Here is a 144179-nt window from a genome sequence, read left to right as displayed (position 1 = left end):
ACAACTCTGTGGATAAAGAGAATTCCAGAACACATACTGATGTAGGGAGCAGTGAGACAAGCTTCTCCTGAAACACAACTCAGTTTAGGCAGGGCAGTCCGGGGACAGATTCACTAGTCAGGTTTCAGAGTAGCAGCCGTGTTAGTCTGTATTCGCAAAAAGAAAAGGTGTACTTGTGGCATCTTAGAGACTAACAAATTTATTTGAGCATAAGCTTTTGTGAGCTACAGCTCACTTCATCGGATGCATTTGATGCATTTTGATTTTTTTTTTTACTAGTGAGGTTGTGGGCTTTTTCTGGCACTTCGGTGATGCAAGAGGGCTGCAGTCGCGCCACAGATGCCCCTCAGAGAGTGCCAGAGCTTAGGCAAACTCTCCACTGGGATATCTGTTCAGAACTCAGATCTTGCAGCTCCCTGGTGCTTTGTCTCCACACAGGAGGCATATTAAGTGTGGCTCTGCTATATGGGCTTAGAGTTAATTGAATGCTGCTAAGCCTGTTATTTGTATTTTTATATAATTTTGATGGATAATATCAATGTTTTTTATCTATTTTGATCTATTTAAATGTTTACATCTTATGAAATTATTGTAAGCATTCTTCTATTTTTAACATTTGCATTTTCACAGAGGAAATTATGGGGTGGAGAGTCAGACAATTATTTAATGCTAGTCTGATAAGTTCTCAAGCAGCATTTTTCTTTTTCTCCGTTCAGCTTCCTTCAAGCCCTGTAGGCACCTAAATTAGCTCAGCACCATTAGGCACCTATGTTTCTGCTTGTGAGCATGTACCCCACAGCTCCATGCCAGATGTCAGGACCCCCAAGCACAGAGCAATGCACAAACTGAGAGAAAATAGGCTTTCTTCCACCCTAACTCACCTCAGGGCCTGATCTTGTAATCATGCTTAGACCTCCTTTCCTGGATCGGGCCCGACAGACAAGCTGACACAAAATGGCCAGAGCAGTGCGGGAGGAAGAGAGACTGAGGGAGCCCCACATCAGAATGTTGTAGAGCCCTAGTGATTAGAAAACTCACATGAGAGGTGGCACATCCCAGTTCAAATCCCTTCTCCCCCATAGGTGGAAGGGAGACTTGAACGAGGAGTCTCCCACATCTCAGGTAAGTACTCTAACCACTGGGCTAAAAGTTATGAGGGAGGGCCTCCTCCTTCACCCCCAGCCTCTTGCTAAAATGGTGAAGGTGCCTAATGCCAAGAGAGGGTTTGTAGCTAAGAATTCCAAACAGATTTTTGATAATATTTTTTATATTTTTTAAAAGTAGGATAAAAAATATAAAAAAGCAAAGAAATCAAATGAAAAATAAGTCTATTTTGAATGCTTTGAAATAAAAACAACCTGTCCTTTTGTGAAAATGGTACTCAGACTTCAACCAGCTTTATACATTACCTTTACATAGAAAGCCCTAAGGATCACACAGACTAGCTGTGCCCCTCTTCTAGTGGAAGGATTCTAGGCCAAAATTGCCTCTTTAATTGTGTTCAGAAGATATACAAGAACACTCATTTGTACACACAGGTAATTTTGCACAGTGCAAAACAGTGGACATAAGCATTCATTTACATTCTGGATAGCGGTTCAGTTTGGCAGGGTTTGTATACCTTATTAATCATGATTCACAATTACATGGTTATATTTGCACAAACGTTTGCGATGGATGTTCTTCATACAAATACTTGTGTTCACATAGAAACAAAGGCACATGCTCAGATGACCAGTCACAGACCACAAATAATAAATAGTGTGCAAAGACAAACATTCACATTGCACTCTCCATCAGTACCCAGCCTGGGCCGGGGAAGCTAATGATCCAATCAGAGGATCAAATTCAGTAATGAATCCTGGTCACGTGCCATCTGAGGCAAGTTGCACATACGCTAAGACGACAAACACCTGATCAACTTAAGTCAATTCATCCACAGATTTCTGTGGATTCTTATGAACAAATGTAATGACTGAAATCAAAATTGGGTTACAAACACTTAATGGATAACAGAAATCCTGACAACCACCCTGATCAGAGAGAAACATATGGCATTATTGTACCATAGCAGCAGATGTTTCCAATAGTACTTGTTCCACCACCCTCCTTAATGAGGAGGAATGGTCCCGAGGTAGAAGCAAAAAGCCATCTTATTTTAAGGATTGAAAAGTGTTTGTTTGAACAAATTAAGAGAAGATAGAGCAGACAGAGAGCTCTAAATAGGACAACCTGTAGGGAAAAATTAGTGTGACTATACCTTTCACTAAGCTTAAAAAAATAGAGCTGCTAAAACAACGTAATAATATAAATTAATGTATCTAGTGATGTTGTGGCATTTTCATCCTAAATCAATAGTAACTTAATATCAAGTCAACATAAATTTGGCTGTTTTACTTAAATGTGTTTCATATCCACCTTCCTGTAATGAAGGATGCTTCTATGTTATGCTTCACAGGGCACAAAGGGATGCATTTGCATTGCACTTTCCTCATTCCACCTCACCTCCCTACACTGTCATCTGATTGATTACTTCTACCAATTCCAGGCAATATCCAACTCAGGAACGTGCTTGAACACTGAGGGGAAAATCATACCTCAAGATAACAGTAACATTCTGTTACAGTTTTTCCACGAAGGAAAAGAATGAAAAAATAATAATAAAATCCAAAACTAAGAAAGCATCCTGCAAGCCACTAAATGAGCCCATTATCATATTTTCTAATGAGAAGTTACAGCAAGGTTGTTTGACCAAAGTGTTGCTGGCTGCATTATATACCACAATACCTGCTTGTAATATCTGTATGCTAGTTAGAACTATATCCTGGTGTAATTTAAACCAATGGTCTTGGTTTCGCATTTCTCTTGTTAGCAATATTCATACTAATACTCTCCATTCATTTATGAGGGCCGATTGGGAATCAGATTTATAATTGTATTTTGTGCTCCGCTTTGCTTTCTCATTATCCTGTAAAGTCTTTCAGTTATGTGGATGTTTTAAAAATGGATTTTAAAGAATATGTATCTTTCTTAATTTAAACTGTACAGTAGCAACAAAAGTACATAATAAAAGTATAACATTAAAAAAATAGACAATATAATTTTAAGAAACTCCAAAATCTATTTCCCCTTTCTAGACAATATTTGTTGGATGATGCCCCACAAACTCCATAAAAGATGAAGGCAGCCAGAATCAATCATAGAATCAATACTTTGAGCAGTCCAGTGTGGGACTTCCCCATTTTCTCCAAAGTCGAGGCATCTTATTGGAGCTGGTCATAATTTTTTTCAACAAGCCATTTTTTCACTGAAAATTGGCAATTTGTTCAAACTGAACATTTTTGGAGGAGTCAGGTTGATTAGTTTCTTGACTCAAAAAAACTTAAATAAATTTTTAATTTTTAATTTTTTCCCTGTTCAAAATGACTTTTCATTTTAAATTTTAGATAAATTATGTTACATTTAAAAAAAATGGTTGAACTCAAAATGAAATGTCTTAATTAACCTGACCCAAACTTTTGTATTTTGAATTTTTGATTTGAGAAAAGTATTGAGATTTCTACTTTCCTTCCCCTCCCCGATTTGAGTTGAGAAAAATTTCCAAAGTCTTGAAAATTTTCACAGAATTAGAAAACTTTCCCATGCACTTCTAATTCATAAACAAGCTTCTCCAAGAATAAAGATCCATCGAGGACACAAATTCATTCTTTTACTAGCAAAATAGGTTCTTTCCTCCACTAATGGAAAATACAATGCCTTGCTCTTGATAAAGCAATTCCAATATATTTGATTTTATATCTGTCCTCTCCAAGCTGGGAAATATCATTTATAATGCAAATACACAGATGAAAAAAGCTTTCTACATCCACAATGTCTTTACAGTGTTCAGGCCATGGCAATACAGAAAGTTTTGAATAACCCAGCATTTGCGCACAATGTGCATTAAGGTCCCAATCTGGCAAAGCACTTTAGCATGTATTTAATTTTGAGGATGTGAGCAGTCTATTTGAAGTCACATTCAGCAGGGCAGAACAGAGAAGAGAATTTTTCTTGAAGTCTGCACCACTGACTAGAACTGAAGAACTCAAGGCAAATATGATACACATCCCAACAACAATAAGCAGGTAGGCCCTACAGCTGCATGGAATACTTTAGCTATTGAGGGGTATTTTAACTTTCGTGCAGTTTAAGGGCAACAAATCACTCAAGTCCATATTCCAGTCAACTTGATCTAATCTCAGCACTTTAGACTCCTGGATGCTGATGTGTTAAAAAAAAAAAAGAAAAAAAATTTTTTGGCTCAAGGTGCTCATCAGCCATCTGGAACTGATTCCCCAGTCTCATCCATTATGTAAATGAGATGTAGTATTTGTTATGTTTCATCTATTGATACTAATACATTAATGTGGATGTTACAGCTTGAGCCCTTGAGAAGAAATTGGCTTCCCATCACTCAGTGGCTTGAGATCACACCCCATTACTTTTAAAGGCTCTGTAATAAGAAAAGGAGTACTTGTGGCACCTTAGAGACTAACAAATTTATTAGAGCATAAGCTTTCATGAGCTACAGTTCACTTCATCAGATGTCACTTGATCGTTAATAGAGCAGATTTTGGTGATGCAGTAAGATGGTGACTCCTCCCCACCCTCCAGACAAATTATGCTATTTCATGCAATTGCATATTATATTTGTTCTGTGCAACTAACTTTTTATTTTACCCTCATACCTTTTTGCAGTTTGGAGAGTAGAATAGCTGATTAGTTCTTTTTCTCAACTGAAATTCTAACCAGCAGAAAGCAATTGAAGATATGTATTTTAAAACTTTTTTTTTAAACTGCAAGGAAGAGATTTAGACTTGACTTGAAAAATATTTGTTCCATGTCTGATTATTATATTTTTTCCATGTTGCCTGTGAGAAAGTATATAGAGGGCTCCGTTCTGCTATCCCCCACTCATGCAAATAATCCTTTTACATGAGTGAATTCACTGAAGTCAATAGGAATACATGGGTGATATACAGGTGAATAAGGATTATGGGTTTGCTCCTGTAAAGTGATCCTTGAAAGTGTTAAGCAGCCAGCATTCCCACAAAGATCAGTCAGGAGCTGTAAGGTGCTGAGAACATTTCAGGACTGAGCCCTATTGTAATACGGACTTCAGGATCTAACTCTGAAGCAGTACATGCAATCCAAATCAGGTTCTATTTATGTTTTCTATTCAGGCTCACTATATCAAAGTATTGCATAATGACAAGTTTCAGATTAGCAGCTGTGCTTGTCTGTATCCATAAAAAGAAAAGGAGTACTTGTGGCACCTGAGATGCATCTGATGAAGTGAGCTGTAGCTCACGAAGGCTTATGCTCTAATAAATTTGTTAGTCTCTAAGGTGCCCCTAAGTACTCCTTTTCTTTTTATATCAAAGTATTTTAACATGCCCTTGTTGTATTCTTAAATATCTATAAAGCAAAACAATAAAGAGAAGAAAGAAGAAATAAAGCCTTGCATTTTGACAGAAAAGTTTAAATAAAATTTTTTCTACATTAATAAATAAAAAAATAAATAAATAAATAAAAATAACTGCTAGCCAATGTAGGGAATGTCAGTGAGCTTTAAGTGTTCACTTATGCAATGCAATAGGTTAAACTGAAAGTATAACCAAGCTGCTTTTTGTCACTTATATACATTGTTAAATATTGATCTCAGTATGTTATACACACACACCTATATATGCTGAGGTAGATAAAAATACTGTGCATAAGGCAAACATGGAACTTTACATCTTCAAATCACTGTACAGCTATCAGGAGTCTGGTCCTGCAAACCTTGACTCACTTATCCACAGGCAGGACAAAATTTGTTTTTGTTTTTATCATTTCAATAGATAATGATAATTTTTAAGTATTGTTTCAGATTTTTATCAATTTAAATTTTATTGTGCAAAATGATGGGTTTTAAGCTTTTTTGTATCTTTTTTTTTTTACAGTTGCAGGAAATCATGAGAAGTTCAGACAATAAGGCCAGCAGATGCTGTGATTCAAGAAATTAAAGCTTTACAGCTGTCAACACATAAATTGTCAACATCACATGTCAAAATATACAACGTATAAAATATATAAATATTCTTAAATCAAAGTCTAGTTCTCAAGCAGGATTTTTCTTTATTTTCCTATCTGTAAATTTCAACTATCATCAATGGAAATGTTGTTTCACCTGTTTGTGGGTTTATGATGAAATGGACTTTTACCGACATTTACCCGCAAAATATCTAATCCTTCTAAGCCTACTTATTCATGACATGAACAGGATTACTCATTTGATAAAAGATGGCAAAACTGGGATAGAGCAACCAGTTAGCTGAAAATGGGAGACAATGTAAAACAGATTATCTTGGTTAAGGTTTGTTAACATTAAATAAAGAATATAGGGCAGGACTCATTTAGTAACAGCACATGGAATGGTTTGGAATTGTGATTGGACAAACAGGGTCAGTGGGAACTTGACAGTGCCAATGATATTTTAAGAATAAGTAACTGATATATAATATGTGCACTTAGGTATTATGACATTTAAAAAAAAAGTCTCTGTCTTTCCTTCCATTCCTTCATTTTTTTCTGAACAATATATTTTCCATCTTGAAAAAAAATGAAAATGTCTTATTGTAAGGTGGAATGGACTTGTTTCCCCAAAAATATTATTTGCCATTGAGAACATATATTAATTTAAATAAATAGTAAAATACATCATTTGTAGCTGTCACTTTCATTGTTAAGACAGATACCTAGAAGTGGATTCTGAGATCAGTGGTCTCTTTTGACATCCTGTAGGAATAATTTATATCTTCCTTCATTGCCATCAGTAATTAAACCCTAAAATATGTACAAAGATACAGGAAAATTAGTGTATCTCAGGGTAATTGTTTTTAACATGGTCTGGTGTTGAGTTCATCTCTTTTCTCTTGATTGTGGGTCGTATTAGCTCTTCCTTGACCTATTATTCACATCTGTATTTTTTACATTAGTATTTGGTGTGGCAGCAAAGGTACCTTAATTGAGCAGCGTTAATTGCTTTCTGGCAAAAATGGCTTTTATATTGTCACAGCACTGGCTTTTTGTTCTGATGTTGCCAATGTGCTTTTTGGTTTATTGTTGCTCACTGTGTTAGTTTCATTCCTTCTGAGCTCAATTGCAAACTTGATATTCAGATCATGACCATCCTAAAAAAATCATTTATATTCTTTACCCAGCATTTGCTATTCAGAGTTTATCTAAATGTCCGTATATGATATCCACACTGGCTACCATCAGTATATCTAATTACAATCAAAAGAAATATAGAGTTTTTCTCCCACAATGGTTTCAAACATTTGGCCAAATTCCACTCTTCAGTGATTTTCAACAGGCTTTGCATCGATCCCTGAGTTACAACTGTGGAAGTCCATTGACTTCAAACAGACCTGTACATATGTGCTTAGAGCAGAACTGGGTTCAGAAGGTTGGAAAAAACACTATTGTACTTTATTTGTGCTGTTTCTTATGGTTTTTTTTATTTGTGCTAAATGTCAGGTATTAAAAGGCCCCAGCACATTAACAATTCAATTAGAATTGTAAAGAAATTGTGTAATTGTGCCTCTGACTTCAGTCGTCACAAAAGTTTACTACAGTATATTAAAGAATAATAAAAAGTGCAGACCAGTTTTAAATAGATACTTCATAGTTGCTGGATGAGGCTGTCTTACATACTTAGGTGTAAACAGAAAGAAAATAATAAAGTATCATGTCACAATGGGAAATAAACTAAATAATTCAGCAGCTTGGTTTCAAAATAGGCTAATCTGGTGAAAAATAAACCAGTCGCTTTGAATGCCAACAGTAAGTGGATCCTGCACACTAAGGTCAGGTGAATCTCAAAGAGTTCAAGGTTCAAATGTTTATTAAGGCAGGGTTAAGGCTATAAACTGGGGAAAAAATGGTCTTTATGTAACCTGAAGTTTTTAAGGGAAAGGACATAGTAAAGACTGTTTGTGCAATATGAATTTTGAATTACCAGATTATGAGGGAAATTTTTTTCAAGGAATGAGAAGGTGTGTATATAAAAATGCACACACATTTACCACAATTTAGCATGGAATTTTAGCAACAGGGGACAAATACTGACCTGCTACTTCAAGGCCAGGGAGGGGATATTGCACTGGAACAAGTGCTGTTCTACTGTAAAAGTATGGGGCAGATTTGGAGGAGCTGGCAGGGCGTATGCCTTGGATTGAAGAAACCTCTATAAAACTGAAGTGAATCCATTTTGGAGGAGTGGGGCAAGAAAGATGCAGCTGTTTTCACACCTGTCCAGCTACCTAGGCTATTCATATTGCCCTTAATGAGGTAATGTAGGGCATGCAAATGTGCACTTTTGGTGTATGCAAATAGGTCGATATCCATTAAAAGCTTGGCCTCACTATAGCTTTTTAATTAGGTTAATTTATAATTAATGCATTTTTAACTCTCTTCAGTTATTCCGTTGTCTGCGAAGAGCCACGCACAGACCTTTCTCAGAAATCAGCCTGAAGTCCTTGTTCTGTCTGATCTTCTTCCAGTAGACAACTTTAAAGAGTTAAATTTGAAAGAATTGTGGAGCTGAGCATCTGCATTGGGAAAATGGCTTTGATTCTGTCACCAGTGGCAAAGGACCTTTCAAAATCATTTGCCCCCAAATCACTTAGGAGCTGGAATTCTTCTCACTTACAACAAATGATTTTTTTTAAAAAAGGTCGCTAAGGCCAAGAATTAATACGATGGCTTCATTAGTACCACTTACAAATGAAATTGGAGTGGAATCCTAAATAAGGCTTCTTTGTGAATAGCAACTGTTTGTTTGCTCCTCCCCGCACTGGCAACCAGCTGAAAGTGAGAATAACACAGATGCAAAAGAAAGCATCATCCCCCTACCTCAATGGTTGTGAAATGTATCCATGTTCTTCTCTCACTGAGCAGAAAAGAGGGTAGAGTGCATGGCTCTGTGCAGAAATCTCTGGCTAACACACTGGGTGCCTCAATACTTGTTGCTACATTTTGTTAAACAAAGCCATACATATGGCACAAGGGTGATGACAAACATCTGTGTTCTATACCTCTAATCAACAGGAGCATGCATCCTAGCAATTTGGTTTTTTGGTGCCTGACTCATTGCTGCAGATGAACAACATGACAGCAAATACTTTCAGAACCACCATTAGAAAGAGGGCTGCGGACAACACCGCTGCGTAGAAAAACATTCTTTCTCCCTCTCCCTCTTTGCAAAACGCACTAAATTGAAGATTATTAGCAACATAAAAACCAGACAGGGAATTTCAAGCTGCTGACATTGTGGCATTGAATACACAGAGCTCAGCAGCAAGACGCCAGCAGCAATCTGAAACAACCTTCAGTAGACCCCCATCTAATAACTGCGGGTTTCAGAGCATCATTGGATGTGCAACCTCCCAAGGTTATTGAATAACAATCCTATTTCTGCTAATAGTAGATGCTCCTACTTGTCTTATAATTAGTCACTGTGGAGTTTTATAAAGGCCATTGGGATGAAATAGAATGCTGTGATTTGTTTTAAGAAAAAAGCAGAGGAAATTATCCTTCCACATTCATTAGCGCTAGTCACAGTAACCTCCAGCATTTTGTGTATACATTGCAGGTCTTTTATGTTCTGCATCCTATGAGTGATTGTTGTGCTGGGAGAAGCAGGGACCTGAACATCTGCAGCTCCCCTAAAGCCAGAGTACGCTGCTGCTTGAGTAACAAAGGCCACCTAACTTAAACAGGGTCTAGTTTTTCCCTCCAGTAAGAAACTCTCTTGCATTCCCTGCTGTGGGTCAGTGAGCCTCTATACTCTAAGTCTGTGAATTGCAAATGGTTGGAAAGAGCATAGGTCTTTTTAATCAACGGTGATCTTTCTTTCTTTAAAAGTGTTAAGACTATACACTGGCTGAATCATCAAAAGCATGTTCAATGCACTTCTGTGGTATAGCATTGATACCATCTGTTTTATATTTTCTTTCTCTGAACATGGGGAAAAACCCAGCTCCATTAACATAGACATTCTTTGATTTTTCAAGCTGATGAGCTGAGAGTCTGTCAGTACACTGTAGTGCGTGAATGTGTGCCTGTTTTAACGCCCACAAGTAAATCTGCATCAGTAGCACAGAAAGGCTCATTTTTGTTATTGATAGTCCAAGGACAAGTATAGAGATGATTAACCTGATTACTATGTGACACTGGTTGCATAACTAGCATTAAGAGCCTACCTCGATGCTGTTGTACCTGAAAAAGCATAGGCTGGGATTTGTTGCCTAACTGGATGGGAATTAAGAAATTTAGGTTTGAATGTTGGAATGCCACAGAATCCAGCATAAAAGGGTTTGCAGGCAGCAGAACTCTCCCATAATCCTAGAGGAGGCACATCTGCTTTTTGGTTTAGATCCATGTATACTCATTGGCCATGACTGCTGTTGTACCTGTCCCCAACCACTGAAACATCCTCTGCATTCCCATGGACAGTGCTCCTACAGAGCTTGGCTCAGTGGTGTCTAGGTACTATGGAGAGCCTGTCTGGTCCTTGAACCTGCTTCTTGCCCTTTCACTGCCACGTAGGGAGCCATTGGATTTGGCCTACAATGCCAGCGGAAGAAATGTTGCACCCATAAATTCCCACTCAAGGAGGCTTCTAAGACTGCCAGATTAGGCTCATGTTTGCAGTGAAAATGGCAACAGCTAACCCTGCATCAATTTGTGAATATCTGTTAAAGCATGGGATTTTATACACTCACAGAAGATGGTAGTTTAATTCACACAGCACAACAATGAATGAATTTTATTGAATATGGCTAACCAGAAAGGACAGCATGATTACATATTAGTGTAAACAAAATCCCTTGGTCTACACTCAAAGAAAATAAATTATTTGCATATACTAAAAAATCCCTTTCTTGGTTACATGTTTGCTTGGACAACTATTTCTAGTAAACAAATAGATTTTTCTTGAGTGAAAAGATTCTGAAGACCCCCGTTAACCTACATACTTTGACATTTCTGTCCTGATTTCCTCTTTTTCTCTCATTACTTTGACTAGATTTTCACTTCAAACATCACTACTTTGCATTCCTTTCCGTTTCAGCATGCTAAGCCATTATTCCTTGTATCGTGTTATCAGAAGTTCTGTTGACAGTTATTACTGTGTGCTGATGGAAGATGAAGTCAGAATAATTACATGTGGCTATTGCATGGCTAGTATGCATATCACCATCCTAATCATGGTATTGTGCACCGTTTTTTCCCAGGCTCACTTTCTTGTTTTTAGGAGTACTTGTGGCACCTTAGAAACTAACAAATTTATTTGAGCATAAGCTTTCGTGAGCTACAGCTCACTTCATCGGATTCTTTCAGTGGATACAGACTAACACGGCTGCTACTCTGAAACCTTTCTTGTTTTTGTAATCTGTCCTGAATCAGTGTGTGAGACATTCTAGTTTTTATCTTTTCCAGTTCAGAAATCATTTAAAAAAGTTACATATCACTAAGACTAGTTGTAACTCTTGAAACAAGTGTTCTTCTCCAGGCAAATGACCTTTGCCATGCGAATCTGAAAGGATGTGAAAAAAATATACAGAAGCTAGTCTTTTTGATTTATTTTTCATAAAGGGACACTGGGAAGATAAATCATATATAAACAGGAAAAAAAAGGCAATTACTAGTATATATCAGATTTTAAAAAATATATTTAAAGCACTAATTTCATGTTTACCCTTTCTAGTTTTTAATAGCTCTTCGTATCTCACTTATTTTGGAAAATATTAGATTTTCTAGCCGTTTCACTTTCTATTTAGGATTGTTTTCACCACGTTTCCCATGACCAGCATAACATTATTGGTTCCTAGTTTCTGATACTGCATGGCAGATTTAAATTTAAAAATGGGTACTGACAATGCCAAAAATTCAAAAAAATCAGGACACAGGTCCCCGCAAAAATCACAAGATTGGCTTAAAAATGAAGTTTTGAAAAAAAATACTAGTTAAAAAAAATGCCTCCTGATTTTGGAGCTTTTAGGATTCATATTTTCAAGCTATTTTCTGCAACCATGAGGGCTAGAAACTTACTTGTTTTGCAATACAAACAGAGATAGTAATAGCAACACGTGACTCCAGGAGCTTTATAAAAAAAAAGAAGATGAAGAAAAAAAAAAGACCTACACCCGATATTATGAGGCTTAGATAAAACTACAGGAGTTGGCAAGACTGAAAAATTAATGAAATTTCACTGAAAACTTAAATTCTATTTATTAGATTGAGGGGAAAAATAAATTGCAAAATCAACAAAGGATGTAGACTGTCTTCAATATTTGTGTAATCAAGTTCTGATCCAACTTCCATTTAAATCATAGAAAGGCTGCTGTTCACATCTGATGAAGTTGGATGGAACCCTAAATGTCTCCAGAAATTTAAATCTACAAAGATGAGCATGTCCAGATATTAGTATATCCCCAAATGCCTCCTAACCAAACACACATGGAGACTCACTAGACGTACCAGAACAACATAATGCCACCTTGTATTTTTTGTGATCATATCAGATATCAAATCTGATTAGCCTTGGGTTTAGACAGTAGTTGGATGGGAGCCTGCCATATAGTAAGTGATACAATTACTTCTCAGACATGACTAAACCAATACCGCAGTGCTGTGCTACAGATTGCTGTCATTAAAAATCCCATTCCACTTTATGCCAAGCCAACATTCTGGCCAAGTTCAGTTTGAGTAAATGCATTCTGCCTACCAAAATGCACCCTGCAATTTTCTATGCTAAACCGCCGATTAGTGTCATTATGCATTGGTAAGCAGAAGATGTGTTTTGACCTAGAGGTGACTGCATTTTAGTGATGAATGACATGATCCCTATGTACAGATTTATTTATTTATTTTACATATAAAGTGGTTTGGAATTAAAGGTGCTGAATGAATATACGATTATAATTAATGCATATCATCATTTAAATAATGTAACAGTGACACATATACAAAAGCAAGAAATGTAGACTGAAGGTTTGTCTAGTTACAAAACTCTTATATAAAATACATATGGTAAATGTCAAGACAAAATACACTAAGAAATACTTAGTAATCAGAAATCCTCAGTAACTGCAAAACAGGGCAAAGGAAAAACTTTGAATTTCTTCTGTGATTTTCTTTTGTGGTTATTTCAAAACAATTTTTACATAGAGACTGTCCAGTTGACCAATGTACATGGCAGAGTGGCATTGCTGGCACATGATGGCATATATCACAGTGGTAGATGTGCAGGTGAACGAGCCTCTGATAGTGTGGCTGATGTGATTAGGCCCTATGATGGTGTCCCCTGAATAGATATGTGGACAGAGATGGCAACGGGCTTTGTTGCAAGGATAGGTTTCCTGGGTTAGTGGTTCTGTTGTGTGGTGTGTGGTTGCTGGTGAGTATTTGCTTCAGGTTGGGGGGCTGTCTGTAAGCAAGGACTGGCCTGTCTCCCAAGATCTGTGACAGTGATGGTTCATCCTTCAGGATAGGTTGTAGATCCTTGATGATGCGTTGGAGAGGTTTTAGTTGGGGGAAGAAGGTGATGGCTAGTGGCGTTCGTTATTTTCTTTGTTGGGCCTGTCCTGTAGTAGGTGACTTCTGGGTACTCTTCTGGCTCTGCCAATCTGTTGCTTCACTTCAGCAGGTGGGTATTGTAATTGTAAGAATGCTTGATAGAGATCTTGTGGGTGTTGGTTTCTGTCTGAAGGGTTGGAGCAAATGAGGTTGTACCGTAGAGCTTGGCTGTAGACAATGGATCGTGCGTATGATCTGGATGAAAGCTAGAGGCATGTAGGCAGGAATAGTGGTCAGTAGGATTCCGATATAAGGTGGTGTTTATGTGACCATCGCTTATTAGCACCGTAGTGTCCAAGAAGTGGATCTCTTGTGTGGACTGGTCCAGGCTGAGGTTGATAGTGGGAATACAGACTAACAAAGGCTGCTACTCTGAAACCTAGATAACTAAGTGTCTCTTTGTTCTCCTCTTAGGAGTCACATTTTCAATATCTAGCTCTTCAAAGCATCACTTTCCCCATAACCTCAGCTGTGCAGAACACAATGCCATCCACAGGCTCAGAAACAACTCTGACATCATAATCAAAAAGGCTGACAAAGGAGGTGCTGTCGTCATCATGAATAGGTCAGAATATGAACCACCCTATACTGGAAACCTACTAACTGCTATTCCTACCTACACGCCTCCAGCTTTCACCCAGATCACACCACACGATCCATTGTCTACAGCCAAGCTCTACGGTACAACCTCATTTGCTCCAACTCCTCAGGCAGAGATCAAACACCCACAAGATCTCTATCAAGCATTCTTACAACTAAATACCCACCTGCTGAAGTGAAGAAACAGATTGACAGAGCCAGAAGAGTACCCAGAAGTCACCTACTACCTGACAGGCCCAACAAAGAAAATCAACAGAACGCCACTAGCCATCACCTTCAGCCCCCAACTAAAACCTCCAACGCATCATCAAGGATCTACAACCTATCATGAAGGATGACCATCACTCTCACAGATCTTGGGAGACAGGCCAGTCCTTGCTTACAGACAGCCCCCCAACCTGAAGCAAATACTCACCAGCAACCACACAACAGAACCACTAACCCAGGAACCTATCCGTGCAACAAAGCCCTTTGACAACTGTGCCCACATATCTATTCAGGGGACACCATCATAGGGCCTAATCACAACAGCCATACTATCAGAGGCTCATTCACCTGCGCATCTACCAATGTGATATATGCCATCATGTGCCAGCAATGCGCCTCTGCCATGTACATTGGTCAAACTGGACAGTCCTCTATGTAAAAGAATAAATGGACACAAATCAGATGTCAAGAATTATAACATTCAAAAACCAGTCGGAGAACACTTCAGTCCTCTCTGGTCACTCGATTACAGAACCAAGAGTGGCTATTCTTCAACAAAAAAACTTCAGAAACAGACTCCAACGAGAGACTGCTGAATTGGAATTAATTTGCAAACTGGATACAATTAATTAGGCTTGAATAGAGACTGGGAGTGGATGGGTCATTACACAAAGTAAAACTATTTCCTCATGTTATTCCCCCTCACCCCCACCGTTCCTCAGATGTTCTTGTCAACTGCTGGAAATGGCCCATCTTGATTATCACTAAAGGTTTTCTTCCTCCGCCTCTTCCCCCCCCCCCCGGTAATAGCTCATCTTAAGTGATCACTCTCCTTACAGTGTGTATGATAACACCCATTGTTTCATGTTCTCTGTGCATATAAATCTCCCCACTGTATTTTCCACTGAATGCATCCAATGAAGTGAGCTGTAGCTCACGAAAGCTTATGCTCAAATAAATTTGTTAGCCTCTAAGGTGCCACAAGTACTCCTTTTCTTTTTGCGAATACAGACTAACACGGCTACTACTCTGAAACCTAGATAACTAAGTGTCTGTTTGTTCTCCTCTTAGCTGTCACATTTTCAATATCTAGCTCTTCAAAGCAAGAATCAGCAAAGAAGAAACTTACATTTAGTTTTTATACAGTCAGCCTGTAGACCTGAATTTCAAGACCGATGCAGAGTGAGATTCTGCACCATTAGAGTCATCTTCTTTCTGCTGAGAAGTTCAACTAATTTTCTTCCTCATCTACCTAAGTAAAAACTGTATGTAATGAGTAGAGGTATAACAGGCAAATATGATTAGGCTCTGAATTTCTTATGTGCTCTTTTTCCTTTAGTTATTACCTCTTAAATGGGCAAGGAACACTCATTGCCTGAGTCATTTAAAACCATAGACTCAAAGCTTTGAAAAAAAGTCTATTGGTAGGAGCAATCTAGTATTGCCTGGAAGAGAGTCAAGATGAGCTAGTGTGTTTCTCCCTACTCCAAACTATAATTGCTATCTTTCGTTTGTTTGTTCAGTCAACTTTATCTTTTATAGAAACTCCCAGTGAAAACTTTTGTTTTGTCCACTGAGGCCATTTAACATTTATATTATGGTAGCACTTACAGGCCTCAGCCATTTTTCTAGGCACTGTGCAAACATTCAGTAAACAGCACTCTCTTCCCAAAGTTGTTTACATTATATATGGGGGGGTTGGGGGGGGGAGAATGTACTGAACATTAGAATAACTTTTTTTGTAGCCTTACCTTCATTAAATTGACTACAATACAGAAATCATTGTCTCCCATATGACACTTTAACACATGTCCTTTCATATTCGTTTGGAAACCTGACAACGGCCTGTACCTGCTCAAAGCTACATGATATTGAGCACTGTTGCTCTAAGTCAGTTAAGTACTTAAGCACATGCTTAACTCTAAGCATCTGAGCAGTTCCATGGATTCAGTGGCAGATTAATTCCATGGGACTATTCATGTGCTTAAAGTTAAGCATGTAGTTGAAGTGATTTGCTGAATGGAGACAAGAGTGCTCAGAAGCCTTCAAACTGAGCCCTAAGCTAGGGTCAGCGCGCTAGTTTAAAGACAAATGTTTTTTGCTATGTAAAATGCATTGTACACATACAGTTTTCCTAACTAAGTTTGGATTGGAAGTTTCACATGCTTCTATGTAAATCCGTCATGTAGCTGTAAAGTGCATGTGCCCGGTTTATTAAATACAGGAATCAGGAAGCACCACAGTTCTCTGTTTGCCATGGAATTTGTCAGTTAAGAAATGTATATTTTGACAGTCATTTGCTGAATATCTTGGGCCCGTTCCTCACTTGCTAATTGTGGGAAAGCATGAAAGGATAAAAGAATAAAGAACAACATTTCTCTCATTCCCCTGTCACTTTAATTATCATGCCTTCAAAGTTCTAACAATAGAGATAAAGTTATGCTGTAAATCAGCATCTTCTTTAAAACAGTTCAACAGCTACTGGAGTTTGCAGATTTTAGAGTTCTTGTGCAAAGTGAAGCATTGTAGGAGCTCCTCTATTAGACACTTAACTGCTTGTAACAAGTTTGCTAGGAACCATTTCAGTCCCTAATGACTGGAACATGGAAACAGCTTGTATTTGACAATGCAGTACTTAGGTGATGTGAAGACTGGAATGCACCTTACTGTAGCGACACTTTTACTAGAGTGATTCATTGAGCTTTAATTGTACATTGCTGGGAGTTTCCTCCCATTACAGGTGATGGTTGAGACAATCATAACCCTGCAGCAGTCCATGCATTTTGCTGCTCTTTGCCTGCTTCATTCTTAGCAGAGATTTGTCCACTTGCCCCTTAACCTTGAAGCTTGAGTGCTGTGTTCAGGAGGGTTGAAGATGTATTTGAAGAATTAGATTGCTTTAGATATGGAGGGACTCATCCCCATTTATGCCAAGGTCTTTTTGCACCACTCTAGCAGTGTAAAAGGGACAGTAAAGTGGGCATAAATTACAATTTTGCCCACTTTAAAAGGGGCTTTATATTTCTAGAACAGTGGCAGGGGGCCTTTGTAGAAATGAAGAATTAGACCATGAAGATTCTAAATTCCACGACCCTGAAAAATAACTTTGGAAGTCCAAATTCCATTTATAGTGTCTATTAAATGCGGGACTGGGACAAAGGCACTGACCCCAACTGCTGCATGCACACTCACACATGCATATACACTGCCTTTTAAGCAGCCAGTTCCCAGCAGAGAGATCTAAAATGGCCTGAAAGAAAGGATTGGAAGCGTCAGCTGCAGTAGTGTGGTTAAGACTTTGTTTGCACCAGGCCTCTCTTCACCATGCTGCCATTGAACAGAGTGTCCGCAACCAGTGAAGGGACTTATTGCATAGGAAGACTGGATTGAAGAAGAGAGAAAAAAAATAGGGCTTGAAGGAGAGGAAAAATACTGCAGTAACAACTTTACAGTGGTTCAGTTCGTATTTTATCCAAACAAATTCATCCACCCTAATACTTACTGCATCTCTCAATTATGCAATGCACCTGTCATGAGTCAGGTGATCCAAGGAGAACAAGCCTCTGAGTTTCAAATTAAAACTAAACTATCTTGTAGACTGTATTGTAAATTTCAGTAGCTTTTTGCCATCAAAGCACATTGTCCAATTTTCTCAAACTCTTTTGGACAAGGCTAATATAAGCCCAAAATATAAAAGGAGGGGATAGACACAACGTCTAACCATTATGAGTTTCATGAAACATGTGAGATGTTTGAATGCTTTTGAGCTTCATAAAATGTTTTGTGCATATCTGCATGGAGGTCATAGTCCCCTACTCCGGAACAATCTACCTAGGAGAGGTTGTAGCCCTAAAAGTATAGTTAAAATTATCCACTGTAAAAGACATAAGACAACAAGAACAAAATAGGGCTGATCAGAAAACAAGAATTCCATTTCACAAAAAGGTTCCAGTCCACATCAGGATGAAACCAAGACCTTTTGACTTTTTGCAAAAATAGCAAATAGCCTGACACAGACTAGGGACTTCAACCTTGGTTTCCCACATCCCAGATGAGTGCCAGCCTTAAATTTGGTCTCTTTCTTTATCCTAATGAATATTTAATTATGTATATATACGGGAACAGCTCCAACAGGAGAGCTTGAGAAACGCAGCCCAGCAAGTGCCCTAACCACCAGTTTATTAACTATTCTTGGGTCTTGCTCTAGTTCTGACCAGAAATTACATCCTGGATATTAGAAACCTTCCCAACAAGAGATTCATCAAGCATTTCAGTTTTGACAAACCAGCATTTTCTGACCAAAACTCCCCACTACGTTGAAAAATTCCCAACCAGCTCTACAACAAGCCTGGTGGAGTCCAAGACTACTGAATCATTCAGTAGCCAAGTTGCTTAACTGCAGTGGGAATTCAGCCTCTGTAACAAATTGGCCCTTCTGTACTTATTAGGAGCATTCCTCACAGGCAGAGGGAATTTACCACAAAGTCTTTAGAGTACACAGGAGAAAATCAGCCTTCCAACTATCATTCAGCTTCTAAACAGAGTGCGAAAAATGTTTTTTATTCAAGTTGTTTTCTGGGGTTTACAGTATGAGTCCCCCACCAGCAAATGCCTCTTTCTAGAATTCCATGCCAGGAATATGAGGTTTTCCAGTGTTTGCTGGAGCCAGGAGATGAAAGGTCTATTTTTCATATCAAATGACCCTTTTTAATTTTTTTTCAAACCATTTATATCATAGGATATAAAACGAAATGTAGCTTTGGGTTTTTTCCTCCCAAACCCTTTCCTTGCCTGTGCCCTCTTTCCATTCAGCGAGGTATGTAGTACTCTGAATGATACTGTAATCCCTCCTGGCAATAGAACAGAAACATGGTTTCCATTACGGATTTATTACTTTTTTCCTTTTCCTTTTTTTTTTAATCAAACCATGTGAAGCTCAAGAGAATCAGGCCTCTGTTAAAAAAAAAGAGTACTTGTGGCACATTAGAGACTAACAAATTTATTAGAGCATAAGCTTTCGTGAGCTACAGCTCACTTCATCGGATGCATTTGGTGGAAAATACAGAGGGGAGATTGATATACACACACAGAGAACATATAACAATTGGTTTTATCATACACACTGTAAGGAGAGTGATCACTTAAGATAAGCCATCACCAGCAGCGGGGGGGGGGGGGGGGAGAAGGAAAACCTTTCATGGTGACAAGCACGGTAGGCTATTTCCAGCAGTTAACAAGAATATCTGAGGAACAGTGGGGGGTGGGGTGGGGGGGGAGAAATAACATGGGGAAATAATTTTACTTTGTATAATGACGCATCCATTCCCAGTCTCTATTCAATCCTAAGTTAATTGTATCCAGTTTGCAAATTAATTCCAATTCAGCAGTCTCTCGTTGGAGTCTGTTTTTGAAGCTTTTTTGTTGAAGGATAGCCACTCTTAGGTCTGTAATCGAGTGACCAGAGAGATTGAAGTGTCTCCAACTGGTTTTTGGAAATTATAATTCTTGATGTCTGATTTGTGTCCATTCATTCTTTTACGTAGAGACTGTCCAGTTTGACCAATGTACATGGCAGAGGGGCATTGCTGGCACATGATGGCATATATCACAGTGGTAGATTTGCAGGTGAACGAGCCTCTGATAGTGTGGCTGATGTGACTAGGCCCTATGATGGTGTCCCCTGAATAGATATGTGGACAGAGTTGGCAACAGGCTTTGTTGCAAGGATAGGTTCCTGGGTTAGTGGTTCTGTTGTGTGGTGTGTTGTTGCTGGTGAGTATTTGCTTCAGGTTGGGGGGCTGTCTGTAAGCAAGGACTGGCCTGTCTCCCAAGATCTGTGAGAGTGATGGGTCATCCTTCATGATAGGTTGTAGATCCTTGATGATGCGTTGGAGAGGTTTTAGTTGGGGGCTGAAGGTGATGGCTAGTGGCGTTCTGTTATTTTCTTTGTTGGGCCTGTCAGGTAGTAGGTGACTTCTGGGTACTCTTCTGGCTCTGTCAATCTGTTGCTTCACTTCAACAGGTGGTATTGTAGTTGTAAGAATGCTTGATAGAGATCTTGTGGGTGTTTGTCTCTGCCTGAGGAGTTGGAGCAAATGAGGTTGTACCGTAGAGCTTGGCTGTAGACAATGGATCGTGTGATGTGATCTGGGTGAAAGCTGGAGGCATGTAGGTAGGAATAGCGGTGAGTAGGTTTCCGATATAGGGTGGTGTTTATGTGACCATCACTTATTAGCACCGTAGTGTCCAGGAAGTGGATCTCTTGTGTGGACTGGTCCAGGCTGAGGTTGATGGTGGGATGGAAGTTGTTGAAATCATGGTGGAATTGCTCAAGGGCTTCTTTTCCATGGGTCCAGATGATGAAGATGTCATCAATGTAGCGCAAGTAGAGTAGGAGCATTAGGAGACGAGAGCTGAGGAAGTGTTGTTCTAAGTCAGCCATAAAAATGTTGGCATACTGTGGGGCCATGCGGGTACCCATCGCAGTGCCGCTGATTTGAAGGTATACATTGTCCCCAGATGTGAAATAGTTATGGGTGTGGACAAAGTCACAAAACCTACTGACCGCTATTCCTACCTACATGCCTCTAGCTTTCATCCAGATCATACCACATGATCCATTGTCTACAATGGGTAGAGTCTCTTTGGCAGAGGTGAGAAGCTTTATAATTAAATTAACAATTATATTGCTCTACTTTTGCTGATTGTGAGATTGTTAAACATTAGAAATAATCTGGATTGTTTTATTGTTTTGTTTTAAGAGACATTTTTTATCATTTGCTTTTTGGATAATATCTTTGTTTTTCCCTACATTGTTTCTTTGTAATCTTCATATTCATAAGCAGTTAGTTATCACTTGTTGCCAGCATGCAGCAATTCACCAAATAGGATCACAACTCTGGCATCTCCATTCGGAAATGGTGAATATTAATAGCCTCTCCAACTCCCCTTATATGTTGTGTGTGCATTCAACTATATTTTTAGTTATAAGAATAATGTATGTACTTTTCCAAAGCATTGTTGTTCTAATAAATAAAAAAAACCATTGAGATCAATGCATCCGATGAAGTGTGCTGTAGCTCACGAAAGCTTATGCTCTAATAAATTTGTTAGTCTCTAAGGTGCCACAAGTACTGCTTTTCTTTTTGCGAATACAGACTAACACAGCTGCTACTCTGAAAATTGAGGTCAATGGGTACTTTGCCCAATTAAGGACCTTGTAAGGGACGTCATTAGGCCTACACTCTGTACAATATTAATTTAAATGAGAGTTGTGTGGAAAAATCTCCTTGTTGGCTTTGAAAATTTGCCTTTAAATTCTCAACCTTCTTGGGCTATTCTTCAATCTCTAATTAGCTTGAAAGGATCAACATCCCAGCATCGCCTTTAACGTTCTTCCTGTTAGAGAAGATGGGAAGAGTTTGACTGCAGCATTACACTAAGACCTACACATATATTACCAAAAAGTAGAAAAGGTCAGATAGTTCACTTATTTTTTTCAAGGTGCTATAACTGCTGCAATTGTGTGTTTGTGTATATCTATATGGAGGTGGGAGGGGGAAGAGGAGGTGTGGAGAAAAGTGTTCATATATGACCACTTCTGTGTTACATTTTGTAATACATATTTGAAATTTAAAATGGGGGGAGGAGACAGACATGCACATAAACTCTGAACTACAGTAGTGGGATAAAATATTTTATCCACGGGCGGACAGCAAAGGGGCAGAGAACAACTTATCTAAGTCAAATAAGTTATTATTCAATAAGAAATTATATCAATTGTGGAAAGGCATTTTTTTTAAAAATCTATAATTTACTGACTACCAGAAGCTTAGGAAAAAAACAAAACAAAACAAAGTAAATCTAAAAAAGGCTTTGTGTGGTCCCTGGCATGAAAAAAAAAATCTGGAGCAAATTACAGAGTTAATATAAACAGTAGGATCTGAGGTTTATCTGACATATATGGAATTCTAAATTAATATGGAGAATTGCTGAAGCTGTCAGACTACAAAAGCAGAAGTAGAAAATTAGGTGAGCAAAAATGTGTGCGTGTCTAATGTGAAACTCAAGTTGCATTAAACTATTTGGGACCACCACTTTGTTCACCGAATATTTAAAAAGTTAGAATATTAAGCTTTGTCTGTCTGTGCTGTAATGTTTTCTTCTCTCATTGACTATTTATTTAAACATCTCTGTGTTGATAAGGAAATTTAGGACTGAACTGTGAAGAGTCAGATTAGCTAGCCTTTGGAGGAGATAGATTTTTGCAGTTTGTTTCTGTTGTAAAATGATTGTGTTATTCCATTTGACTTTTTTTAAATGGACATTTTAAGATTATGAGCCTTTTCAATGTTTTGAATGGTCCAAGAGTGACTCGATGTTTGAATCACTGTGAGAAAATAAAGGGGGAAATAACTTAGAGCAGGGATCGGCAATCTTTGGCACGCGGCCCATCAGGGTAAGCCTCCTGGCAGGCTGGGACGGTTTGTTACCTGCCACATCCACAGGTTTGGCCAATAGCAGCTCCCACTGACCGCGGTTCACAGCTCTAGGCCAATGGGGGCTGCGGGAAGTGGTGTGGGCCGAGGGATGTGCTGGCTTCTGCTTCCCACAGCCTCCATTGCCCTGGAGCAGTGAACTGCAGCCAGTTGGAGCTGCGATGGGCCAAACCTGCAGACGTGGCAGGTAAACAAACCGGCCCAGCCCGCCAGGGGACTTCCCCTGGCGGGCTGTGGGCCACAGGTTGCCAATCCTGATTTAGAGGGACAGATTCTGCTCTCAGCTATACTAGTATAAATCCAGATTTGTACTAGCAAAACTAAGAATGGAATCTGAATCATCAGATTTTTTATCTGGTCTCATACGAATGTCTTCCATTTTACTCCTTTCTAAACTGCTTAACTAGGGCCAGCTCCACAGTTGATGTAAATTGGCATAGGGTATCTATATCTGTCTGTCTAGACAGCAGTTTATATGGCTCACTCTCTAGAATCTGAGCACCTCACAAAGTTTAATAGATTTTATTGTCACAGAAAATCTGTGTGGCAGGGAAGTATTACCTCCATTTTACAGATGGGGAAAATGAGTCACAGGGTAGATTAAGTGATTTGCCTGATTTCACACATGAAATCTGTCCCTGAGCCTAGAAGTGCAAGAACCCAGGTCTCCCTGAGCCTTTGTTGCAATGATTTATCCATCAGACAGACCATCCTTTCTACCCCAACTCCAAGCCAACCTTGCATCATCTGAAGGTCTGATCCCCATGGTACATCTGTATGAGAAATACAGGGCAAACAAGCAGGTTCAGTTCTAAAGCCAGAGGGACTTATGGCTAGAATGACTGCATGGCAATAGGCATGAGGAAGTGCAGCCAGCCTCAGCCTAGCTTGAGGACAAGGTATGAGTGCAGGAGCAGACAGTCACTTTGCAGTTCCTGGAACAGGAATGGTGACTAAAGGAGTTCAGCAGAAAGAACTGTTTGAGTGTCTGATATCACTAATCAAAGCAAGAGTACCAGCTTCTGCTGCATCACCCATATTAGGGTCTGTGTCTCCTTCACAGAACCCTATGATGCAGACCAGAAATAGTTTGGAAAACTACATGAACTACATGGGTGGGTGGCCCCTGCAACTGGGCTCCATGAGCAGCTGGGCAGGGCAACTTTGCCCTGTACAATCCTCCATATTTATTCTCTCCTCATGGATGCCTCCACCATCCTCCCCTGGTGCCAAGTGCATGGGAAACAGGGAAAGAAGGGAAAGGAGAACAGGGGCCCAGGGGATGTGCAATGGTAAATCATGTACAAGACAAACCCCCTAACTTGTTTGCATTTGTTACTTTGTTTGTTTTTTATAGACTCATAGGACTAGAAGAGACCTTGAGAGGTCATCTAGTCTAGTCCCCTGCACTCATGGCAGGACTAAAGTGATTTTAGTGTTTGTCTAACCTGCTGTTTAAAAATCTCCAATGATGGAGATTCCACAACCTTCCTAGGCAAGGGTGCTTATCCACTCTGACAGTTAGGAAGTTTTTCCCCACCCCCAACATCCAACTTAAACCTCTCTTGCTGCAATTTAAGTACATTGCTTCTTGCCCTATCCTCAGAGGTTAAGGAGAACAATTTTTCTCACTCTTCCTCCTTCTATGTACTTGAAAACTCTTATGATCCCCACCCCATATCTTCTCTTCTCCAGACTAAACAAACCCAATATTTTCAATCTTCCCTCACAGGTTATATTTTCTAGACCTTAAATCATTTTTGTTGTTCTTCTCTGGACTTTCTTCAGTTTGTCCACATCTTTCCTGAAACGTGACTCCAAGAACTGGATACAATACTCCAGTTGAGGCCTAATCAGCACAGAGTAGAGCAGAAGAATTATTTCGTGTCTTGCTAATAAATACTCCTGCTAATATATCCCAGAATGATGTTTTAGTTTTTGCAACAGTGTTACACTGTTCACTCATATTAGCTTATGATCCACTATGACATGCAGATCCCTTTCTACAGCCTTAGAATCATAGAATATCAGGGTTGGAAAGGACCTCAGGAAATCATCTAGTCCAACCCCCTGCTCAAAGCAGGGCCAATCCCCAAGTAAATTATCTCAGCCAGGACTTCTCAAACCTAACCTTAAAACCTCTAAGGAAGGAGAATCCACCACCTCCCTAGGTAACATATTCCAATGTTTCATCACCCTCCTAGTGAAAAAGATTTTCCTAATATCCAACCTAAACCTTCCCCACTGCAACTTGAGACCATTACTCCTTGTTCTGTCATATGCTACCACTGAGAACAATCTAGATCCATCCTCTTTGGAACCCCCTTTTAGGTAGTTGAAATCAGCTACCAAATTCTCCTTCATTCTTCTCTTCTGCAGACTAAATAATCCCAGTTCCCTCAACCTCTCCTCATAAGGCATGTGCTCCAGCCCCCTAATCATTTTTGTTGCCCTCTGCTGGACTCTCTCCAATTTTTCCACACCCTTCTTGTACTGTGGGCCCCAAAACTGGACACAGCACTCACAGATGAGGCCTCACCAATCCTGAATAGAGTGGATGATCACGTCCCTTGATCTGCTGGCAATGCTCCTACTTATACAGCCCAAAATGACATTAGCCTTCTTGGCAACAAGGGCACACTGTTGACTCATATCCAGCTTCTCATCCACTGTAACCCCTAGGTCCTTTTCTGCAGAACTGCTGCGGTCCCTAGTCTGTAGCAGTGAATGGGATTCTTCCTTCCTAAGTGCAGGACTCTGCACTTGTCCTTGCTGAACCTCATCAGATATCTTTTGGCCCAGTCCTCTAATTTGTCTAGGTTCCTCTGTATCCTATCCCTATCCTCCAATGTATCCATCTCTCCTCCCAGTTTGGTGTCATTGGCAAACTTGCTTAGGGTGCAATCCATGCCATCCTCTAGATCATTAATGAAGATCTTGAACAAAACCAGCCCCAGGACCAGCCCTTGGCACACTCCTCTTGATACTGGGTGCCAACTAGACAGGGAGCCATTGATCGCTACCCATTGAACCCAACGATCTAGCCAGCTTTCTATCCACCTTATAGTCCATTCATCTAGCCCATACTTCTTTAACTTCCTGGCAAAGAATACTGTGGAAGACCGTATCAAAAGCTTTGCTAAAGTCAAAGAACAACAGGTCTACTGCTTTTCCCTCATACACAAAGCCAGTTATCTCATCATAGAGGCAATTAGGTTAGTCAGGCATGACTTGCCCTTGGTGAATCCATCCTGATCACTTTCCTCTCCTCTAAGTGCTTCAGAATTGATTCCTTGAGGACCTGCTCCATGATTTTTCCAGGGACTGAGGTGAGGCTGACTGGCCTATAGTTCCCTGGATCCTCCTTCTTCTCTTTTTAAAAGATGGGCACTACATTAGCCTTTTTCCAGTCATCTGGGACCTACCCTGATTACCATGAGTTTTCAAAGATAATGGCCAATGGTTCTGCAATCACACCCGCCAACTCCTTTAGCACCCTTGGATACAATGAATCCGGCCCCATGGACTTGTGCTCATCCAACTTTTCTAAATAGCCCTGAACCACTTCTTTCTCCACAGAGGGTTGGCCACCTCCTCCCCATACTGTGTTGCCCAGTGGAGTAGTCTGGGAGCTGACCTTTTGTTCATGAGGACAGAGGCAACAAACAAACAAACAAACAAACAAACAAACAAACAAACAACAACAAACAAACAAACAAAAAAAACCCCAAACCACTGAGTACATTACCTTTTCCACATCCTCTGTCACTAGATTGCCTCCCCCATTCAATAAGGGGCCCACACTTTCCTTGACCCCCTTCTTGTCGCTAACATACCTGTAGAAACCCTTCTTGTTACTCTGAACATCCCTTGCTAGTTGCAACTCCAAATGTGATTTGGCTTCCCAATTTCAGTCCTGCATGCCTGAGCAACATCTTTATACTCCTCCCTGGTCATTTGTCCAATCTTCTACTTCTTCTAAGCTTCTTTTCTGTGTTTAAGATCAGCAAAGATTTTACTGTGAAGCCAAGCTGGTTGCCTGCCATATTTACTATTCTTTCTATACATTGGGATGGTTTGTTCCTGCAACCTCAGTAAGGATTCTTTAAAATACTGCCAGCTCTCCTGCACTCCTAGGCAATCATTTCCCATTTTGTATGTATGCAAATAACTGTCCCTTCCTAAGTAGGATACTTTGCATTTGTCCTTATTGAATTTCATCCTATTTCAGACCTTTTCTCCCAGTTTGCACAGATTATTTTGAATTTTAATCCTATCCTCCAAAGCATTTACAATCCCTTCCAGCTAGGTATCATCCACAAACTTTATAAGTATATTCTCTATGCCATTATCTAAATCATTGATGAAGATATTGAACAGAACTGGACCCAGAACTGATCTCTGCGGGACCCCACTCATTATGCCCTTCCAGCTTGAATGTGAACCACTGATAACTACTATCCGGGGACAGTTTTCCAGCCAGTTATGCACTCACTTTATAGAAGCTCAATCTAGGTTGTATTTCCCTAGTTTGTTTATGAGAAGCTCATGCAAGACAGTATTTAAAAAAACAAAACAAAAACAAAACAAACAAAAACTTACTAAAGTCAAGATATACCACATCTACCACTTCCTCTCTATCCACAAGGCTTATTACCCTGTCAAAGAATGCTATAGGTTGGTTTGATACAATTTGTTTTGACAAATCCATGCTGACTGTTACTTATCTTATTATCTTCTAGGTGTTCACAAATTGCTAAATTATTTGCTCCATTAATCTTTCCGGATATTGAAGTTAAGCTGACTGGTCTGTGATTCCCTGGGTTGTCCTGGTTTTCTTTTTTATAGATGGGCACTTTCTTTGCCCTTTTCCAGTCCTCTGGAATCACTCCTGTCTTCCATGACTTTTCAAAGATAAAAATCGCTAATGGCTCACATATCTGCCCAGTCAGCTCTTCAAGTAACCAGGGCCTAAATGAAAAACATCTAACTTGCTTAAGTATTTTTTAATTTGTTCTTTCTCTATTTTAGCCTCTGATCCTACCTTATTTTCACTGGCATTCGCTATGTTAGATGCCCAATTGCTACTAACCTTTTGGTGACAACTGAACCAAAAAGTCATTTAGCACTTCTGCCATTTCTCAATTTTCTGTTATTGTTTTTCCGCTGCTCATTGAATAACGGATCTACCCAGTCTTTCTCTTGCTTCTAATGTATTGTAGAATGTTTTCTTGCTACCTTTATGTCTCTAGGTAGTTTGATCTCATTTTGTGCCTTGGTCTTTTCTAATTTTCTCCCAGTCCTACTTGTGTTATTTGTTTATATTTGTCCTCTGTAATTTGACCTAGTTTCCACATTTTCTAGAACTCTTTTTTTGAGTTTCAGATCTCCTGGTTAAGCTTGAGTGGTCTTTGACATACTTCCTATCTTTCCTACACAGTGGGATAGTTTGCTTGTGTGTCCTTAATAATGACTCTTTGAAAAACTGCCAACTCTCTTGAACTATTGATCTTACCTACCATCTCCCTGAGTTTGCTAAAGTCTGCTAAACCTCTCTTAGGTTCTGTTACTAATGTTTAGTAATGGCAGTTGGCCTGCCTGGCAAGGGGTTAATATTGTACTTTTCTAATACATATTTATAAATAAAATTTTTTATTTGATTAAGCAAGTTATTTCTATCACTGCATCACATCAAACTATGCATATGTAAAATAATAAAGGTAAACATACGATAAGGGACAATTAGGAATTAGTATGAAAACAGTATTCCTCAATACAGTTAGCTACATCAATCCATACTTCAGTAACTGCCTTACATCAATCCATTAGAATCCATTAGCCTCCACTTCCATTAGATAAGTGGTCATGTCATTCATAAGTACATTTCATAGCAGTCAATGCCCTCAACACTCCCCAACACTGAATTCCCTCTCCCCCACCCCATCAACCAGCCCCATCCCAGCCAGCACATCATAAAAGGTACTATTCTCCCTCTTCCATTGGGCCATGCAGGTCCATAAAGCAGGAGCACAAAGCATTTCCCTGACTTCTGTTGCCCAGATGCATTCAGATCCAGCTATGGTAGGAGCACTTCTGGCTGAGGGTACCAATTCAGCAGCCCCTTCCCATCAAAGGACTATTTGGGGGAAATGGCTCACCTCTGGCTTCAAAGATTGTGAAAAGCACAACAAGCCACAGTAATGTGGACAGCATTGATGACACTAGAATTCAAATGGGTCTGTAAACATCACCAATGTGATTTCAATCCGCTAAAAGCACATTCAGTGACCAGTCTACACCTGCTGAGAGTGTAAACAAGTTGTTTTTTTTGCCAAGGCCTCTAAAATCAGGATATGATTTCATAGCCAAAGCAAAAGGTAATATGCGGGGTCCCACAAAATATCGGTGGGGACAGTAACTCCATTTATAACAATATTATTTGGTGGGAATAGTGTCCTAATCTGTCCATGAATTGTAGACTCCCAATCAGTGAAAAACCGAGGCCTCATTAACTTTTCTGGTGCAACTCACCATAGCATTTATAAATTGACCACAGCATATCAATGACTAGTACACTTTGGTTTATGTATCATGCTCCTTGAGGAGGGTAAACAAATCCTATTAAAGGTCCCAGCACAGCTTGGAACTCCATCCTCTCAAACCCAGCAAATACTTCAGGAATATCTTTTATGCCTGTTGCCTTGGGATAAACCATGAGCCCGATTACCCCCACTTACATTTCCAAACACCAAACTTGTTGGCAACGGACCTGAAGTAGTTTGGGTTAGCCATCTTCTAGATCAGGGATCGGCAACCTTTGGCATGCTGCCTGCCAGGTGGGCCGGGCTGGTTTGTTTACCTGCCGCCAGGGCCAGCTGTAGGATTTTTGCCACCCCAAGCAAAAAAAAAAAAAATTTGGCCACCCTTGTTTTTTTATGCTCCCTTGCCTCTGGCTCCGCCCCAACTCCACCCCTTCCCCAAATCCCTGACCTCACCTCCTCCCTCGGGCATGCTGCATTTCCCCCCTCTATTGCTTCCTGCAGCTCCCCCTACCCCTGCAACCCCCGACCTAGCTCACCTCTACTCTGTGTGCTCCCCTGAACATGCCGCCACTCCACTTCTCCCCCCTCCCTCTCAGGCGAGGGAGAGGCAGCATGTTCAGGGGAGCAGGAGGAGCGTAGGTGAGCGGGGGGGTGGGAGAGTGCAGAAAGTAATGGGGGGGGTAGAGGAACCGCTCCCCGCTCCAGATCACCTCCACTCCACCACTGCCACCTCCACGGAGTGCATTGCTGCTCGGCTTCTCTTACGTCCCTCCCTCCCAGGCTTGCCACACAAAATAGATGTTTCGTGGGTGGCGGCGCGTTCAGGGGAGCAGGCGGAGATGGAGCAGAGGCGAGCTGGGGCAGGAGGGGCACATTTCTAGGGGTGGCAGGGTCGGCGCTGGAATGCTGCCCCTAGAAATGTGCCACCGCAAGCACCTGTTTGTTTTGCTGGTGCCAAGAAACGGCCCTGCCTGCCGCGTCCCCAGGTTTGGCTGATCGCAGCTCCCAGTGGCAGCTCCCAGTGGCCACAGTTCACTGCTCTGGGCCAATGAGGGCTGAGGGAAGTGGCGCAGGCCGAGGGATGTGCTAGCCACTGCTTCCCACAGCCTCCATTGGCCTGGAGCAGTGAACTGCAGCCAGGGGGAGCTGCGATCAGCTGAACCTGCAGACATGGCAGGTAAACAACCGGCCTGGCCCACCAGGGGGGCTTACCCTGGTCGGATGCATGCCAAAGGCTGCCAATCCCTGTTCTAGATGGTTAGAACAACCTGCTTCTGGACCAGCATGGATTCCCTCATGCTTGTGTCTTTATGGTGGTGGTTGGGGCAAACTGCTCAGAAAACTTCAAAAACACAGCTTTCTTCATGAGAAAGTTCTAAACCCACTGCTGGTCATCCCAGGCCTGCATGATACTGTGGTCCCACCAGTCTGTGCTTGTGGCCCCTCTCAGAAGTGCTGGTCTGCATAAGGGGCAGCAGCAACAACATCTAGTGTCATGAGCAACAGTAGCCACTTTGAGTCTGGCACTGCATATGTTGTCTTCCTCTTTTTCTCCTTGCTCCATCAAAATGCCTCTGAAATGTTCATCAGTGTCTCGAGGAAGCTCTGCTCATTTCCTGACACAGCAGTGAAAGCGCAAGCAAAAGGACAGGTTTCAGAGTAGCAGCCGTGTTAGTCGGTATTCGCAAAAAGAAAAGGAGTACTTGTGGCACCTTAGAGACTAACAAATTTATTAGAGCATAAGCTTTCCTGAGCTACAGCTCACTTCATTGGATGCATTTGGTGGAAAAAAACAGAGGAGAGATTTATATACACACACACAGAGAACATGAAACAATGGGTTTATCATACACATTGTAAGGAGAGTGATCACTTAAGATAAGCCATCACCAGCGGGGGGGGGGGGGGGGGGGGGGGGGGGGGAGGAGGAAAACCTTTCATGGTGACAAGCAAGGTAGGCTAATTCCAGCAGTTAACAAGAATATCAGAGGAACAGTGGGGGGTGGGGTGGGAGGGAGAAATACCATGGGGAAAGTTTTACTTTGTGTAATGACTCATCCATTCCCAGTCTATTCAAGCCTAAGTTAATTGTATCCAGTTTGCAAATTAATTCCAATTCAGCAGTCTCTCCTTGGAGTCTGTTTTTGAAGCTTTTTTGTTGAAGTATAGCCACTCTTAGGTCTGTGATCGAGTGACCAGAGAGATTGAAGTGTTCTCCAACTGGTTTTTGAATGTTATAATTCTTGACGTCTGATTGTGTCCATTCATTCTTTTACATAGAGACTGTCCAGTTTGGCCAATGTACATGGCAGAGGGGCATTGCTGGCACATGATGGCATATATCACATTGGTAGATGCGCAGGTGAACGAGCCTCTGATAGTGTGGCTGATGTGATTAGGCCCTATGATGGTATCCCTGAACAGATATGTGGACAGAGTTGGCAACGGGCTTTGTTGCAAGGATAGGTTCCTGGGTTAGTGGTTCTGTTGTGTGGTGTGTGGTTGCTGGTGAGTATTTGCTTCAGATTGGGGGGCTGTCTGTAAACAAGGACTGGTCTCAGAGTAGCAGCCGTGTTAGTCTGTATTCGCAAAAGAAAAGGAGTACTGGTGGCACCTTAGAAACTAACAAATTTATTAGAGCATAAGCTTTCGTGAGTAGCTCACGAAAGCTTATGCTCTAATAAATTTGTTAGTCTCTAAGGTGCCACCAGTACTCCTTTCTTTTTGCGAAGGACTGGTCTGTCTCCCAAGATCTGTGAGAGTGATGGGTCGTCCTTCAGGATAGGTTGTAGATCCTTGATGATGCGTTGGAGAGGTTTTAGTTGGAGGCTGAAGGTGATGGCTAGTGGCGTTCTGTTGTTTTTTGTTGGGCCTGTCCTGTAGTAGGTGACTTCCAGGTACTCTTCTGGCTCTGTCAATCTGTTTCTTCACTTCAGCAGGTGGGTATTGTAGTTGTAGGAATGCATGATAGAGATCTTGTAGGTGTTTGTCTCTGTCTGAGGGGTTGGAGCAAATGCGGTTATATCGTAGCGCTTGGCTGTAGACAATGGATCGAGTGGTTGAAAAAGGCACCACCTCCATATTGCTGCCTTCACTAGCTGGGAGCATACAGATCAAAATGACTGCTCAGCAGGATGTGCTGGTGGGCTGTTCAAACTTGCTCTAACGTGCAGAGTGGACAGTCACATTTTCTCCAAAGTGCAAGAACAGCTATATTTTGAAGAGTATTAGGGAATCTGGGATATGGTTGGTCTGACTCATGTCTATGTGCTGTAGAATGGATGCTAGAGCCTCAGGTTCAAGCATGGGTTAGAAGATTCTTAGTTTGGGTTTAATTGGTGTAGATGCTCAAGCCCTGGGTTCTCTAATCAGAGAATTCACTAATCATGGGCTTACATGGCAGTGGAAATAAATTGCGTATGTCCTGTAGGGCAAACCCAGGCTAAGCAGCTGGGGAATCTCTTTTGTATGCCCGGAAACACTTTGCCCCTCAGAATCAATACAGAATAGAGATACCAAGTTCCTTTTTATCCCCCTCCTGCCATGTGCTCCAAGCTGTACATTGAGCTGATGGGAGAATTCCACTTGCATGGGTCATTGTCCTGGGGAGGAGAGCAGAACAGCAAGCTTTTTGACCTCCTGTTGCCAGTACATAGGGAAATTCGAGTCACAACATTCCACAATAGTCCATCTGGTATCAATAGACCTTACCTTTTGGGACGGGCATAACACCTTCTGTGGAAGCTCAGCCCTTCGTACTAATTAATGTCTCTGTCCTGTCTGGTGATTTACATAGCCACAGAGGCTCAAAATGCAACCGCTCAAATACTGCGGTAGAATATGGGATACAGGTGTTATAAGCAAGATACCATTCATGCAGCAATTTACAAGCATTCAATAAAGTCTAAAGACTGAACACATTCTAATAATTCTAAAATGTATTTTAGCAAATACTCACACACAGGTGAGCCGGACTGATTCCAGCTATGTGTTTGTCAGCGTTCAATGAAGACATGGGGATCTTGGCATGAGCTGACACCTGGTCTGCCAGCATCACAGTTAGTCTGACTAGGCGCCTGGCTGGTTGTGAAAAACTGAGGTTTTGTGTGTGTGTGTGTGTGTGTGTGTGTGTATGTGTATAGCTGCAGCATACTGCAAGGTTAGGAAAGTCTTAAACTCTGTACCTAAACCACAAGGGATTAAAGAGGGCAGGGAGGGATCAGATTACATGTTTAAGAAGAAAAATAAAGTCCTAAAGATCATAAACTAAACGTGTGTGGGAATTACAGACATGAAAGTCTTAAGGCAGAAACACAAAACCTACAATAAATTGATACAATCGGGAAAAATAAACTAAGTGCTCGAGTCAAATGAAAGTAAAGTGCTGAAATTGGAGCTGTGTGTGACAAAGGAAAGGATGAAGTAACTACATGTTACAGAGACATGGTTTATTATCAAAGATGGTGAATATAGGGCTAAATGGTGGTCCCACCATTGAGAGAACAAAAAACCAAACCAAACCAAACCAAAAAACAGAAAGTCTGATTCTAAAAGGGTGCATGTATAAGTCAGTGGGTAAAATGCTCCTTTTAGAAGGGCCTCAGCACTTTGCAGGACCAGGCTCTAAAGGAATAGCAAAGACCCACTTGCTACTGGATATAATGATTCAGTAAAGCAGAAATGGTGGATTGGATAATAAAAGGGCACCGCCCAAGATACCCTTGACAGGGAAACAGCAATGAACAAGAGAAGGATGAACAATAAAAGAGAAATTATGTGCCGTTTTAAAGTCTTTGATATAAATTGCAGCCATTGTGAGACATTGAATAGAGACAGGAATGTTGAATTGGGCCATTGACTGCTTCCTGAATTGAGGTGTCAGTTGGGCTATTCGCGAATAGCCCTTCTCTTCATTTGCTCTTACCCAATCACGACTAAAGCAAACTAGAAATACATAAGCTGCTGTGGCCTCAAGTGAAAGCTTAATGACCAAATGTGATGTATTCTGTAAATGGGAACCCAGTATGATCAAACAAATAGAAGAAGCCTCGAGGCCTGATCCTAATCTGTTAAGGCCAACAGAGTTTTGCCATATTCTTCAAAATGGGAGCAGCAGTGAGCCTGGAAAGGGGCTCTTTCCAAACCAGACAGGAGTTAAAGAATAGAACTAGACAGTAGAGCTACATAAAATCATAGAAAGTGCCTTGGAGGAACAAGAATGGGGTTTGTGCAAGTAAGCGTCCAGATCAAACACAGATAGAGCAATTCCAATGTAAACAAATAATAAAGCAGCTTCCAAGACATATTTTTAGGCCAAATCATTAAGTTAATTAGTTTAAAATAAAGAAAACAAGAAATGATGTAATGCACACAAGAATAATGGGAATGCACAATCCATCAGACAAAAGGTTATAAAGGAGATGCTTTAAAAAAAAAAAAGGATTGTAGGCACCTTTACTAGTGGGGTCTCTGAATTTAATTGGGAGGGTTCCAGTTGGGAAGATCCCATGTGCTTCAATCCAGCCTTAGAGCCTACAGCTCCCATGATGCCTTGGGGGAAAGAGCAAGATACTTCCTCTTCCAGGAGTGCCGGGGAGAGGAGCCAGATTGCTGCTGTGGAGCTCTGTCCATACCAGGAGCTGCTGCTGAGAGCCTGCTGGGGCTTTGATCAATCAGGGGCCTCAGAGGCTGTTGCTGGCTTCACTGGAGTAGAGACTGTAGCTACGCCTAGGGCTGACTGAGGTGGGCCTGCAGTGAAGGAACTGTGAGTGACCCCCACTCTGGTTTGGGAAAGGGCACAGCAGAGAGACTGAGTCGGAGGAGAGGCAGAGTGATCTTCCCATTGAACCAGGACCCAGAGCTGCTGATATTTGGTGCGGCTGACTCCAATCATCGGCGAGGTTGTGCAGCTTGTTGCCTTGGCTGGACTGATACACAGAACCAACGGAGTGCTGTCTCCAGCTGCAGATCTTCCAGCGCGCCCACATAAGCGTCCCGGACTCTGAAATACAGAGGAGTGTACACTCTGGGGTGGGATAAATGGTGGCAGTGTAAATGCCAGTTACATAAGTTTCATTTGATTTGATTTATTCAACTGCCCCCTGTGGATTTAAATTAGTAGTGACATTTAATCTTAGTCAGTATACCTTTTTCTTTAAGTTGTTAAGTAAAGGTATGTTAACTCTAATTTAAGTATATGGGATGTATAGTATTTACAATGATATTTTGAGTTACACCCTTGCCACATATATTAATTACTTATTATTATTACTATTTGAAGGGGTTTATTCCTGGAGTTCCCCAAGGCACAACATTGAGCATGTGCAGGGGCCAGCCTGGTGGAGGCACTGCCAATTTTAACTTCATTTAGGAGTAAAGGGACTGCAGAAAAGGGGTGCATAAAGGATTCCCACTTATCCAACATCACCACTGGGATACTCTGGATCTCCTTTAATGTCAACAATATCAGGTGCCCAGGCACACAGGTAAGTGTTCCCTGCTTCCGAGTAACCCAGGGAGTAAAGGGGAGATTACAGGAGGATAAGAGTTCAAAGACATTTTGAAATGAACCTTGCCAGAGATGAAAAATACATCAGATCTGGTTGGTTTTCCTTCTCCAGTGAAGGTAAAATGAAAGCCTTCCATGTTGAAGGAGGAGAAGATTCAGTCAATCAGGGAAATATTGTCCCTCTGAAACAATGGTTGTTCCCTTCTTTCTTATTTTAAAAGGATTCTCAGCTTCCACATTATAGGGAACTTGTCCTCTAATGAAAATTAATTGTTAAAAACCATGTACAGAGGACTGAATTGGGGGGCAGGAAACATTTGCATATACATCATTGATTTACATCTGCCTCACATGTTCACTGTTTGATGGCTGGTTTTGGTAGCATATGCAAAACGATTTGGAGTTTCATCTCAGCTTCATTAACTAGGAAAGATGTGGTAATATAGTCAGTAGACCATAGACACCAAACTATCTTTTCCACTAGCAGAGATGTGGACCCTTCTTACACAAGTTTATGAATGTATTGCTAGGGAAGTTTATAGTGCCACTGACTCTGCCATATTTGTTCTGAATATCAGTCTGTTCATCAGAGTAAAACTCAAAGAAAGATACTCAGACCATTACCAGAACCACTGTGCAAGCTTAGCCCTTAAGGCTACTCTAACTTATGGTGTGGAACTAGTCCAGCAGACCACCAGCCCAGGATCAGGGAAGTGTAAAGGCGAGTTTTACACTACCTTAACATCCCAACTCACCTCCAATTTCTGCTGTGTGCTCCAGGGACACAGCCAAGAATCAGCCATTATATATCCACTGTGATGGGGGAACCCCATTCGTAAGTAGCTTCAAATGACACTGACTTTGACCTATTAGAAAAGCATCCTAATTTCCTGGGGAAGCCCTTTCAATTAATAAAATACATAATCTAACCCATCTAGAAAGCATTTGTATAGAAACAGGTTTTCCTTTGCTTTTGTTTTTCTTTCTTAAGCAACAAAAACAAATTTGGGACTGTCTAAATTGTTTGGTCCTGTCTACACGAAAGGCTAAAGTCTTTCCAACATCCAGAGCATGCAATATAATCTCTGCATCATGAGTACACAATTTGGGAAAAAAGACTAGCAAAATTATAGACTGGTTTACATGAAAATATGAGATCATTTTGGCAAAAACTTAGGCAAAGTTTGGCAAACTTTGGCAAAGAACTACCTTGCCTTCATGAAAAACTGTGATTGATGGATCAGTCATTAATGCATGCAGTTCACTTAAATGTCTTGCAGATATAATGGTGATCACAAACACAGTCTTAATAGATAAATGAAATAAGTTACAGCTTCCCAAAGGCAGGTCTTATCAACTATGAGTACTATGTTTAAATCCCAAGATGGCATGGGGTGTCTTATTGGAGGTATAAATTATGAAGGCCTCAACTATATTATTAGTAAAATTGATTTTCCCTCCATAGGTACATGCTATGTAGATATGTCTGAGAAATGAACATTTACTGAAGATAGTGAGAGCACTGCTTTTTTAAAGTAAACAGATATTGTAAAATATAACTACATGGTACTGTATATGGATCTATATCTTACATAAAAATAAATGGAAATGATAACTGTAACATCACCTTATGGATTCATTCCTAGAATGCAATACATTCATAACTTCCAATGAGCAACTGTTTTTTAATAGTCCCAGAATCCTATTCCCCATGCTGTTAGATGGAGAGATTGAAGATCTGGGTGACAAATCATCCCGTGCTGCTGAGACAAGTCTGGCACCAGAGGTAGAGCTCCATTAGCCCTCTCGAAGGGGAGCTAAGTCAGGATATAATTATTGTATGCACCATGATGGTGCTATTAAAAGTAACTTGGCCTTGTTCTGTCTTATCTTGTTTATGATTTTTTGAAAAGGGAAATGCACGTTAAGCCCTGACCCCAGTGAATTAGAAAGGCATCTGATATTGATTCCCTGACTCTGCGTGCTCTTGAGCAAAAGTTCTGGCACTTTTTATTGTTGCTGTATTCAAAAAGGATCTATTACTGGAGTCCCCCATAAATTGAAAGGTGGATTACAGTTTTATCCTTCAGAGACCGCTTTTGCATTAGACATTTTGACCTTCACAAAGGGTCTGCATGGATGTTTTGCTCCCCTGATACATGATTGCTATTAGATGAACATTGTGGTCTATACACCACTTCCAAAGGCTCTTAACCTCCATGCATAACTATAGTTAATGAGCCCCCTTGTTTGTTCAGATAATATAAACAGTCATAATATCTGTTACTATCTGAACTACCTGATGTTGGACTTCAGTTAAAATGTAACAAAATAGGACGTACTTTTATCCGTGTGACTTAAATTACTTTTATACAAGCCCCTTCATAATCTCTGGACACATTAATTAATTTAAAAACAAACAATAACCCACTTCTAAAGAACACATCTACCCATAAAAACAGCTTACTCCAGTAGTTCTCAAAGCTGGTGTGCCGCTTGTTCAGGGAAACACTGGTGGGACCGGACCGGTTCATTTACCTGCCGCGTCCGCAGGTTCGGCTGATCGCAGCTCCCACTAGCCGCGGTTCACCGCTCCAGGCCAATGGGGGCTGCGGGAAGGGCGGCCAGCACATCCCTTGGCCCGCGCCAATTCCTGCAGTCCCCATTGGCCTAGAGCAGCAAACCATGGCCAGTGGAGCCGCGATCGGCCAACCTGCGGACGCAGCAGGTAAACAGACAGGTCCGGCCGCCAGGGGCTTTCCTGAGACAAGTGGCGGACTGGCTTTGAGAACCACTGGCTTACCTTACATGCTCCGTTTACCCAGGAAAGACCTAGATAAATGGCTGAGCCCTTGCAGAGCTATGAAAATAAACTAATCGTGTCAGACCAATTTGGGCTGTGGGCAGGAATAGCAGGCAATTCACAGATGAGAGGCTTCTACTCCATAGTTTGAATCAGGGTATTATTAGCAAGAACATCCCAGTGGATTCTCAAAATAAGATGTTGAATAGGAAGAGAAGAAGTCTCCTGAGTAGCCAGAGTGCAAACCTTTTAGGGCTTTACATAGTAAGACCAACAAATTGAATTGAATCCCTAAAATAAACTGGGAGCTAGTGTAGTTCCTGGGTCCCCTATGTTATATGTTCTCTGGGTGGAATAATAATAAATACTAATATTTGGTCATTAATACTACTAAGTAGGTTGATTTAAAGAAGTTGAAGTTCCTGAGTAGTCTTCAAGGGAAGACCTAAGCTGAAATTAGCAGTCCAAATATGAGGTTACAAAGTCTTGGATGTAATTATGACAAGGACTACATCTGAGAAGAATGGTCACAACTAGCTGCACACAGAAGGGGAAAAAAGCACCCCTTGTTATTAGTATAAAAAGGAACCCACAGATTGCCCATTTCAGTAGCAATAGCTACAATAAATATCATGCCCTTCCACTCACCTAGATGGTTCCTCCAACCTACCTTACCTAATCTCTTTTTCCTTTCCTGATAGAGCTCTAGCCTACTCAATTTTATTCATGCCTCTCTCTCGAGCAGTGCACTAGGAAGTAATGCATCTCAGTTTGATGAAACAAAATGCCGAACTGAGTGTCATCAATGATGTTTACTGCAGCCCAAGCTACATTAACTTGTAACTGCTTCAGATACATTTTAATTAATCAGCCCTTGGACTAATTTCATTGAGTGTTTTCCTTTTCTTGTAATGTGGGGATAGAAGGATAGAGATTAGTGGCGTCTCCTCTCCATAGTAGTGAGCTACTTCCATTAGCACCAATCTTAGTCCCATACACATATTAAGAAGGTGATTTAGAACTAGAGTTAGTTAAAAAAAAAACCCAAGTGTTATAATAAAAATAAACACTTGGGGGGGGGGGGAGGAATCTTAAGAGATTTCCCAGTTTTGTCCTGCTTCACATATAACCTATTGTGAAAACGTAACATGTGAACATTGGGTAGGATGCCAAAAGGTCTGTCTGATTCAGATTATTCCTTTTGTCCTATTCTTACCTTAGAAGGCTGTTATACTTGTTATTGCTGCTTTGGAGCAAAAGCTGGGTAATCTAATTCCAAGTTTGACTGTGTTTTCAGCTATATTGTGTGAAGCTGATGCTCCATGAAAAGAAATGTACTTAAATAAGGAAAGGCATACCTGACACAGCTGAAAGATGGCTGTGTGTAAATATAGTGTTTCTTCTGGTTTTATATCTAGGCTTTCTTCAGTTACTGAACATTATCAGGTGTTACCTTGGGGTAAGCAAACCAAAACTAACTACTCCATGAATGGTTATGATCTCTAAGTTTTGAAGTGGGGGCCACAATAGATGCTAAATCTATGTTAGCACTTAAAAAAGTTATGTTCAAACATCTTAAACAGATATTTGTACTCTTGCAATTCTTGGGATTTAAAAGGAGACTGACGTACAAAAAAAACAACATAAGCAAATCCATGAAAATAAGTGCTCAAGACCAACTGTTTCAAAGCTATGATGGCTAAACCTTAAGAAATTCAGCCATTTGATTTAGAAAAGCATACAACTCTTTGGCTGTTTAACTGAATTTCCTGTTTAAGTACTCATCTCTCTCTCCCCCATTATCAAGTATCTGAATGCCACACTATTTAATGTATTTATCTTCACTATACCCCGGCAAGTTAATAATATAATTCTTATTTTATCAGATGGGGAACTGAGGCACAGAATGACTAAGTGACTTTCCTATGGCATAAAAGACCTCCTGATCCCAAACTAGTGCCCCATCACTGGACCATCCCTCTCCTCCTATTGGGCTGTCTTTCCAGTTGAATTTTAGTTTTCAAATTATTGACTCTTTAAATTACTTGTCACTTGGAAATGAGTCATTTTCCAATTAGAGCATTTCCTTTCTGAGCACAAACTTGTGAAATGCGGCAAGATATTGACAAATCTAGCTGATTTCAACTTTCCACAAAATGAAATAGAAAACCTCAAATATGAGCAGAATCCCTCTCTATTGGCATCCTTTCCCCAGGAGAGATCATGTGCAAATATAAACCAGAAGTAAAAAGGCAAAAAGAAACAAGCTGTACTGAAAGTTTTGCTGATTTGAAGCAATGTTATTAGAGTTCAGAGGGGAAATGACCAAAACACTTGATTTTTTTTTTTAGCAACACAAAATTAATTCAGAGTCCAGCTGAAACTTCACATGCAAGATAAAGAGGAAGAATCCCAGTTTTCAAAGGAACAAAGTCAGCAGTCATGACTCTACCATTTAATAATTTGAATACCAATTCTAATGGATTGGTAGTGTTGCATAAGAAATCATGCTGATGTACAGGACAATGTAGGGTTATGGAGGGGGGAGGGAATTGGCCTATTTTCAAAAAATTGATCAGGTAGATTTTTGTTGGCTTTTCTAACACAGGAATATAGAAACAGAAAGAGTTAGGTTTCATCTCTCATCTCAATGATGATTAAGACAAAGGACTGGAAATAATCCAGCAAAAAGATAGCTGGTAGTACTTCCTGTGTTTCTGTTGGAGTCTATCTGACCCCAATGAGGGAAATAAATAGTTGTATTTTAAGAGAATTCCTCTAGAAGGTAGTATTCTCAGGAATATCATCACAGAATTGGTCAGTAAGCATTTACCACCATACCAATGGGATTCTAGAAAGGGCAAGTTTGAGAGAAGCTCTGAGCAGAGTGGGACAAAACCACATGACAGTGATATTTTGGATCCTCACATAGAACTTCACCTCAGGGACCACGCACACTAGTCTCCCTTTCAACAGGGCATCTAGCTTATCAGTGGTACACTCCAACACTCAATGGTACCTACAGTTCTTCAACTCAGACATTATCCCAAAGGCCTTCTGACCCTACAGGACCCCAAACTACTGCAACAGGCAGTATTATTATGGAGCACGGTGACACAGAAAGATATAGGGAACCACTGTGTAGAGAATAGCAGGTATTTTCCCATGCACCATCTGTTAGCTAAAATGCTGGCTCAGAAGTTATGGGTAATGTTCAGATAGGTTACTGCTAAGGAGCTGATTGCCAGGAGGGGCTTGGGCAACTTTTTGCAAAACTATCTCTAATTTCATTTAAGATAAAAGAGGAGCTTCAAAGTGCTTCAGAGCATTTAAGGGGGTTATATAAGAAATAACGTGGAGACGTCATTAATTCTGACACCTAATTGCATTTCAATTTATTTTGCACTTTCTAGTCTTGAATTTATTATTTCAGTTCCTGTCTAAAAGGAGACTACATAATTCTTTCCAAGAATCTGTTGTTTTCAATTAGCTCTCGGTAACAGTTTCAAATTTAAAAGGTGCTTGTTTAGTTTTCAGAAGATTCCGCTCCGGCTTCCTATAGAAAGATGGGCAAAAGCAGGATGAGATGGGGATTTTGCAGCTACCACATCTTCCTACTGATTTGATGTGGATGGGAAATATTCAGGTGCTCAGCTACTACCATGATGGGACCAATATAAGAACCTGGAAAAAACAGACTGCTGATGGAGACTTATCAGGTCCGATCCAAAAGCCATTGAAATAAGCAAAAAGACTTATTTGATGTCTATGGGCCTTGGATTGGGGCCATAGCCCTCCCCTTCCCATCCAACTATTGGGTCACCAATTTATTTTGTTTGCAGAAATAAAAATCTTTGTGCAGTTCTTACCTGTAAAGCTTATACTCTGACGTTCTATGTTGCACAGCTGAAGTGCAGTTTGTACTTCACTGACTGTAATATAAAGATGAAATCACTATGTACCACCATTCTCCTCTTTTATTGCTCCCAAGGAGAATCCTTTGAAGTAATGGGACCATTCCATTGAGAAAGCAGGTCAAAGGTTTTTAATATTAGTGAAGTTAATCATTATTAAAAACCCATGAGCATACAATAGTCAAGGCCTGCTGTGAGAAATTCTTGATAGGAGAGACAGTAGTATTAATAGCTGACTGTCATTTACAACGTAAGCATATAATAATTAAAGAATTCCTCATAGTTGGATGGTGGAAACAAGCTAAGCAGTCTAGCCAGCAGGGGCATTCCTTTAAATCCAGCCAAGGTTAGTCAGTGTTTGAAATGTTTACAGTCTAAATGACTGTTTGGTGAGCTGTGATGAGATCAGTGGGCAATCTTAGACCAGTTTCATAACAGGACAAATATATTCAATTCAAAAGCAATATTCCTAACCAGGATCCTGGTTGGCAATATCAGAAGTGCCGAGATTCAAGAGCTACCTGGTCCAACAGTGTGGCACGACAGGACAATTTTAGAGAAGCTTAAATTGTCAATGTCATTCCTTTTCTGTGCAGAGAAGACTTGGCCATCAGCATTATCAGCCTATTTATACTCTGATATTTTGGCCCAGTAGCTCTATGTGCAAATAATTACAAAATTTGTACTACACACACATGCTTGTGTATCTGCTGTTGTGTATCAGTTGTTTTGGAGGACAGTTTACAAGATATCCAAGATGTGTACTGTTCTTTTTCTATCTGATACCAAGTTGCATCAAATTCTGTTGTGCCAAAGTATATTAATGCATAGCAGATCAGATGCAGTGCAAAAAAAAAACAAAACAAAAACCACCCCCAAAAAACTCATGACACTGATAGATGGAGGAGGAAAAAGATAGAGACCCTGAACAAAGTGTGTGTAAGTAGAGTACCTGATCTGCATATTTATTTTGCATTTCTCTTCTCACAAGCTAGTGAGTCATGCCAAGGCTTTGATGACAATACAATGTTATGTTTCAGAGGAGCAGCCGTGGTAGTCTGTATTCGCAAAAAAGAAAAGGAGAACTTGTTGCACCTTAGAGACTAACAAATTTATTTGAGCATAAGCTTTGTGAGCTACAGCTCACTTCATCGGATGCATTACTATATGTTAGAGTTATTGCATTACTGCCTATTCCACACTACATGGTCTCAAAAACCTGCATCATATCCTTTTACCCTCTTGTTATATTCCTATGGGTGAAAACATATTTCATGTCAGCTCTTCTACAGAAAGAAGATCTTTAAAATTTGCATCAGCTCAATTTACCTTGAATGAATTTACTAGTGAAAACCGGAATTTCCATCAACAGCATCGAAAAAACTGCATCATAGGTCAATTCAGGTTGTATTTTAATATCTAGCTAGTGCATGAATTGAAGTGGTTTCCCTCCCTCCCTCTCTTTTTATTATATTTGGATTGGAATTCCTCTGAAATGGCATTATTGATTGTATTTCACATAATACCATCAGTAGCTTGATGAGAGATACAAGATCTTTTAAGTGCTCCTCAAAGTATATAATCCATCATGAACGTCCTTGGATTAGATTTCTTTATCATCTTTTTATATTATTTTCATTGATGTACAGTACAGTTAGGGCTATTAGTTTATGATTTACAGATTCTGGACACCACCGATTCTTTCCTAATTTGAAGTATGTTCCTGTTTGTATTGAGTTCTTATAGATAGAATATTGGGTGTTATATAGTAACTTTCAATAGAGATGGACAAATCAAATAAAAACAATATTTTCTACAGATTTAAAAAACAACTATTGTCTCTGTGGGCCAGAGATAAAGCTGAATTTTGGCTCACCGGTCAGATTTTCTCTCTCCCTCCTCCCCAACTAAACTGAGGATGCCTTCTCTAGTTTTGTTTTGAGAGATGTAAAATCTGGAGACATTAATCATGCTGTTTCTTTCATTTTAATTCCATTTTTTTTACTCTGTTTTTAATAAATCCTGGTTGTATTAAAATTACTGTTGTTCCTGGGGAATTTCACTTAGATATTACCATGGTGCAGAGAATCACTTATCTTCCAAGGAGAGGTACTAAAAGGCAGATGGTTTCTGGAATCCATATCACCTCTTAAGATCAGCCAAGAGGCCTAGACAAAAAAGTCTTTTCAAAATATCTTGTGTGTTGCCATCTGGCTGCAATGGGCAAATGCAAGGGGAAAAGCAAAGGACCAAAAAGCAATGAGAACTGGAGGAAATGTGGGTTACAGTTCTGCATATGAAGTTGCTCTTCTGCAGTATCACAGGTCAGTATGGTGGTTAACACTTCTGTCTCTGAGCTTTGCATATGCTTACAAGGCTTGATTAGGAATAAGGTTACCCATCACCTGTATGATTTCTAAACTTTCAGCATTTGCTGAATTCTGCTCCCATCAAAGTCAATGGGATTGACTCAGGGTTAGATGAGCCATGAGCATTTTTTTAAATTGCACCCTATATTTCTACCCAAAATAAAACCCAACATGTGCATAAAGAAAAGGAGTACTTGTGGTACCTTAGAGACTAACAAATTTATTAGAGCATAAGCTTTCTTGAGCTACAGCTCAGAGCTGTAGCTCACGAAAGCTTATGCTCTAATAATTTGTTAGTCTCTAAGGTGCCACAAGTACTCCTTTTCTTTTTGCGAATACAGACTAACACGGCTGCTACTCTGAAACATGTGCATACTTACTCTGCCCCATCCAAAAATAAGAACAGGTGGTTTGTAGTTTGGCAATGAATTTCCAGTGAGGGAAAGCATTGGTCTTTGTGTACCTGCCACAGCAAGGCAGAGCATAGGTGAAGATGGCATTAAAAAAAGCAAGCTCCCAATGAGAGACTGCTGAAATTGGAGTTAATTTGCAAATTGGATACAATTAATTTAGGCTTGAATAGAGACTGGGAGTGGATGGGTCATGACATAAAGTAAAACTATTCCCCATGTTTATCCCCCCCCACCGTTCCTCAGATGTTCTTGTCAACTGCTGGAAATGTCCCACCTTGATTATCACTACAAAAGGTTTCCCCCTCCCCCCGCTCTCTTGCTGGTAATAGCTCATCTTAAGTGATCACTCTCCTTACAGTGTGTATGGTAACACCCATTGTTTCATGTTCTCTTGTGTATGTAAATCTCCCCTGTATTTTCCACTGAATTGCATCCGATGAAGTGAGCTGTAGCTCATGAAAGCTTATGCTCAAATAAATTTGTTAATCTCTAAGTACTCCTTTTCTTTTTGCGAATACAGACTAACATGGCTGCTACTCTGAAACTCCCTGACTGACTAGGTACATAGACCAAATTCTCTCATTATCTGATCCAGCATTGTTAGGCTAGTCTGCTGGCACAGGATGTGAACAATAGCAGCACCAGGTGATTGCAATCCTAAAACAACCTGTTCAGTATTTTAATTGCACCATAATTTAGATGACATGGCAAAGATTTAATGAGATACTGCAGCCACATTTCAAGCCAGACCAACTGCCTTCTCCCTAATCTCAAAAGATGAAGACTTCGCTCGGTGAAGCTGTGAATACTATCCTTAGTACTCCCAGGAGATCCATGGGCACTGAACTGGTAATGCACAAAGGCAATGCTTTCTCTTGATTGGAGCAGGAGAGTTGAGACCTGCATTTTAATCCCAGTTTTTGGCATAGCACTCGGAGCATGGTGTTAGGCAAATCGGTTCTCTCTGCCTTGGTTTCCCCATTTGTAAAATGTGGATACTACTAGTTACCTGCCTTATAAGGGGGTTGGGAGGCTTCATTCATTCATGAATGTAGAATACTTGGAGATCTGTTGATAGATGACACTACACAAGTATTAGGAATGATCAGTTCAACATGAGGTCAAAACACCGTTCTTAAAAAGTAACACTTTTCCTGTTTATATTTAGCACTAAATTCTGATCTCAATGCCACGGGGTAAGTGCTCAGTAACTCCACTGACTGAGATCTAACTCTGTTATTCAGCATAATTTATACTAAAATCAATGTGTAATTGATGCCAACTGACATAGTGAAGAATCAGTCTCTGCTGAAATTTGACTCAAGGGCTCTCAGCCATCCAACCTGAGCTTTGGGGAAGTCACCATTCATAATCATACTCACTGTACAGCCTCTTGCCATTTTTAGAATTTGATAGGTCACAACAATTGGACAAGAAATTTACATTTTAAAATGCAATTAAAATGAAACTAGTAAAATAACATTATTATAAACCTAGTCATTAATCTTAATGAAATTTGCAGACAATACTAAATGGGGGAAGTATAGTAAACATAAGTGAGGACAGGAACATATACATAGGAACCTCGAGAGGACAGAAACATGGGCAGGAAATGAAATGAGATTGTTTCAGATCGAACTCACAGATATACAATGGGCAGGAGACACTGGGAAAACAGAGCTGAAGGAGACCTACCATAGAATTGACAGATGGCAGCAAATGAAAAGTTTGCAATGGGATAATGCAGCTAGACATGTTATTATGACTTAACTGTGTATGCAGAGACACCTCATCACAGAAGTCAGTCTCCCACCGCTTTATATACTTGGTTAAGGGGAGACCACACATGGAATATTAAGTTCTGGATTCTAGAGCTTGGTGAATATTTTTGGACAAATAATTTATTCACCAGAAAAAAATGCAGCTTGTGTCAATCTGAAAGCATTTGCAAGTTTGACACAAATTTGCCACATAGTTTCAGCCAGAAAAAAAGATTGGGGTAGGGAGCAATGACTGACACTCCCTGAACAGCTCAACTTAATGCAGCATTGGGCAACCTGTGGGCCGCGAGACATTTTGCTGACGTTGACCATCCGCAGGCACCGCCCCCCCACAGCTCCCAGTGGCCATGGTTCTCTGTTCCCAGCCAATGGGAGCTGTGGGGAGCGGCACCTGCAGGCTCTTTACTGACCTTCTTTACCATTCTTGCCCCCTCTTTGCTCCATCTCATTGGAGCTGGCAAAGTAGAAGTTACACACAAAGATTGTGCAACAGACTAAATATACACTGATGGAAACATTGAGCCTGAGGAGGCAAAAGTCAAGGTCTGAAACTTGGGGGAGGGAGGGCGAGGCAGGGTGTTTATCACACGTAACCCTGCACCGTGTGAATATAAACCTCAACAACACTTAAAAGTCATTTCTCATTCAAAATTCATTATATTGTTACTGCAAATTTAGTAACAAACTGGCAGTTTCTATTGATTTACTTGAGGATGTTGTGGAAACTTGAAACATACTGAAAATGCCTTTAAGAGCAGATAATGATTTTAGAATTGGAGAACAGTACATAATCCTGCTGAAAAGGGCTGAATGGTGTGTTTTCTTCATGAGTGGTAAAGAGTGCATAAGCCCTAACTAAGATATTTGTATAGCATCACAGTATTTCTGTACTTCTATGAAATAGATATTTTAGGTTTGAAGCCAAACATTTAACTCATTTGTACCCAATAAGAATACCCAAGAGTAAAATCCCTTGCATACACTAAAATAATAATCACAGCCAGAACTGTTATTCATCAAGCACCTAGGCCCTGGTACAAACTGGTACCAATAAATAGGTAACATTAACTATATTCCTCATCTGCCAGATTCACTCCCTCATGATCTCCCTCTCTTTTCTATTCTTCCACTATATTTGTCTGCTACCTCTTCAATAAGAAATTCAATGGTAAAAAACAATGGTAATGCAGCATGAAGTTAGCTTGGTGCTAGATCATCCCTTTGCAGTATGTTGAATTGAACAAAACCTAAACTTTTGAAAACTAGGAAATGCACAGTTAAGGTTGTATGGTCAACCATAACTCTGCCCTCTTCCAGCAGTGATCCAATACACCTTGTTAACACATATACCTTACCCTGCCGACTTCACTGTTGTTGAAATGTACAAGTTCTTCACCCCTTACACCCCATTCACTCTCACCCACAGGATTCTGTCTAACACTATTAAAGGACAAAAACAGGAGGGAGAAGAAAGTTGCTCACATCACCATCCCTCTGCATGGCAACCTTAACTGTGCCTTTCCTAGTTTTCAGAAGTTTGGGTTTTGCTCAACTCCTTTGCTCTGCAAAGGGATGACATACCATCAAGCAACCATAACTCTGCATTAAATGTAGCTCCCCTCTCAGTTTTTCTGAGCAGGAAAAGATGCGTTATTGGGTAAGAGCTAAGAGTCATTCAGGCAGTTGTTCTTCATTTTTTGTTATTTTCCTGTTCAAAAGTTCACCCACTCTATCAGGAAATAGCAGAACTATCACGTGAGCCAATCACAACACGAGCATTGAATAGCAGATAGTTGGCATAGACAGTTCATATTCATGAATATAGGAAAGGCCATGCTAGGTCAGACCAATAGTCCATCTAGTCTAATTACATTTCCCCAAAAAATAAAATTGCCACCCACAATTCAAATTGTAGCAGATTCCACTCACTCAGTCCAAAATGCCTGTTGTTTCAGGTGGGGGATAGTGATTACCTTACCTTTAGTTATGTCAATTGCAGAGCGAGTTCACAGCCATCCGATGAAGTGAGCTGTAGCTCACGAAAGCTTATGCTCAAATAAATTTGTTAGTCTCTAAGGTGCCACAAGTCGTCCTGTTCTTTTTATCAAGAGGTCTGTGATTCATCTAGTCATTAGTATCTCTCAGTTTAACAGTACAAAGCAGCAAAAACAAACCTTTTTTTGGGTGAGAGAGAGAGTACTGTACTGTAACTTGGCAACTTCTTGGTCACATGACCCCATATTTCAGTCACTAATACTCCCCCCACAGAGTACACCAAAATCCAAATCTATCTCTCTATCTATCTAAGTAACCATTTGGATTTTAGAGCACTTAGGTGAGCTTTAAAGCATATAAAATGTCAGGAATGGAAACCCTTAAGCCATTCTTCTGTATTGGCACATCACAGTGTAAAAGCACACACTTTCTTAAATACTGTGCTCAGTTTCGGTCCCTAAAGACTTAGTGGGTGCCATGAACAACCTTGGGTAAAACTTGACAGATTGAGACAATTTTTACCTGCAGCTCATCAGTACTTTGATTTTAAGCACTCATCAAACACACACAACCAAAACCTTTTTTTAAAGGTTATTTTCCCCCCACGGCTTATCCATCTAGAATCCCCTGGCTCAAGTGACTCCAAATTTAGGTCACTTACCCTTCTCTGCACCCTCCTGAGGCACACCAAGTTTCAAAGAAATCTGACTGTGTCAGTTTTAGAGGATTTAGAACAGTAAACATTAAGCAGATATTATGAAGCAACCTTAACTATAATGGTGTTCCCATACACTATAATAGCACAAACTCATGGTGGCTGATCCTAAAAATATTATTTGTTTCTAGGAGGACCTGTGATGTTTAAGTACAGTATAAATGTAGGAAGGCACAGTTTCTGTCCCAAAGCACTTAAAAGCTAAAAAAAGTTAAAGACAGAACAAAGCCTACGACATAGGGCATGTAACCACATTAGGTTTTTCTTCTGTAACAGAGACACGAGACACACTGGGAATAAAAGGGGAAAAGTCTTTTCTGAGATGCTTTGATTGATTCAGGTTTATGACAGAACAAAGCAGGGCAAACCAAAAAAACAAGACTTACTACAGACCTCCTCTACCTTGGTCAGACATTTTTATTCCCTCCCCCCATTCTTTTTGGTAACATTTTATATTAAGGTTACTGTGTCAGACTCACCATATCAGAGCATTTCTGCCTCATCTTATCCTCAGGAGTCCCATGATCTGTTGTTGTGACTTGCCTCTATGGCCAGGGCACATTATAGTCCACTCCTTCTGGGGCATGAATGCCCCGCACCAACAATGTTCTATGTGCCACTAGTCATCAATACAACATCTTTTACCCCTCCAGGGATATTCTTCAGCCCCACTCTTCTTTTAGGATAGAGGGTTTCTAGGGTCTAGCATCCTCCATCAGGACTTTAAAAAATCCCAAACAGACCCATAAGCCACTCTCTATTTTTTTCCCCAGCTCCTCTTCCAGAGCACCAACACCGAGGCTTCTTCCCTAGAGTCTTAGCATTTTGTCAAGGCCCATCACAGCAGCATGATTCACTCTAGTAGCCTACTCTATCCCCATAGGCCTATTTCCCCAGCTGGTCTACTAAAAAATTGTTCCTAATACCCAGGTGCCACCAAGTGGGCTAATGGATGCCTCAGGGTCCCATTAACACTTTTACTGCTAGTGGTATGTATACAGTCCTTCATAGTTACATTTATAAATAGTTTATGAAGGGCTAATCATGGTTAATAATCATGTTAATAAATGGTTACATCAACTGTTACAGAGTCAAAGAGATTGCTTGTATAATAACACCTTCCAATGATGTGCTTCATCTATTACCATCTTATTTACTGGGCTGCCACAGGAATACTTAAACTCATCAGACTCTTCAACATACATTGTCTTACATCACCCCTGGAAGATGAGGAAGTACTACAATTCCCATTTTAGAGGCAGAGGATTGAATCACAGCAAGATTCAGTGACTTGTCAAAGGTTACACAGAAATTCTATGGAGAAGAAGCGAATTGAACAGAGATCCTCAGAGTCAGAGGTTAATACTAGAATCGCAGCTTAATAACATAACTGGTAGCCTATATTCCTTTCCAACCAGCACTGCCACATACCACTCATGTAACATGCACATGACATCTATTAATCATTTATTTACAATTTATTTATAATGTACCCTTTATGTAAAATGACCTTTACTTCCTCTAGGCATAAGAAAACTGCCAAGATATATTACATTTGACACCCACAAGATTTCAATATTTTTGGCACTGCTTCTATTTGTTTTGAACAGCCCTTCATGGATACAAACTATAACCCTTTTATACTTGAAGATTAGAACTGGGCAAATAAGTATTTTTTTAAAATTCTATAAAAAAGGGGAAAAAAATTTCAGTAAATCAAAAAATCAAAAAACTTTTGAGCTGGGTTGAAACTCAACATTTTGTTTCAAATTGACCTGAAAAAATTTGGTTTGGTTTCAGGCATTTTTGACAGCAGGAAAGGAAAGAAGGACTATATTCATAAAATAGCCAGAGAAAGAAGTTATGGTAGCAGTGTTTTCTTTGTAAGCTTTAGTCTAATGGTTAGAGCAGTCACATGGGTGAAACATTAGGATTCAATTCCCCTCCCTGATGTAGGGAAATGAACTTATATTGCCCATGTTTTAGGTAAAGTGTCCTAACCATTGGGCTATAGCTTATAAGAGAGATGGTAGCAGCAGCTCCTCTTCTAGTATTTTTGGGAATCTAGACCTCCTTTCCTTTGCTTTTTGTGGAAAAATGACCCCCACCCATTTTTTTTAAGTCAGATCAAAACAAAATTATTAATAGTTTCAGTCAATTTGAAATTGCATTTTTCAGTGAATAAACTATTTGGTGGAGGAAAAAATTTGCCCAGCTCCTCTCAAGATCACTGTTTCTCTACTCCCCTCCTTGCTTTGTTCCCTCATCTAATACTTCTCCTCCTCTTTCTTCCTACCCCATTAGCTAGCTGGAGAAAATTTACAATATCTATGCACCACATGGACTCCCCATATCTTTCCAATTTATATCTGAAAACATCTTTTCACCTTCTCTGATTCCTTTTCAGGTCTTTATTTCTCTAAATTTTCTTTGACTTTAAGTTTTGTAATGGCATTTAACTTTGTGAAGCATTTGGGGATCTAAGTTGTTATCGGAGACATGCCATACAAAATAAGGCTTTGATACTACTAATGGTACCACACAGGTGGAGCCCTCAACAGCATGGAATTCCATTGACTTAGGGTTCCAGCTGTATGGTGCTTATTGCAGGATCAAAGTTTGGCTTTTTCTGTTGTGGTTGGGATTTTCAAAAGCTGCCAGGGTTGGCCTAAATTCTGCTGCAGTTGAAGCCAATGGGGTTTTACCATTGATTTCAGCGAACAAAGTGTTAGACCAATGCTATGTAAATGTGAAACACCCATGCTGTATTGCAATATTATTTGTGTCTTTGGTAAAATTGCTATGAATGTCAGAAATGAATATATAGCACTGTCTATTTTACTGAGCTTGGGGCTTGTAAATCAGCTAGTGTAGCGTTTAATAGGAAGCAAATATGAACCTGATCTAACAAAATCATTTCTTTCTGGAATAGGTGTAAACTATTTTTAAAGGTCTTTCTCTATCTCTTTTTCACAGCTACAACAGAAGGAAATAAAAAATTTTGACTCAAGGTCAGTCGTCATAGACAAATTAACTTGTAACACGAGAGAATTTGCAGTTATTTACAACATGAATTGACTGGTTTAAAGGGGGGAAAGGGATGCAAAAATAATGTTAGATAAACAAATCCTTGGTTATTTAAGATAAGAAGATGATTCAAAGTTGTGGTCTAGGCTGGCATTATTTAACTAGGCTTTTTTCTTCTTTAATGTGATTTGGTAATTCATGCCTCCAGAATATCAACAAGGGTAATAAAATAGCAATTTAAGGCTACATTAAAAACTGAACTAAATGGCACCATTCTTCTGAAGCTATTAAAACAAAAATTACAGCAACCCCTCCTATTGTTAGATATATGTCTGAAACTTTCAGGCTGAAAAACAATTGTTGTTTGTGGCATAGGGGATTCTGAGTGAGATAAAGGGACCTATTCAAATCTTGAGGACTGATGTGTGCACGTGGAGGATTACACAGTTTATCTTGTCTCATCCACTTCTAGTTACATTCTTTATCTTCTCTTCCTTCCCCTCCCTCACCCCCAATTTTTTATAGCACAGCTGTTGAAATATTTCATTATTAAAAGGTAACTGTTATATTAGAGAGGGGGAAAGCTCACACCATTCCGAGGTTCAGCATAAAGCCCAAAAGTGCAAATGCAAATTTGACTGTCTGCTCTTCCAAAGCAGTTTGGCAATTTTACAAGAAAAAAGTTTTCTTGGAAGACTGATTCCAATTTTTTATTTTTTGTTTGTTTTAGGAATACTTTATAAGTCCTAATACTGGGCTTGACCAGATGTGCATGAAAATGGGAAGAGAAAAATTAACTATACTTTCTGGAATTTCAGAAATGTTTGGGTCAGCTGGTATAGCAAGGACGTTACTGGCATAAAACTCAACTGCTTTTGCAAATGGAATAAATACATGTACAATGTCTGCAAATTGTCAGTGCAAGAACTACTTTTGTCACATGATTAAAGTAACTATTCAGTCTGAGCATGAGTTCAGCTCCAGTGAATCTCCTCTTACAAGGATGATGTCTACTGGGCAACTGTAAGTTCAATTAGAATTTTGACAACACATATGGAGAGGTGGAAAGGTTGAATAGAATACTTTGTATGTATGCCTGATAGAAAACAAATCTGACTGGTAAATTTCTCTGAGATCTTTAGCAAGATGTCCTTGGAAGAAATTGTTGTGAAAATGGTTTGCAGTGTTTCCCGTTCTGCATTTACATTTCTTCCAGTGTTTGTTGAGATTTTCAAATCCAAGACAGATACTGTGGTCCCTGACCTCTTTCAAAATACAAAGAATTTTTATTAAAATGCATGTAACCAAGAAATCCCGTTGATGGACTTTCTCTTTTGTTCTGATTTGCAAGAGATGAGGAACTACTTCCAAGATGTCTGTATTTTGGTGAGTTTTGCAGGCCTTTTCAGCAGACATATGTGTTTTCTGATTATTTTACCACTTTGCCCATCGGCTCACCAAAAAGCTTTCATCTTGAGTATTTTGATGTGACCAAGAAATGTTTGGCTTGGGAGTCCATTTTCCAAATACGTAAGAACAAATAATATCTTGTTACAATATTTGTAAACATTCATCTAGTAACAATTTTTAAGATGACCCTGGAGGATACCCATATGAAAGAGGTGCTTAAGGAAATGTTGGAGAGCACTATTTTTAGGGGTAAGAGTTTTTAAGAGACTAAGCCCACCTAAGGTTTGCAGTTCTGGGGAAGGAGGTTGTGGTTAAACCAGAGGACTAAAAGGGCAGGTGTGGATTCTGTTTCAAACATTTCTATGTGATCTTGAACAAATCACAGCTTTATGAGTCAACAGAGTGCCCTTGTTGCCAAGAAGGCTAACGACATTTTGGGCTGTATAAGTAGGGGCATTGCCAGCAGGTCGAGCGACGTGATCATTCCCCTCTATTAGACATTGGTGAGGCCTCATCTGGAGTACTGTGTCCAGTTTTGGGCCCCACACTAAAAGAAGGATGTGGAAAAATTGGAAAGAGTCTAGCAGAGGGCAACAAAAATGATTAGGGGGCTGGAGCACATGACTTATGAGGAGAGGCTGAGGGAACTGGGATTGTTTAGTCTGCAGAAGAGAAGAATTTTTTGGGGGGACAGATTTGATGGCTGCTTTCAACTACCTGAAAGGAGGTTCCAAAGAGGATGGATCTAGACTGTTCTCAGTGGTAGCAAATGACAGAAAAAGGAGTAATGGGGGAGGTTTAGGTTGCAGTGGAGGAGGTTTAGGTTGGATGTTAGGAAAAACTTTTTCACTAGAAGGGTGGTGAAACATTGGAATGTGTTACCTAGTGAGGTGGTAGAATCTCCTTCCTTAGAGGTTTTTAAGGTCAGGCTTGACAAAGCCCTGACTGGGATGATTTAGTTGGGGATTGGTCCTGCTTTGAGCAGGAGGTTGGACTAGATGACTTCCTGAGGTCCCTTCCAACCCTGATTTCTTTGATTCTATGTATGCCTCAATTTCCCCAATGGTAAAATGAGGTTTAACAATGCTTGACTGAAATGCCAGGAAGCTTAATTGGTTAATGTAGTGTAGAATGCTTTGAGGTCCTTTGAATGGAAATTGCTATATAAATGGAAAGTATTATTCTATCCACAAATTAGTTCAGTTGCTTCTTACTCTTGTTATTTTCCATAAAGAAGATGCACAGATTGCATTTTCCAAAAAAAGATGTTCTGAAAGGCTTTCAACCTATAGACTCTTCCAGTTCAACAAATATTGGAATTAAATATATCTAAGTCATGAACGTATTCATGGAGAAGACATTCAATTAGATCAGTGTTTTTCAATCTTTTTTCATTTGCAACCCCCTAAAAATTTTTGAATGCAGGTGCGAACCCCTTTGGAAATCTTAGACATAGTCAGCAGACCACCAGGGGTCTGCAGATCACAGATTAAAAACCATGAACTAGATTAATTGTTTTATTAATCATATATTTGATATGAATTAACAGAGAAGAATGGACATTTTGTTAAACAATCTCTAATAATTCAGACATTTAAAGTTCCAAGAAAATGATTTTGGACTGTTTTAATTATTAAAAATGTAAGGAGTTCAGAAGGAGAAAATCTATTCTCTGCCATGTAATTTTAGTGAAGCTGAGTATGAAAAAGAATTATACACAAAAAATCAATTTGTGATAACTATGAAAAGCAATAATCTTTTGAGATTATTTAAAAGAAAATAGATTTTTCACATAAATTTTATTAGAATATTTCTCACTACAGAACTCTGAGTTCAAACTACATTTATATTTCGGTTCCATTTCTGGCTCTTCTTGTCTCTAAATGGATTTTTACAAGAAGCTGGTAGTCTATGAGATACTCCCCGTTTGATTCTAGAAATCTGCATTAGCACAACACCTAAAAGGAATTGAATAGCTGGGATTGTGCATTTTTAATTGTAACTCTCATTAATGTATATGGATCCCAATTAAGTTGCATTAAATTTATAGTTTACATATATCTTGCAAACAATCCTTATTTCCTTGACCAGAGCACAATCAGAAATACAGAAAAGTAGTAGACTCTTTTCAGTAATCCTTAATCTGTAATCACAGATTTTCATGTCATTTCAATTAGAGAGATACTGGGTCAAATTCTCTCTTGTGTAAATCAGTGTGGATCTATTAACTTCAGTGGTGCTACCTCAGTTTATAGTAGCCGAGGACATGGTCAATTGGCCTTTTTAATGGTGATCACTGCATTCTCTTGATAAAAGAGTATCAATATTTTTTTGAAAAACATAGGCTTATTAATTAAATCTAACTCTGGGCAGTTTAAAAGGCCAATCCCATAGGTCTTTCTCAGGCAAAACTCCTCCTGAAGTCAAAGGGAGTTTTGGCTAATAAAGACTGTAGGATCAGCCCCCGTAAATGTGCACGATAATTCCAATTTTTACTCATTCTCTCCATCATACAAATATAACCTCATAAGAAAGACTTGTCAAAAAACATAATCACAGTAACTGCTACAGGTTCACATATGCTAATGCTTTCATTATTTAAAGCAAAAGTCCGTTGCTTATCCCTTTGTACTGTAAAATGATTACAAAGGTTGCATTCCTGAGATCCCATTAAAATGAGATAAGCATAATATGCAAAGGAAAGGTGATTCAAAAAGGTCCCTTTCAAGCATTCATTTGACAGCCCTTGGCTCTCTGACTCATTCTAATGTGGCTGCCATATGGCTCAGACTCAGTGTAAATGCTGCACTTGTCTAGTCCAGTTGTAAATGTTTCAAGGTATTGAGCTCTACCACTCCCTGAGGGAATTTTTAGGACATTTTCCTTGATATTCATTCCAAATTTCCTTCTTTTCACATTTTCTTCCCAGTACTACAAATTATTCTCCCTTGAAGCACGTTAACCAACTCCTCCTCATCATTGAGCTCTACAGCATTCAAATATTTGTACATGTTTCCCCATGAATTGTCATTTCCCCAAGATATGCACTTCTAGGACAGATCCTCAGCTAATACAGTTTGACTCCGTTGACTCCATTAGTGCTACATTGATTTATACCATTTGAGAATCTGGCCCTCAGTTCCCTTACATTTTCCCTGTAAGTCAATCCTTGTTGACTCCAACCCCTTACACTACTCTTGTTGCCCTTTTCTGAATTCTCTCCAGTTTGTCTACATATTTCTGGTAACGAGATGTCCAAAAAGTAGTATTCACTAGAGGTCTCACTACAATCACTTAAGGCTCAATCTTGCACCATTTAAGTCATTGAGAATTTTGCCATTATCTACAATAGGAACAGGATCAGAGCCTGAATAAGAAACTACCCCTGCTATGTCATCTGTATGTGACATGACACATTGTATATACAACCTGCTTCCCCCTCCCCAAAAAAACCACTTTTTTTCAGACATAACACATTTCATGCTCTTATAGCTGCCTTGCAAAATCATCCTGAAAATTCATAAACCCAGGATTAGAAATTACTTGCCCACCTATCCATGAAAACGTGAAAACGTGTGTAAAACACGATTTAGCATTAAGATTTGGATACTGAATGACACAATAAGTACTAAAACTCATCCCACCAAAGCTTTAGAGAATTCTGTAATAAAGTTGATTTAAAAAATAATACTTTAAACAATTCATGTGGTTGATCAACTAGTTTTAGTAGGGAAAGTTTAATATTAAATTAAAATAATGTTCTAGTCAAGAATATATTGCATGGATGAGCATTTCTTTGGAACATTTAATTCTTCCCCCCAGTTTAATATATAAGCATTATGTTTTTTCACTTTTAGGACTGGCAAAATCTACAGTGCAACAGAGCAGCAGAATGATTAAATCAAATAAAGCTAGGTAATTGTAGAATTTATAGCATTATATGGTCATACACAAAGCTGTGTATGTGTGGAGAGAGGTGGGGAAACTGTGCTGAACTGAATGTCTAGGAGAAGGGTGTATATAGCCACTCCTGCATTCATTGACAAAGTCCCTAATTCAGCAAGTTACTGAAGCACATGCTTAACTTGAAAGGTGAGTAGTCCCACTCATCTGCTTCAAGTTAAGCATGAGGTTAAGTATCTTCCCTAAACTGGGACCAATGCCAGGAAGTATGCATGTGTGCAGGGCAGCCAATTGCGAGAGATCAAATAGTGGCTCTTAACACTAATTCTAGTCACAGACATCATGGCGCTTGCCTCAGTGACTTATTCCTTCTATCGAACTGTAATGTTGAGTGTATAGAACATATTTTGGTCCATGATAATAGTGTGCATGCTTAATTTCACCAAGAGATGACCATTCTTTGTCCATGATCATGCCCACTTTCCCAAAGATGCATCCAGTAATAGCAACTTGGCTCATTGGGGTGCATCATATCTCATTTTTATTTCTTCCTTTGAGAAATTCATCTATATCTTCTTTGAGCTCACTGATCATTTGCTGGCAAGTCATTTCATAAAGTGGGTTCATCATCTGTAAGGCAAAACCCACCTAGTCTTTCTTGTTATTCCTAAAGTGAAGAAAATGGCCCCCTATTTTGCAAGGTTTCCTTCTCTATCTGAAGCATGTAGCTGCACACCTTTGATCACAACTGGGGGAAAAAACACTGCTCCAACATTAATTAGAGTCTCACAAGCCTCAGGTGCATGTGAAATCACAGCTTTCTAAAGAAGCCATCAACAAGCTAAAAACTATCAGCCCAACATTATTAGTCTTTGAAATCAGTTGTATTCCTGGTGATCTATGTTGCATCCAATCAGCAGTAGTTATATCCTATCTATTGTAAAGTCACCAGTTTTGTAATTTTATGTGTTCTAGTATAGGGGCTAATCCTCCCATGTGGTTCAATATCTCATCCTACCTCTGTATTGCTGTCTGTTACTCTATAAATGATTCCATTTCTCCTATTTACTTTCTTCAGCATACCTGCAATTTTGGCTGAAGGCTTTAGAGACATTTGGGGGGGCAATATTTCTCAAATCTATTTCCTGGTCATTATGCTTCAGCACTTTTCCATTTAGCAGCTACTCATTTTATTCCTTGCTTCCAGACTCATGATTCTACTTTTATCTTTGCTGAACTGCTTTTGGTATATATTAACCTAGGTATTTCAAGCCATGTATATAAACAATACAAAAGTTGTATCTATGTGACATTAGACCAGGCAATGCCCTAGCTGCTAATCTTTGAAGGCCCAAATACATCAGTGGAAGACGTTTGCTTTGAAATGATAGTCAAATTGGCAAGTCAATTCTTTACAGTCCTGTGATTAATCACATTACATGTTAATGCTTCAGCACTGAAAGGTGCTCATTCTTTTGTCTGAAAAACTCAGCATAGTGTTTGCACCTTCATCCTTAATGATTTCACCACATAAAAAATAGAATCAATGCTAGTTAGGCTGGCTTTTCCTCTCTCTGATTCCATGTTGTCTGTTCTTGAATTAAGCATCTCCACTGCCCCACATTTTTAAAGATCTTTCTACTGACAGCTTTAAGATTGGCTAGTCTCTTATTTCTTGGGTGTTGTTGGTTCATTTAACATTAGAATTAGGTCAGGATTTGAGTTGTCAAGGGTGAGTGTGGAAAAATGAGTTTTGATTTTTCTTGAGTGTGCATATTTCTTTTCTCATCTTTGGATTATTTTTAAGTCTTGGTAGTTTTCCACCTGCCAAGTAAGTTTTCTTTAGAGAATTTCTGCTTTGTACAAAGCGTGCAAATTTCATAACAAACCAGATACACAAAAACTGTTGAATAGCATTGAATTCACTTTAATTTGCACCTTGATAAATGCCATGTCTAGTCTGCTTTAATAAGCAACTGCCAAGGTACAGATTCAGGATTTGTTTCAGTTACTCTGATCAATGGATTAATGGCACACCTGACTTGATGCTGCTGTCTGCAAAACTACTCATAATAGTTAACAAGCGTGAGCTGTTTTTTGCTAGCATAAACACTCTACACTGAAGCCTTTGCTCACTTCCCAACTCTGTTCTTACTGCTATAGAAGTCAATTTGACAGAACCTTAACATTGTTCTTCAAATGTTTTGTTGTAATACTTTTATTCCCCAAAGCCCTTTGTGAAATAAAAGGGAATATCTAACAGAACAATGTGTTCCTAGGAGTCTTTGATAATTGGTACATTCCTACTTCCACTGGAATATGCCAGTTATGAAGATTCCATTATTTCTCTGCTACTTCCTTATCCCCAGTCTTACATCCTCTATAAGTCATTGTTAGGAGGTTTAGTGAGTCATTATATCACATTACAGAGTCTAATACATATTTAACCACATTCATGGTTTCTCTCATTTAATGTTCTTTGATTGTTTAGTTCCTTTACTTGTTCTTGCAATTTTAGCTCTTCTTTTAAGTTTAATTTATATCCATGACTATCCTTGGCCAGCTCCTTCTCTTTATCCTGAATTAATGCATCAACAATTTTTCCTGGGGGTCTTCCTTAGAATCTGTTTATGGTCCCATTTGGCAACATTAACTGTCTGCAAGAAGTAGTATGAAGTCCCCAAATAACATCACATTCCTGTTTCTCTTATCTGCTATTCCCACTCTCTCTCCCTGTTGATCTCTCTCCTCCAGCAATCAGAAACTACTATATTCCTCTAATATATTATATATAGTTTAATATTTAATATTTAGAAAATTTAGAGGAGCACAGATGTGCATGATGTTTTACAGAACAAATACTGATTACCTCCCAGAAAGAACTAACAGGTAAATTATACCTGGCAACAAACATAAAATAATTCTATTTATGCATAATTTCTTTAGCAACATTGAAAAGATATTGTAAAAATAAAAAATAAAATTCAAAAAATACAGTTACAAACAGCAGGAGAGATTATTAATACTAAGGGTTTTATTCTTTCACAACTTTCACACTGATTTTACTGACTTCAGCTGAATTATTTCTGATTTACTTTTGTGTAACTGTGACTAAAATCAGGTCATAAGAATTTTAACAATCCCTTTGTTTTGGTCATTAGAGAGCACAAGAGAAAGTCAAAGGTAGTATGTAAGATCATCAGGGCAGGGACTACATGTGGAGACAGCAACTAGTATATTGTGGGTGTTAACATAATACTATTTCCATGGTATCTGATGTATCATATTTAGAATAATGATGTATGTCTGTATAATTTGGACAATATAAATTATGGGGATACAAAAAAAATGATAACAATGGAGCACAATAATATAATATGGATAAAGATATTAAATGTAACCAAACTTTAAATTTTCTGTTTATTATTAGCATTGGTCTTAATCTTACTATAAAAAAAATATGGAGATGGCCTAATAGAAGTTTTCAAAATCATGAAAGGGACTGATACATTGAAAGAGAGACATTATTTACAGTGGAAATCAAACATTTTGGAAGAGGAAACGAGAAGTAGGGAACTCAAGCAGAACAAGTTCACACAGGGTGATCTTCACCCATGTGTAGAGGGTCAGCACAATTTCTACATTAAATCACACTTAAGCCCTATTTTGAGAGCTAATGTGATGCAAATGGCTTGTGCTGCTCCTCTTCTCTGGGGTAAAATTCATCTACGAAGAATAATAGACACATAGGCCTTGATCCTGAAAAATGCTGAACATCCCTGCAAGTTGCTCATTGCCCTCATCTCCCAATGAAGCCAGCAGGAATTGAGGGTGGTCCACACCTCACTGGAGGACTCAATACCTGTGCAGTTGACTCTGTGTAGAACAAACAATAATGTGCTGTGGGAAATGATGTTGATCACAGGCTAAGAGGCAGTAGGAGTCCCTCTGAAAAAGAGGCACCATATCCCTGCTGAGTTACCAGGGAAGGTGGGTCAGTGAAGGAAAAACTAACAAACAGTTCGGAAACAGGTTTCCTTTTAGTTAAATAAAGAACTCATGGAAGTGGTGACTAATCAGTAAGACATCATTACGAAAAAAGGACTCATAACATTTACTTCTGAGTTTCACATGAGAAAATTGAATCCAGAAATACCTCCACATCCTTGGTTGTTTGGGAAGAAATATCATGATCACCAAAATAATGAAAAGGTCAAATACAGATTGTAATGTATTAGGAAAGTCTCTGCCAAATTTTAACATCATTGTTACATCCATTTTAATTAGCATTCATTTTTTAAGAAATCCTGTGACATTCACAGTCTGACTAAGCATGAGGAAAGGGCCAAGCTAGCTTCAGCTAAATCAGCGGATGGAGCAAAATATAGCTGGGTACAGTTAGATGTAGAAAGTGACACTTTCACCTTAAAGTACCCAAAACAGGTTTCAAGGAAAGGAAACATGATAAAAACCCTGTTAGACTCCATTGGCACCTGACTTTGGCCAGACTATCATTTCTTCCAGAAAAAAAGAAAACAATAAATAAGATGAAGATCAAAGTCATGACTTTGGTACCCTATTTGCTCTGGCTGAGATAAAAACATTGTCCCATAACCCCATAATGCCATCTACGGGCAGGAAGCAAAAAAAATTGCCTCCAGCTCAGATTCTTAAGCTACCTAGAGTACCAGTGATAAATTTGGCAAACAGGTCAACTTTCACATACACTGAATCAAGACTGCTTTGGAGATAGTAAGCAAGTGATGAGTGGATATAAGGAAAGGCATGACTATGTCAAATCAGAATGAAAGTCATATGTCTCCCTTCTTTCAGATAATAGTTATTTACCCCTCACCGACTGGTGTTCTGGGGACTTTTTGCCATACTTTAATGTTTCAGTGGAATAAGACAACAGGTTTGAAGATGGATTCAAAGATTCCATGATATATGTATATGTGTCAAAACAGCAAAGGGCAAACTTCTGAAAAGTGTGTGAGAGATTTCATAGAGGCTAATAATCTCAGAGCTAGTATGGACTTATCTCACTTCTTAGGTCTGCAAAATTGGACTGAAGAGCTCAAAAGAACACACTTAGCACAATAGATTTCCAATTCTTTGTGCTTTTGATTGGGACAGAACAGTGTCTTATGAATTATCACCACTTCTACTTCAGGCCCCAGGTGGGACCTGGAAAGGCAAAGAATATAAAAATGAAAAATAATGGGGAAGAGAGTTAAATTAGCATCTTAAAAGGTTTAGTTCAAGTTCTGGGAAAAGGACTGGACCTACTTCTATATCCAAACTTGCTCATCCGTTCCTACTTAATCACAAGAGAAACAAGTTGAGAAACAACCTAAGACACCCACTGGTTCATATTCAAAAACAGAGCTGGTCAGAAAGCATAATTTCCATTCCACAAGAAATTCTGATATTTTGAAATCTATTTTCATTCCAAATCAGAATGAAAAGTTAAAAACTTGAAATTTCTCTCAGAAAAACAATTCTGAAAAGATCCTGTTCAGAAATATAGAACAGTTATCTTATAATGTTGAACCATTCATTTTGATAAGGAAAAATGTTTCATTTGATAATATCAAAACATAATATAATATTAAATATTAAATACTATACATAATATTAAACGCTATATAACATAATATTACAGTATAGTATAAAATTCAAAATGAAACAAAATGATGAAGTCCAACAAAACATTTTTACTGTATAGAATGAAATGTTTTGGCATTAACAAAATGAAGTGAGAAACTCAAAACAATTTGTTTCTGCACTTGCCCATTACAATTTTTGATGACATTGATATTTCTTTGAAACATGTTGATTCAATTGAACTGCATTTTTCAACAGAAAACTGTTCCATCTAACATTTATTGTATTAATAATGGATATTTCGGTTTGCTAGCAGTTACAAAACATAATAAACAAATACTTCTGGGTCAACCCAAAAATGAATATATTTAGAATTTTGAGGGAAACAAAAAGTTTTAAAAAAAATTGGTTGAACCAAAAGTTTTGTTTGACCCAAAACAAAATATTTTCTTTCAAGTTTAAGCTTTTTATTCCTTTTTTAAAAAAATAATATTAAAGGTAATCTCAAAATGAAAAGTAATTTTAAATTGAAATATTTCATTTAGAAAATATAAAACTAAACTTTTTTGGAAAACAAGTCACCAAAATCTATGTATTTCAGTTGACCTAATTTACATTTTTCACTGAAAAAAAATCAAAAATTTTCACACAGCTTTACCCATGAGCAAGCATAGAGCATTCCTAGCAAAACTTTTTATAAGAATAAGTCCTGAGAGCTGGGATTGCTTAGGCTCAGATATGTTCTTTGCAAAGATCTTAACCAAGAAGGTTAACATTGGAGAAAAAATTCTTCTACAAAAAGTGCTTTTGTGCTCTCTTAGGCCCTGTCTACACTGGCAAGTTTCTGCACAGTAAAGCATCTTTCTGCACTGTAACTCCCAAGGTGTACATACTGCCAAGCCACTTAGTGCGTAGAAACTGTGCAGGTGCAGTGCTTTTAAAAAACCCACCCCAACGTGAGGCATACAATTTCTGTGCTGGGGCTACAGCGCTGCGGTGCCAGTGTAGATACCGTGGTTGATTACAGAGCTGTGATTGGCCACCGGGAGGTGTCCCACAATGCCTTTTTTCACTTCTCTGGTCATCGGTTTGAACTCTACTGCCCTGCCCTCAGGTGACCAATCGTCATCCCCACCCCATAAATTCCTTTGAAAATTTGAAAGTCCCCTTCCTGTTTGCTCAGTGATGCATGCAGTGGTCTCAGCGCATCTTTCCAGGTGACCATGCCTGCTCCCTCACCAGGTGGTCCCCCACTTGGAGCAATGCCGAGCTGCTGGACCTCATCAGCATTTGGGGAGATGAGGCTGTCTAGTCCCAGCTGCGCTTCAGACATAGGAATTATGATACCTACAGTCAGATTTCACAGTACGTGACAGAAAGGGGCCATGACTGGGACACATTGCAATATATTGTCAAAGTGAAGGAGCTGTGGAACACCTACCACAAGGCACGGGAGGCAAACCGCTACTCTGGTGCTGCACCCATGAGCTGCCGGTTTTACAAAGAGCTGGACACGATACTTGGCAGCGACCCCACCTCCACTGCAAAGGCCCGTGTGGATACTTTGTTGGCTCGTGTGCCAGTCAACAGTGGACCAAGCCAGGAGGAAGAAATCTTGGATGAGGATGTGGAGAGGGAGAGGGACCCAGAGCCAGATGATGACTTGGAGGTCAGAGATACATGCAGCCAGGAGCTCTTCTCTACACTGGAGGAGGCTAGCCAGTCACAGCTGTCGGAGATTGGCAAAGTGCAAACAGGAGAGGAGGCAAGTGGATCTGATTCTGGGAATTGCTGAAGTGAGTTATTGGGGTCAAGAGGGCAGGAGGGTTGTAAAAAGCAGGCTTATCTCCTACCACATGCCTAGTCTGAGCAGAGGAAAAGGCTGTTGATTGACTCCCTCACTTCACAGGAATCTCCCTCAGAGATGTCCAGGAAACTCTTGTGGAGGTACTGGGCTAGGGTGACCAGATGTGCTGATTTTATAGGGCCAGTCCCGATTTTTGGGTCTTTTTCTTATATAGGCTCCTATTACCCTCCACCCCATCCCGATTTTTCACACTTGCTGCCTGGTCACTCTATAGTGGGCAATCCACTGCCGCAGGTTCTTCAGCAGAGCTGCTTTGTTTCTTGCCCCATTAACGATAACTTTTCCACGCCACTGTGCTGTCATGGGGGAGGGGATGGGGAGACACACCATTGCTGCACATAGGCGAGCCCACATAGGGGCCAAGGGGGAAGCCTCAGGCTTGATGAAGACCCTCCCTTGATTCCCTGTTCACTTTCAGCAGCAAGATATCTTCCATAATGAAACCAACCTGTGGAAAGTGTGGGGACAGGAATGATTAATCAGCCCCCCCATCACTACAGTGCTGGCTCTCCCCAAGAGCCACGTGCCCAGTTCACAGCAGGTTCCAGGAAGAGTGATTTATCCTGCCCCTGTGGATACTCACCATTTTGGGGGTCTTGTGGCTCACGTGTGTTTGCCTTGGGTCAGCCAGTTAGTGTCAGGTATGTGAGTACTGGCTGTGTTTTAAAGCTCTGAATCAGTGTTGTCTGTGTTGCAAACAATACTGCTTCTGTAAAATGTTGTGTTTAACTTCACAGAGATGACCTTGGGAGCCCAGCCTCCCTCTTTTTATTGGCAGCTAAATGGCTGCACAGAATTAGAAAGCGGCCAAGAAGAACTAAAGAGGACTTTCTGTGTGAGGTTATGATACACTCCGCAGCCAAGAAACAGGAATTCAAGGAGCGGTGGGACAGCGAGAAGAAGGACCAAAAGGAGAACACGGCTTACCAGAATGAAACCCCGGAGGGGCTCTTAAAAGTTATGGAGTGCCAAGCAGACACGCTCCAGGCGATACTAGTTCTTCAACTGAGTAGCTCCGCACCCACTCCCCTGCAGCTGCTGTTGCAAAACTCTTTCCAGTGGGCCCCCCAGACACCACCAACACAAACTCTTATCAACCTCCTGGTTCCAGTCTCTATCCACAGCATTCCACTCCTCCCTCTTCACAGTTTAGCACTGTGGAATCCCACTACTCACTGCACTCAACACCCATCACTCTGCAGTTTAGCCCTGCTGAAGTACAGTACCCACTGCATTGTACTCCAAAGGAGAAGGCTGGATATGATCCCTGGACATACACAAATCTTTAGCTGTCCCCTCCTTCTCCTGGGATCTTCCCTTCCGTCATCTCCCTCCCTGCTGATGTATTTTTTCATTTGACTCTCTCCTCCGGTTGTTGTCTTTTAATAAAAGAATTCTCTTGATTTGAAAGCAATATTTATTCATAGATTCATAGATACTAAGGTCAGAAGGGACCATTCTGATCATCTAGTCCGACCTCCTGCACAGCGCAGGCCACAGAATCTCACCCACCCACTCCTATGAAAAACCTCACCCATGTCTGAGCTATTGAAGTCCTTAAATCATGGTTTAAAGACATCAAGGAGCAGAGAAGCCTCCCTCAAGTTAACCATGCCCCATGCTACAGAGGAAGGCGAAAAACCTCCAGGGCCTCTCCAATCTGCCCTGGAGGAAAATTCCTTCCCGACCCCAAATATGGCAATCAGCTAAACCCTGAGCATATGGGCAAGATTCACCAGCCAGATACTACAGAAAATTCTTTCCTGGGTAACTCAGATCCCATCCATCTAATATCCCATCTCAGGGGATTTGGCCTATTTACCCTGAATATTTAAAGATCAATTACTTACCAAAATCCCATTATCCCATCATACCATCTCCTCCATAAACTTATCAAGTAGAATCTTAAAACCAGATAGATCTTTTGCCCCCACTGCTTCCCTTGGAAGGCTATTCCAAAACTTCACTCCTCTGATGGTTAAAAACCTTCGTCTGATTTCAAGTCTAAACTTCCTGGTGGCCAGTTTATACCCATTTGTTCTTGTGTCCACATTGATGCTGAGCTGAAATAATTTCTCTCCCTCTCCTGTATTTATCCCTCTGATATATTTATAGAGAGCAATCATATCTCCCCTCAACCTTCTTTTTGTTAAGCTAAACAAGCCAAGCTCCTTAAATCTCCTTTCATAAGACAAGTTTTCCATTCCTCGGATCATCCTAGTAGTCCTTCTCTGTACCTGCTCCAGTTTGAATTCACCCTTTTTAAACATGGGAGACCAGAACTGCACACAGTATTCTAGGTGAGGTCTCACCAGTGCCTTGTATAACGGTACTAAAACCTCCTTATCCCTACTGGAAATGCCTCTCCTGATGCATCCCAAAACCGCATTAGCTTTTTTCACAGCCATATCACATTGGCAGGTCATAGTCATCCTATGATCAACCAATACTCCAAGGTCCTTCTCCTCTTCCGTTACTTCTAATTGATGCGTCCCCAGCTTATAACTAAAATTCTTGTTATTAATCCCTAAATGCATAACCTTACACTTCTCACTATTAATTTCATCCTATTACTATTACTCCAGTTTACAAGGTCATTCAGATCCTCCTGTATAATATCCCGGTCCTTCTCCGAATTGGCAATACGTCCCAGCTTTGTATCATCTGCAAACTTTATTAGCACACTCCCACTTTTTGTGCCAAGGTCAGTAATAAAAAGATGAAATAAGATTGGTCCCAAAACCAATCCCTGAGGAACTCCACTGGTAACCTCCCTCCAACCTGACAGTTCTCCTTTCAGTAGGACCCGTTGCAGTCTCCCCTTTAACCAATTCCTTATCCACCTTTTGATGTTCATATTGATCCCCATCTTCTCCAATTTAACTAATAATTCCCCATGTGGCATGGTATCAAATGCCTTACTGAAATCTAGGTAAATTAGATCCACTGCATTTCCTTTATCTAAAAAATCTGTTACTTTTTCAAAAAAGGAGATTAGGTTGGTTGGCACGGTCTACCTTTTGTAAAACCATGTTGTATTTTGTCCCATTTATCATTGACTTCAATGTCCTTAACTAATTTCTCCTTCAAAATTTTTTCCAGGACCTTGCATACTACAGATGTCAAACTAACTGGCCTGTAGTTACCAGGATCACTTTTTTTTCCTTTCTTAAAAATAGGAACATATTAGCAATTCTCCAATCATTCAGTACTACTCCTGAGTTTACAGATTCATTAAAAATTCTTGCTAATGGCCTTGGAATTTCAGGTACCAATTCCTTTAATATTCTTGGATGAAGATTATCTGGGCCCCCTGATTTAGTCCCATTAAGCTGTTTCAGTTTCGCTTCTACCTCAGATATGGTAATATCTACCTCCATATCCTCATTCCCATTTGTCATGCTACCATTATCCCTATGATCCTCTTTAGCCTTATTAAAGACTGAGGCAAAGTATTTGTTTAGATATTGGGCCATGCCTAGATTATCTTTAACCTCCACTCCATCCTCAGTGTTTAGCGGCCCCACTTCTTCTTTCTTAGTTTTCTTCTTATTTATATGGCTATAGAACCTTTTACTATTGGTTTTAATTCCCTTTGCAAGGTCCAACTCTACTCGACTTTTAGCCTGTCTCACTTGATCCCTACATGTTCTGACCTCAATTAGGTAGCTTTCCTTGCTGATCCCTCCCATTTTCCACTCCCTGTATGCTTTCTGCTTCTTCTTAATCACCTCTCTAAGATACTTGCTCATCCAGCTTGGTCTATAACTCCTTCCTATGAATTTTTTCCCCTTTCTTGGGATACAGGCTTCTGATAGCTTCTACAGCTTTGATTTAAGGTAATCCCAGGCCTCCTCTACCTTTAGATCCATACGTTTTTCAGTCCAATCCACTTCCCTAACTAATTTCCTTAATTTTTGAAAGTCAGCCCTTTTGAAATCAAAAACCCTAGTTGCAGATTTATTTTTGTTAATCCTTCCATTTAGTTTGAACTGAATTAGCTCATGATCACTTGAGCCAAGATTGTCCCCTACAACCATTTCTTCTATGAGGTCTTCGCTATTCACCAAAATTAAATCTAAAATGGCATCCCCTCTAGTCGGTTCAGCAACTACTTGATGAAGGAATCCATCAGCTATCGCATCTAGGAAAATCTGAGCCCAATTATTATTACTAGCACTGGTTCTCCAGTCTATATCTGGGAAGTTAAAGTCTCCCATGATCACGCAGTTTCCATTAGTATTTACTTTATTAAAGACATTAAAAAGGGCTCTATCCATATCCAAATTAGATCCCGGCGGTCTATAGCACACCGCAAGCACTATCGTAGGAGAGGCTTTAATTGTTTTCTTCCCCAATGTAATTTTTGCCCAGACGGACTCTGTCTTATCCATTGCATCGCTTCTTATTTCTTTACATTCTACCTCATCATTGATATACAATGCTACTCCACCCCCTTTACCTTTGTTTCTGTCTTTCATAAACAGCACATACCCTTCAATACCTGTAGTCCAGTCATGACTACTATTCCACCATGTTTCTGTTATCCCTATAATATCTGGTTTCACTTCCTGCACCAGTAGCTCTAGTTCCTCCATTTTGTTACCTAGGCTCCTCGCATTGGTGTATAAACATCTTAATTTTTGCTGTTTGGCCTCGCTCACATTTTGTACCCTATTAGGCACAGTCATTCTACAGCCAGTATAACCTATTAGACTAGTATCCACACCGCCCACACTCCTTATATACATTCTCCTACCCATGGCTGTATCCTTTCTTACTTCGTCTTCTTCCCTCTCAATGCTAAAATCTGGCGTGGAGATTTCCTGGACATCTCCCATCCATCTCCCCCTAATTCCTAGATTAAAGCTCTCTTTATCAGTTGTGCCAGCCTCAATCCTAGAAGTCTATTTCCTTCCCTACTCAGATGAAGTCCATCCCGAGAGAACTGTCCTCTGTCCGAGAATGCCTCCCAGGGCTATACATCCCAAAGCCCTCCTTATAGCACCACTGCCTAAGCAATCTGTTGACAGTCATAATTTTGTCACGCCTTTGTTGCCCTTCTCTAGGAACAGGAAGGATCCCGCTAAAGATCACCTGAGCCTCAATTTCCTTAAGCGTCTTACCCAGCCTAGCATAGTCTCCCTTAATACTTTCCAGCGAGAATCTAGCCGTATCATTTGTTCCCACATGAAGGATAATTAGGGGATTCTTTCCCGCTCCCTTTAGGATCCTTTTCAACCTCAGGTCTACATCCTGTATCTTAGCACCTGGAAGACAGCACACCCTTCTATTCTCTGGATCAGCTCTAGTTACAGGCCTGTCTATTCTTCTCAATAAAGAGTCCCCGATCACATAGACCTGCCTTTTCCTGGTGACAGTGCTATTCTCCAGTCTCTCCCCTGTTCCCTCTGGCTGCAAGTTCTTTCCATTCCTATTTTCCCTTATAATCCTCTTCAACCCATCCTGTATCCTCCTGGGGCTCATATTTGGTGTAGTCCCCCTTGACTCTTCCACTTTTCCTATAGGACTAGCCTCTCTTCTCTTCTTCCCTACCCTTCCACCTTCAACAAGTACCTGCTGAGCCCCTTCTTCATTTTCCAACTCTGCAAACCTATTCCTAAGCTCTATTTCTCCTTCACTAGCCCGTCTTTTCCTCTGCCTGGTTCTTTTAGTCACATGCTTCCACTGACCACTTTCCTCATGCAGTCTCCCCTCAAAATTCCCTAGCCCTGCTTCCATCCGTGAGTCTGAGCTTTTCCCTTCAGATACCTCATATCTTTGCTCCATCATCTGTTCAAAACCCTTCCTAAACTCAACGAGACTTTCCACCTGCATCTCCAAACCTCGGATCTTTTCCTCCATCAGCTCTATCAGATGGCATTTCATGCAGAAAAAACTCTTTCCAGTTCCCCCCTCCAGGATCATGTACATACCACAGCTTCCACATCCAAAAAGAAAAGGAGTACTTGTGGCACCTTAGATACTAACAAATTTATTAGAGCATAAGCTTTCGTGAGCTACAGCTCACTTCATCGGATGCATTTGGTGGAAAAAACAGAGGAGAGATTTATATACACACACACAGAGAACATGAAACAATGGGTTTATCATACACACTGTAAGGATAGTGATCACTTAAGATAAGACATCACCAGCAGCACGGGGGGGGGGGGGGGAAGGAGGAAAACCTTTCATGGTGACAAGCAAGGTAGGCTAATTCCAGCAGTTAACAAGAATATCAGAGGAACAGTGGGGGGTGGGGTGGGAGGGAGAAATACCATGGGGAAATAGTTTTACTTTGTGTAATGACTCATCCATTCCCAGTCTCTATTGAAGCCTAAGTTAATTGTATCCAGTTTGCAAATTAATTCCAATTCAGCAGTCTCTCGTTGGAGTCTGCTTTTGAAGCTTTTTTGTTGAAGTATAGCCACTCTTAGGTCTGTGATCGAGTGACCAGAGAGATTGAAGTGTTCTCCAACTGGTTTTTGAATATTATAATTCTTGACGTCTGATTTGTGTCCATTCATTCTTTTACGTAGAGACTGTCCAGTTTGACCAATGTACATGGCAGAGGGGCATTGCTGGCACATGATGGCATATATCACATTGGTAGATGCACAGGTGAACGAGCCTCTGATAGTGTGGCTGATGTGATTAGGCCCTATGATGGTGTCCCCTGAATAGATATGTGGACAGAGTTGGCAACGGGCTTTGTTGCAAGGATAGGTTCCTGGGTTAGTGGTTCTGTTGTGTGGTTTGTGGTTGCTGGTGAGTATTTGCTTCAGATTGGGGGGCTGTCTGTAAGCAAGGACTGGTCTGTCTCCCAAGATCTGTGAGAGTGATGGGTCGTCCTTCAGGATAGGTTGTAGATCCTTGATGATGCGTTGGAGAGGTTTTAGTTGGGGGCTGAAGGTGATGGCTAGTGGCGTTCTGTTGTTTTCTTTGTTGGGCCTGTCCTGTAGTAGGTGACTTCTGGGTACTCTTCTGGCTCTGTCAATCTGAAACTCCCTGAAAAAGCACAAGAACAAATCCGCACAGACACACCCCTGGAGCCCCGACCTGGGGTATTCTATCTGCTACCCAAGATCCATAAACCTGGAAATCCTGGACGCCCCATCATCTCAGGCATTGGCACCCTGACAGCAGGATTGTCTGGCTATGTAGACTCCCTCCTCAGGCCCTTCGTTACCAGCACTCCCAGCTATCTTCGAGACACCACTGACTTCCTGAGGAAACTACAGTCCATTGGTGATCTTCCTAAAAACACCATCCTAGCCACTATGTATGTAGAAGCCCTCTACACCAACATTCCACACAAAGATGGACTACAAGCCGTCAGGAACAGTATCCCCGATACCGTCACGGCTAACCTGGTGGCTGAACTTTGTGACTTTGTCCTGACCCATAACTATTTCACATTTGGTGACAATGTATACCTTCAAATCAGCGGCACTGCGATGGGTACCCGCATGGCCCCACAGTATGCCAACATTTTTATGGCTGACTTAGAACAACGCTTCCTCAGCTCTCGTCCCCTAATGCCCCTACTCTACTTGCGCTACATTGATGACATCTTCATCATCTGGACCCATGGAAAAGAAGCTCTTGAGGAATTCCACCATGATTTCAACAATTTCCATCCCACCATCAACCTCAGCCTGGACCAGTCCACACAAGAGATCCACTTCCTGGACACTACGGTGCTAATAAGCGATGGTCACATAAACACCACCCTATATCGGAAACCTACTGACCGCTATTCCTACCTATATGCCTCTAGCTTTCATCCAGATCATACCACTCGATCCATTGTCTACAGCCAAGCGCTACGATATAACCGCATTTGCTCCAACCGCTCAGACAGAGACAAACACCTACAAGATCTCTATCATGCATTCCTACAACTACAATACCCACCTGCTGAAGTGAAGAAACAGATTGACAGATCCAGAAGAGTACCCAGAAGTCACCTACTACAGGAGAGGCCCAACAAAGAAAACAACAGAACGCCACTAGCCATCACCTTCAGCCCCCAACTAAAACCTCTCCAACGCATCATCAAGGATCTACAACCTATCCTGAAGGACGACCCATCACTCTCACAGATCTTGGGAGACAGACCAGTCCTTGCTTACAGACAGCCCCCCAATCTGAAGCAAATACTCACCAGCAACCACACACCACACAACAGAACCACTAACCCAGGAACCTATCCTTGCAACAAAGCCCGTTGCCAACTCTGTCCACATATCTATTCAGGGGATACCATCATAGGGCCTAATCACATCAGCCACACTATCAGAGGCTCGTTCACCTGCGCATCTACCAATGTGATATATGCCATCATGTGCCAGCAATGCCCCTCTGCTATGTACATTGGCCAAACTGGACAGTCTCTACGTAAAAGAATGAATGGACACAAATCAGACGTCAAGAATTATAACATTCAAAAACCAGTTGGAGAACACTTCAATCTCTCTGGTCACTCGATCACAGACCTAAGAGTGGCTATACTTCAACAAAAAAGCTTCAAAAACAGACTCCAAGGAGAGACTGCTGAATTGGAATTAATTTGCAAACTGGATACAATTAACTTAGGCTTGAATAGAGACTGGGAATGGATGAGTCATTACACAAAGTAAAACTATTTCCCCATGGTATTTCTCCCTCCCACCCCACCCCCCACTGTTCCTCTGATATTCTTGTTAACTGCTGGAATTAGCCTACCTTGCTTGTCACCATGAAAGGTTTTCCTCCTTCCCCCCCCCCCCGCTGCTGGTGATGTCTTATCTTAACTGATCACTCTCCTTACAGTGTGTATGATAAATCCATTGTTTCATGTTCTCTGTGTGTGTGTATATAAATCTCTCCTCTGTTTTTTCCACCAAATGCATCCGATGAAGTGAGCTGTAGCTCACGAAAGCTTATGCTCTAATAAATTTGTTAGTCTCTAAGGTGCCACAACTACTCCTTTTCTTTTTGCGAATACAGACTAACACGGCTGCTACTCTGAAACCTTCCACATCCAGTCATCCTCAATTGTCTTCCACTACAGGAGTCACTCCCACAGCTGCCTCTGTATCTGTCATCGCCTTCCCACCTAAATCCTGTTAATCTGGGAAACACAAGTCACACCAAAAAGACCACCCCCCCAGCAAAAGCAAACCCCAAACAAGCACCACAATACAAACTCCTCTTGCAAACTCCCACTCAAACTCCCCTGTTTAGAGCTCTGTTTGCTAGCTCCTGTGCCGCTGCAGCTGTCTGTGCCGCTGCCTGACTGGCTGGCTACCTTTATTCTATTAATTGAAAGCAAAAAGAGCATTGCAAAGCAAAATACAATTGTATTAATCCCCCTTATTGCATCATGTGCACCAGTCACCTCCTAGCATTACAAGCACTGCAATCAAAAGCATAGCAACAAATATTAGTGGCTTTCAGCTTAAGTTGCTGCCTCAAGGCCTCCCTGATCCTTATGACTCCGCGCTGTGCCTGTCTAATAGCCCTGGTCTCTGGCTGTTCAAACTCAGCCTCCAGGAGCTGAGTCTCTGTGGTCCAGCTCTGAGTGAAGCTTTCACTCTTCCCTTCACAAATATTATGGAGCGTACAGCATGCGGCTATAAGCATGGGAATACTGTCATCAGCCAGGTACAGGTTCCCATAGAGACAGCGCTAGCGGGCTTTTAAACAGCCAAGAGCACACTTAACAGTCATTCTGCACTTGCTCAGCCTGTTGTTGAACTGCACCTTGCTGCTGTCAAGTTGCCCCATGTATGGCTTCATAAGCCACAGCATTATGGGGTAGGCGGGGTCTCCCAGGATCACAATGGGCATTTTGACTTCCCCTACAGTGATCTTCTGGTCCATGAAGAAAGTCCCTGCTTGCAGCTTCTTGAACAGGCCAGTGTTCTGAAAGATGCATGTATCATGCATGCACCTTTCTGGACCAGCCTGTGTTAATATCTGTGAAACACCCACGGTGATCCACAAGCACCTGGAGAACCATTGAGAAATACCCCTTGCAATTAATGTTGCACAGAGTCACAGTCTTTCGGAGCAGGATGTGATTAATGGCCCTGCACACTTCCATCAACAGGAGTCTAACGGTTGACTTTCCCACTCCAAACTGGTTAGCAACCGACCGGTAGCAGTACGGAGTAGCCAGCTTCCACTGTGCAATTGCCATGTGCTTCTCCAGTGACAGGGCAGCTCTCATTCTCGTGTCCTTGCGCCGCAGAGTTGGGGCAAGCTCATCACACAGTCCCATGAATGTGGCTTTCCTTATCCAAAAGTTCTGCAGCCATGACTCATCATCCCAGACGTGCATGACAATGTGATCCCACCACTCAGTGCTTGTTTCCCAAGCCCAAAAGCAGCATTCCACTGTGGTCAGCACCTCCATGAAAGCCACAAGTAATCTTGTGTCATAGCTACTATGTGTGGTGAGATCAATGTCTCACTCCTCTTGCTTTTGTAATTTAAGGAATAACTCCATTGCACTCATGAAGTATTAGTGAGAGTGAGCAGTGTACTGGTCAACAGTGCGGGATCCATTCCTGCAGCCCAAAGAGGCAGGGTGTGCAGTACACAAACTGTTGAAAGATGGCGCCAAATGCAGACGGAAGCACAAGGACTTCTGAGATATGAAGCAATGCATCATGGGTCATTGGGATAGGACCCAGGATGCCCCACGAATCCCCTGCACCTTCCCACAAGTCTTAGCAGCAGAAGAGAAAGAGGTGCTCTGTGGGATAACTGCCCAGAGTGCACTGCTCCCAATACCGCTGCAAGTGCCGCAAGTGTGAACATGCTATTGTGCAGGCAGTTGACAGTGTGAACACACAACAGTGGTTTCCCATCGGCACTCTCTGAGTGGCACTGTAATTTTCAGTGTTGTAACTTTGCCTTTGTAGATGTGTCCTTAAAGGTGACAAGGCATTTTTTGCAGAAACTAAAAGTGCTTTTAGGATGGCTGTCATGCAATATTTAAATGGCTCTATGCTGTTCTGAAGAAAGTGCAAACAGGTCAAATTAGGCAAAGACAAACAATCCCTTGATGCTTTGATATAACAATTAATTGTAAGAAAATAGCAAGATGGATTTAATTAGATAGCGAGTAAGGCAGGTCAGTCACTGGTAGGTACTGTAAGGGAAGAATAGCCAAAGGAGGATTTGTTTAACAGAAAACATTTCCTGGATTAAAAAAGAAAAAGGTGTGTGTGGGTAGCGGGAATTACAAAGCATAACAGATTTTTCTCTTTAAGTGGGTTAAAAGAAGAATTTAAGATCTAAAAAAGAGTAGGTAGCTGTAATTTCAGACAATAGCTGTCAGAGCCTTGTGTATCTTTTACACAAGAGCAGGAAATATGGGACTTAGAATGTGGTGCACTTGGAAATGGATAATCTCCTATCTCCATCTCCAGCCCATGGCCATGGCAGGGCAAGCCTACTTAGACTCACAGACACTTCATTCTTTTGATTATCTCTGTTGCGGAACTTATTGAAAAGCCATTCACTCCCTTCCCTCCACTTCCATGACATTCATATAATGTCGCTACGGTGGTTCACAATTAGGGGAAAAATGCAAAGCAGACAGGGCTATCTGAAGGGGCTCCTGGGTGAGGTGACAGTAGAAAACTTCAGGTAATGAGGGTTCAAATACCCAGGGGGAGCTGTTAAATGTGTGGCCTGCTGCAAACTAGTTTCCCCAATGGTTGTCTGGAGGCAGGAACAGTTGCACTCCAGGAATTCAGTGCATAAAAATGTATGTACTGAAATCTTCATGTGTGAGGCCAAAAGACTGAAGTAAAACTCATGGGACAGCTCTGATATTTGGAGAAAACCAAGGATAGAGGTTATCTGAAACTTGGGAAACAGACTGTAATGACACACAGTAAAGACTCATTTCAGAGTAGCAGCCGTGTTAGTCTGATTTCGCAAAAAGAAAAGGAATACTTGTGGCACCTTAGAGACTAACAAATTTATTTGAGCATAACCTTCTTGAGCTACAGCTCACTTCATCAGATGCATTTACATGAATGCATCCGTTGAAGTGAGCTGTAGCTCATGAAAGCTTATGCTCAAATAAATTTGTTAGTCTCTAAGGTGCCACAAGTACTCCTTTTCTTTTTAGTAAAGACTCAATAATTAATCCAGGTTTGCAATGAACATGCTTATCTGGGAACAAATATGTTGCCTACCTTTATGTATAGCCTGCTTCTTTAACACATCTGAGCTTCCTGTTACAAAAGATCCTCTAAGTAATCAATCTCATGCAATATGAACTACCTTCTAGAGCTCTAATGTTTCATTAAAATTATTGGCAGCTGTAAAAAACATATCCAATTTTACAATTACATATTTTTCCATGTGTAGTGAAACTGCAATCATTGCCACACAATGGAATTGTTAACATGCAGTAAAGATGGGAAAAAAACAAAAAAAAAACATAAGATCAGAAGAAACAAATATATGCTCTGAAAAAGGCATAAGGTGAAAAAAAAATGCTAGTCAATGATAGATTTAAAGGAGAGCTCCAGATCAGGAGTGAACTGCCCAGCAGTGGTGATGTAGTAAAACAAGCCGTAGAGAATTTAATGAAGCACTCTAGCATACAGAGCTAATGACACATAGACATGAATGCTAAAAATCACAATCAATAGCTCAGAAAATGTAGCCCCCAGTGATTCTAAAGCATCAAAAATTCCCAAATGCACTCATATAATGCAACTTCCTTTATTTTATTGTCTCAAACAATTCTGTGGGGAGCAATTCTACCTTTGTTTCATGCACCAGGTATAAATTATAAACCAGGGAAAATCTAAATTACAGCATAAAGTAAAAATGCCCTTGGTTGGTGCCCTGTGCTGCAAGATCCAAGTTTAGTTCCTAGTTTACTCAGTCTCTCCGTGGTACAGGAGGTTTGGGAGTGGTGTGGAAGTTCCAGACCCAAACCTGGGAGGAAATATTGTTATATATTGCTCAGCAGAGATCCATCCTTCCTCAGCTGACTAAGAAAATTAGTGATAATCTCTCCTCTCCTCGAGCACAACTAGAAGTTGCCATAATAACATACGGATGGAAAGGAGCTCCCACCCAGAAAAATCCCCCTGTAATATAAGATTGTTATTTCTGTGCTAAAGAGATTGAAAATGCAAATAAAGAATGTAAACAGTTTTGTCCTGGTAGCACAGGAAGAAAAAATTCTCAATGATAAGAAACAAACAAAATTGGAGTCATCCGAATGTTCAAAGTTTCAGTGGATGCAAGGGGTAGCAGTACTTTTAATTGCCCCCAATTTAGGAGGTTTATAAACAAGTTTTTGATAATCTTAAATTCAATTAAAAAGTATGGCTGCAGGAGTACTTCCTCAATGGGCCTGATTCTGATCTTATCTACACTGGTGTAAAACCAGAATTACTCCAGAGAAGTAAACTGAGTATGTCCAAATGTACACTGTTGCATTTCAGGTCATAATCTGACCCACTGAGTTCAGTGTGTGTGTATGCACGTGCAAATCCAACAGGGATAAAAGGTTCCTCTCACTGGCAGTTACAATATTTGTTCAAAATACTTGCAGCTTCAGCTCTTACACAAACCTTTTTTCCCCTTTTTGGAATGCTTGGCACATTCATTTTAAGAACCATACACTGAGACAGCTGCTGTCGGCCGAGAAAATTTCCACCTATCCCTTTCATACTCAAGCTGGGATGTACAAAATGTTGCAAGATAATTTTCTCATCTCTAGTCTGTCTGGCAATGGTTTTCCTCTTACAAAAAGCCTTGGAAAGCTGGTCTCCAACCTGTGCAGTGGCTATAGCAATGGATAGGAGTTCCCTGTTCCATTTTGGGCTTATAATCAGCCAAATCTTCACAAAATGGAGGTCAGGTTTGAAAAGCAATTTTCTTAAAATTATTTGATTCATTTAGTGTAAATGAAAAAAAACAAAGACCTCCTCCCCCACATACACACATTTCTGTTAAATTAATTTACTTATTTTCACTAACCTATGGTGGAATTTTCAAAGGCAGCTAAGGGTCTGAGATGCCCTATTTCCACTGAAAGACCATTGGTATTGGGCCGCTACTTGCCTCAGGCACTTTTGAAAATTCCACTCGTAGTTTTCAGAAGCCTGTGTGGTGCTGGAGGCAAATACATTGAGACTCATCCTCGTGCCAAACACCATGCTAAACTCTTACTGTGCTCTGTTGTTTCTTGATGTTTCCTTGGAATTTGTAGCATTTGACCATCTCGGGAGGTCCTATTTACGCAGGATAAGCCATTAACATCTTACAGAGAGCAGTTCAGTATATTATTTATTTGCATAATACCTGTGGCAATACAGAGCTGTTAAAATGAACCAGGGGTATGTGTTATGCTAGCAATCACTGCAGGGGTGCAGTAGATGAGTTTTTAATGGCCACCACTGTAGACATAAATATAAAATCTATTTGTTATTTCAAACACAGATGGAATTAAGGAGTCAATGCTTACAACATGGGAAACCGAAGAAAGAAATCCCACAAATTGCTCGTTATTGTAATGCATTCTGCATTCAGCATTCAGCTAATACTGAAGAGCATTCCATCTCAGGGCCATAGATCCTACTTTCTATGAGTTAATTTTCAGACTACATTTCCCAGGAGGCACTGAATTTGAGCTTCATCTAACTGAATACAAATTGTCTACTTAAACCAAACCTCTCCAGGGTGTAATTCCCTTAAGAGCAAAGAGGCTTCTACTGAAGGAATCCTCCAAGGAGAGGAAACTTCTTGAAGGCGGGAAGTAAACTTAGAGATTCAAACAACACATACTATAAATGCTCATTCCAAAACTAAAACAAAACAAAAGATCTGTCTAAAAGAAAAGAGAAAGGAGACATTTTCACATAAGAAATTTTGTTCAAACAACTAAAGCTCCCTCAGTTCTACCCTAATGCTCAAGGAAGTGGTTCTCCACCATGGCCAGGGCTCTGTTTCACATTTATTCACATACTTTTTTAGTTGGGTACCTACTTCTTAAGAATGAATTTTATGACACCATCTTTGTTAGATAATTTCCACTGACACATGAACTACCATCAGATGAAATTTTACTTTTAAGCATGGGTTTTCCTCAGTGAAAGACCTACACTTTTGAAGAAAATTCTCACAGTAGGAGTAAAGGAGGAAAACAAAGAATTCATTACTTTATCAATACAGAATATGTGAGAGTTTGGTCGCATCATCCCTTTGCAGTCAAAGGCTATGTCTACACTAGCATACATGTGTCAATGCCTTAACCCCACTGTTATCCACTTCTAAACCCCAGAAGCTCATATAAAGGCAAAGTAAGTCAGCACATCTAAGGGATGTGGGTAAGTACCTGCCTCAGTCTGTGGCACAGTCCTGAAGCCATGCCAGTATGCAGCTTTGACAGGGATAGAGGGTGTGTATTATGTCTTAAATTTCAGTAGTAATCCACCCAAGTCCCACAATGCACTGAACCCTTTTCTTCCTGATCCTTATCCAGTCTGTACAGGTCCCTGTCCCCCCATTTTCACTGGTAGTAGTGAGCTGTGCTGACTGCATCAGAAAAGCTTTCCACTACATTCTTTTGATCAGTACAGGTGACTGTGAATCCTGGTCTGAAAAAAGTTGCCTGGCCTGCTGGCCATACCTGGGTGCTAATCATTATGTGGAGTGATCAGAGTACAGTGTCCTCCATGACTTCACCTGGAATGGCAAGAACATTTACCTCTACCAGGAAATTTTATCTAGGCTGGAGCAGGTGGGCATTACGTGGACTCGAGCCCAGTGCCTGGAATGCATCAAGGACTTGAGGCTTCTGTACAGGAGGGCAGAAGATTCCAACAGTGACTATGGGAGGGCTTGCCACCCATTCCCCTTCTACGATGAGCTGGACTAGATGCTGTCCAAGACTTCTGGTGCAGACACTAAAGTGGCTCATGACTTCCTCCTCGACCCTACCGGCCTCATTGTCCAATGGGATGCTGATGAGGGCCAGAGCATGGATGCAGGAGAAGCCAGGGCTGCAGTAGCGACAGTGGAGGATTCTCTGGAAGACCCAGAGGTTGAAAAGCATGTGATGCTGCACCTACACAGAGGTGCCAGTGGAGGAAGTCCCACCTGATGAACCAAGGAAGATCCTGAGCCAGAACCCAAGTAAGTTACAATGGACTCCCACATAACCCCTCCCCCCAGTATCCCCTCTTCCTCTGGTGTATATTCCTGACTTTAGGCTCAGCTCCTGCTTAAATGGTCCCCGAGCAAGACATGGCTATAAATAAACGATTTTATTGAGTTCTGATGAACCACTACTATACTGTTGGCAGAAGTTATAAAATAGATCATTTTTCTTTAACAATTGTGCCTTTGTTACCACACAGGCAGCTATGGTCCTGGGGCCATGAGGACTGGAGGAAGAAGGGGGTGGGTTTAGAAAGGGCCTGGGTGGAGATGGATCAATACTAGAAAACTTAGGCCAGGTCTATACTACAGACCTATATTGGTATAACTGCATTGCTCAAGGTGTGAAAAATCAAACTAGTCCTCTGTTTAGACAGTGCTATGTTGGCAGGAAAGCTTCTATCATCAACATAGCTACTACTTCTCAGGGAGGTGTATTAACTATGCTGATGGGAGAAGCTATCCCATTGGCATAACAGTGTCTTCACTTACATGCTATAGCAATGCAGCTACACCAATGCAGCGTTTTCAGTGTAGACCTGCCCTTATTGTTTTTGTCTAAAGCAATGGTTCTCAAACTTTAGTAACTTGAGGACCCTCATTTTGATTTAAACATTTTTCCATGGACCCCAAGCGCCCCGCTCAGCTCCAGGCCCTGCCCCCATTCCACCCATTCCCCCAGGGGTTTCAGCTACCAAAAGGGAAACCATTCCACTAGGATGGCAGGAGTAGCACCCCAGAGACAGCAGAAGCAAACAAAAAAGGATGCTGGACAGCAGAGGCAAACAGAAAAGGACCTACTCATTGATATGGACAGGATGAACCAGGATCAGGTTTAATTTCTCAAGGCATGGGAGGATCGGGCTATTGAACAGGAAGAGACACTGATGAACTGGTGTAGAAAGCATACACCCCCACCCCAAAGCAAATACTGAGTGCTCCCGATAAGAGAGGTTTATGAACAGTGAAAACAGAAGAACAAACCCAACCCTAAGGCGTTAACCAGTGGAGGTATCCTGGTATAATTGTGAATTGTCACAGGAACAAAAGGCTAATATCCTTCAGCTACAGGGGAACAAGACACTTACAAAGTTATGAAACACCACAAGTATGAGAGCGTGTCCCTCTGATAAAAGAAGGTGGTTCAATAAAAGATATTACATACCTTGTCACTCTAATATCCTGGGACCAACTGGGCTACAACACTGAATACAATGTTCCCTTATTTGCTTTTCCAGCAGCTGCTCAGGATGTGAAGGTGTCCCTTGGCATAGGCAAATGTCATGCTCTGCCTCCCTGCCATGCCAAGATGTGTGGGCAATGACATCCCTGATTTTCCTTACCTACTGGGAATCAGGACCGGTTTGCACCTGGGCTGGATCTGGCTGCCTATACAGAGTTTGCTCCCCTTTATGCTCATGAGCCCCACGTGCATTATGGCGTGTGCAGCACATGATGATTATACAAACAGTATTGGTTATACTTGCATCCAGATGGGTACACTGGCCATGCCAATGAGATTTCAATCTACCAAATGTGCATTCCATCACAACTCTGCAGCTACTGAGTTTGTAACTCTATTCCCTTTTTTCCAGGGCCACTGATGTTGGACTTTGGTTTCATGAGCCAAGTTAACAGGAGCAAGTATGTGAGCCTCTCCAAAACAACAATTGACACATATGTGCCACAGAGAATCGTATCATTTCTGGAGAATATAGTCCCTTATTCCCCTTTCAATAATTCCGATCTCCTGAGCACGCTGGAGTAATGAACCTTTACAGTTGTTCCCATGTTGGTGTTCATGAATCTGCCTCTATGGTCCACTAAACCCTGTAGAACAAGAGACAAGTAACCTTTTCAGTTCACATACTTTTTGTGGGCAAAGTATTTCCACGTGGGTGTCATTGATGGCCACCGCATAATTCGGAAACCCCATCCTCTGCAATTCAGCTATTACTTCTGGAACTTTTCTTACGTCAACCAGACCTGTGCAGATCACAGTATTAATTGCCTCACAGACCTGCACAACTGCAACCCTGACAGTGGACTTCCCAACTCCAAAATGGTTTGCCATGAGCTAGTAGTTGTCTTGTGTTGTCAGTTTCCACGGGACAATAGCTTTTATATACACCTTGTACATGGTAGGTTGCAGGGATGCTACTAGCAGACTTGGCTTCTGTATCAGATATGGACTGCCTACAGAGCTTCTCATAGCGATATACCAGAGATGTGTCTTCCATGAGACCCTTTAATGTTCTGCCAGGTCTGGCTGAGATTATTTTATATAAGGTATGTTGCACATAGTGCCACCCAGTGGCTAAAATGTATAACCCATTTTAGCATTCCAGGACAATAGCCACCAGCTTCTGCACTGGTATAGCTTACCTAAATTGATATTCTGGCACTAGAAGTTTGGTGCTAGTGCCTCACACAGCTCCATGAAGGTCAGTTTCCTCATTTGGAAGTTCTGAAGCCCCGATGGTCATCCCAAGTTTCCAAAAGGACGTAATACCACCACACTGTGCTGGTTCTGCTCCACCAGAAGAGATGGTCCACACATGGGCATACTGTGGCAATACCAACATTCACCATAGCTGTACCAAGGGAGCTGAATGAATTGCCATTCACCCTCAAGGGCAGCCATCTTTGACATGACATAAATTCTCTCCAAATTCCATTCAGCATTTCTCTGATTGCCTACTCCACCACATTTGTCTCGCAATAAGAAGCAAGAGCAGAACCCAATCATCATCCAGTTGTTCCATGTCTTCTATGCAGTTTGTCAGGAGGAAGATCTGAGCAGGAATTGCCATAAGAAAATGTGTGAAGATAGGGAGACAGTACCAAGAATACACAGCAAAGAGGTTCCTAGACTGTCCCCCTGTGATGCACAAAACCCTGAGGTCTTCCCTCTGAAATGATAGTGCAGCATAACAGTGTGGATGTGGGTATATGCATGTACAAAGCACTATTCTTCTGTTCAGAAGAGCATATGGGGACACTCAGCATGGATACAGAGAACATGCACAGGCAAGCAACCGAGTACGTGCACCAGTGTAGACAAGGTGAGTTTGGAAAGCCAAAGCTCTTCCATTCATGTCATAAGTGGCTGATATTTAACACCTTTGAAAGTTAGTAAAGTAGTAGATGGACAACTTCCTTAATTTTAAATAGAAGGGGCCATCATCTTACAGGAACCAAAATGCTCCTGGGGTAAGGAGAAGAACTGGATTCTTTCCTGTATGCCAAGAGCTCTTATAACTTCAACCACTGTGCAAAGTTATAGGTGTGCAGAGTGATTTCCCTTTGAGGCTGTATTAGTCTTAATCTTCTCTCCTAAGGAAGTTCCCCATACAAATTGTGTCCCATGATGCTAATCATTTTTGCCACCCTTCCCTAAACTGTTAAGTGTGTTCATTCATGGTCAGGTGGTCATATTTCTATTATGAGATGTATTCTGCAATTTGCAATATTAAACTGCCTTCTTTGCATCCACAAATAGATATAGGAGCTCATTAATCTTCTTTTGCTGTTATTTCCAATTCAAATTACACTATAAACATTGAAATATGGAGTTTATGGTAATTATTCAAATAGGGGTAGTTTTATTTTGTGTTGTAAGTAAGCAGTGGAAGACTAAAAGTTTTGAATACATAAAATATAAGTTTTTATAATCCTGAAGAGACACATCTCACAGTGATAACATAATATTTAATTCACTTGCTGGGATGTAAAACAGATAAAACTTTAAATATAGAGTTTTGTGTCAAAGGATTGTGGCTGGCTTTATACTCTCTATTTGGGTACAACATAGATTTAAAAATCATTTTATTAATTTCCTTTTTTGGTTAGTAACACAAACCATCTGCTGTATCCACCAGACAGACTTTTTGCATACAAAGGGAATAGTTATTAAGATACACAGTAAACAATAAGGCATACGATTGCATTTGCAAAAGTGCTTCCCTTATTGTGCCTGTATTGAGCATTCTAAAGAAGAACTGGTCAATTAAACAGCCCTCATTAGTTGACTTGGAACCACTCTAGATATAAATTCTAGGAAAAATGGGGTTCAGTCAAGGAATTCAGTATCTCTTATCTGTTTTCCAATTCATTCCATTCCCAGTATTGGTTTCTAATGACCTTATTCAAAGAAAAGAAAGTTACACTGTAAATAAAGTGCTTGGTGTGGAACCTGCCCCTGATCTTCATGAGAACTGTTCAGAGTGGTATCCAGGGTGAAGGAACTGTGCCCTGTGACAAGTGATGGATTGTCTGGGATTTCCTACTCCAATATAGGGAAAGACTAGAAAAGGGATCTGACGAGACGGTGTGGCATGGAGCAGTGGAAAAACAGGAGTTACAGAAAATTCTCCAAAAGTTTCAGCAGACCCAGCGACAAGAGATTTCAGAGTAGCAGCCGTGTTAGTCTGTATTCGCAAAAAGAAAAGGAGTACCGGTGGCACCTTAGAGACTAACAAATTTATTAGAGCATAAGCTTTCGTGAGCTACAGCTCACTTCATCGTATGCATTTGGGGGAAAAAACAGAGGAGAGATTTATATACACACACACAGAGAACATGAAACAATGGGTTTATCATACACACTTTAAGGAGAGTGATCACTTAAGATAAGCCATCACCAGCAGCAGGGGGGGGGGAAGGAGGAAAACCTTTCATGGTGACAAGCAAGGTAGGCTAATTCCAGCAGTTAACAAGAATATCAGAGGAACAGTGGGGGGTAGGGTGGGGGGGAGAAATACCGTGGGGAAATAGTTTTACTTTGTGTAATGACTCATCCATTCCCAGTCTCTATTCAAGCCTAAGTTAATTGTGTCCAGTTTGCAAATTAATTCCAATTCAGCAGTCTCTCGTTGGAGTCTGTTTTTGAAGCTTTTTTGTTGAAGTATAGCCACTCTTAGGTCTGTGATCGAGTGACCAGAGAGATTGAAGTGTTCTCCAACTGGTTTTTGAATGTTATAATTCTTGACGTCTGATTTGTGTCCATTCATTCTTTTACGTAGAGACTGTCCAGTTTGGCCAATGTACATGGCAGAGGGGCATTGCTGGCACATGATGGCATATATCACATTGGTAGATGCGCAGGTGAACGAGCCTCTGATAGTGTGGCTGATGTGGTTAGGCCCTATGATGGTATCCCCTGAATAGATATGTGGACAGAGTTGGCAACGGGCTTTGTTGCAAGGATAGGTTCCTGGGTTAGTGGTTCTGTTGTGTGGTGTGTGGTTGCTGGTGAGTATTTGCTTCAGGTTGGGGGGCTGTCTGTAAGCAACGACTGGCCTGTCTCCCAAGATCTGTGAGAGTGATGGCTCGTCCTTCAGGATAGGTTGTAGATCCTTGATGATGCGTTGGAGAGGTTTTAGTTGGGGGCTATTGTTAACTGCTGGAATTAGCCTACCTTGCTTGTCACCATGAAAGGTTTTCCTCCTTCCCCCCCCCCCCGCTGCTGGTGATGGCTTATCTTAAGTGATCACTCTCCTTACAGTGTGTATGATAAACCCATTGTTTCATGTTCTCTGTGTGTGTGTATATAAATCTCTCCTCTGTTTTTTCCACCAAATGCATCCGATGAAGTGAGCTGTAGCTCACGAAAGCTTATGCTCTAATAAATTTGTTAGTCTCTAAGGTGCCACCGGTACTCCTTTTCTTTTAGCGACAAGAGAGACAGTCATTGCTAACCTGGCTAGCAGAACAACAACTGAACCTACAGCAATTTATTACAGGCTAAGTGCAGGTACAGCAACAGCTCATGGAGAAGCTGGTGCGTGCCCTGATTAACATTTGAGAGAGCAGCATCAGGAGCAGGCTGGGAGAAGAGGGAATGGGCCCACTGTTTGGCTCCCTACCTCTTGGGAGATGCACAAGTGGCATATATGGTACTGAGTGATGCACAGTAGCTGACTGCTATATAGTAAAAGCAGTCATCCTAGACTGAATGGGGGCAATCTGCCAAATCATACAGCCAGAAGTTTCGGTTGGCAAGGTGATCAGAGGGGACACATCTTAGGACCTTTGCCCAAAAATTAACTGATTGAGCCACAAGGTGACTGAGGCCTGAGGAATGGGGGAGGTCATGGACTCCATTATTTTGAAGCAGCTATTAAAAAGTGTCCCTGAAGTCACTAGCTTTTGGTGCAGAAACACTTACCCGCCACTTTAGAAGCTGCCATAAAACTCACTGAGGAGTTTGTAAAGGCAGCCATCTCTGATAAACAAGTCCATCCATTCAGAGGACATGACCCGGGAAAGGAAAGTGGAGAATTACTGCCAATAAAGATACCAGAAAAGAAGAGAGGACAAGAAGACCCACACCATGAATTGTTGTCTTACTAGTGTCTGGATTCAGGACATTTGAAAAACTATTGCCTCTATATGGACTGTAATTTTGCTGAGTTCTTGGGGAGCAGTCAAAACAGACACACACCATTTCAGTGAAACTTGGGTACCAATGAGGGACAGACCTGATAAATTCTGTTGCAGAGTGCTCATTGATCAGAACAGACAGAGTGAAGCCCTATTACTGCAGTTCTCAAACTGTGGGTCGGGACCCCTAAGTGGGTTGGGACCCCATTTTAATGGGGTCACTAGGGCTGGCATTAGACTTGCTGGGGCCTCAGGCCAGAGCCTGAGCCTCACCATGCAGGGCCAAAGCCGAAGCCTGAGCACAGCCCTGGGCCACTGGGCTCAGGTTACAGCCCCCCCTGCATGGGGCTGAAGCCCTGGGGCTTCAGCTTTGGCCACCCCACCTTCCCTCCGCCCAGGGTGGTGGGGCTCGGGAGAGCTCAGGCTTCATTCTCTCCTCCTGGGGTTGTATAGTATTTTTTGTTGTCAGAAGGGGATCACAGTGCAATGAAGTTTGAGAACCCCTGCCCCATTAGATGGTGCCAGGAGACATAGTAAAACTGACATGTATTCACCGGGAGGAGAAAATCTGCCCAGTAACCAAAGTAACTCTAGATTTCAGGGAACATTTAGATAGAAGTAGGTTGGGGTGGTCAGGAACTTGCCCCAGTTGGTATTAATCAAAACAGATTGGAGCCTTTTTCTTTTAAGGGAGGTGGGGAGGAATATTCAGAGACCCAAATGGCCAGAAAGGGCAGGACCAGATGGGAGAGGTATCAAGGAATAGGCCTGGAAGCCATAGGGGGGCTAGAGTAAAAAGAAATGGGGCATTTTAGATGGGAGACAAACCAAGAATCCAATGGCCTAAGGAAGACCCCAAGACAGAGGAGAATACAAAGGAGGCAAAACTAGAACAAAGTGTTGCAAATGCAGAAGGCATAAGGAGAAGTAAAAATATTGAGAATCACAGGGACCTGGGACAAGAACGAACAGATGTGGATGTAGAAAGTAACCTGGATAAGACAGGAGTAAGGGAGACTTTACAAGCAGAGGAGTCCCATGGGGCAACGGGTTACTCTGGAGTGAGGACAGGTGGGCAGAAATGGAGATGTGGGGGTTACCCCCCTCCATTGTAGTGGACCTTTTGTGGGTGGAAGAGGGAGCGGGGAGAGCCAGGGGAAGGAAGGGAGAGGGCACAGTGGCCTCCAGAAGGAAGGTAGAACCTGAGGAGAGAAAATGTCCTGGTAAAGAAAGGAAAGGAAAGGAAAGGAAAGGAAAGGAAAGGAAAGGAAAGGAAAGGAAAGGAAAGGGAGAGACGTGTGTGACAAACTGTGAGTAGCCAAAGGCTGATTCACTCTATGCACTTTAGAACCATCCACATATGATGTAAATAGAGGTGGTAATAGTTTACGTACTAAGTGATTAACTAATTAGCTGGGTGATTCTATGGGAAGAGGCAGTAGAGAGGGGTAGACTAGAAGGAAGGGCCAAAGAAGCCCAGGATCTCAAGGAGGTATGATCTCTCCCACCTCTCACCATGTGTCTACGTAGAATGTAAGAACCTTGAGCTGTGGAGAACTTGTTCTGTTATATTCACAGTGTAAACAAAGAACTTAGTGTTGCACTTGCCATGGGTGTGCATGAGGAACACCAGGGTGAGGAAACACTGCCCTGTGACAGAGGATGACATAATTAATGCCAATCAACATGGGTTTATGGAAAATAGATCCTGTCAAACTTACTTTTTTTTTCATGAGCGTACAAGTTTGGTTGATAAAGGTAATAGTGTTGATGTAATGTGCTTAGAGTTCTGTAAGGCATTCAAATTGGTACTGCACAACATTGTGATTAAAAAACTGGAATGATATAAAATTAAATGGATTAAAAACTGACTATGTAATAGTAATGTAATTGAAAATGAGGAATTACCATCGATCAGGTGTTTCTAGTGGGGTCCCAGAGACTGGTTCGTGGCCCTACGCTATTTAAATTTTTTATCAATGACCTGGAAGAAAACATAAAGTCATCACTGATGAAGTTTGCAGGTGACACAAAAATGTGGGGAGTAGTAAATAATGAAGAGGACAGGTCACTGGTACAAAGCAATCTGGATTGTTTGGTAAGCTAAGTTCAAGGAAATAATGTGTTCCAATATGGCTAAATTTAGGAACAAAGAAAGTAGGCCATACTTACATGATGTGGGATTTTATCATGAGAAACAGTGACTGAAAAATATTTGGGAATTGTAGTAGATAGTCAGCTGAACATGATCTCCTAGTGCAACACTGTGGCCAAAAGAACTAATGCGATCCTTGCATACATAAACAGGGTAACGTTATTTTACCTCTCTATTTGGTACAGGTGCGATCACTGCTGGTCATGAGAGTTCTGATGTTCAAGAAGGATGTTGATAAATTGGATAAGGTTCAGAAAAAGGGCCACAAGAATGATTAAAGAATAGAAAACACACCTTATACTGATACACTTAAAGAGCTCAATCTATTTATCTTAACAAAGAGAAGATTAAGGTGTGACCTGATTATAGTCTGTGAGTACCTACATGGAGAACACATATTTAATAATGGGTTCATCAGTCCAGCAGAGAAAAGTATAACATGGTCCAATGGCTGAAAGTTGAAGCTAGACAAATTCAGACTGGAAATAAGGTGTAATATGTTTTTTAAAAAGTGAGAGTAATTAACCACTGGAACAATTTACTCAGGGATTCTCCATCTCTGATCATTTTTAAATCAAGATTGGATATTTTTATAAAAGATTTGGAATAGGAATTATTTTGAAGAAGTTCTATGGCCTGTGTTATACAGGAATGTCAGATTTGATGATGACAATGGTCCCTTTTGGCCTTGAAATCTGTGAATCTCACAGTAATACAGGACAACTTTGCCATTACTTTATGCAAGGAAGTGATAGATATTTAGAATTCTGTTGTAATTTCTTATAAAGGTCCTTGGAGACAGGCCTGACTGCAAGTGATTTAGAGACTTTTTTCCAGTTTTAGTAACTTTGTGTTGGAATTCTGTCAGTAAAATGTATCTTCAAAGCCATTTTATCAAGAGCATTTATTACTCAACCAGGTTCATGGAGTGAATAATATTTCCCTGTTGGAACACCATTTTTCTTCCATTGAACTTTTTCCATATCATTTGGAAAAGGGCTACTGAAACTTCCTGTTAGAAAAAGACCAGAAAATAAAGGTGAACTTTTGCATCCAACTCCTGACCTGAATAAAATGAGTCCTTTCACTAAAGGCAGTGACAGGATTCTCTCAGTTACACTGGTATAATACGTGCAGGGTGACTTCACTGACGATATTTGATTTACTCTGGATTTACATCAGTGTAACTGAGAACAGAATTTGGTCCGGTGACTTTTAAATGCCAGACATCAGGAATGATTTAAAATCTGCAACTGAGGCTTGATTATTAGAAAATATATATTGAATTTCTCTGTGACTGCTCCTGCTACTTAATCCTAGCAATAACCATGGTGACCGTTGTACAGAAATGCACACAGAGATCAAATTCAATAAAACCTGCTGTGTCACAGAGCATTGACTAATTTAACTTTTCCCAAGCTGGTTGTTGCCATTTCCCATGAATTAAACATACAATAGATGCAGGTATTTTTATACCTCCATTTACTATGTCTGCATAAAATACACAGATGAGTTTGAACTAGTCTGTGTAAACCAGAAATTGTTTTTATGATAGCATAGATCCTCATACCACTTATCCAGCCTGCAATATGCATGCTGTGTCACCATACAGCATACATTAACAGCTAAAGGACTTTGGTACTGTTTAATCCTCAATAAAATTATTTACCAATGTTTTCTGTCCTGTTAATCCAAACTTTGCATTCAACTCAGATTCCTCTGTACAAAGCAACAGCCTGACTGTCTAAAGGGTTTAAGTTTATATGCATTAAAATGATACTATGTTTCCTTCTCATTGGAAAGTTGTGCTGTCTAGGGGATTACAGTGGTATTGCACCAACCATCAGACAGACACTGGTGGAGGTGGGAGGGAGACACGGGATTTTGTCAGTTTAAAAATGACTTTTTGTATGAAATCAAAAGATACTACAAAACAAAAACCACCACGCCACCCCATCCTGTGCCCCAATTTTGTCTTTCACAAGCTCTAATCCTCTCGGGGGGGGGGGGTTCCAAGGGCTTCATGGACTACTGTATGAAACATGCTGTCATACTGCTCACATTGCAAGAGGACACTTAAAAAAACAGAGAGCATGATAACCTTCATTGTCAAATGGAAGGCAAAAAGGTGGAAATTGCACTCAAATGAGGTTTTTTTTTTTTTAAAGCTACGTAGGAAGGTAGAAAGACAGAAGATCTTGTCAACCTGGAATATGTTTACCTAGTGGTTGCCAAGAATAAAAGATTCACAGGATGGATGATAGTCTTCTCAACGTTTTTTTTTTTTCAGAATTTAAAATAAAGAGAATTGCAGATTAAGAGACTGTTGCCCTTACAGGAGATCTGTAGATTCTCTTATTTAGCAAAAAATAAATGCTTTGAGAATAAAGTAAATCAGATTAGACTATTACCCACCATCTCCACTTTAGAACAGCTTATTTTATGGCAGAAAATCTCAGGCTGTTATGGATCCTCTTTAATAAGAAATATAACACAACTATGTTTTAATATTATTGGATAAAAAAATGCATCGTATTCTCCTTTCTCATATATTGGTTTAAAGCAGAAGTTAAATGGTTGTAAAACAAAGGGAGAATGAGCCCTTATTGTACAAGCATCTAGCAACATTATATAGAATGCCAAAATTCCAAAAAATAATGAAAACTCTGTAGTCTTCTTGAAACTAATCAATTTGCTGAATTTTCACTAGGGCTTGTTTTGTTTCCCTTCTTCTCTTTTCTGGGTTAAACCCTGTAGACCCTATCCTATCTAATGGGATCTGTGCTAATGCTAATTCTTTTCAAAGACAATTGTGATCTTTAAACTGATTTGTTTTCTATTACTTATTTTATTGCTTTAATATCAGCTTAATTTTCCTTTTGGGGCTTTCCCTTACACTTTATAATCCTTAGCTGAATGAAATAATGTCTTTTGGAGTTGAAAATCTACCCACAAGGAAAACAGGAAACTAATTTTTAATCGTCAGCTTTGTAGGTGATTTTTGTCCCAGATCATTCACATTACGGTATTTGTTCTCAGTATGGTACCCCATGTTAAATTCCACTGCATGAAAATAATGTGATCAGCACAAAGGAAGTCTACCTAAACCTAACCTAAGAAAAGCCTCCAATAAATAGCTGCTTGTCTTAAGCAACCATTCTGAAATACCCCTATGTTGTTTACAGAACATTCTTATTCAGCTATTAAAAAGAGCTATGTTTCTACTAGGAGGCCATTTTTGATGGCCTTGCATGTGAATTCTTGAAAATGAGCATCACAGCATAAATTTTCCAACATATGTTGTGCCCATTAATCTGAAAGGGTAATTATCACTGACAAGAGCTAAGCACAGTATAGCATGATGACACACAAGCTACCTCCTACAAAACAGCTCTGCCATGCCAATGAACCTTTTGACTTCCTGCAGTATTGACTTCCTAGACAGACATCCGACCACTAATGGCTTTAAAAAAATGGCATTAAACTCTGGTTGTTTACCTGGGACCAAAATATATATTTGAACCCAATTATCAAAAGGTGAAATGTTGGGCTGTAGAGTAGACTGTATATATTTCTAAAGAAACTGCATGCTCCCGCTAGCATTTTTACCAGGGTTTCTTGGATTAACCAATATTACCTTAATATCATTGATTCATGCAGAATGCATGGTCTTTGTTCCATCTTTCTGTTGTTCTCTTCAAAAGTTTTAGGAGGGTATAAGGTATAAGGCTGAACAGTCATTTTTCTGGGAGATTTTTAAGGACACAAATGGGAGTTAGTTGCCCAATTCCCAAATCTCCTCCACTCCCCTTTATTTTGAAATGGTAAATTCTGAGGTAAGGCTGTAGTTGACCCACTGTTCTTAAAATCGTCCTGTTTTGCATTTTAGAATATGTTGGCTTTAACTAAGCCTGCAAGGATCAATCTCTTGATAATTTTCTTGCACACACTACCAATACAATTAATTATGTAGCACTTGTGATGACCACTTGAAATTAAGCCTTCAGACTCAGATTTCCAGTTTTCTTTACAAGACTGAAACAGAAACAACCAAGGAAATGATACATATAAATAATATGTAAAATGGCAGGGGTAAATAGCTCTTTTCTCTTTTACAGATTCAGTATCTTGTCTACAAATTACTGCCCCATAACCTAGTAATTCATCTTCACACAGTTCAGTTCTGCACTGCAGGATTATCAGACACCCCAGTGAAGTGAATCATGAAAGCACTTTTTCATGTCACAGCCAGTTCTCCAGAGAACCATAGCTCCGCAAATAAAACAAGTATGTATTAGATGCATTTTGTTTATTTGTTTTTAGATCTGTGTTATTTTCTCCTCCAAATCGAATGTAAATTAGGAAATGCACAGAGGTCACCAAAGGTTGCAAAATAGTTCCTCTCCTATGGTCTGAACCTTACCACTTAAGATAGGTTGAAGTCTTTGCAGAGCACTGTTCCTAATGCCAACCAACCAGGGCAGCAAGGACCGAAGGTTGGTTTTTAACTCTGAACTAAATAAGCAGTACAGTGTACCACTAGACTCAATAGGGTGTCCTTTTCCCTCTGTTTCCAGTAGAGAGATGTGCAACATCATAAAAACCATGATATCCCAATTACTACCCTTGTTGATAGGCTAAGGAAGAAATGACCATGGAGACTCATGTATTCTCTCACTATTCAGAAAATTCCTCCAAGCCATGTCTAAAGCACACTGGTCGGGTTGGGTGGGGAAACTACACATGGTTATTAGTTCTATACCAGATTTTTAGTCTGTGGAGATTTCACCAGCACTAACTTCCATAAATATATATTTTTAAAAACCTTGTGAGACATTTTCTTTATTCAGAACAATGTAAACAGATAAGCCATATAACTATATATCCATATAATCCCTCAGGTTTGAGAAGTCAGACCTGCTCTGCTTTGTCTCATTTCCTCTTTTCCTATGGTGAAGAACTGTTCTTAATATATTTTGATAGGAAAAGCTCCTTCTGATTCCAGGCTGTATGTAAAATAAATGAAGATGATGCATAAATGTGATCAATATGCTTTGCAATATACACTAGAGCAGCAATTGGAAAATATTAAAAATGGCTTTATTACATGACAGGAAAGTGATCTTGGATGTTCACTGATGGATAAGAATGTGTGCAGAGCAGGATGGTAGATGATGCCAGTGTTTTCAAACTTCCCAGCTGAACTTAAAACATAATGATCTGAGAACACAATGATCAAGAAATGTGTAGCAACGAACTTTTTACAGATTGAACATTAAACAGTTTAAGATGTACGAGGATTTAAGACACTACTAACTCCTATTGTTTCAAAAAGAGGCATTCAAACACCTAATTAATTTTTCATTTCTTTTATAGCTCTAGCAGATGTTGCATTTTCACACATTAGCTCATCGCTGAGATGCTTGCTTAAAAAAAAGGTCTTTGTTAAATTACAAAATAAAGAATTTTCCAAAACTCACACAGAATGAAACGTGGGTGTGTGAAACATTGACTGAATGATTACTGCATTGGAAATACCGTGGATTTCACTCTGGGGATGGTAAATCTTTAGCATATACTTTACTACTACAATATATTCATGATCTGGCCATTAAAAGAGCCAAGAATGTCCTGATGGCCATAGTAAAGGTAAAGGCACACACAAGAAACTCCCGTGGAAGAGGTTGGAACTGAAAGGCTGGAAACGTCTATGGATGCTCTGTTGTGGAAACCACCACAGTCTCAGACTTCCTTTGAGGCTATTACACGTAAATGGCAGAATATTGATTTGGCCAACTTGCAAAATCAAGACCTTACCATAGCTAAATTGAGCCTGACTGAGATTCAACTGAATATAAAGGAGTTCTCTTAAAGATATACAACCCCCTGATGGAGAATCAATCTGGGTAGCCAAACCTAGTGATCAATTGGTTTGGATTAGACAGCAATGTAAAACTAATTCTACTTACCTGGGTTATGATTTACCCACTGAAGGGCACCAAGGTGTTAAAATACACTGGCAAGAATACAGCAGATTTGTTGGTGGGCATGGATAAATAGGGATGTTAGGCAATATGTAGAAAGTTATCTAGTAGTGTGCACAAATAAATTTTGAATCTGACAAGAAAATAGCAAATAGAAGGTTCATGGATTTGACTCCAAATTTATTATATTGGGTCTCTGCAAAAAATGGTCAGAGAAAATATATATGCCTTTGTCATTGTGGATGCTTTCTCCAAATGGGTAAAACAATCTGGATAAGAAACAATAAGGCAGTTGCTACTGCTAAAGTTCTGCTTAAGGAGATCTTTACCAATAAGATAATACATTACATCAGAATAATGCTGGGAATATAGCAGAAATATCATATTGCTTATCATCCAGAGTCATCAGAACTGGTAGGAAGAAGTAATAGAACTTTAAAGTATGCTTACTACGTACCTTAAAAAAATTAAAAGACTAAAACATTAAATTAGCTTAATACTGATGGTGCTTCAAGGTACTCCAAACAGGATAGTTTCGTCTGAAATCAAGACAAGACATAAAATGGTGTTACCTGAACACTTGCTTTGTGCTGTGCCCGGCTTGGTACAACACACTGTAGTAGTTGATCAATGGTTGCTACTGCTAAAAGAGCATCTGAAGGAAGTTAATGTGTGAGCAGACAAAAACAGGGGTGTGAAACAAAGAGAGAATGCTCAATGCTTTGATGTCACAACAAAGATGCAAGAGTGGCAAATAGGAGATCAAATAATGATAAAAATCTACAATGAAAAAGTAAACCCAGGAAAGGGTTAATTAGTGAAAATAATGATGACGTTGAAAATCTCACTACAGCTATGAGCAATGTAAAATGCAATGGGTACACATATATATTTATAAACATAAAAACCCCTTAAACATATACCAGTAGGGAAAATGCCTAGCTTCATTACCAATACATATTTGCTGGATTGGAATAGGAATGAAACACAACTAAGACAGATATCCTGAAACCTAGCTGGGTGAAAATGTCACTTCTTGATTACAGTTACTGCTCAGAAGACTTGCAAGTTTATTTCTCACTATTCCTGCCAATAATTAAATAAAGAAAATCTTTATAAGACAATAGTACTGTACATAACTAGACAACCACAAAGGCTCTGTTTTCAAGAAACCTGCACAGGTACATAAGATACTGGTAAAACTGGATGATGACATGCACTTCTTATTGTCTGCTGCATAAAACTGCAAGCCCAGTGAATCTTCTGATGTGAAGCCCGAGGTGCTATGCCACCCATCTGTGGCATAAATCTTAGAAATGAGACGGAAACCCAAGAAAGAACTTATCTCAACTGTCTAGTATGGCTGAATATTTGGCATGGATATCAAACACGTGGCACGTAGGTGGGAAATGGAGAATACTATGTGGTTACGCAACAGTTAAAATACAGTTATGAAGGGAGAGTCTATCTAATCAATCAGTTCAATTGATGTTTTTATTCCTAAATTTGAAACTATCATTGGATCAATCAAAATTATTCCTATGCCCAAATTTGTTAAACCAGTAGTGATAAAAAAGTCAACCAAGCTTTGGTTTTAGGGCGATGCAATTATTCCCTAATTTTACAATACTTATTTCTAAATTGAATCTACATTTAAAGTCTTTGATTATTTACTATATTTAATATGCTTGCTTGTATTTCATTTTAACAAATAGAACAAATATTAAAACCAGTTAACTGGTGAAACAACATAAATATAACAGAGGAACATCCATCTGTGTCATTTAGTTTGAAAATATTGTTATAAATATAAGTGTTGATAACTGTATTCATGCTTTTAACGTATTATAAAATAAAGTGTATGTTAAAGAATTGGCTAAAGAAACCCAAAAGGAAACAAACATTGGAGTATACCATTTTACTCCATCATGTAAAATAAGTGGCACCCTTGAAAATATATTTCTAAGAGTGTAGATGGAGTACTGTTGGGGTTCTATTAAAAGGAAATAAATATCAAGGCTCTAAAATTGAGACACCCCTCAAAATACATTCACAGGAAAATTTCTAATTGGGTTTCTTTGTAATGACTCACAAATAAAACTGGACTTTAAAAGAAGAAAAAAACCTATGTTTAAAAAGGATAGGAAAAGTTGACATTAAAGAATCATCATGTTTTCCACAACTTGCTCTCCTCTTTCTAATAACTTAAGGCTAGCACAGAATAACATATACTGACTTGTAACTCTGAAATATAAAATAAAGACTTGTTAATGGTAAGATTAAACATTTTGATACCTCTATTTTTAATTATTCATAATTAGGTACAGTGAATGAGTACAGATGAAGCAACACTTAGGCCAAGTCCTTGCTGGCATAAGTGTGGTTTTCCAGTTCTTATTTTACATGGAATTGCTAATCTGCTTAAAATGTTATTTCTGATGGAACAAAGGGAATGTGTTGCATTGGAAGATGTAAATAAAAGATACACAAACAGGTGATGATAAATAACACCTCCCTCCCCCTTTTTTTCTGAAAAAACAAACAACCACCCAGAGCAGGGTGACACAAAAACAATATGACCCAGAAATTGCAAAACCAGCTTGCACATATGTAACATATGGGTTAGCTAAAATCTAAAGGGTTGATGTGCTAAAAGCCAATTGGATAAAAAGTGAGTAATGTAATGTAGAAATATATAAGAGACCTAAGTGAGCAAGGGCCCAAATTGGAGAAACACCAGACCAGAACTGACAAATGAGAGTGAAGGACTAAACCAAGGGATCAGAGAAGGTTTGGTTGACACAACAGATAGGTCGACAAAAGGCAGCTTATGTTGACCAAAGTATGTCAGTGTACACACTACCACCTTGTTCCAGCTGATAGAAGTGCTCTACTGCACCAACATAATAACTCCACCTTCATGAAAGGCGTAGGACTTATGTTGGTGACGTAGTTAGGGCACGGCAGTGTAGATACTGCATTACTTACATGGGCTGTTGGCTGCTATTATTGTCCATTTCATGGCTCTATGCTTGAGCCCTGAAATTGAGAAAAAAGACAGGCAGTCCGTGGGGCAGGTGGGGGTAGGGTGACCAGATAGCAAGTGTGAAAAATTGGGACAGGGTGTTGGGGGGTAATAGGTGCCTATATATGAAAAAGCCCTAAATATTGGGACTGTCCCTATGAAATCAGGACACCTGGTCACCCTAGGTGGGGAGCTCCAGCTAGAGCCTAGCTGCCCCTGAGCTCCCTGATCCCAGCTGGGCTGCACCCACCCCACTGCCCGCTTAGAGCCGCTGGCTCCCCAGTCCTAGCCCAGCTGCTGCCCAGGCTCCCTGCTTCCCACTCCACTGCCAGCCAGGCTGCTGCACAGAGGCTCCCTGCTCCCTGCCCCCAGGCTCTCAGCTCCCCACTGGGCTCCCAGCTGTGAGCTCCAGGCAGTACCCAGGCTCCCTGTCAGAAGCGAGAAGCCAGACAGGCTCAGCCTGGCTAGGAGCTGGAAGCCTGGCAGGCAGAATCTGGTGATTTCCCAGTGGCTCCCAGCTCCTTGAGGGAACCACCTGGACTACAGGTGCAGCACTTGAAGCTGGGAGCCTGGCTGCAGCAGGGAACCGAGAGCCCAAGTGGGCAGCTGGGCTCTGAGTTGTGCGAAGCAGGGAGACAAGAGCCTGCGGGGAAGCTGGGCTTCTGGCAGCAGGGAGGTGAAAGCCTGGGAGCAGCCAGGCTCCAGGTGGGGAGCTGTGTGTGGAGCTGAGAGCCCAGGCTCTTGGTGTCACATGTCCCTCCCTCCTCCCACCCCTCAGTGTTCCTTTTAAGTTGGTGGAAACGTTCCTGGTGAGGATACGCACCACCAATAGAAAGAGGGTAGTATAGACATGAACCACCGCAGTAATTACTAACACCTAAAATAGGTCAACTTACGTTTCTAGTGTGAACATGCCCTGACATCCAAATGCTTAATTTACATTAAAGAAAGGGATATTGGAGTTATTGTGGATGGTTATCTGAAAATATCCATTCAATGTACAGGGGCAGTCAAAAAAGCTAACCGAATTTTGGGAATCATTAGGAAAGGGATAGATAATAAGACAGAAAATATATTGTCTCTCTGTAAATCCATGGTACTGGTACAGATCTGGTCACTCCATCTCAAAAAGATATATTGGAATTGGAAAAGGTACAGAAAAGGGCAAGAAAAATGATTAGGGGCATGGACACCACTTCCATATGATGAGAGATTAATAAGACTGGGACTTTTTAGCTTGGAAAAGAGACGACTAAGAGAGGATATGATAGAAGTCACACAATCATGACTGGTGTGGAGAAAGTAAATAAGGAAGTGTTACACCTTCACATAACACAAGAACTAGTGGTCACCAAATGAAATTAACAGTCAGCAGATTTAAAACAAAGAAAAGGAATGGTTTCTTTACACAATGCAGTCAACCTGTGGAACTCTTTGCCAGAGGATGTTGTGAATGTCAAGACTATAACAGGGTTAAATAAAGAACTAGATAAGTTCATGGAGGATAGGTCCATTAGTGGGTATTAGCCAGGATGGGAAGGTATATAAAACCAAGCTCTGAAGTGTCTTTAGCTTTCTTTCCCAGAAGCTGGGAATGGGCAACACAGGATGGATCCCTTGATGTTCTCTTCATTCCCTCTGAAGTACCTGCCATTGGCCTCTGTCAGAAGACAGGATACTAGGTTAGATGGACCTTTGGTTAGAGACATAGGCAAACAAGCAGATCAACATTCCTTTGTCTAAGACAAACTTGTTTATCAACTGAAACCCCAAAACATATTTCCGGCATACATACATACATAATTCTTTACACACCATCCATTCATACATCACACAATGTTATTAATGGTCCATGCATTACCAGCTTTCATTTGATACTACACACAACATTCTTCTCAGATAAATACTCTGACAGTAGTGTGTCAGGCAGATAGGAGTTACAGAACAGTGGATCCTCTGCCAGATGGCACTGAGGAGCTCTTGGGGTCACACCTACTGTTCCACACCTACTCTTTTAACTTGTGATAGAATTCTCTTTTATAGCATTGAAGATCAAAGGTTCAAATCTTACTGATGTATGATGGACTATATGATTATATCATTAAAGACTGTTTGATAATAGAATCATAGAATAGAATCATAGGATATCAGGGTTGGAAGGGACCTCAGGAGGTCATCTAGTCCAACACCCTGCTCAAAGCAGGACCAATTCCCAGCTAAATAATCCCAGTTAGGGCTTTGTCAAGCCTAACCTTAAAAACTTCAAAGGAAGGAGATTCCACCACCTCCCTCGATAACCCATTCCAGTGCTTCACCATCCTCCTAATGAAAAAGTTTTTCCTAATATCCAACCTAAACGTCCCCCACTGCAACTTGAGATCATTACTCCTTGTTCTGCCATCTGGTACCACTGAGAATAGTCTAGATCCATCTTCTTTGGAACCCCTTTCAGGTAGTTGAAAGCAGCTATCAAATTCCCCCTCATTCTTCTCTTCTGCAGACTAAATAATCCCAGTTCCCTCAGCCTCTCCTCATAAATCATGTACTCCAGCCCCCTAATCATTTTTGTTGCCCTCTGCTGGACTCTTTCCAATCTTTTCACATCCTTCTTGTAGTGTGGGGCCCAAAACTGGACACAGTACTCCAGATGAGGCCTCACCAATGTCGAATAGAGGGGAAAGATCACGTCCCTCGATCTGCCGGCAATGCCCCTACTTATACATCCCAAAATGCCATTGGCCTTCTTGGCAACCAGGGCACACAGTTGACTCATATCCAGCTGCTCATCCACTGTAACCCGTAGCTCCTTTTCTGCAGAACTGCTGCCTAGCCACTCGGTCCCTAGTCTGTAGCAGTGCATGGGATTCTTCTGTCCTAAGTGCAGGACTCTGCACTTATCCAACCTCATCAGATTTCTTTTGGCCCAATCCTCTAATTTGTCTAGGTCCCTCTGTATCCTATCCCTACCCTCCAACGTATCTACCACTCCTCCCAGTTTACCATCATCTGCAAATTTGCTGAGGGTTCAATCCATGCCAGAAAACATTAATTCCAGCATTTCCTAACTTTATAGATTCATAGATTCATAGATACTAAGGTCAGAAGGGACCATTCTGATCATCTAGTCCGACCTCCTGCACAGCGCAGGCCACAGAATGTCACCCACCCACTCCTATGGAAAACCTCACCCATGTCTGAGCTATTGAAGTCCTTAAATCATGGTTCAAAACTTCAAGGAGCAGAGAAGCCTCCCTCCAGTCAACCATGCCCCATGCTACAGAGGAAGGCAAAAAAACCTCCAGGGCCTCTCCAATCTGCCCTGGAGGAAAATTCCTTCCCGACCCCAAATATGGCAATCAGCTAAACCCTGAGCACATGGGCAAGATTCACCAGCCAGATACCCAGGAAAGAATTTTCTATAGTAAATCAGATCCCATCCATCTAATATCCCATCTCAGGGGATTTGGCCTATTTACCTGAATATTTAAAGATCAATTACTTACCAAAATCCCATTATCCCATCATACCATCTCCTCCATAAACTTATCGAGTAGAATCTTAAAACCAGATAGATCTTTTGCCCCCACTGCTTCCCTTGGAAGGTTATTCCAAAACTTCACTCCTCTGATGGTTAAAAACCTTCGTCTGATTTCAAGTCTAAACTTCCTGGTGGCCAGTTTATACCCATTTGTTCTTGTGTCCACATTGGTGCTGAGCTGAAATAATTCCTCTCCCTCTCCTATATTTATCCCTCTGACATATTTATAGAGAGCAATCATATCGCCCCTCAACCTTCTTTTAGTTAGGCTAAACAAGCCAAGCTCCTTAAGTCTCCTTTCATAAGACAAGTTTTCCATTCCTCGGATCATCCTAGTAGCCCTTCTCTGTACCTGCTCCAGTTTGAATTCATCCTTTTTAAATATGGGAGACCAGAACTGCACACAGTATTCTAGGTGAGGTCTCACCAGTGCCTGGTATAACGGTACTAAAACCTCCTTATCCCTACTGGAAATGCCTCTCCTGATGCATCCCAAAACCGCATTAGCTTTTTTCACAGCCATATCACATTGGCAGCTCATAGTCATCCTATGATCAACCAATACTCCAAGGTCCTTCTCCTCTTCCGTTACTTCTAATTGATGCGTCCCCAACTTATAACTAAAATTCTTGTTATTAATCCCTAAATGCATAACCTTACACTTCTCACTATTAAATTTCATCTTATTACTATTACTCCAGTTTACAAGGTCATCCAGATCCTCCTGTATAATATCCCAATCCTTCTCTGAATTGGCAATACCTCCCAGCTTTGTATCATCTGCAAACTTTATTAGCACACTCCCACTTTTTGTGCCAAGGTCAGTAATAAAAAGATTAAATAAGATTGGTCCCAAAACCGATCCCTGAGGAACTCCACTGGTAACCTCCCTCCAACCTGACAGTTCGCCTTTCAGTAGGACCCATTGCAGTCTCCCCTTTAACCAATTCCTTATCCACCTTTTGAGGTTCATATTGATCCCCATCTTCTCCAATTTAACTAATAATTCCCCATGTGGCACGGTATCAAATGCCTTACTGAAATCTAGGTAAATTAGATCCACTGCATTTCCTTTATCTAAAAAATCTGTTACTTTTTCAAAAAAGGACATTAGGTTGGTTTGGCACGATCTACCTTTTGTAAAACCATGTTGTATTTTGTCCCATTTACCATTGACTTCAATGTCCTTAACTAATTTCGCCTTCAAAATTTTTTCCAGGACCTTGCATGCTACAGATGTCAAACTAACTGGCCTGTAGTTACCCGGATCACTTTTTTTTCCTTTCTTAAAAATAGGAACTAGATTAGCAATTCTCCAATCATTCGGTACTATTCCTGAGTTTACAGATTCATTAAAAATTCTTGCTAATGGGCTTGCAATTTCAGGTGCCAATTCCTTTAATATTCTTGGATGAAGATTATCTGGGCCCCCCGATTTAGTCCCATTAAGCTGTTTCAGTTTCGCTTCTACCTCTGATATGGTAATATCTACCTCTATATCCTTCTTTCCATTTGTCATGCTACGATTATCCCCAAGATCCTCTTTAGCCTTATTAGAGACTGAGGCAAAGTATTTGTTTAGATATTGGGCCATGCCTAGATTATCTTTAACCTCCGCTCCATCCTCAGTGTTAAGCGGCCCCACTTCTTCCTTCTTAGTTTTCTTCTTATTTATATGGCTATAGAACCTTTTACTATTGGTTTTAATTCCCTTTGCAAGGTCCAACTCTACTCGACTTTTAGCCTCTCTCACTTTATCCCTACATCTTCTGACCTCAATTAGGTATCTGATGCTGATCCCTCCCATCTTCTACTCCCTGTATGCTTTCTGCTTCTTCATAATCACCTCTCTAAGATGCTTGCTCACACTTTCTATGACTTTACTTTGCAATGTTGATAACAATCTGTTTATATATATATTTTGTATATATATATACACACATTTCAATTGCAAACACACATATACATACATACATGCTCACCATTCCTCCTGCCACTCTGCTGACCAGATCTATGACTTTTAATTGAAGTGAAGAGGAGTATTTAGGTCTTAATGTGGATGATGAGGAGAGCAAATTATTTCCCTTGTACATTAGATATTAGTAGATCTACTTCAATCTTCAGTGTCTAAAGACAGGCTTCCATGGGAATCCATTAAAATCCTTCGAGAGAGCTTCTGAAAGGAAAGTCACCACTAGAAACATCTTTTTAAGACATTTCTCAGTGAAGAAGGAAGTTTATTTGTACATTTTCAGAAGTTTAGTTTTTACAGCAGAAATGCCACTGAAATGCTCTAGATGACATACGGTGACAGAATTTATTGTAGACCTTACATATAGGACAGTCCATTTTTCAGCATTTTTAAACTCTCCTAGATTCGACTGTGAATCTAATCTGGTTGGGCAATCAGTTGTGAAAGAATTGACCCACCTGAACTTGAGAGGTCAGGAAGGGAAAGGAAGAAAGAACAATGACTGTATGAAGAGTAAGTTTCTCTTCAAAGCTGATTCCTCCCCCTTCCCCCCCTTTTTTTTTTTTACTGATGCTTTTGAACTCTTCAGAGAAGAAAGAATAGGAAAAGCAGACTTTAGGCCACTTTAGGTGATTGCTAGCAAACTGGAGGCAGGGATTAATAAAAAATGGCAGATTTACAACATTACTGTTTGGCTTCACAACCAAGGGAACAGGACTGCAGGAAGTGGCGAGGGCTGAGGTATGTGCTGGCTGCCACTTCCCACAGCCCCCATTGGTGAACCGTGGCCAGTGGGAGCTGTGATTGGCCAAACCTGCAGATGCTACAGGTAAACAAACAGTCCTGGCCTGCCAGCGGATTTCCCTGATGGGCTGCGTGCCAAAGGTTGCTGATCCCTGGTATACCCCATCACTCATAATTGACCTGTTCTGCTCATTCCCGCTGAAGCATCAGGCACTGGCCACTGTCAGAAGATAGGACACTGGGCTAAATGGACACTCTGACCCAGTATAGCTGTTCTTAAAGGCAGTGGCTAAAGTTGAAAAAATGATAGATGTTCACCCTCCTCATATGAGGATGGATTGATAGGGAAGGGATCATTTGCACCTTTATTCCGATCCAATGAAACAGCCCCGAGCAAGGCTCTGGAAACAGTCCTTCTCATCCAAAGCCCTTTGTGAAGCAGCAGCAGTTTCTATATGTCACACTGGTGGGCAGTTTTTCGACTTATGAGCCAGTTTTGTCAATTATCTTGACACCAAGGCCACTTTTCCCTCATTGATTCTACTGTATGCCTGAGCGATTACACTTTATTAAATAGCAAAATTACACTATGTAAAATTGCCACTTATGGGAACTATATTATTAGGTCGAATTTATAGAAATCGATTTTTTAGGAAGCGATTTTATACAATTGATTGTGTGTGTCCCCACTAAGCGCATTAAGTTGGTGGAGTGTGTCCACAGTACTGTGGCTAGTGTCAACTTTCGGAGTGTTGCACTGTGGATAGCTATCCCACAGTTCCCGCAGTCTCCCCTGCCCATTGGAATTCTGGGTTAAGCTCCCAATGCCTGATGGGGCAAAAGCATTGTCGAAGGTGGTTTTGGTACATGCCGTCAGTCACCCCTCCTACGTGAAAGCAACTGCAGACAATCGTTTCATGCCTTTTTTCAGTGCGGACGCCATACTGCTTTTAGCAGATGGTGCAGTAGGACTGCTAACCATCATCATCGAACCACCGCTTCCGCTGCCACTCTGCTCTCCTACTTTTGTCTCAATAGCGAATTTCTCTATGTTGGCTGTCGTGGGCTCCCACTTCCACTGCAGCTCTGCTCTCCTGATCTCATGAATCCACCTCACAGGTTCTCTCGTCATTCTCTATAAATATCTATTCTTGTGGCATCCGTCATCAGCCACCGCTTCCGCTGCAACTCTGCTCTCCCGCAATCGCCATACTAAGCCAAGCATGGAGCCTGCTCAGATCACCATGGCAGTTATGAGCATTGTAAACTCCTAGCGCATTATCACGTAGTATGTTCAGAACTAGAACCTGCAAAAGCAAGCAAGGAGGCGACAGCAGCGTGGTGATGAGAGTGATGAGGACATGGACAGAGACTTCTCTCAAAGTATGGGCCCCGGCAATTTGGACATCCTGGTGGCAATGGGGCAGATTCATGCCATGGAACACTGATTCTGGGCCTGGGAAACAAGCACAGACTGGTGGGACCGCATAGTGTTGCAGGTCTGGGACGATTCCCAGTGGCTGCGAAACTTTCGCATGCGTAAGGGCACTTTCATGGAACTTTGTGACTTGCTTTCCCCTGCCCTGAAGCGCAGGAATACCCAGATGAGAGCAGCCCTCACAGTTCACAAGTGAGTGGTGATAGCCCCCTGGAAGCTTGCAAAACCAGACAGCTACTGGTCAGTCGGGAATCAATTTGGAGTAGGCAAATCTACTGTGGGGGCTGCTGTGATCCAAGTAGCCAACACAGTCACTGAGCTGCTGCTATCAAGGGAAATGTGCAGGTGATAGTGAATGGCTTTGCTGCAATGGGATTCCCTAACTGTGGTGGGGCGATAGATGGAATGCATATCCCTATCTTGGGACCTAGCCACCAAGGCAGCCAGTACATAAACTGAAAGGGGTACTTTTCAACAGTGCTGCAAGCACTGGTGGATCACAAGGGACATTTCACCGACATCAATGTGGGATGGCTGGGAAAGGTACATGACGCTCGCATCTTCAGGAACTCTGGTCTGTTTGAACAGCTTCAGCAAGGGACTTACTTTCCAGACCAGAAAATAACCATTGAGGATGCTGAAATGCCTGTAGTTATCCTTGGGGACCCAGCCTACCCCTTAGTGCCATGGCTCATGAAGACATACACAGGCAGCCTGGACAGTAGTCAGGAGCTGTTCAATTATAGGCTGAGCAAGTGCGGAATGGTGGTAGAATGTGCTTTTGGATGTTTAAAAGTGAGCTGGCGCAGTTTACTGACTCGGTTAGATCTCAGAGAAACCAATATTCCCATTATTATTACTGCTTGCTGTGTGCTCCACAATATCTGTGAGAGTAAGGGGGAGACATTTATGGAGGGGTGGGAGTTTGAGGCAAATCGCCTGGCTGCTGATTATGCGCAGCCAGACACCAGTGTGGTTAGAAGAGCACAGCAGGGCGTGCTGCACATCAGAGAAGCTTTGAAAACCAGTTTCAGGACTGGTGAGGCTATGGTGTGACAGTTCTATTTGTTTCTCCTTGATGAAAACCTGCCCCCTTGGTTCACTCTACTTCCCTGTAAGCCAATTGACCTCCCCCCTTCAATCACCACTTGCAGAGGCAATAAAGTCATTATTGTTTCAAATTCATGCATTCTTTGTTAATTCGTCACACAAATAGGGGGATAATTGCCAAGGTAGCCTGGGTGGGGTGTGGGAGGAGGGAAGAACTGGGTGGAGTGGTGGAGGATGGGAGGATGGAAGGACAAGGCCACACTGCACTTCAAAACTTATTGAATACCAGCCTTCTGTTGCTTGGGCAGTCCTCTGGGGTGGAGTAGTTGGGTGCCCAGAGGCCCCCCACATTCTTGGGCATCTGGGTGAGGAGGCTATGGAACTTGGGGAGGAGGGTTGTTGGTTACACAGGGGCTGCAGCGAAGGTCTGTGCTCCTGCTGCCTTTCCTGCAGCTCAACCATACTTTGGAGCATACTAGTTTGATCCTCCAGCAGCCTCAGCATTGCATCTGCCTCCTTTCATCACATTGCCGCCACCTATCATCTTACTCCCGCCACTTTTCCTCTGGAGTGTTCCTCCTGTCCTAGCATTCATTTTGTACTTTCCTGGACTCTGACATTGCTTGCCTCCATGCATTCTACTGAGGTCTTTCAGTGCAGGAGGACTGCATGAGCTCAGAGAACATTTCATCGCGAGTGCATTTTTTCCGCCTTCTTATCTGTGCTAGCCTCTGGGATGGAGACGATAGGGGGACTGTTGAAACATTTGCAGCTACAGGAGGGAAAAAAGGGACAGTAAAATTGAAAAAGACACATTTTAGAGAACAATGGGTAGACTCTTTCACGGTGAACCAAGCTGTTAACATTACATAGCACATGTGCTTTTGGTATAAGGTTGCCCCACCCACACACACACAATTCTCTGGGATGATCACTTCACCCCTTCCCCCATCGCGTGGCTAACAGCAGGGATGATTTATTTTCAGCCACAGGCAAACAGCCCAGCAGGAACGGCCACCTCTGAATTTTCCCTTAATAAAATTCCCCTATTTCACCCAGCTGACCATGAATGATATCACTCTCCTGAGGATAACACAGAGAGATAAAGAATGGATGTTGCTTGAATGCCAGCAAACACTGGGACCACATGCTGCCATGCTTTCTTATGCAATGATTCCAGACTATGTGCTACTAGCCTGGCGAGGTAAAGTGTCCTACCATGGAGAATGCAATAAGGCTGCCCTCCCCAGAAACCTTTTGCAAAGGCTTTGGGAGTAGCACCAGGAGAGCTTCTTTGAGATGTCCTTGGAGGATTTCCACTCCATCCCCAGACACGTTAACAGAATTTTCCAGTAGCTGTACTGGCCACGAATGCGTCCCAAGTCTTCAGGGCAAATTAATCTTTAAACACGTTTGTTTTTGAACCGTGTATTATACTTACAAAGGTACATTCACCTGAGGTGCCTTCTCCACCTTCAAGGTCTGGGTGCCCAGGTTGAGAGGGTATTGGCTCCAGGTTAATAAACAGTTCCTGGCTGTCATGGAGAATGGTTTCTCCGCTTGCCTGGTGTGTGCTATCTTCAACCTCGCCCTCCTCATCATCTTCCTCATCCCCCAAATTCTCATCTCTGTTGAGTGAGACTCCCTTGCAGGAGTCCACATACAGGTGTGGGGTATTTGTAGGGGCACCCCCTAGAATTACATGCAGTTCATCATAGAAGCGGCATGTCTGGGGCTCTGACCCTGAATGGGCGTTTGCCTCTTTTGTTTTTTGGTAGGCTTGCCTGAGCTCCTCAAGTTTCACGCGGCACTGCTGCGGGTCCCTGTTATAGCTTCTGTCCTTCATGCCCTTGGAGATTTTTGCAAATATTTTGGCATTTCGTCTTTTGGAACGGAGTTCTCATAGCACGGATTTGTCTCCCCATACAGCGATCAGATCCAGTACCTGCTGTTCAGTCCATGTTAGAGCTCTTTTGCGATTCTGGGATTCCATGGTCACCTCTGCTGATGAGATCTGCATGGTCACCTGTGTTGATCAGCTTGCCATGGTGGCCAAACAGGAAATGAAATTCAAAAGTTTGCGGGGCTATTCCTGTCTACCTGGCCAGTGCATCCGAGTTGAGTGTGCTGTCCAGAGCAGTCACAATGGAGCACTCTGGGATAGCTCCCAGAGGCCAATACTGTTGCATTGCATCCACACTACCCCAAATTCGACCCGACGATGTTGATTTCAGCGCTAATCTCCTCATCGCGGAGGAGTACAGAAGTAGATCTGGCTTTGTCATGTGGATGGGTACAGGGTTAAATCGATCTAACGCTGCTAAATTCGACATAAACTCATAGTTAGACTAGAGCTTAGTTACACAAATAACTGGGAAAGCATTATTTCCACTGTAGATACGACAGTTCCCCAGTAATACCAAGCCTGGAAATGTAGCAAATATCTAGAAACAATGCAACCAGAGTCAGTAGGATTTAGGGTTTTTTTCCCCCTAAAATGACTGGGTGAGTAAGTAGAAAATGCAGTTTAATGTTGAGAAGTGTAAAATTATAAGCCTCGGGGTCAACAAACTAAAATTGAAAGCACATATTAAATGGAATAGCCATAGTACACCGCATATGGATCAGAAAGGGGAATTAGGAGGTTTTGTAGAGAAATCATTGAAGCCCAAGTGTATGAATGCAGTGGGAAGCATCAAAAGAGAAAAAGAATACCATTCAGGAGTGAATTTGTTACACAGCATTGGTTTGATTTCATCCAGAGTACATCATGCAGTGCCAACCATCTAAGAAGCTAGTGATGCTAGTGGTTAGAGTAGGGCTATGGGATTCCAGTTTCAGCCACCACTAACCCCCTTAGAACTTCAGTTTCCCCACCTGTAAATAAGTGTATAAATAGTAATCTCCTACCTCTCTCTTCTGACTGAAAGACACAGTGCAAAGTAGTGAGGTGGAAAAAAAATGCCATACATTAAAACTAGGTAGACTTGTGGAATGCAGTGGTCTTTCCTGGCCAGTAATTCCATATGGTAAGTAGAATAGGGTTTGTTCAACATTTTACTAGGTGAGTCTCCAAAAAATGCCTAGGCAGTCCAGGAAATGGTGCTGGTGATTCAGAAGGCAACCTTCTTCCTTTTGTCAAGTGACCATTTGTCCCGGTTTTATAGGGACAATCTCAGTGTCCTGGGAACTTTAGTCAGGATCTATGAATTGCCCTGTTTCTTTCGTTTCATCAATCAAAATGTTTCTAAACACAAATTGTTCAAGATGTATTTCTAACCTGAGTAGAATTTGCTGTGCATTTACCAAGAACAAACAGTCCAGTGGAACAACTACACAGTGCAACAAACAGAGTTCGGTGCTTAGTGTAGACATGCTCAGAAGTATTCCTTTGCTCATAGTGAATGCCAATGACAATTGATCAGTGTTTCATGATAAACTCATCTGAATGCTAAGTTATTGGAAAAAAATTGTACTTAGACAAATTTCAATGAGTTTAATTATGTTCTGTTTCCCTAAATTCCCCCTGCAGTTTCAGATGGAGACAGCATTTTTAATTGCCTTTCCTAACTGGTCACATAGAGTTGACATTTGTTGGTCAATAGCTGGCGCATCCATCCCCACATATGGCCAAACTAATACCTTCATCTTCAACAATTGCATAGTTTGAATTTTAATTTATTACACCAGGAAGGTATTGTGCATTCCTTTTCTATACACATGTAATGAGCCAGATTTTCACTTATGCCAGAGCAACGTAAAAGGGTCTTAATGTATATGAGGATCTGGCCCACAGTCTCTTAATTTTTCTATTCCCTACTACTCTCATCTACTCTCTGATGAAGTCAGATGTTTCCTTTTGTGTAGCTACAGCAGAAAGAAGGGCAAGTCAGAAGAAGGCTGGACTGGCTGACTAGAAGAGAAATACAAGTCAATCAGAGGTTTGAATACAGTCTTTTCCATTTTATCTTTCCTTGAGATTCTCTGTCTGTGTCTTTTGCTTCCAAACAGGAGCTAAACTTCATCACAGTTACAGAGTGATGTGTGCAGTACAGTAGAAAAGTTCACTGTAGTTCTCTCCAGTTCTTCCAAACACAATCCTACAAACTGACTGAGATGACATCTCTCTCTTGTATCCTAAAGCAATGTTAAGGAGACTTTAATCCCACTATAGAAAAATATATTTAAGGACATAAATAGCCACAGCAAAACTCCAGGCCAACCACTCTGTTCCAGCCAATGTGTGTGCATTGGACGTGTCAGTGATGTTCCAGGACTGGAAGTTCTTAGAAAGCTGCCACATCTTGGCCTCCACCCAATATCAGCTGAAACCCGGTTGGCCCAGAAGCTAGTTGCACTATAGCCTCAGCCAAGGCAGCACCCAGGGAAGCCCTGACTGGGGGGGGGGATTTCCCAGCTTCACTCATGGGTCCAACCACACTATTTAAGACAGTAGGATGCTCAGGAAGTTTGTCTGAGCAGCAAGATGATTTCCTGTTGTGGTTGCATTAGACCCTGCTTGTGCCTGCCTCCTGGACCCAACACTGTTGCTGATTCCTGTTTCACTCTCTGCTTGAACTTTGCTTCTCCTCCAATTCCCGCCCTTATGCCTCACTTCCAACCATCAGTTACCAGTCCAGGTTCTGACACCAGCCTCCCACTTCTGACCCTGACTCTGACTTGACCCTTTTCTTTAGCATTTGGTATCTGACCATGGCTCTGACCCTCACCTTTCATTCATGATTCTGACTCTTGCTTGGCCCAGGGTCTGGTAATTGGCAGTGGACTCTGGTGCTGACCCTTGGCTGCGTTCCCCAACCTGGATGCCTGCTCTGCCTATTAAGCCATATCACGTACGTCCTGGTCCGTAACAATGTCCCCACTCTATATACACATTGCCTCTTCCTCTTTTGCCACCACTCCAAGTTGATGCTTTGAACTCAATAGGTTCCTAGACTAAGAAATGTTCAAATTAAGTGGCACTGTACTTCACTATACACATTGCAATATCATGACTTGAGGGAGGGGACTGATGGATGAGGGTCATCCAGCAGTTCATGGCTTTACTTCATTCCTGAATGTAGCATGATAATACCTCTCTTTCTCAAATATAATCTATATAGGAGTATAACTAGGGCCCTACCAAGTTCATGGCCATGAGAAACGCATCATGGATCATGAAATCTGGTCTCCCCTCATGAAATCTGGTGTTTTGTGTGCTTTTACCCTATGCTATACAGATTTCACAGAGCAGACCAGCATTTCTCAAATTGGGGGTCCTGACTGAAAAGGGAGTTGCGGGGGGGGGGGTGTCACAAGGTTATTTTAGGGGAGTTGCCGTATTGCCACCCTTACTTCTGCTTTGCCTTCAGAACTGGGCAGCCAGAGAGCGGTGGCTGTTGGCTGGATTCCCAGTTCTTAAGGCAGGGCCCCACCAGCAGTAGAGCAGAAGTAAGGGTGGCAATACCATACCATGCCCTCCCTACTTCTGCGGTGCTGCTAACAGTGGCTCTGTCTTCGGAGCTGGGCTCCTGACCAGCAGCTGCTGTTCTCCAGCTGCCCAGCTCTGATGGCAACGCCACCACCAGTAGCAGTGCAGAAGTAAGGGTAGCAGTACCGCACCCACTATAATAACCTCGCGACCCCCCCCAACTCCTTTTTGGGTCAGGACCCCTACAATTAAGACACCGTGAAATTTCAGATTTAAATATCTGAAATCATGAAGTTTACAATTTTTAAAATCCCGTGACCATGAAATTGACCAAAATGGACAGTGAATTTGGTAGGGCTCTAACTATCATTCATAGGAGATTAAGAGATCTCAACAGATGAAGAAGACTGAGCTACTCTGACATTCTCCTTTCTGCTATTTTTAAGTTATAGGTGATTAAGGTGGAATATGCATATTCTTATCTGTGCTTTTGGATTCTTTTACATCTAAATATCTACTGGACATAAATAAATTAACCCCAAAAATATATATGTTACAATTTCAAGGGTCTAACATCCATATGAAGTCAGTAAATACATATAGAAAACAAACATAGTCCTTAATTCACCTCGTTGCGTCTGGCTATTTCAGCATATATGGTAACATAAGCAAGACTTTTGGTTGTTTTGGAGTCCCTTCTCTTCCTGGTTACATTGACATTTCCAAGGCAACATACTTGGGATTCATGAGATACATAAACTCATTAGCAGATACTAGTAAAATTACAGGTGGCATTCAGGTTTTGGTTCAGAAAGTATATCACAACTTAAACCCAGCCACAAACTCTGTTGCAATTCAATGGCATTTGCATTGTAATTGTCATCACCTCTTATTGTAATGTTATGCCTTAAAAAGTGAGTCCCCCAAATGTTAGCATTAGATCTGGAAGGCTAGAACACAGCTGGTTCAGTTTTCAGCCCAAATAGTTTGCTCAGCTCTTAAAATCTAGTGGAATAGTCTCAGATCCAGATGGCAACAGGTTAATGTTCCTTAATTCTTTCTTTTACACTTTAAAATGTATATAAATGATTTAACATCTATATTGTATCTGTGCTTCATTTTCATTACAGATGGTGACTTCATCCTTCAGTTTCCCTGGTACCTAACTTTCCTGATTATTAATAAAGCTCACTGAATAGTCACATCTGGATTGTTGTATCTCAAGATCAATGATGGAAGGAGGGGGGAAGTCAGACACCAGCATTACAAATCAAAAGTTATAGTATGTGAAATGGTTTCTGTGTTGAGGAAATCCATATATTCCAGATGTCAAACACTACAACTTTACTAGCACTTACTGGAGCTGAATTCTGCTAAGAATTTGAATTTGGATGTTACACACAAAGTGAAAACAAGAGTGATATTGGGGCCAATGTTATGAGTGGGGAGAATATGTTAATTTTAACCAGCTTGCCATATTTTACCTGGAAATAAAAATTCAAGTTGACTGTGGCCACTGAGATAGGAAAATAGAGGGTCAGAGGCTATGGAGGAACATATGCAATTAGCTGTCCTAATGGGTCCTAATGGACATTTTTAAGGGGATCTACCCTGTAGTGCACAGGCTGCTGTTTACCCTTTCAATGCACAAACTGCTCTACTTTCTGCCTGCCCTTTGGCCTCAATCTAAAACCAGACATACATGATCAGCATCACTCGCCATCAAAACTGGTGGATAGGGTGTATAGGAGAGACACTGAAAGAAAAGGGGGGGGTTGGACTAGATGACCTTCTGGGGTCCCTTCCAACCCTGATATTCTATGATTCTATGAAAAGCAGCAGCAAAACTGGACAAAATGTGTACAAGTTGCTTGCTCTTGTTTATTTGTTTTCTCTTTCCCCCCCAAAAGAACAAGGTTAGGAAAAGCGCATTTATCTTCTTTAGCATAAGAGGCAGAATATAATTAGAATCCATTTAAAACAGCCAAGAAATTCCAATCTGAGATTTTCCTGTGACTATCACTCTAGAAAAATGCTCACTAAACAAGTGTGTTTTTACTGTGCGCCGTGATACTGACTGAGGGTTCTTAGTGCTACTGCAATATAAAAGGGAAATGCAAATAAATAACAAACTAGTGAAAGTCCATCGTTGCTTTATATATTACCCTATGAGTGAGGGAAAAGAGATATCTTTCTGGACATGCTGCAAAGCCTAACAAACTTGGGCTGTAACAGATCAGCAAAAGAATCCCCAGCACTAGCATTAAAGTGTTAAATATTTTTCTGATGCTAGGGAGGTGGGGAATCTACTTCTATCTAAAAACACTGATCTAAAATACTTACACAGATTCATTCTGTGGAATAAGTAGACATCAGGTTAAAAGGGAGCAGACAGCACTGAAACAGCTTCACTACAATGTCCAAATTCTCTTTTCAAATTAAAAGAAGTGTGTCTAATACAACTGCAGAGGAAAGCCTCTTTTGTCTCCTGTCTGATTGGCTGGGGGGTAAGGTCACGTTAATGGTTAACCAAAAAACACCTTTATTTTTCCTTCTTTTAAATTTATTTTCAATCTACCCCATAATTATTATCAAGGTCATAAAGGAAATCATATTGTTCTATTGATTAACTGTGGCTGCATTTTCCAATTATTTCTATAATGAGTTTAGTGGCAATGACCCAGAAAATGGACAGACCTCACTACAGATTAATGTTAATTTGGTGTAAATTGTTATTTTTTCTCCAGTAAATGACAATGATAGATCCCTACTGTTAATTAATCACAACTTCTCAACATAGAGTTCACCAGGTGGAAATAATTAGCAGTTAATTGTTTCCTGTTTATTACTCTTCAGAGAGGTAAACAACAAAGACTGGATTTGTTCGACAGTATTCACTAAAAAGCTCCCTAATAAATAAATCAGAGGTACAAATGTTGTTATGGGTACCAATATTTATGCTTGTGTATTTGTTTTATGAGATAATGCAAAAGGAAAAGAATCGCTAATTTCTCTTTAGAAAAAAAATCATACCAGCAGGTGTGAACATTTGCCATTTGTTTAATCTTCATTCTTCTTTCTTTTTGTTTATTGTTTCTAGATTGCTTAACTGATTGACAAAAAAACAACAAAAAAACCCACCAAAATTAGTCTTCTTTTACTGGATGGAACAATTTTCAATGATGAATTGCACATCAATATGAGTCTTATGTTGCACCTGCATATCGATCACAACAATGGCATTTCAAGTTTGACACACAAAAAGCCCGCACCTCACCACAATCCACTCTATATAATCCACTCTAACAAAGATGCTCTTTGCAAAGTTTTCTTTCTTTTAATTGATTAAAAATGCACCCATTGGACATTTTTCTCAATTTCAAAATATCAATGACTGACGCATCTGAGAAACAGCTCAAAGAAAGGTGTCACCAAAATGACAATCTATACTCCATCCATCCAGACCATCTCCCGCAAGGAAAAACCTTGAAACTAAGGCAAGTCTTGTAGCATCCCCTAAAATAAACAAATTTGAACTTTGTCTAGCTAACGGCGGGAATGAGTTCCAAAATCAAAGCCCTTCTCCACAACCACACTGAGCATAACTTGTATCTTGACCCCTACTACCCCACTCATATCTGATGGGACACAACAACAAGCATGGGTGGGAAAAACGGACTGTTTTGGGTTTGGGTCGAGTCAGGCTCCTTCTCCTGCCTGAGTGCCTTGCTCCTGCCAACCACTGCCACCTTACTGCATTGTGCAGCACCTGTCAATACACAGCACATTCAGCAGACCCAGAGTGGCAGATGGCAGGCATACTGAATGCAACCATCTGTGCATGCAGCTGGTGCCATACAGACCCCACAGACAGAAGGAGGAGAGCTAACACACCTGGGCTGGAGGTAGCAGTGCTGCTGACTCATGTTCAGAAGAGAAAAGATGAAAGTTGGGCTGGAAAATGACTTGGTCCTCTTGTGCTCAAGTCACGTCAGTTTGGTTCTGGATTGGGACCTAAAAATTAGGCTCAAGGAGACCTCTACTATATCCACACCAACTCTGATTCTAAATCTGGGCACTCTCAGCAAGACCATCTCAGCTGATCCCATTTGTCACTACGGTGAATAAGGAGATGATCGTCTTTAAAATAACCAGCATCCAACCCATATATGCCTTTATAGCTCAGTCAGTACCTTGAGTTGTACCTGGAGACTATGTGGCATGTAGGAAGTGGGCAACCTTGTTTTATTAGTTTCCAAGTGGTCTTCATTCATAGTCTCTGCATCTTACCAAGAAGTTGCAGATGTGAACATGGATCTCACATGTAAAACTCACTATAATTATTGATGCTTTTGGTACAGCAGGTTGATTTCCATGGCAATGGTACCCTTGTGAGTAGTGGGTTCTAGATTACCACCCCTTGTCTTGTGTTGGAGACATCTCGTATAGCTTTTGGGGAGGCAAGAATTCCCCCATAAATCACATCATCGCCATTATCAGTCACAGGCAGCTTTATCAGCAACAGTTACCTTGATCACCAAAAGAACAGCCCCAGTGCCCCCCTCCCCTTCTGCATCAGTCCATCTGTCATTGATCAAGGTCCTCCTTCCCTTTGGGCTTCAACTGATCCTCCTACAACATGGTGAAGGCTCTCAGAGACCACACCATCAGGCTTATCTCTGGGTCTGGGCCCTAGCCTTGAGTTAGAAGAGCTTGCACTGGAAGTTGTGGCAGGAATTCTTGCTATCTCGCTACCCAACCAGAGTTCTGTGGGGCTGAGGAGACCAAATTCTTCTCCTTGCTCACCCACACCCCAACCCCGCTAATCAGGACTTCGGGGGCAGGGCCAGCTTTCACACCACATATCCACACTTACATATGTAACCTTCTAACCAAATATAACTGGAAATACATGGTCTGGCCTAGCTGGTACTATCTGGGAATCCTGAAGAAGCAGAGATTCCAAAAGACTCCATTATTACAAACTTCACTTACAAAAGCTGAGCTTAGAGGAAGCAGATGCCATCTCTACAATATTCTCTACCAGCCAATATCACCATTTTATCTGCATTGAGCATCAGCCAACTTACTCTCATCTAAGCCCCTATCTCAGCCAGTCACTGGGAAAGAAAAGCTACCATACAGATTTATCTATCTGTATAAGGTGAAAAAGAAATGGAATTGAATATTGCCGTTATAACACATGGCTTCACACCCTAGATCATTTTTGTTATCTCCCCCAAAGGGCTCTCGTACACATAAAAAAGGAAAGGTGACAGAACTGAACCCTACAGTAATCTACCTAAGACAGCCATTGGGACAGACAAACTGTCACCCCTTGCTCCCTAGGTTCCCTCCTAAAAGAAAGTTCAGAGCCCCTCAAACATTAATCCTCCCATGCTTGCTGCAGTCCATAGTCAACCAATAGAACATCATGATCAATAGTATCAAAGTTCTAATAGAATTAGCAAGGTCACTGGAATTGCCATTGCTTGAAGGAGACCAACGACCAATAAAATGCATCAAGATACACACCTATCTACAATAACAGTCTGTTTAATTACAGTATATTTAATCTCAGTACAATTTGAAATGCAATATCTGCTGGCTGGTTTTAAAAAAAACTTCCCACTTGAGTCAAATCACAAGCATTTGATATTTTCCACCTAAAAGTGAAATCTGGCCAATTTCGATTGAAAATATAGCTTTTCATTACCACCATGCCTCAGTTTTGCTATGGGCAAATCAGAAGTATTCTCAGGATTATTCCAGAACAAGGGGTTATTATTTTGAAAGAGAACTTTCACTATTTTCATAACAAAACCTGTTTTCATGTCTGTGTGGAAAAGGGGCAAATTTTCAGAACTGGAAACTCCTTTTTTTGTAAGATACAGTAAGAAGGGGAAATTATCAGAAAAAAAATAGAGGCAACAATAAAATATTTTTTGATTTGGCAAAACTGTTAGATTTTGTTTGAAAATTATCCCAACTGATTCCATTCAACCTTTATGGTTTTCTGCAAAACATGATCTTTAGGCAAACTAGTGCTAACATAATTTTCTTAAATATCCATATTATGGGGCCATTAGATAAGGTTCATTGACTTTTTCCAAGTGTGAAGAGTAAATGTCTGATTTATCTTCTTCTCACAAAATCTGTTGTGTATCTTGGAAAAAACTTTTTTGCTGGTTTCAAGACTTTTGGATCCAAATAGTATATTGAAAAACACAGAGCAAGTGAAAACATCAGCTACAGTTTGAATGACAGGTCCTCAGTGGTTGCTGTGTTGGGCTCTCCCCAAGAAATCACCTTTTGTGACCTGCTGGATCCTTCTGGCCCAGCCCCATTCTGGCTGTTCTGGCAGTTGTGAATCACTGGGGCTTTGGCGCGCACAAAGCATGATCTCCTTTTCATGGGAGAACTGCAGCATCTTTCTATGTATGTAAAGAATTCCCTCCATAGTTTTTAGAACAGACTGGCTCTTCTCTACCAAAAGGGACACATTTCTACTGAATTTTAAAGGCCCACGTGAGTTTTGAAAAGAACTTTGGACAATTTTTTCACTGTGCTTTATTATTAAATGAAATTTTATTTGAACCATTCTTCTTCAGTCCCTCTGGACATTCATTTCAATAGGTTGCCAATTGGAATTCCCTGAAATGAATGGTAATCTAGTAGTTTTTGCCTGGCACCTTGGCAAATTTGTCTTTCACCCTAACAGCTGTTTACCAGGTGGTTGTTCATCTAAATATCCATTTATACTTTTAAAAGTCTTCAGTTGCCTTGTATCTGAGCACTGTGTAGTGTGAGATCTGAAACACAATAAAAATGGAAGAATTGGATTTTTAAAATTTGGCTTAAAAATTTGACTGTATTCCTGTTTCATTACTGTTGTATGTGTGCTTGGCAGTAGGGGTGGAGGGCAGAATAATATATTATATATGTAGATATATAAAAAATTAAAGTGTACCCTGCTGGATTATTACAAAGACTGTAATTTCATCTTTGGATTCATTCTCACAATTTATGACATCAGCCCTCTGTACGAAATTGTAGCTTGAAGCCCACATGGTGATAGATTTTATTCTCTAGTCGAAAGCTAGCTTGAATAGCACTGAAATATATAGCAGAACTGCATAAAGGAACCCTACTGATGTCTAACTGATACAGGCATATATAATTCCCTGTCACAGCATTCAGTAGGAGAATTTAATAATAAGATTACTCTAGTTTTATTGTTTTCTCCTTGATTCTTCTCTCCCTTGCTATATGCTTTCATCAATCTCGGCCAAAGATTAGAAACAAACCCAGATTGATTTGCAAGCTTTGTTTTTTAGATTAAAATGAAATATGCAGCATTCGGAAGGTCTCTCTCTCTCTCATTTTTTAAAAAAACACCGAATTAGAGGCCCTGAAATTGGAACTGATTTTATACTTTCCTATAATAATATTTTTATGAGTGAAACTGGAAGAACAGCCACTCAATGGGAGAGGAGGGAGAAATAGAGCTGACTAGTGCTACAGAAATATTTATAGGGAGTTTTGATGTTTAGGTTGGAGCATAAAAGAGAACTTTTACTGCAAAGACCTACATAAAGATCTTTTTGTTCTGTAAATAGTGCCCCCTCCCCAACTAAAAAAAAGAAGAAGAAGATGAAGAAGCGGGGGGAAAAAAAGCTAATTTTTGCTAGGGATGGACTAGACCAGTACAAAGAAGGAGCTGGTGCTGCCTTTGGCCCAGTATGTGGAAACCTGTTATGTAGCACTTTTCATTTTCAGACCTCAAAGTGGTTTACATAGGTGCAATGCATCCGATGAAGTGAGCTGTAGCTCACAAAAGCTTATGCTCTAATAAATTTGTTAGTCTCTAAGGTGCCACAAATACTCCTTTTCTTTTTGCGAATACAGACTAACACGGCTGCTACTCTGAAACCGTACATAGGTGATAACTGTCTTTATCCTCATTTTGAAGATAGAGAAACTGAGGCACAGAGACTTACCTAAAGTCACTCTGTAGGCCACTGGTAGAGCCAGGAACAAAACGCAGGTCTCCTGAGTTCCACTTCACTGATCTAGCCACTAAGCCAGTGGGGGCAACCTGCAGCTCGTGGGCTGCACGCGGCCCATCAGGGTAACCTGCTTCAGACCATGAGACAGTTTGTTTACATTGACCATCCACAGGCACAGCCACCCACAGCTCCCAGTGGCCATTCCCAGCCAATGGGAGCTGCATCAGGGTAATCCGCTGGGCCTCAGGTTGCCCACCTCTGCACTAAGCCATGCTAGTTACTGTGAAGCTCACTACCCTGTACAGCACAATTCTCCAGCAAAGGGTGAATGAGAGGTGGATTCTGTGCCCATTCTTTGGAATACAATGGGGTCCTGGCTACAATACAATATAACTGTAGTTTGTACAGATTCTTTCATGCAATTTGTATCCCACCCCTATAATAGAATTACATTATAAAATGTAAATAACACCAGCAGAAGAGCAAAAACAAGAGGTGTTCATAAGCAGGAGAGAATAATCCAGGGGTGAAATCCTGGCACCACTGAAGTCAAAAGGAGTTTTGTCTTTGAGCTCAGTGTGGCCAGGATTTTCCTCTAGATTTTTAAATGAGATTAGAGAAGAAATGATGAGAGCCAATGAGATGAAGTGAAACAGAAAGGCTGTTCGACATAACAGGAACTACAGTGGAAAAAGCTCTCACATCAATAGTGATAAAATTTTGTGCAAGGGCAATAAGACCAGTGGCTAGGTGAGCAGAGAGCAGTACAGGCAGGTAAATTAGAATGAGTACACAAACAAGGAGATTCTGAATCCATGCCATTTCCTCACCCATTATGTAACCATTTGTTCCCATCCTAACACTACCCTTCTAATTTGGTAGCATTTTATATGCATTGTCAATGGCTACAAAAGGCACACAGCACTTGAGAATCCAGTTGTTACTCTGAGAATCACTAGAGCCAAATCAAAGGTCTCCCAACCTAATGGGTCATCAGGCTGATTCAGTTAGGGCTCATTAGTTAGCCAATGGTAAACAAGGAAGTATCACATCACATCCAACTACCTTAACTCAATGGATCAAGTACCTATTTTGGAGTTCAGTGAACTGGAGTGAGCCTTTCAGCATGAGATCAAGCAAGACTTAAACCCATACCTTCAGGATTGTACTCAAGCACTTCAACCACTCAGCCACTACACACTTCTAAATACATCAGCACAAAAAAATTAAAATAAATCACATTCACTACTAATGAACTTGTGTGTTCACTTTCATCACAAAATTCCAGCATATTAGTTCATTATCAGCAATGTTTGTGGAAATAACAAACGTTAAGGAATTCTGTGGATTAAGGGCCTGATTGAGAGTCTATTGAAGTTTTGAATTGAAAATTTTGAATTCCTAAGTGTGAGCATTCACTAGAAACCTACTTCTAGTAGTACTCACTCTGTGACTCAAAGTATTCCATGAAGACTAACCAACACACCCCAAATATGGAGTAGCAGATATTCTATATTTACTTAGCTTTTAAATTCTATGGGCTAGAGATCATGTTTTTGTTTTGTGTATAGCATCCAGCTCAATGGGTCCTGGGACATGAGTGGGGCTGGTAGGGCTATCCTGATACAAATAAATAAATAACAGTAATATGCCCAATAAGTGGCAGGCCAAGGATTGTTCACTGAAGTTAAGCTGAAAATAATTTTGAATGTACAAATTCAAGAAAATGGTAAGCAGCTCCCAGACAGTTCGCAAATTGAAAGAAAGGCTAAATGCACCAAGTGAATTATTCATTCAGCTTAACCTGCTCCATAAACCAAGTTCATTGCTAGCCAGAGACACACACACCAAAGAATAAGAAAACAGTCTGAGTGTGAGAAGTGAGCGAACATGTACTGTGTCCATAACACATTCATCCCCAGGGTCAATTACTAAGCTATGGGTTGTTCTTGCTTGTAGTTTCAGAGGTTTTTAAGTGGGAGAGGAGCATGTCTCCCTCAAGCACCAGGGAAGCAGAAGAGATAACAAGGAGTTGTAAGGTGAATGGACATGAATGTTGATAGACTTAACTCATCAGTAGTGAGAGAGGTAAGTACTATAAGAGTTCTTTAAATAGACTTAGAGAGACTTACATTTCTCTGCCTTCCTCTTCCAATCCATCAGAAAGGAACATCACATTTATCATCTATTTGGAACCCAAAAGTACAGGGAGAAAATACCCCTTCATCACAAATCTAGTGCCAAAAACAAAAGAGAAAAAAGAAGTATTTCTCAAGACTAAGACAGGAGATGAAAAATTGCTCTTATTAGACAAAACAACAACAACAACAACAAAAGAATAGTAAGCACATATTTGCTTTTGGAATATGCAGCCTTCTTTGTGCATTAAGGGAATTATACAAATTGCTAGATTCCTCCCAAACTATGAGACCTGAAGAAAAATAAATCAATAAAGCAGTCATTTCAGAAGGGATCAAGGCCAAGAGTCAGAGAGGTCTCAGTGCAATGAAGAACATTATCACCCTCAGGACATCAGGAAAAGCGAACCTAGGCTGTAAGTGGTTAAACATCATCATCTCCATCAAAGTTATTGTCACATATCTTGTGTGGAATGAGACAGTGGATTCAGCCCAAATATTTGTGGCCAAAAAAATAAATACAAAATAGTCCACTATCACAACTGGGATTGGTTAGCATTGGAGAGATCATGAGTTGAACCTCAGAGATGGTCTCTCCTAAGTCAAGGGTGAGCCATTCTGATAAGACAGAATGTGGAGAAGCTTGCATTACCACCACCGTTCCTCTACCAGTTCTGTGACTCCATTCTTGAGCATCATCAATCCATCCACCATCCATACATTCACACAAAGGGCTGAAATTCAGCTCAAATAGAAGTGGCATGGATGATATTTTTCCCTAGGGTGACCATACATCCCATTTTGGCTCGGACAGTCCCCTTTCCAAACCCTGTCCCAGATGTCTCAACTTTTTTGGCAAAAATAGACATTTGTCCCACTTGCTCTGCCCTAGAAAGGGGCAGAGGAATGTTTGGACAAGAGCAAATGGGACAAATGCTTAGTTTTGCTAAAAAAGTCATGACGTCCATGACATCAGCTTTGGCTGTCAGCCCCGCATAGCAGGGTTCAGGAGAGCAGCAATGTCGGGCTAGCCTGAGCCAACTGGAGTCACCACTTACCTGGTGAGATGGAAAATAAATTCTGTACAAGATTAAAAGACGGAATATGGAACATCAAGACTCAAGCTTTTACACACCATCATTTTGGACACAGTTTCCTCTGCAAAAAGAAAAGGAGTACTTGTGGCACCTTAGAGACTAACAAATTTATTTGAGCATAAGCTTTCGTGAGCTACATCTCACTTCATCGGATGCAGTAGCTCACGAAAGCTTATGCTCAAATAAATTTGTTAGTCTCTAAGGTGCCACAAGTACTCCTTTTCTTTTTGCGAATACAGACTAACATGGCTGCTACTCTGAAACCTTTCCTCTGCAAGTGTCCCTCACCTTTGAATGTGGACCTAGGAATAGCACATTTCATTGGGCAAACACTTGGAATACGTCTTTTATGATTCATTTGCCTCAACAAAGTGTCAGCTCTTTCATTACATAGCCGGGGTGGGTGGCGCAAGTGGAAAGGGGCCAAAGTCAACTGGGTAAAGAGTCAACAACTCCACTATAAAAAATAGATTTATCCGTTAACAAAACAATTAAAACAATTACTTAAATAGCCCAGGGTGTATTGTAGACTAGTTCCCAAGTAATTTTAACCTACTTGTTGACAGGTTACATGGATTTTCACATGCTAATTTACCAGTACATTACAAAATAACTGAATAGCCCAGTGTGTATCTTTGTCTGGTTCCCAAGCAACTTAACTTACACATTGACAAGTTATGTGGATTTTCACATACTTATTTACCACTTCAAATCAAAATGTACTTACCATAGTAGCCTCTGTATCATATTACATATAGAAAGTTCTTCTTACAACACTCAATAAATGGTCTCATATGTGTGCCATAAACCTTAGCTGTTTGCCAAAGCTGTGAAGAAACAGAGAAGCCATGAAAGAGATAGGTTTCTTAGGCCTAGATTAAAAATTTACTATAGACTGAGGATGCAGAAAGCAACTCTGTTTGCCACAGAGGGCTGACTTGTACAGTCTGACCGAATAATAGCAACATTTGCATCTGTATGGTGCCTTTTCAATCAAGAATTTCAAAGTGCTTTACAAAGGATTTTTTCATCCAGCTCCCATTCAATGTATACAAATATCATAACCACCTGTAAAATGGGTGACTCAAAGAAAAGAAAGCTTTAAAACCCCATTTTCAGAAGTGTCCTCTAATTCTGGGTGCCTTGGTTCTTGGTTTTCCAGTTTTAAATACTTTAAAGTGCTCTCAAGCTGGTCACCCAACATATCACTCAAAATCAGTGGCCAATTCTGAAAATATTGTTCTAAATAATAATACCTACCTCTCTATTGCACTTTTCATTAGTTGATCTCAAAGCATGTTAAAATGGAAGTAAGCATCCTGATTCCCATTTTACAGATGGGTAAACCAAGGCATAGAGAGGAGAAGTGACTTACCCCAGGTTACTCAGCAGGCCAGTGCCAAGACAGGAAGAGAATCCCGGTGTCTGGAGTCCATATCCACTGTGCTACCCAGTAGGCCATACCCAAGGGATGAATAGCAATTTACCGGCATGCCAGGGAATGGGACACAAAAGTCCTGGGTTCCTAGTGCCATGATGCAGCCACTAAATAATCTTTTACTACCCTTAGCTACTCAGTAAGAAACCAAAAAGCACAATTAACAGCCATGATAATATTGAAAGATATTGATGCCCTGTTTCCAGATTATGACAGAGAAGGGGGAGGGGTTGCATTAATAGTAAGCAAGGACCTACAAAAAGGAAGATACTTTTTAAATTGTAGCAGCTACAGTACTGCAGCACTACCTGTTGAGTCTTTCCAGACTCTCTAAAACAATAGAAAATAAAAGTCAAGTGTTAATCTTGAGCTCTATACCAGAAACCACCCACTTTGCATGTACTCATTCTGAGCTCCTTTCACACAACAAAAGGGTTTTCTTTGGGGAAGAAAGAAGGCTCAGTGACCCTGTAAATCAGTACTTGTGGCACCTTAGAGACTAACAAATTTATTTGAGCATAAGCTTTCGTGAGCTACAGCTCACTTCATCGGATGCTCATGAAAGCTTATGCTCAAATAAATTTGTTAGTCTCTAAGGTGCCAGAAGTACTCATTTTCTTTTTGCGAATACATACTAACACAGCTGCTACTCTGAAACCTGTAAATCAGAACATTGTCCCAATTAACGAGTCATTCATGAAGATGGGTTGATGTTTTCAAAAGTGTTTTGACTCCAGTTTCCGGTAGATGTGATTACAAATGAATTCTTTGCATGACTAAATACTGGAAAGACTACAGACATTTAAACACAGACACTTTCACTCCACCTTTCCAAAGGGCATTTTATATAATCTGGTGTGAAAGCAGGTTAATGAGTTTCATAATGAGAACTAGGTTAATTCCAATCAAGATTCAAGTATCTTCATGCAAGTGATATCAATACTTTTCAATATTAAAAGTAAGTACACTTCTTGTTCATATCAACACTATTGCACAGTGTGCGCGCGCACACACACACAAAGCCCTATGGCAAATTGTTCTTTGCTATTTAAAGGAACTCAATCTACTAGTCTGAGATCTTATACTTAGAATTTTTTAAAACTAAAAAAGCTTTAAAAAGAATAAGAATTTATTAAGAACAGAAATGTTTCAAGTGTTTATGTTTTTAAATTGAAATTGTTGTATTTGCTAGTCTGGATAAGTAAAAGTGACTAGAAGAAAAGTTAATTAGTCCAACTTCACCTTCCAAACTGAGTGGGACATGAAAAAAGTAAACAGCATAGATAGCAAATCTACTTTTCCTTTTAAAATATATTTCAGTTTTAATCATTCTGAGTTATTACCAATAGGACTAAGGATGATGCTGGGGTTCTCTTTCTCTTTGGCTCTGCTCTGGCTGCTTTGTGCTGTTCTTGTTGTGCAAAACACCCCTAAAGCCAACTTAACCAGTCCCCCTGCAATGGGAAACTTTGCATGGCACAATATTGCCATAATGGTTCCTACCCCTTTCCTTGGAGACCAGCATAATTCCTATGTTGCAACAACCCCTGGCTCCAGGGTATGGTCCCTTGTGGATGTAAGTCAGACCCATTCTCAGGCTTCTCTAACTCATGCCAAGAGCATGAGCAGATGCTTATCAGACCCAAAAAGAAAAGGAGTACTTGTGGCACCTTAGAGACTAACAAATATTTGAGCATAAGCTTTTGTGAGCTACAGCTCACTTCATCCAATGAAGTGAGCTGTAGTAGCTCACGAAAGCTTATGCTCAAATAAATTTGTTAGTCTCTAAGGTGCCACAAGTACTCCTTTTCTTTTTGTGAATACAGACTAACATGGCTGCTACTCTGAAACTTATCAGACCCAGAATTCATATGCTACAAAAGTGGTTTAAAGGCACCTCTACCACTCTTTCCACCCCCATCTCATTCTGAGCCTTGCTTAGCTGGATCAGAATATCTCCTCCTGCCTCATCTGCTAACTGTTTATATTTTACTGATGTAAGGAGAAAAATCCCTGAAGACATTAATAATAGAAAGTCACTGATTCATTCTGTGTTATGGTATTTTGTGTCATCTCACTGTGACTCTGAAATACCACTAATGGAACAATGAACCTACCTCCCCGTTACAGTAACAACAGCTTCTGGTTTTGAGATTAGTGACAGAATTTGGAAAGCACCTTTATAGTTAAGTGTTGCCACATTCTTTCCAAGCAGTTCTGGTGGTATTCATTTAGCCCCATTCACAACACCATAATAATTGTCAGTTAAGACATCTTCTAACTCAGCACTTCAGGCAATTATATGGCAGCATAGGATAGGCTGCTTTGCTGGTCTTGAATCATCATTAGTGTAAAGTATCACCTTAACAAGCAGTCCTTTGAAAAATGATGTGTCTGCTTGCTGGACTGGTGGTCACAAGGAAATATGCATGACTGTGTTGTATATGGGTAGAAGTCATTTCATCCATCATTTTAACTCCACTTTGGAATAAAATGTTTTCCTTTTACAAACTCCCCTTCCATATCCCAGGAAACACTCTCCAGTCACAAAAGCTGGTGTTCTGGAAGTTGAATTCACTTCTCCATTTAAGCCCGTCCCACTAGCTGGCACTCACTGTGGGAAAGTAAAATACACTGAACCTTTCCCCTAAGAAAGTTTATACTCCCCGCTTTGGTTAGCAGGAGGAATAAAACTCCTAAAGCCAGGTCCTCCAAGGAGTCACTTACTGTGCTTCTCAGAAAGCTCTCAAGATATAACTCCATCAAAATATAATCAGAGGCAGTGGATAGTTTTACTGTTGCAGTGTTCCCTTGGGCATCATTGTCTGTAATCTGATTTGACTTGTACAAAAGGGGTAATTTTGTAATGAATAATACTCAAGATGAGCAGGGAGTAGAAATGTGCTGGGTGATGTTACTGAGGTAAATGAGAATATACTACTGACCACCATGATGGTGTTTGTGACTGTGAAATGTTCAGGTAGATTAGACAGGCAATACAAATAAAAAACTCAATAATAAAGGAGGATATTAACTATCCCCATATTGACTAAGTATGTGTCACCTCAGGACAGAATGCAGAGATAAAGTTTCTAGACACCATTACTAAATGCTTCTTGAAGCAGCTAGTCTTTGAATCTGCAAAGGGAGAGGCAATTCTTGATTTAGGCCTAAATGGAACACAGGTTCTGGTCCAAGAGGTGAATATAGCTGAACCACTCAGTAATAGCCACAATAATGTCTGGGTAGTTAAATTTTATTAGAATTCTTTGAGGAGGTCAACAAACAATGGACAAGGGTGATCCAGTGGATACAGTATACTTGCACTTTCAGAAAACCTTTCATAAGGTCTCTCACCAAAGGTTCTTAAACAAAGTAGGCAGTCATGGAATAAGAGGGAAGGTCCTCTCATGGATAAATAACTGGTTAAAAATAGGAAACAAAGGGTAGGAATAAATGGTCAGTTTTCACAGTGGAAAGAGATAAAAAGGGGCTCTCCCAAAGATCTATTCTGGGGACAGTGCTGTTAAACATATTCATAAATAATCTAGAAACAGGAGTAAACAGTGAGGTGGCACAGTTTGCAGTCAATGCAAAATTAATCAAGATAATTAAGTCCAAAGTAGACTGTGAAGAATTACCTATGGATCTCACAAAACTGGGTGACTGGCCAACAAAATGGCAGATTCAATGTTGATAAATGCAAAGTAATGCACACTGGAAAACATCATCCCAACTATACATACAAAATGATGTAACTGCCCAAGAAAGAGATCTTGTTGTCTTTATAGATAGTTCTCTAAAAACGTCTGCTTTATGTGCAGCGGCACTCAAACAAGCTAACAGAATTTTAGGAACCATTAGGAAAGGGATAGATAATAAGACAGAAAATACAATGCCTCTGTATAAATACATGGCATGCTCACACCTTGAATAAAGTGTGCAATTTTAATCATCCCATCTCAAAAAAGATATACTAGAATCGGAAAAGGTACAGAGATGGACAACAAAAATGATTAAAGATATGGAACAGCTCCCATATGAGGAGAGATTAAAAAGACTAGGACTTTTCTTCTTGGAAAAGAGATGAGTAAGAGGGAATATAATAATCTATAAAATTGTGACAAGTGTGGAGAAAGTGAGTAAGAAAGTGTTATTTACTCCTTCACATAACAAGAACCAGGCGTAACCCAATGAAATTAATAGACAGCAGGTTTAAAACAAACAAAAGGAAGTACTCTACACAATGCACAGTCAACCTGTGGAACACATTGCCGGGGTTTTTGAAGGCCAAAACTATCACTGGGTTAAAAAAGAATTAGATACGTTCATGAAGGATAGGTCCACCAATGGCTATTAGCAAGATTATCAGGGATGCAACCCCCATGCTCTGGATATCGTTAGCTTCTGACTCCCAGAAGCTGGGAGTGGATGATGGATCACTTGATGATTAACAGTTCTGTTCATCCCTGCTGAAGTATCTAGCATTGGCCACTGTCAGAAGACAGGATATGGGGTTAGATGGACCATTGGTCTGACCTGATACAGCCTTTCTTATGTTAGTGAATATGAACTGTCTATGCCAACTATCTGCTATTCATTGCTCATGTTGTGTGATTGGGTTACCAAATTCACATGATAGTTCTGCTATTTCCTGATGGTGGTGGGTGAAACTTTTTGAACAGGAAAATAACGAAAAATGAAGAAGTTTCCTACATGACTTTTTAAACCAATAAATAGTTGGGACCTGTTCAATTTGCAACTCTCATTGAAATAAATGGGAACTGTGGGTTCTCAGCAACTCTGAAAATCAGACCCTTGGACTAAAAATTCAACAAAAATTCGAGACTCACAAACATTTTCATGAATACTTGATAGCCATTCATATGATTTTGCTTCTAAGGAACATAACCTCACAACAACAAATCTGCTTTTTATTGAGCCCAAATATATATTAATTGCTTTTTAAAATATTCAGCTTTTTCTGGGTTGTAGCACAATGACAGCCATGAGGTCCTATGTGGCTACAGAGCTATTATAAACTTGAATCTGAAACTCGTCTGAGGTCTGAAGAAGTTCAGTTTTACCACATTTCCTTTTTCCTTTTTCATTCACCTTAGAGAGTACTGAAATATTACTGTTCTTGCACCGAGAAACCAGAAATACAGGGAATGCCATTCTATTGTGATTTCCAGCCCAATTTTACAGTTTCAAGAGCTCTGAATAAACTTTGAATTCTTATCAAAGGATTCAGATACTTATATGAACCAAACTTTTCCACTTCAGCCATTCCTAACAGAGCCATTTATTTAGGACCAGATCACAATATGCTTACACTGAGTAGCTTCAGTGCAATCAGTGCTACTACTTGAAGAGTAAGGTAATTCTGTCTGTGTTAGAATTGCAGTATCTGACCCTTAGTTTAATTTTTTTTCTAAAACTCTGTAATAGTGTATTCATGGCATGCACTAGTAGCAAAGCCAATTAAACAGATAAAAGCACACACAGGTAACAGGCATTTTAACAGACCATTTAATAAAATGAATGATTTTCTTTGTCCCTGAAAAAGTTAGTGGTTGTTCCTTCCTAAACTCAACCTTCATAGAGACTATGTCATCTGTCATAAATGTGAAACGTAAACTCATGAAACAATGCAACTCTGTACAATTGCCTTCAAACTCAATCAGATTCTTATGACATGAGAATTATGAATTGTATGGTACATATACAGGTAATTAATATGCTGTTTCTTAAAGGAGAGTGACCACTATCTTAAGTATCTGTTGAGAACAATGGATCGCTATCTGGTGATAGGTAGCAACTCCTAAGGAACTTTCGTAGTGATATTGTGCAATCCATACTTTATAAAAACAGTACTACGTCACTCTACAGTTATGACCTGAAAATTATGGGCCAGATTCTCAGGGTATGTCTACACTGCAATTGTCTGACCAATGCCAGCAGCCTTTCTCTGCTCTACTGCAGTGAGCAGAAATTCTATGAAGCAGAGAATCCAGGGTTGCAGAAATACACTAATGTGTGACTACTGTTGAGCCAGTAGTGTAATAATATCAATAATGTTTCTTAGATTGTAAACTGTGGGGTACCTGTGTCTAGCTTTGTGTTTATACATTGTGCACCAAAGATGGGCCCTAATTCTGACTAGGGTCTCTGGGAACTGTGTAACATTAATATTATTTAAAATGAATATCAGAAGTGACAGACAAAAGACAGAGTGGTGTCTTGTGGTTAGATCAGGGAGCTGGGAATGAAAACTATTAGGTTTTTTGCTATATCTGCCCCTGAGATTGCATGAGACTGGTTAAGTCTGTGCTTCCATTTACCACTGGATAAAGTGGAGGTAATTAAACTTACCTATATCATGGGGTTTTGTGAAAAAGTAAATTAATGAAAAGTGCTTTGATGTCCTCTGGCGAAAGGCACTGGTAAAGGTGCTGAGGTTTAATACATATCTGCTCTTGTTGGCGATACATCTAAATCACTGATGCTTCACAATGCATGTGGCAAGCAGTGGTGTTTGATTTAATTTGATGCATACAGCAGTTTTGTCTCTTCCACAAGTAAGATGGGGGGGGGACACAGCAGAGATGCTCTTGGTGCCCAGAGAAACATGCCTTAGAAATGTGTTGTTGAGTACTACAGTGCAGAGCTGTGTCAACATGAAGAGCTTTTTTCCTGTTCAGTTTTGTTCATGACATGCACTGAAACCAATTTAAAAACACATTTTAATACATTTTTAATTTTCTATTGTCATTTATTACCCTATTCAATATAATTTGAAAATTTCACAAAGGAAATGACACTCTAAAGTGCATAAAGCATATGCAATTTTATGCATTTGAATGGCATTTCTACCAATTAAGCAATTTTATAGGCTACAAAAATGCAAATAGTCTATAAGTTAATAAAAATATAAAAAAGAATAACCTGACCAGCATGACTATGGGGTTTTCTGGCATACAATAGCTAGTGCTTCCTTATCCACTGAGATTTACTCCATTTTACTGCCAGATATAAACACATTTAGTTGGACCTGCATGCTACAAAATGATGTCCAATGTCTGTTTAGTTAATCAGATGCTCAGTATGCATCCCGGGCCACAGTAATTACTGAAGTACAGTGACAAAACATAATAAGAATCACATATGGCATATATTATACAGTAACTTGAAAATAAATGGTTTTACAATGAATTTTGCTGATGCTCCCTTTAATATATTAGTACAATGTACACACAAAAAATATGCCACACCATCCAAGGTATGATAAATTCAAGCAATTACAAGCAATTACAAAATTAAATGCATCCGATGAAGTGAGCTGTAGCTCACGAAAGCTTATGCTCTAATAAATTTGTTAGTCTCGAAGGTGCCACAAGTACTCCTTTACTTTTTGCAAAAATATTATGTTAACCCAGGGGAGTGGGGGAGCAAACTCCACTACCCAATGCAATAATAGTGGCGAAAGCTCTAACTTCATCCCTGTTAGCCCTTTCTCTTCCATTTTCTAGCAGGAGGGGACGACGTTGCCCTATACTGCTATCATGCGCAACAATCATGGACTCATTGACTATTATAAGTTAGTCTAGGTGCTACATTTCTGGTGGAAATTACAATAGAGTTAGTGAGTCTGGCAGCATGTTTGAGTCTCAAGGACAGCAGAGGGGAGTAGGAGAGCTCAGAAAAGGGCACTTGCATTATTAACTACAGAGGAGCAAAATTGATGGGGAACATAGGGCATTACTGCAACTATTTCAAGGGTGAAAACATTTTGTTTTTCTTTATTTCTTTATAAATCTCTGGTGGCAAATATAACACTTGCAAGTATAACCAAAATCTGTGGATGAAACTCTGACCCACATTGAAATTAATAAGAGTTTTGCCCTTTGACTTCAATGGATCCAAGATTCCACCCTCTGTGTCATAATGGATAAATCCTTACAATTAAGTAGTTAATTAAATATAATTAATGAATGCAAATCCTGAGGTGGTATTTTTACCCAGAAAAAATCACATATGGTTTTCTTTCCCCTCTGTGTCAAAGAGGCAATTACATTTTCAACAATGAATTGCTTTTAATGTACAAAAATAGTCTACGCTGAACAAAAATATTTAAATGGCCCTTTTTGGTGAGTAAGCAAAGCCAATGTACACAATGTTCTGTACAAGACTCTTTTACATGAAATTGTGTACATAGTACAAATAGTTTGTGTCCAGAAGAGTATTATATTAGCAAGGGTTCTGTGGCACTATACTCATACTAAGGATTTGTTTAAACTCTGTAGAACAGTGTATGATAGCATATTGTATTATTTGAAAACAAGTGAGACTTAGACTTGTTCTGAGGTCCAGAAGGAGATGAGAGGCAGACCAGTTGAAAGTCTCTGGGTGAAGATAAAAGGAGGAAAAAAAGGGTGACTTCATGGTCGGGGTCTATTATAGGCTACAAAATCAGAAGAACAAATAACAGAAATATCCAAAACACAAGTAATGCAGAAATTTAATTACCCAACAAACTATTGGAAAGTAAAATGGCAAAACATAAAATTTCCAATAAGTTTTTGGAATGTATTGGGGACAACTTATTTCAGATGGAGGAAATAACCATGAGAGCAGGAGTTTTAGACTTGATTTTGGCTAAGAGGGAGGAACTGGCTGTGGAGCTGAAGGTAGAAGGCAATTTGGATTAAAGTGATTCTGAAATGATAGGATTTCATAGATTCATAGATTCATAGATACTAAGGTCAGAAGGTCCGACCTCCTTCACAGCGCAGGCCACAGAATCTCACCCACCCACTCCTACGAAAAACCTCACCTATGTCTGAGCTATTGAAGTCCTCAAATCATGGTTTAAAGACTTCAAGGAGCAGAGAAGCCTCCCTCAAGTCAACCATGCTCCATGCTACAGAGGAAGACGAAAAACCTCCAGGGCTTCTCCAATCTGCCCTGGAGGAAAATTCCTTCCCGACCCCAAATATGGCAATCAGCTAAACCCTGAGCATATTGGCAAGATTCACCAGCCAGATACTACAGAAAATTCTTTCCTGGGTAACTCAGATCCCATCCATCTAATATCCCATCTCAGGGGATTAGTCCTATTTACCCTGAATATTTAAAGATCAATTACTTACCAAAATCTCATTATCCCATCATACCATCTCCTCCATAAACTTATCAGTAGAATCTTAAAACCAGATAGATCTTTTGCCCCCACTGCTTCCCTTGGAAGGCTATTCCAAAACTTCACTCCTCTGATGGTTAAAAACCTTCGTCTAATTTCAAGTCTAAACTTCCTGGTGGCCAGTTTATACCCATTTGTTCTTGTGTCCACATTGGTGCTGAGCTTAAATAATTCCTCTCCCTCTCCTATATTTATCCCTCTGATATATTTATAGAGAGCAATCATATCTCCCCTCAACCTTCTTTTAGTTAGGCTAAACAAGCCAAGCTCCTTAAGTCTCCTTTCATAAGACAAGTTTTCCATTCCTCGGATCATCCTAGTAGTCCTTCTCTGTACCTGCTCCAGTTTGAATTCACCCTTTTTAAACACGGGAGACCAGAACTGCACACAGTATTCTAGGTGAGGTCTCACCAGTGCCTTGTATAATGGTACTAAAACCTCCTTATCCCTACTGGAAATGCCTCTCCTGATGCATCCCAAAACCGCATTAGCTTTTTTCACAGCCATATCACATTGGCAGCTCATAGTCATCCTATGATCAACCAATACTCCAAAGTCCTTCTCCTCTTCCGTTACTTCTAACTGATGCATCCCCAACTTATAACTAAAATTCTTGTTATTAATCCCTAAATGCATAACCTTACACTTCTCACTATTAAATTTCATCTTATTACTATTACTCCAGTTTACAAGGTCTTCCAGATCCTCCTGTATAATATCCCGATCCTTCTCTGAATTGGCAATACCTCCCAGCTTTGTATCATCTGCAAACTTTATTAGCACACTCCCACTTTTTGTGCCAAGGTCAGTAATAAAAAGATTAAATAAGATTGGTCCCAAAACCGATCCCTGAGGAACTGCACTGGTAACCTCCCTCCAAACTGACAGTTCGTCTTTCAGTAGGATCCGTTGCAGTTTCCCCTTTAACCAATTCCTTATCCACCTTTTGAGGTTCATATTGATCCCCATCTTCTCCAATTTAACTAATAATTCCCCATGTGGCACGGTATCAAATGCCTTACTGAAATCTAGGTAAATTAGATCCACTGCATTTCCTTTATCTAAAAAATCTGTTACTTTTTCAAAAAAGGAGATTAGGTTGGTTTGGCACGATCTACCTTTTGTAAAACCATATTGTATTTTGTCCCATTTACCATTGACTTCAAAGTCCTTAACTAATTTCTCCTTCAAAATTTTTTCCAGGATCTTGCATGCTACAGATGTCAAACTAACTGGCCTGTAATTACCCAGATCACTTTTTTTCCCTTTCTTAAAAATAGGAACTAGCGTAGCAATTCTCCAATCATCCGGTAAACTCCTGAGTTTACAGATTCATTAAAAATTCTTGCTAATGGGCTTGCAATTTCAGGTGCCAATTCCTTTAATATTCTTGGATGAAGATTATCTGGGCCCCCTGATTTAGTCCCATTAAGCTGTTTCAGTTTCGCTTCTACCTCAGATATGGTAATATCTACCTCCATATCCTCATTCCCATTTGTCATGTTACCATTATCCCTAAGATCCTCTTTAGCCCTATTAAAGACTGAGGCAAAGTATCTCTTTAGATATTGGGCCATGCCTAGATTATCTTTAACCTCCACCATCCTCAGTGTTAAGCGGCCCCACTTCTTCTTTCTTAGTTTTCTTCTTATTTATATGGCTATAGAACCTTTTACTATTGGTTTTAATTTCCTTTGCAAGGTCCAACTCTACTCGACTTTTAGCCTGTCTCACTTTATCCCTACATGTTCTGACCTCAGTTAGGTAGCTTTCCTTGCTGATCCCTCCCATCTTCCACTCCCTGTATGCTTTCTGCTTCCTCTTAATCACCTCTCTAAGATGCTTGCTCATCCAGTTTTGGTCTACAACTCCTTCCTATGAATTTTTTCCCTTTTCTTGGGATACAGGCTTCTGATAGCTTCTGCAGCTTTGATTTAAAGTAATCCCAGGCCTCCTCTACCTTTAGATCCATAAGTTCTTCAGTCCAATCCACTTCCCTAACTAATTTCCTTAATTTTTGAAAGTCAGCCCTTTTGAAATCAAAAACCCTAATTGCAGATTTATTTTTGTTAATCCTTCCATTTAGTTTGAACTGAATTAGCTCATGATCACTTGAGTCAAGATTGTCCCCTACAACCATTTCTTCTATGAGGTCCTCGCTATTCACCAAAATTAAATCTAAAATGGCATCCCCTCTAGTCGGTTCAGCAACTACTTGATGAAGGAATCCATCAGCTATCGCATCTAGCAAAATCTGAGCCCTATTATTATTACTAGCACTGGTCCTCCAGTCTATATCTGGGAAGTTAAAGTCTCCCATGATCACGCAGTTTCCATTAGCATTTACTTTATTAAAGTCATTAAAAAGGGCTCTATCCATATCCAAATTAGATCCCGGCGGTCTATAGCACACCCCAAGCACTATCGTAGGAGAGGCTTTAATAGTTTTCTTCCCCAATGTAATTTTTGCCCAGACGGACTCTGTCTTATCTATTGCATCGCTTCTTATTTCTTTACATTCTACCTCATCATTGATATACAATGCTACTCCACCCCCTTTACCTTTGTTTCTGTCTTTCCTAAACAGCACATTCCCTTCAATACCTGTAGTCCAATCATGATTACTATTCCACCATGTTTCTGTTATCCCTATAATATCTGGTTTCACTTCCTGCACCAGTAGCTCTAGTTCCTCCATTTTGTTACCTAGGCTCCTCGCATTGGTGTACAAACATCTTAATTTTTGCTGTTTGGCCTCGCTCACATTTTGTATCCTATTAGGCACAGTCATTCTACAGCCAGTATAACCTATTTCATGATTCTATGGAAAAGAAGTCGTGAAAGCAGTAAAACAAGGGCAACAGAATTAAAAAACGCAGACTTTCACAAACTCAATAAACTGATAGGTAAGGTCCCATGAAAAGAAAAAGTGAGGGAAAAATGAGTTCAGGAGAGCTGGAAGTTTCTCAAAGAGACAATATTAAAGCACAACAGCAAACTATCCTGATGTGAAGGGAAAATATACAGAGTAGCAAGAGGCCAATATAACTCCGTCAGAAGTACTTTAATAACTTGAAAATCAGAACGGAATCTACAAAACATGGAAACTTGGACAAATTGCTAAGGATGAATAAAAAAGAATAGTGCGTGCTAGAGAAAAAATCAGAAAGGCACAAAATGAGTTACACCTTGCAAAGGACATAAAACCATTAAATTCTATGAATACTTTAGGAACAAGAGAAAGATGAAGGAAAGTGAAGGTCTAATACAGGAATTGACAACCTTTGGCATGTGGCCCACCAGTGTAAGCCCCCTGGCAGGCCGGGCTGGTTTGTTTACCTGCTGCATCCACAGATTCGACCGATCGCAGCTCCCACTGGCCTCAGTTCACCACTCCAGGCCAATGGGGGTTGCAGGAAGCCGTGTGGGCTGAGGGATGTGCTGGCCACCGCTTGCTGCAGCCCCCATTGGCCTGGAGCGGCAAACCGTGGCCAATGGGAGCTGCAATCAGCTGAACCTGTGGACACGGCAGTTAAACAAACTGGCCTGGCCCTCCAGGGGGTTTAGCCTGGAGGGCCGTGTGCCAAAGGTTGTTGATCCCTGTTCTATGGCCTGCAAAATGCAGGAGATCAGACTAGATGATCATGATGGTCCCTTCTGGCCTTAAAGTCTATGAGTCTATTAAACAATCAGTTTGTTGGCACACAGATGATAATAAAGTGATAAAGAATAGCCAGCATGGATTTGAGAAGAACAAATCATGCCAAACCAATCTAATTTCCTTCCTTCCTTCCTGGTTACTGGCCTAGTGGATAGGGGAAAAGCTGTAGACATGACTGATCTTGATTTCAGTATGGCTTTTGACACATTCCTACATGCCATTCTCATAAACAAACTAGGGAAACGCGGTCCAGATTAAATTACCATAAGGTGGGTGCATAACTGTTTGAAAGATTCTGAGTAGTTATCAATGGTTTGCTGTCAAACTGGGTTGGAGGGATGTATCTAATGGGGTCCTCCTGGGCTCTGTCTTGGGTCCAGTACTATTCAATATTTTCATTAATGTCTTGGATAATGGAGTGGATAGTATACTTATAAAATTTGCAGTTTGCCTTAAGATAGGAAGGGTTGAAAGCACTTGGAGGACAGGATAAGAGTTTAAAATGACCTTGGAGAAAAGAGGAAATGATCTGAAATCAACCAGAATAAATTCAATAAAGACAAGTGCAAAGTACTACATGTAGGAAAGAAAAATCAACTACACAAATAGAAAATGGGGGTTATACTGGAACATAAATTGAATAGGAGCCACAATGTGATGCTGTTCTGAAAAAGAGATAATATAATTCTGGGGTGTATTAACAGGAGTGTAATATGTATGATTCAGGAGATAATTATCCTACTTTACTGGGCCTCTAGTGAGGCCTCAGATGAAGTACTGTGTCCAGTTTTGTGCACCACACATAAGGAAGATGTGGACAAAGTAGAGAGAGTCCAGCGGAAAGCAACAAAAATAAAAAAAAGTTTTAAAAAAACCTGATTTATGAGGAATTGTTAAAAAACCTGGGCATAATTAGTCTTGAAAAAAAAACAGAGGAGGGACATAATAATGGTCTTCAAATATGTTTAGGGCTGTTACAAAGAGGATGATGATCAATTGTTTTCCATGTCCATTGAAGGTAGAACAAGAAGTAATCATCTTAATCTGCAGCAACGGAGATTTACATTAGAGCAGGGAGCGGCAATCTTTGGCAAGCGGCCCTCCAGGGTAAGTCCACTGGTGGGCTGGGCCAGGTATTTACCTGCCGCATCCGGAGGTTCAGTGGCTCACAGCTTCCACTGGCTGCGGTTCACCGTTCCAGGCCAATGGGGGCTGCGGGAAGTGGCGCCAGCTTAGGGATGTGCTGGCTGCCACTTCCCGCAGCCCCCATTGGCCAGGAGAGGCAAACCGCAGCCAGTGGAAGCTGCAATCCGCTGAATCTGCAGGGCTTACCCTAGCAAGCCGTGTGCCAAAGGTTGCCGATCCCTGCGTTAGAGATTGGAAACATTTCCTAACTTTAAGAATATTTAAATATTGGAACATGTTTCCAAGAGAGATTGTGGAATCCCCGTCCTTTGAGAGTTTTAAGAACAGGTTAGACAAACACTTGTCAGAAATTGTCTAGTTATACTTGGTCCTGCTTCAGCACTGGGAGCAAGACTAGATAATCTATCCAGGTCCCTTCCAGGCCTACATTTCTGTGATTCTATGAAATGATATAATTAATGACCATTTTCCTAAAGATAAAAAAAAATCCCAGCCAGGAAAAAACAAACAAGTCATATAAAACAATTCAAACTGAGCCATATAAAGATGTGTTTAAATGGTTTAGCAGAACATGTAATTCTATCTCTAATATTTTTTGTCAGTTTGTCTCATTCTACTTAGTGTAGGGTAGCAAGAGATAGAAGTCAGTAACACTAGAGAGAGAATTCCTGGACAGACAGATGGTTGGATAAGTTATAGCAGTAGTGTCACAAGGAATAAAGCCAGAACAAAATTTACAATCTGTTCCCTATTTCTTTACGTTTGTATGACATTTCCATGTTAACCAATAGTCTCACAAATCCAGCATCTACAATGTAGCAGTTATAGAGACACTCATTTAGAGAAGTGGACAGAGGTCCCCTGAAAAGCAGCTGTTCACTTGTCACTCATTTAGCAGTAGTAGCAATTAGAGCTGGGTTCACTGGCCAAACCAAATTTTTTTTTCCAACAAATGCCATACAACCTTGTTTGGGGTCAAAGAACATGTTTTGTTAACCCTGAAATGCATTACTCGTTTTTTGAAGGGTGAGGGGTTAGCCTAATTTTTAAAATGTTAAAACAAAGTGTTTTGATTATTTTAGATTTATTTTTCTGACTGAAACAAATTGGCAAATTTGATCCAAACTTCTGAACTTTTTTGGTTTGTGTGTATCTGCATTTTCTGGTGGGAAAAAAAAATACTTCATCTTAAAATTTTGCCCAGCTCTAGCACCAACTCACTGACAGGAGGAACTGCAGCTATGTGCTAGAGTGGCATACTGGAAGGCAGTGTTATTGGACGCTACTTGGTCAGTATTCTACCCCAAAGCAATGATCTTCCTGCGAACCCTGCCAACTCGCATTCTGAGTAATGATGGTGTGGGGAGAGGGTGCTTCCTTCTTGATTCCAGATTTGGGGACTCAGTTTACACCTGTTCACATGTGCTAGAATCATAGTAGTCCCATCTGCATCCCTAAGATATACTGGTTGATCAGTTCATTACATCTATCAAGCATTCCAAAATGACTGATACTAGAATGTGTGACATTGCTAACTTTGCATTTGTCTGCATTTGAAGAATGAAAGTTGTTTAGCTTCCTTTGCCTTGAAACATTTGAAACAACAAGAGAAAATATTTTGCTTTTCCATTAACTCATAAAACACATATGTCACTATATCAAATGATATAGCACCAAATAATTTACAATTAAAAAATGTTATCAAAACATTGGCTGGCCAGTCAGGATTGTAACCACTTTACTTCCCCTTTTCCACCTCTCCTTTGTCTGTCTGTGTTTTAGACTGGTTTGTCTTTAGGGCTAAGGCTATGCTTTCCTTTATGATTGTGCCATGCTTAGCACATTGTGCACACTTTCGGGAACAAATATTTTATCAATAAAAATGAATATGGTAATAATTTCTTATTAATCTTATTCCATTTACAGAAGACTTACATTACAATTACCTAAATAAGAGTATTTTCAACTGTTACCTTTGTCAACCAAACATGTCATCTTATAAAAAAAAGTGATATTATTTGTTTGACAAGACCTATTTTCCATAAAACCATGTTGACTGATATTAATTACACTAACAGCTTTTAATTCTTTACTTATTGTATCCCGTATCAGACTTTCCATAATTTTGGCCAGGATTGATGTCTATCTAACTGGCCTATATGTACCTTAAACATTCTGTTTACTCTTTTCCAATTTTTGGCACAATATTAGCTGTTCACGAGGAGAAAGCTTGTCTAGCTTCTGCCTGAGCTATATCTGATTCCAAGATTGGCTCTAAAGCACTTTTCACCAGCCTGCAACTTATTATAAAAGTGTAAATTCTATAACCCTATATACAGTTTATTCATGTTGTATAAAAACTAAGGGTCCTTTACTCACTTTCTCAGTATGAGAGGTCCTGGTGAAGCAGAGATAAGGGCCAGTAGTGTAAATAAGAATTAGACCAATATATTAGTAAACAAATATATAAATGCCAAACTATTGCCATGGCATTTTAAACTATTTATAAACAGAAAATGGAGCAATATTTTAATATCAGTATGATCCTTTCTCCCTGAAAAGTGAGGTTTTCAGATTTTGGTTAGGAGATTTTTTTGAAGCAAAGCTAAGTTGGTTCCAGCATTTCCCAACTAGCACATACTACAGCTCATTAACCAGTCACTTTTTCTATATACTTTGGTCTATCTCTCTCTTCCACCTACAACTAGAGACATCACTACCACCAAGTGACTGAAGTGCTGATCAAAAGGGAGAGCCTGGCTGAAGTGCAGCCAGCCTGTGGTGAGAAACATCTAAGTTTGTAAGGGCATTGAAAGGGTTAAGATCACTTTAGAATGCGTTTTGCTTTTATTTCATTTGACCAAATCTGACTTTTATGCTTTGACTTATAATCACTTAACATCTGTCTTTATAGCTAATAAATCTATTTGTTTATTCTACCTGAAGCAGTGTGTTTGGAGGAAATGGAGCAACTGCCCCATAAATAAAAAATCCAGTGTGGAGATTGTTATGTGTCAGAATGTATATTCTCTCTCTCTCTCTCTCTCTCTCTCTCTCTCTCTCTCTCTCTCTCTCACACACACACACACACACACATTATAAAAAAATGTACAAAACATGACTTGGTTAAGATAGTGTCATTAATAGTGTAGCATCGGGCTATCCAAATGAAGTAGGTGAAACTGCACAGTTGTAAGATCTCCAACTCCTTCAATCTAGCCAGAGCCCACAGTTAAAAATGCTTGATTCCCTTGAGCTGGATCCAGGCACCACTACCAAAAACACTTTTACTTTTACTTTCAATTTCTCCAAGACTCTTTCAAACCACCAGCTCGTGGAGAAGGAGAAACTTATTCTGCAAAACATGTTGATCAAAAAGCACTTTAAAAAGGTGGTTTTAATTCTGCATCTTTTTTCCTGTAGTTCAGATGGTGAAACTAAAGTACAGGAAAGTTAGATGATTTTCCCCCCAAGATCTCCAAATAAGACACTGATTTGGGAATAAAACACAAGTTTCTTGACTCAGGTGCCTTAACCACCGGACAACATTCCCACCCAATACCAAGCCATCTTTCACTTTTTTGCAGGCAGAAGAAGAGTAAAAAAATAGAGTTTCTTTTTCCTCCTGAGTATATTTTGGCATTCCCTCTGCAGTGGACTTCAAGAGACCAAGCCCACTGCTATATTTTTTCATAAAAGAAGTTCTGCTTCAAGCCCTTGCTTATTTTTCTTGTAAGACCTCCAGAATTTAA

Source organism: Dermochelys coriacea, chromosome 6 (genome assembly GCF_009764565.3).
Source record: "Dermochelys coriacea isolate rDerCor1 chromosome 6, rDerCor1.pri.v4, whole genome shotgun sequence".
Taxonomy (NCBI): domain Eukaryota; kingdom Metazoa; phylum Chordata; order Testudines; family Dermochelyidae; genus Dermochelys; species Dermochelys coriacea.
This window is presented reverse-complemented; position numbering follows the sequence as displayed.